Source organism: Aedes aegypti, chromosome 2 (genome assembly GCF_002204515.2).
Source record: "Aedes aegypti strain LVP_AGWG chromosome 2, AaegL5.0 Primary Assembly, whole genome shotgun sequence".
Classification (NCBI taxonomy): Eukaryota; Metazoa; Arthropoda; class Insecta; order Diptera; family Culicidae; genus Aedes; species Aedes aegypti.
The window spans coordinates 120,006,126-120,150,304 of record NC_035108.1 but is presented as its reverse complement, the minus strand read 5'-3'; the positions used below and the strand labels follow the sequence as shown (position 1 = coordinate 120,150,304).

The window sequence follows — 144,179 nt, the reverse complement described above, 5'->3', positions numbered from 1 at the left end:
TAATCACCCACTGGAAGCATTAAGGCCTTTCGGTGCGTCATCACAAAATGGCTTCTTCCAAAATCATTAACATATTGTTATGATAGTATTGGTATTTGCAATATCGATGAAATATAACTGCTTATCACCTGATTTAATGGATAATTTATGCGAAGAAACATGCTTCAGGTGGTATTTCAATATTTAATCAACATTTTCAGATACAGCATTATCAATTTAGCGACAATATACATGAGATTTATATTCTCAAAAAAAATCTCCGATTTCATGCCGCATTTCATTGCCTCACACAACTACACTTGTAAATAGAAGGTGCTTACCTTTTCGATTGTAATTCAGCGGCAAGAATTTGTGTTTTGGATCCCATATTGCGTTCACTACACTTCCACTAAACAAATCTTTTATTCACTTTCCTTAAAGGAACACATTTCCACCGGGATTTCAATATTTATAAAGTTTTATCAACCGCATCACTCAAAACTATTATGGCGATGGTTTTCACTTGTTGCGAATCGACGCCGCCACCGCACACTGAGACATGCCTGTGTTTATAGTCTAAAATATCCAACTTTTTTTCTGTTGTATTAATTTTCAGTGCGGAAAGGTTGGGCAAAGCATAGAAACTTGAAACTCATAAGTTGTTTGTTTTTCGATTCTCTCAAATTACAGAAACCATCTCTACGAAGCATAAAATCATACCAAGTGTTTATCAATTTGGACCACCCAAAATAATTGAAAAGCTCCACAGTGCGATGCGTCGGGATGCGTCGAGATGTGTCTATCGTGTGTGCACAATCATCGCGATCGTTGAGCGCAGTGATGTCAGAGTTGCTATCTGTAAAATCATAGCATTTAATGTGATTTGATCACAAAAATCATTAAAATTTTATTAAATCAGTGATCTTATGATGGAAAACTATTTGCAAAATGATAAGTTTTTATAATATGCAGTAAATGTTCCGAAAACAAGCATATAACAATTGCTAGAAAAATCTGTCACCAATCACCTGGCAACACCGTCATCCCTTGCAAACATAAACCGTACCGATGCATAACAAAAATATGCAATGAATCCAATAAAAAACAGAGAAATTCCGTTGCCCTTTATTAAATTGCAATGTTTTCTTTTGATATGTACGATTGAACAGTTGATTTTGATTTCCAATACTGGTCAATCTACTAAATTTACCATGTGTTTACATAAAAATATGCTTAACACAAATGTTCTATTTTTTGTTTGTTTGTTTTGAAAATATACATGGAAAGGCGACACTACTACTGTTACATAAATGATGATTCTAATGATTCTTTGAGTTACACGCCGCTTCACCTTAACGGTGTCTTTTTTTTTTTTCAAAATTTAGATGAAGCAATAGTATTGTGTTGTGGCTGATTTATAGTTATGATGGTAATAACACAGACAAACAGACGTAACAGTTAGAACAATTCTCGATCAAAATCATAGTCACGAGGGCATGTACGCCCAATGCAAAAATTAGTATGCTAGGCCGATGGGCCAACAGATGGCGGTAGTGTGTAAACGTCAAACGCGAACAAAAACACCTACCTATTTATGATTCGGCCGTTGAAAAAGTGGTCGATGGACCATGATGAGAGTGTGACGTCTGTTTGTTTGTGGTAATAATAAAAGTGATGTAGATAATGGTGATGGTGATGGTAATAATAAAAGTAACGTGGTTCTAATGTGGGTGATAATGATGATATTTATCAAGTGCAGTGAAAGTGGGATTTAATAGTTATGAAAATATGAGTGAAGTGAAGTGAAATTGTGACAAGGGCCCATTAACAAATTTCATAACGCTGAAGGGGCTTCATAAGCGGAAGGTCATGGATTCAATTCCCAGCCCCTCCAAAAAAATAACCCGTCCAGAAGACGCCGCACGGAGGACCGTGCATAGGGGAGCACATCCATCCTCCGTCAGTATCAGATGGTGACTGAGACAAACTGACCCACTTCGCAGGCAGCTAGCCTCAAACGACTCAGGAACACGGCAAAACGAACCACCGCAAGAGCAATGGACTATGGCTTATGGAAATCGATTGGACCAACAGCAGCGCACTCTCCTACCTGCTCGGTGTGAGAGGTGAGAGCAAAAGAGCAGAAGAGAGTGAAAGCAGATGTAAATATAGATAAGTTAAAAATAGAACTGTATCGGTAAGGAAGATACAGATAAACTGATTCCGGCACAGTAGTGGCCACGAGGGGGTCCAGATAGCCGTAGCGGTAAACGCGCAGCTATTCAGCAAGACCAAGCTGAGGGTCGTGGGTTCGAATCCCACCGGTCGAGGATCTTTTCGGGTTGGAAATTTTCTCGACTTCCCAGGGCATAGAGTATCTTCGTACCTGCCACACGATATACACATGCAAAAATGGTCATTGGCAAAGTAAGCTGCTCAGTTAATAACTGTGGCAGTGCTCATAAGAACACTAAACTGAGAAGCAGGCTCTGTCCCAGTGGGAACGTAACGCCAGAAAGAAGAAGAAGAAGTGGCCACGAGCACGGAGTGCCTTAAAAAAAAAACGCTGAGGGGGGTGGGTGGGTGTTCTCGTGCTGTTACGGCTCATACAAAATTTGTAAAATGTTCATACAAAAAGTGTTACGAGGGGGTGAGTGGGTGTCGCAAATGACCATTTTTGGCGGCTAGCAACATACAAAAAAAATGCAAAGAATTTTATTTTGTATTTTTCAACAAACTGATAATTCAATTCATAATATACTTTTTGTTCCTAAAATCTTATTTTTGAATAATGATCTCTATTTTTCTTTTTGTTTAATATATGGACTTGTTCTCATTTGAGCCTTAATATTTATTTGTAAATTATAACATTTATGAAAAGAGATGTTTGTGCCTCTGTGGGAAAGATATTCATATAAACAGTTTGTTTAAGTTTGTTTAATAACTGATTGGACCCATTATATTAATTTTCTGATATATTTTTTTATAATTCCCATACAAAGCAATTGTGACAAATAGGTCCCCAATGTCGCTGTTGATTTAACATGCACAACGAGGGGACAACAAATAGTTCATCGAGGTATACCTTTATGGACTAAGCAAACATTATCTAAAAATAAAAATATTAGTTCATATTCGATTCCAAACTCGTAGAATATGTACATCAAACAGGTGTCCAAAATGATTACCAAATTGAAAATACACTAAAATGCAGAAAAAAGTGGTGAAATTTCCCCAAATCCAGAGCTGGCCGCCACAATGGTCGACTTTTTTCCCTACTCAGGTTTTCAAAGGCACTAAACGGAAGAAATAGTAGACAAACGTTTATGATCTTCTTATTTTAAGCATTTGGCGAGTGTACAAAGCCAAAATAAAAAGTCCACTGTTTTTGGATGCTTTTTTGCGAGATTTGTGCCTTTGAAGTTCTAGCGCAAGCTTAGAAGTTGATTCCAAACTGTTTCACCTTAAGAAAAAAATCCTTCAATTTTATTCAATACAAATGAATAACAAGCGTTTCTAATGAATAAATAATCAGAAAACTAATGGATATGAAATTCAATATTCATTTAACTTGAAAAGGAGAACATTTTCAGCCTAAAGAGGACATATTATTGAAAAGGAGGACATGTCCTCCCAAAGGATACCATCTGATAAGCCTAACTGTGGTTGTTCTTATCTGATATTTCGGAAGGGACACGGAAAACAAAATATACCCAAAATTTGAGTTTAAACCAAGGGGTGTGACAATATCTCAAAAATCGAAAAAAAAAAGTTTTTTGAAGTAAAACCAACGAAAACCATTTAAAAATTAAGTAAACACATGTTTTTAACCTAAACTTAAGCGTTTCTTACTAAAATTGGGATAGGGTTTTAGGACCCTAGGGTTTATTCACGTGTACCCCCGTTAATTTGAACGGTACCTTATGCAAACCATCGGGGTTCATTTTTAATTTGAACATCTAGTCACCCTAGAATCGTGTTTCTGGTCACCTCTTTCACTGTTTTGTTTTGATTTTGCGTTCCGTTCCACAGCGTTCCATTTCACTTTACGCTGAATGACGTTTGAACCATTTTTAATCTGAGCGATGTGCAAATTAGCGGGGTACAGATTAAAAAGTGTTCAGATTAAATGTGGTCAAACCAACGGGGGTACCCGGTATTTCATGACGCTAAAAATGGCTATTTTCGACACCCATCCACTCTCTCGTAAACGCATATTGTATGAAATATTCTACAAAATTTGTATGAGCCGTAACAACATACACGCTAAGATCAGTCTACCCAAATATGGGTAAAGTTTACCCATAATCGCCGAAAAGTGCACACACTCATTTTATGGGTAAACGAGCTTTACTCATAAATTGGTAAAGTCTCTCTACCCATAAATGGGTAATTTATTTTTATTTGGAAATTCGTGATTTTCACTTTTTTAGAGCTAGAATATTTTTAATACGGTTTTGTAGTTTATTATAAATGAATACACTCCAATAGATATAGTAGGTACATGTTTCATTTATTCAGAGCATCAATATTGGATCTGCATTGTTGCAAATGTTAACCGGGAACCTGCCAGCCAAAGAATCAAATCGCACCTTTCAATCCGAACTGCCGGAAGAGAGTTAAATGGCATCAGCTCGGATGGAAGTTCATCGCTGGTTCACCTTACTGCAGATTTCTCCGTAGTGGAATGCATGCTGTAAAAAGAACTTCTTTATCAGTTAAAAACTGCTATAAATTATATTTAGTTTGCAATTTACCTCTATCAGCCAGCCGCTCTTAGCCGCTACCTCCTTCTTGACAATGTCGTTATTTTTTTATTTTCATCCAAATATGGGTAGTTTGTGGTACTCATATATAGGTAAACATGCTTTACTCATAAAGTGAGTGAATTTTACCAAATTTTATCAGTATAATTTACCCATATTATAGGTTATGCAACAGAAACCCAAATTTGGGTGAATCAACTACCCATTTTTGGGTAGACTGATCTTAGCGTGTAAGGACATCTATACCTCGCTTATTTCGTGGTATAAAATTGGAGTGGAATTTTATCGAAGTGTATTTTAAAAGTTGTTCTGTTTTCCGTGTGCAGATTTTGGCTGCGTTCGGCTATGTTGCCAACTTGCCAACGCAAAAACTAGAATTGACTGACAGTATCAGCCGAGAAACGTCAAACAACCTCCGTTTCGGTTTTCGCTTGCTCATGTTGAGTGAATCTACTTCGATTGTTTGAAAGTTTTAAAAAGGTGAAATATCCGTTATAAAACAGTGATTTAGTACTTATTACTTGTAGTAAGCGATCGTCTACGGATACTCTTTTGGTAAGTGATGAAATTCCTATATTTGGTTCGAATTTCAAGTAAACTTGTGTCCCTCTATGTTGCCGCCTTCAATTTGCCTTCGTCATTCTGTTTCCAGGACCATCATGGATCAAAACATGGACATCAACGCCTTCGAGGGCCGCATCGTAAAGATGGAAGTGGACTATTCGGCCACTTGCGACGAGAAGATTCCCCTGTGCAAAGAGATGGCCAAAACCGAAAGCAAATTTAACGAGGCGCTGGAAATGTTACTGCAGCTGGAGAAACAAACCAGAATCGGTGCCGATATGGTTTCGAGTTCCCGGGTACTGATTGCGATTGTGCAAATTTGCTTCGAAGCAGGAAACTGGAACTACCTGAATGAGTATATCACAATCCTGGTGAAGAGGCGTTCCCAGTCGAAACAAGCCGTGGCCAAGATGGTCCAGGAATGCTGCACCTATGTGGACAAAACTCCGGACAAGGAAACCAAGCTGAAGCTGATCGATACCCTGAGAACCGTGACCGAGGGTAAAATCTACGTCGAAGTGGAACGGGCACGTCTGACCAAGATGCTGGCCGATATTAAGGAAGCGGATGGGGACGTTACGGGGGCGGCATCCATCATGGAGGAACTCCAGGTCGAAACGTACGGATCGATGGACAAGCGGGAAAAGGTTGAGTTGATCCTGGAACAGATGAGACTGTGCCTGGCGAAGCAGGACTTTGTCCGCACCCAGATCATTGCCAAGAAGATTAACATCAAGTTCTTCAACGATGCGGAGCAGCAGGATCTGAAGCTGAAGTATTACGATTTGATGGTAAGCGGATTTGAGTATTACAGGGCTGGTAGCAGGTCTCTTTTTAGAAACTTGGTCTCTATGTTATTGCAAGTCTATAGAAAGTCTCTATTTAAATCCTCTCTTTCCCATGGTAACTCCAGTGCTCCATTGATTTTCGACGACCTTGAGACAAACCGAATCAGATAAATACTATGCAATAGTTACTAGTATATGATTTCATATTCTTCAAATTAATCCAAAAATCAACTTGTTTTTTCAATTGTAAAAGTGATAGAAGCTATTTCATTGCAGGGAATATTTGACTCATGACGTAACAATTTGGGTGCTACTCAAATAGCGCTACAAACGATAGTTTAATTTTGCTAAAGATGCATGATTTTTAACTTTTTAATGAGAAACAAATCGCTGTACAGTGTTCATTAGTGTTCAGCATTAACCCTCTAATACCCAAATTTTTATTTTCGATTTAAGTATTATTTTTCGTTATCTAAAATCGTTCTAAACACGTTTTGGGCATTTATTTATTTTTATTCACAAATTTTTAAATTTTGGTTTTTGATTTTTTATTATTTTTATTTTTGAACATCCCTAGCTTTTTTCATTTTTTCTTGAAGCCTTTTCTAGTTGTTGATTTTTGGCAATAATAAAAATTTAAATTGTTACGGTATTTTTAAAAATATTAAATTTTTAATTTTTTTTCGGAGCGTATTTTATTTTCCTTGTAACTAACGGAAAAACAGGTTTGAAATGATTTTAATACCACCAGGCTCTTCGTTTGTGATAGGTTAATCGTAGAAAAATATAAAAGGTACGATTTTTTATATTACACGTTAAATGAAGCCCAGGCATTTGTAGGTTATATAAGAATGCAATTTTTCAAACAATTTCTAAAAATACAAAAAAGTTTCAAAAGTCATAAAAAACTTTTCTTATATGCGTGTTATGAGTCAAGGTATAAGCCAAAAATAAAATCATTTTGATTTCCGAGCTACGAAAAAATACACAAAATTCCAAAGTGTACCCCGTCTAAAGGCGGGGTTGGGTATTAGAGGGTTAATATTAGGATTTCAATTCATTGCCATCAGTGTAATATTCCCCGAATGAAGTGTGAAATAATTGGGCGGTGTGCATTAATTGGCAATCTACTTGACGGAATTCGTCCAGAATCCTTCAGCAAAACAATGTTAATAACTCCAGAAATTGCAGCAGGGTTTCTTCTAAAAATTCTTCTAGGATTTTATCCGAGGATTGTTCGAGTAATGTGATTTCTCCAGGAAATCTTTCAAAGAATCCTGAATGAACTTCACTACAAGAATTATCAAGTTTATTCCAGGGTTTTTGTTGAAATGTGTTCAAAGATTTTTGTTTTTTTTTTTTTTTTTTCTTTATTAACGAGATTTGGGCTAGTTCATCTCGGAAGGATTTTTGTGAAAATCTTACAAAAATTACTCCACCCGTTCCTACGCTGATTTTTCATCGATTCTCCCAAATATTTCCACAGGAATTCCTTCAAGGAAATCTATTAAGATTTTTTCAGGTAAAAATAAATCATAAATTCATCCATAAGGTTATCTGTAAGTTTGTTTGGAATGTGATTCAAGAATTACTCGTGTAAACTCTTTCGAAGCTTCTGAGTAATTTCTCAAGTTAGTTCTGCATAGATTCATTGAAAGCTTTCTAACAGAAAATATTCAAGTTATTCTCCAGAGAAGGTTTTCGAGGGAAGCCTCCAAGAAATTCTGCACGACATTATTCAGGGATCCGTTTTTTAAGCAATCAATATATCTGTAGAATAATCTCAGGGATCTAACATTCCCTCAAGAGACTTTAACAGGAGTTAATTCGATATTTCTCAAGAGATTTCTTCAGATACTTCCAACTCGGAAGAAACAATCATTGGTAGTTCTTTGAAATATTTCATAGACAGATTCCAAGAGGACTACCTAGGAATTACTGAAGGAAATCGGGTGAAGATACACGTGATGAATTGTATCATATTCCAAGAAAAACATTTTATAAATTTATCTAGAAATACATAGATAAAACCTGTAAAAATCTGTTGAGTAATTTCTGGAGACATCAATAATTACTGGATTAGTTTAGCAAAAATTCACAGAAGACGTTTTTGAAACGTTGAGAGAAATCATATTGAATTCTTGAAGGATCCTATAAACAAAAATTTAGCAGAAATTTCTTGAGAAGTCATTGAAAGAATGAATGGATAAAAATTAGAAGGAAACTGGGATAATGCCTGAAATAATGTTTGATGAAATTTCTCGATACAATCATGGAAAAGTACATAACAGTAATATTTGGCCTAATAATAAGATTAATAGCCAAGGAAGTTCTTAGAAGTATCCTTAGAGAAATTACTGGTGAGATCCTCTTTCTCAATTTTTTTTACAATCACTTTAAAACAAACTATTAACTTTTTTTATTCTGCTTGCAGTGAATCCTGCTGCTAAATTTCAGCGGTTCCAGAAAACCCTTCAGAGACTAGTATGCGACTGTATTTCATAGATTATTTAGGAATTTCTTCTCGGATAATTCCTCGAGGAAAAGCTTAAGGAATTCTGCTATTGATTTCTTCAGAAATTTATCCTGACATATTTTCAGGGACTCCTTCAGAGTCCTCTCCAAAAATTCCTCTAGTTATTCCTCCACCAATTCTCCCACAACGTCTTCCAGCGCTATTTCAAGGATGCTTAGGGGAATTTATACAGAACTTGTTCGAGAAAATCCTTGAGCATTCGAACGTATCTCCCTCCAGTACCCAGAAACTATCTCAGGATATCCTCCAGATATTTTGAACCTAATTCTCTCACCGATTTTGACAGCATTTCTTTCCGAAAAATTCTCAAAGGTTCATTGCAGAATTTTTGAAGAAATTCGGTTAGGGATTTTTCTAGGTAAAATATTTTTTTCAGTTATCTTTACAGACTTTTCCATATGAATTCCTACAAAAAAAATCATCCACATTTACTCCCAGGAATTGCTCCAAAAAATCTTCCCTATTTTGAGACTTCCTGTTTGAGGAAATATTCAATTTTTTTATATATATTTATCTTCCAGGAATTCATCGATATATTCGACCTGCGATTCCTCTTGGATTTCCTCCAAAAATCGCTTTAAGAATTTCTCCTGCATTCCATTACTGCTTCAGTTCTTCCAAACAATTTCTCGTGTAATTTACAAAGTAAAATATTCATGTATTCTTTAAAAGTTCATTTAAGGTTTCACATCACCTTATGCTACAGTAATAATTCCAGTCATACATCCGATCATTCCCAACGATCATTCAATGATTTCATCCGGTAGTTTTCAAGAGATTCCTGTAGGATCCAGAGATTTAATCTTTTTTTTTTTCAACTATCTTAGCAAATTGTCTAGGAAATCCTCCAAGATTTACTCAAGAGCCCAGGATTCAGAAATTTTCTCCTGGATTGAAAAGAAACCGCAATGATTCCTAAAAAAATCCGTGATTTTTTCCTGGAGACTACCCTGAGAAAATGAGTGGTTTTTTTTTAGGATTTCCTTGAGAAATTTCTTAAAAGATTTCTGAAAGAATCTAAGGAATAATCTTTGGTGTTATTTCTATTATTCTTGGAATTTCTTGGGATAAAATCCGATTGAAATCTTAAAGAAATCCTAAGACAATGTTGTAGGGAAATCCTAGCAAATATCTGGAGAAAATACTGGTGGAACTCTAGAAGATGTTCTACACGAGAACCTTCGAGGAAGTCCAGGAGAAAAAATATAGAATGATTGGATAAATTCCTGGAGGACTTTGGACTCTCTTGAAAAAAAATCTGAGAGAATCTTTGGAGGAACTCTTGAAGTCCGTAAAATTCAATGAATGAACTTCTTTGAAGTAATATAAGCAGAAAACTTTGGACAAATACTTGAACAAATTCTTGGAGAAAATAATGAAAACCAAAAAAATCATACCGTAAAATGGGGTGTTAAGGGATGAAAAAAAATTCGACTCGAATTTCAAGCAACTTCTAGTATGTCAATAATTGAACAAAGGACAGCCCTACCATTCTCTCGTCGTGTATATCAAAAGCCAAATACAATTTTGAGGATCCTATGACAGATTTCTGAGATAATCATGAAAATGTGTGATTTTTGACGGAAATGCAAAATGGGGTGTTAAGGAATTTGAGTTTCGTAAATAAAACCATATTTTTCCAACAAAAAAACATAATCTTTTAAGTCAATAACTTTGATGCATTCATTCAATTTCATAAGTTATGTTCAACCTTAATCAGATAATGCATCAATATGATTGAACTTGGAACTCCTGCAAACGCAAACCGTTTTAATTAAACTGCTAAATCTTTCATAGTTATTAATCCTATTTGGAAACTATCAATACATCGTAAAATTGTCTAATGTTTATACTTAAATGCAACTGGGTCATAACCTTTATATTTGCAGTTTACGAATCCTATGAGCTATGGAGAGCAACTGTTTAAATAATCTATAATATAAGGATAATTTCAACAAGCTTTTAGATTTAATAGAGGAAGCTTTCAGATTTAATTTAAAGTGGCCAATTTGCCCTGTAAATAAAACACTACACTAGGCAAAGTATTTGCATGCAACACCCAGTGGCATGGTCGAAAAAATACTGAAAAAGAAGAATGTTCCAGTATGGAGCGGAAATCTAACGCTCACTCCATAACACAATGCGTTTAGTGCCCGACAAGGCCGCGAAGTTTCTCAAAAAGAGAGAGTTGCGCGAAGAGGCTTCTTTGAATGATTGTTCTCCTTCTTCATCAAAAATAGACTCAATTTTTGCTGGTCTGCTCGATAGGTAGACAGACGGTTTGACAGTTCGATTGGTAGGTTTGGTTTCAATCTTCGCGCAACTCTTCATTTATAGACTCTGAGAAATGACAAAATGTTATTATTATTTACCACTTCATAGGAATACCACTAAAAAGATCAATGGCTTTAAAACTATTTCCAAATAAAAGAATCATTCAAACTTTCCAAACGTTTAACCAGTGTGGCCGAACAAGTTTTGGAAATAGTATCAAGAAAAATTCCATATTTACTTTAATACGTTGTTGTCAAGATTTTCCTATCAGTTATATCGATTTTCGAGATTAGACATTTTTGTGGTATTCAATAACAAGCAAAATAGACCCCTTAACTTTTGCAATGCACATTCACTCCACGGAACAAGCCAAAAGTATATTGGAATATATTAAGGCATAAATTGAATAAGTTTTGTACAGTCGAAGCTCGTTATAACGACAACATTTATAACGACAAAAGCTCTCTATTGCGACATTTTTCCGGTCCCATGAAACACATTTCGATGTTATAACTATTCTCTATAACGACTTTTCTCTATTGCGACGGTCCCTTGCGATGTCGTTATAACGCGCTTCGACTGTAGCTTGAAAAACGTAGAAAAGATAATCCCCTAACACCCCACTTATTTTCAAAAGGAGACTTTTTGAATAAGAAATATTTAAAATCTAAATCTAGATAAAATTTTCAAAAGTTTTTGTCTGCGTTGTGATCTCAATTAAATATACTTATGTTCCAAGTTACTCACATATTTTTCTCAATATTGTATCATACTTTTGTAGTTAAATGTATTTTGCATATAAAATTCGAACAAAAATGTTTTGAATCGTTTTCAATATCTAGACTCCACAATACTTAATTTTAATAGACGTCCCCTATCACGCAATGCAGCTCACAATTCTCCGAACAAATCAAGCATATCAGATGACTGATATATCGACTTTCGACATGTTTGTGATTTGTCAAACTTAATGGAAAAGGTCAATCCCTTAAAACCCCACGAGTCCTTAACACCCCATTTTACGGTACATAAATACCAGCCCTGCCTGGTATTATGGTTTCCGCTTAATACATAATTCAATGTTGTTTTCAGATCCGCTTGGACAAGGACTCGTCCTTCATCAAAACTTCGCGGCACTATTTGGCGGTGGTGGATTCGGAGCTGATCGTGCAGGAAACCGAAAAGCGCCAGCAGATGATGGTCTACGCCGTGCTGTACTGCATTCTGTCCCCGTACGACAACGAGCAGGTCGATATGATGCACAATCTGTCCAAGAATAAGCTGCTGGAGGAGCTGCCCGTTTACAAGTGAGTAGATTTTCGATGTAGAATAACTTGTTTTTCCTGGTCTACACATTTAGATTATTCCACCGAACTCAGCATCGCCGAGAATTCAATAGTCGAGAATTTGTTATTTTTCAATACCGAATCTCGGTACTTATTTCACCGTGATTTCAGTAATTAAATTTTTTAACGAGTTACAGTAGAAGTTTATCGAGATTCGGCAAACAATTAGCGAGATATCAACTGTTCGGCCCTTGGAGAATCGTTCTACTGAGGTCGATTTTCGAATTTAACCCGTATAGGCCTGAGTGAAAGCAAATATACTGAAACACTCACCGCTCAGTGAATTCTTAACGGATTCAAATGATTTTTTGTCAGTTCACTGGCCTACATATCTAGTTTCAGCGAGTGGCTAGAGGAACTCGGAAATATTCCTAAAGCCGGAGTAATTCCGGAGGGTCACTGGGTCAAGTCGGGTAAAAAAGGGCTATTTTTTGGGACATGCCAAATAATCTTTATTTATTTGCATTGACAACCATTTTAATTTGCATAAATCTACAAGATCTGATATTCAAAATTATAAATGAAGAGTTTTGCACCACTAAAATATACCGGATGTGGCCATTCGGACGTAATGCCCGGAAGAACCGGCTGTAGATTTTGTTGGATACTAAACCGTTTCAATTCTCGAAAAGTAAAAATCAAACATAATTGTGCACAAAAATGCGTTCCCATAAGCTTGGCACAGATGTTCAGATACAAATTGGTCACTTTATGACAAGTTTGAGGCGTCCGGGGACCCGAAAATGGTCATTTGTAGGATTAATCACATTCAAAACTCATGGTTATCCAATTCAATCGTTTCTCAAAAGCTTTACACACTTAAACGGATTCGCCGAGAACCCAACAGCTGATATCTCGGTAATAATTTGACGATTATCGGTAAAACATTTACCGAGATCTCGGTAAACGTTTACCGAATCTCAACGTTCGCCGAAATCTCGGCAAAAAAATTGGATTGCCGAAATCTCGGTAAAATAAGTACCGAGATTCGTCATTGAGAATTACCGAACTCTCAGCTGTTGGGTTCTCGGCGAAAAATTTTACTGAGGTCGGTAAAATAATTTAAGTGTGTACACTGAGGCAATTTTCTTAAAATTCCGTCATGTAGTGGCTACATTATAGCCGATTTTGGAAATCATCTGTGACTTGAAATTTGCCTACATTCAGGGGTCAAACGCACAGTACCCTTCTCACCCGACCTGACCCAGTGATCCACCGGAATAACTCCGGCCACAAGAATATTTTCGTGTTCCTCTGTCCACTTCTGGAAACTAGATATGTGTGCCAGTATACTGACAAAAAATCATTTGAATCCATTAAGAATTCGCTGAGCGGTGAGGGTTTTAGAATATTTGCTTTCACTCAGGCCTATACGGGTTAAGTGTGTATGGATCTTTTTGCCAACTTCGACCCTGGGCATTCGCGGCTATTATTGCACAGCCATGCTGATGGTGTCTTCGTGGGCATAAAGTATCATCTTGCATGCCACATGATAGGCGAATGAAAGCTTTCAGTTAATAACTGTTGTGCTCTTAGAACACTAAGCTGAGAATCGGACCCTGTCTCAGTGTAGACATAATGCTAAGTTGAAAAAGTGGTATGATTTATATTTAATTGGTCGCCCATCATGTTTAGTATTCTGTGTTTCTTCCTCTGATAGAAACTTTTTTGACGTAGTATTCCATTCCGTCTAGTCTTTGTTATTCTTCCTGTTTGAATCTGCTACTGCGACCTCTTTTAGATGTAATGTGGCATCATTCGTATCCTTAGTGCCGTATTACTTAATTGCCATTGAGAGAATCAATTAAGTTTCAAAGGTTAGTCTATCAATAGAGAATAACTCAACGAAGGTCACCCTTTATCAATCAAAATTGAGAAGATTAGAAGCAAAGGGCGGTAAGTGACAAAAACCTTCTTTTGAGAAAATCGCTTTTGAAGTTTGTTCAGTAAAACTTCGTTCCATGCAAATTGTATGGGAGCCGGAAAATCAAGCCAATCTTCAATTGAGGAGTTATGACAGTAGATATACCTAATCAATTGTTTGTCTGTATCAAGTTTAGCCTCGACAGCAGGACAGCATTTTCGCATAATTGAGGTAGAATTCAAATTAAACATTAGACTAAATTCTTACAGATTCTATAGCAGGATAGTAAAATTAATTTCGGACGACATTTTTATTGAATTCGTGGCACAGTTGTTATACGATCCGCTGAATCTTGGGAAGGATTATTATTTTATAATGGACAGGATTCTTACCAAATCAGGGTTAGATGGATGACTCGATTTTATCAGCCCCTTTACAAAACGTGCTTTAGTTTCTCTCCCTAACGTAAACAATGTTTGTTTTTCTTGCCTATGTTATGTATATTGGTAAACGATACGATAATAAAACGATAACAGCATAAAGTTTTCTTAAAGTAGGTGCTGACAAAATCTTACCAATTACAGTTTTTCGTTACAAAACCTTGGACAGAATTAAAATATTAAATATTCGATTCTTACAGAAAAACATGGTTCTATCTTACAGAATTTTGAGTAGTCTCACAGATTTGAAAACATACTTTTTCAAAAAAAAAATCTTGTCTCAATTCTGGCGTAATGCTGAGCACAAATCTCAAAGAACTCTAAGCAACATTATCACAGTATTCTATGAGGTATTCTCATGGAATCTTGAATAGGATACTCAGCAGTAATCACCTTGTTTTAAAATGTTTAATCGGCTATTTTTTTATTTTATTATGTGTAAACATTGATTGTGCGCAAATAAAATTTGGCGCGCCGCACAATATTATTTCTGAGATTTGGCCCGCAGTTACACAACGATGGGCAGATCTGCATTAAGGGGGCAGGATCCGTCATTGATTTTGGAATTTTCAAAAGCAGTTTTTTCGTTCAACATTTACAGGAAAATATGTTCACTGTATTCTAACTCCAACCGAAACACAGTGAACATATTTTCATCGAATAATTTTTGGATTTGAACCGAAAAACTGCTTTTGAATGTTCGATGATGACGATGATTACGATGACGGAGCGTTGCACGTTAACGGGACATGAAATTAAAGCTAGAGATTGGACTCATTCAACCGCAAAAGTCTTATACATTAGCATGACTACCTAGGTAACCAATAAGCATTTGAACAAGCAGCCCAGCAGACTTCTTACAGCATTTGAGCTGCTTCATGTCCTATCAAAGCAGTTTGATAGCTTAGCCGTCTCAAATAAGCAGACGCACTGCTCTTTAAAATCACTCTGTTGTTAAGAAGCATTTACAATGCAAGAGATGTTTTTCGTTTTGAGCAATCGAAATGCTTGTTACTTGCTTTATGACTGCCAAGAAAGAAGAGGCAAGACTATATGTTACGATTTGGAAAAGCTTTTTGTCTCTCTCATACCCTTCCATATCTCTCGCTTGTGTATGCCGTTTCTGGTCATCGCATACATTTATTTCCATCAAATTTGGAAGAAAATTTTAAAAACAAGCTTGAATGTTGTGGCAGAAACCAACTCATGTATTGTTTGTACCTTCCAGACTCCCATTTTGCTAGCAGATGTAGCTGGTCGTACAAGCGAACCAAATTTAATCGAATGGAAATCCACTCTCTTACTCTGCACAGATAAAATACTCTCCACTTTGCACAAATGAATTGAGCATCTGCTATCAAATAATACGACATTAACGAACCTAAATATGCTAGCTTAAGAAGGGCACAAATTCATTGCTCGACAATCAATCCTCTGTAGCATCGTCTGTAGCGCGGAGTATTTACCAATCGTCCGGTCCTCCTTACGAATCGCAATCTGGGATGTGAGCAAAAAACTGCATCATAACAACAAAAAGCTACAATGACAGAAAGACGATATGAGAGAAAGAGATAAGAAGAATGTCAAAATTTTGTTTGTGTTCTGCTCTCCACCAAGGCGTTACTCTTTTTTTGACAGCCAAGCGCAACGTTCCTGAAGGAGTAGTATTGAAGCAGCCCGTTATTTCGCCAAAACCTGCATTGGGGAAGCACTAATGACAGCTATAGGCTTGATGAGCATTTAATGCTTTGCCGTGTCAACACATATAATGCTGGATGAATGCTATTTCAAATGCTGAATGGTTACTTGGGTAACCGCCCGCAGTTGCTACTCCATTATTGTTAGAAAATCTGTACTTATACAGGGAACCAACAGACGGTACTCAGGATCAGTAGCATCCTCAATGTCTAAGTACTGGTGCTCTCATTATTATTACAAACAATAACGGCGGCTGCTGCAACCGAGTACAGGTCAATTTGGGGATGGGAGGGAAATGTTTACGAGTTATTTGCTTTATGGAAGCCGATGAACCCTCTGCATGTTCTACAGGAAACACTGGCAATTTTGATACGATAGAGGGTTGTAGGGATTGGTTTTGGTAAACGATGAAGAAATAATTTGAAATGAATACGTGAGCATAAACATAGATGACCGATACTCTTTTTGTAACCGAACTACGTGAACCGGAATGATCCCCATTTCGTCGCTCGCTCCACAGGAGCATGCAACAGAGTCAACAAATGAAATATTACTTTCAAATTTCTAAAGGGGGCTTGAGCTTAGACAACTTGGGATGTGATCAGCAATACATTCGACGCATTTGAAGTTGCTTGATTGTTGGAAAAATACAGATCCTAAGACAAGCAGGTTTGCTAGATCTAGCCTTTCAATATTGATTATTTTGTATGGGAAATGGGAAAGTTAGAAATGTATTGTCCAATACTGTATGTCCCGTCTGTGCACCAGTATCGGCTCATGTAACAGTAGCCCGCTCACGAGTTTACATAAAAGATTGCACACAGTATTCTTAACTATGTTGATTTGAAACGGCGAGCGACTATTCGTGATCTAACGCAAAGCTAAAATGCGTGATTATTGCATCCTAACATAATTTTGTTGTTATTTTTTCAAGAAAAATCCACACAATCATATTGCGCATTTCTTTCACCACTGGACTTTCGCAGAAGTTTTTACAAGTGCGGAAACGATAATAAAAGTGCGCAATTGCATCAAATCGGATAAGTGTCTTCGGGGGACTTATTCTTCGTAAATCAAAGAATAAGTGCTCTGAAGACACCAACAGGATTCAATGCAATCCCGCACTTTTATTCACATTTTCGCACTTATGAGGCCGCACTTCGCAGTCCAGTAGTGAAAGAAATACACAATATTACAGATAAGATTTTCAGGCCTGATAGCGAGTCATTTTTTAGTGACTTGGTCACTTTTTTCGACCTGGTCACTAAAAAGTCACTGAAGTCACTGTTTTCGTGATCTAATGATAAATAAACAAGGATCTGGATCAGCTTCAGACACATAAATAGCAGGACAGTAATATTTGACTGATTTTTATTATTCTAAGGCATTTTTTTTTCAATTAGCATATTAGAGTGTCTAGAAAGGAAGGGATAGGAAAGTTAGCAAGGAACCTTTCCTTCCAGAATATATAAAATTTAATAAATTTATGATAAAAGTTTTGGTAAAGTTTTGAAATATAAATGTCGGCAAAATTTAAGGTAGACCTGCTGAGCGTATATAAAGGATTAGCTCAACGGCTGAATACGTAGTCCGTGGCTTTATAAAACTTCTCTAAAATTTTAACCAAATATTATCAAATTTGTCAGGAACTTGTTCAGGATTATGCCTTGTAAAAAAAAGTTCAAAATAAGTGTTTGTTTTGGATAAAATCATTCTCTAACTCTCTAATTACCACGGCACTAATCACCTGATTAAGTTTTTCTCGAGTTTATCGAAAATAGATAAAACTGCTAAGCTACCTTTGGAGAGTGTATATCATATGTAAATTTTTACTGGGATTTATTGCTCTTCTTCTTAATCAGATTTGTTTACCCATACTCTGTCCCTTGATGACATTTCATTCTTCTTTCTGGCGTTACGTCCCCACTGGGACAGAGCCTGCTTCTCAGCTTAGTGTTCTAATGAGCACTTCCACAGTTATTAACTGAGAGCTTACTATGCCAATGACCATTTTTGCATGTGTATATCGTGTGGCAGGTACGAAGATACTCTATGCCCTGGGAAGTCGAGAAAATTTCCAACCCGAAAAGATCCTCGACTGGTGGGATTCGAACCCACGACCCTCAGCTTGGTCTTGCTGAATAGCTGCGCGTTTACCGCTACGGCTATCTGGGCCCCATGATGACATTTCATATCTATTTTATTTTGATTAAATTATTCGAATACATTTAAAGCAATTAACCTTCGGGCTGTCACATTGTTGTACTTTGTACAAGAGTTGTGATGTATATGCTTTATATACTCATTTCGCAACAAAGTTATCTATCGACACCAAACCAAAATGTATTCCTCGAGAATCTTCTAAAGAACAATACTCGATAGTTATTACTCACTGAATGGCCCTTTATAATGCGGTAAAATCAAGAAATGTACACCAGGGTGGCCATCGAACCGGGAAAAACGGGAAAACCGGGAAAAACGGGAAAATCGGGAAAAAGACGGGAATTTGAATCCATCGGGAAAAAGACGGGAAAAACCGGGAATTTGAGATGGTCACCGGGAAAACCATTGTGAACGAACATCTTCAAGCTCCAAATTTACAAACCACCAAAAATAAGTTGTAGAAAGTTTATATGGTTTATTATATTTTCATTAAGCATCTGTATTCTTGGAAAATAACATTTAAACATCAATGATTAACCTCTTTTTTTCCGTAGAAAAGGTTTAGCTACACTAAAGTTCTTAGAAATGTTTCAAATTGGTTGGCAATATTTCGAAATCGTTTGTTTTTTTCTCACTACCAGGGCTTGATTTTTTCACTAATCTATCTGATTCAAAATTTCGAATCAGAGTTTCAAAACTTCTGGCAGAATTAAGGTGAAGATGAATCGAAGCCAAAGTTCAAATTTTCAAGAGCACAAATCTGGAGAAGCGAACACCCGTTTGAGCTGAAAACTTAATCGATTGTTCACCACCAGCCATTGACCAATCGATCAAGTTTTCAACTTAAACGGATGTTTGGTTCTCCAGATTTGTGCTCTTGAAAATTTGAGGTTTGGCTTCGATTCATCTTCACCTTAAACCATGAACATATTGGATTCATAATTTTCTTTAGTTTCTTCTGTTTAGTGAAGCTTTGTTTCTTCCTCCTCACCTTAAACTTTATTTGCTTTAGTGAACTTTTCTTTTTTATGAAGATAAAAAAATCGAAAGATTATAGATTGAAACATTTGAAATAGTGTTATAGGATGCACAAAAGGGGTTATCTATATACATGAAAATGGAATGGTGTTCGCATGTCACGAGTTGGCATGAGAACGGGACGACCGATTTCAACATGTTTTTCACTTCTGTTGTCATCAAGCGCTCCGGCGTGTTTAAGTGGAATAATATTGTGTATTTCTTTCTGCAAAGTGCGGCTTCATGAGTGTGAAAATGCAAATGAAAGTGCGGGATTGCATCGAATCATGTTGGTGTCTTCAGAGCACTTATTCGTTGGACTGTGAGGAATAACCCCGCTGAAGACACCGCCTCGATTGTCATAACTTTTGCGAAAGTCCAGTGGTGAAAAAAATGCGCAATATTTTTGAAAATCGTCCAAGAAACTTGTGGGAAATGTAAATTTGGCTAAAACTTCAGAATTTTTTATTTTTTTTTTTTCAAGGCCTTCAGGCCGTACCCTACTGGGCAATACAACGTTTGCAGGGACTGCTAGTTGTTAAAGTGAATCAAAAGAGCCAAGAGTAGAAACCATCCAATTGGCACAATTGAGGGGATTAGAAGCAAAGGGCAGTAAGTGACAGAAACCTAGTTTTAAGTGTTTTTTTAGGCAATTTTTCATATCGAACTAATTTTATAGGATTCTAAAAAACCAACCCGAAAATTATTATTTTTCTTATTGGGCGGAAAAATCACCTAAAAATACCGTTGAAAAGCTTGCAGTAGAATTTTTTAGTATATTCAGCTAAAAAACCGATCAAAGGATCATCCTTTTGCGTATGGGCCCCTCAATTGAAAACCGGGAAAATTTTGAAAATCATATCGGGAAAACCGGGAAAAAAGCGGGAATTTCAAAATGGATATTTGGTGGCCACCCTGGTACACGGAAGTCACATAATAATATACGATTCGTGTAAACCACAGTTTGAAATCGGTATATCTCAAAATCCAGATAATTTAAAAACTTGAGGTCTCCAGTGAAGCTGTTCTGAAACGCAATCTGATGGTACCTCATTTTATTCAGAATTTGATCGCTAGGTGACACTAGTTTTACAGATATTTCAGGATCCTGACCATTTAGAAGGATGGCGGCTTCGGCAAAGTAATTCAGTAGCTCAAGGGCTAGCATTCTTTGAGCCAAGAAATAGGATATTGAGCATGAAATTAATATTTTTCGGATACTGCTGGATCTTCAATTTTTTAGACAGGCATCTTCGGCAAAGTTTTTCATCAGCATCAGGGACTGTCATTATTTTACCAAATCTCGAACTTCAGGGATTAACTCCTCTACCGGCAGGTTCATATTTTACCGCAATGAAAATATTCAAATCTCGATAAACTTTGCGTTTCTCGATATTTTTGCACTATTATTTCACAAGTTCTCAATAAACTCTTTTAGTCTTAGAATCTGTGTCAATAATGTTCATTGGTCAACTGGATCATGTGATATTTCAAAATTCTTTGGGTGCCGATGCGTAGCTATGACCCACGTAAATATCTCAGGCTACAGAATTTTTATCGTATTCGGATATTCACTCTTTGAAACAATACATTAATAGAAATTGATGATTTTTTTCAAAATAGGTCCTTATTACCTTCCTTATCAACTTTTTGTAGTCCACATTTTATTTTTTTGTTAAATTTACGTAAAACAAAATGGCCGCCAAAAATATTTAATATGGAGAATGTCGGTCGCCCAAGGAACATCGGAATATCTTTAGAACCAGATCATCAATGACAGATACAGACATAGATTCTTAAACCAGAAAAGTGTTTTGAGAACTTGTGAAAACCTGGTGCAAAAATATAGAGAAACAAAAAAGTAATTTTTGAATATTTCTATTTTATTTCAAAAATGAAGCTGTCGGTAGAGGAGTTAAAAGAAGAAAGCATTTGAGCTACTGAACAACTCTGCGGAAGACGTCATCTATCTAAGCGATCAGGCTCCTGAGATTTCCTCAAAACAAATGTTTTATGCTGACTAGCGCCGCCTGGTGGCAAAATGTTGAATCAACTAGCTCTAACAATGATAGTCCTTGAGCTGCCGAACAACTTTGTCGAAGACGTCATCTTTCTAAGTGGTCAGACTCCTGAGATATTCGCAAAACCAAGGGTGTTGTACAAAATACAACGCGGAACTACACGCGTTACCAAAATTCGCGCGACAGCCGAAAGCTTAACTGTTAAGATAATTATGATTAAGATGAACTGTTAAGGTAATTTTAAATTTTAAAGGCCTACACTTGTTAATATTCTTGATGACAAGCACCATGTTTTCTATCCTGATCAGTAATTGCAGAATTCGCTCTCATTTGAGTATGAAGCACAATCAAAGCAAGCAAAGAAAAACATCCCATATGTTGCGGTCCACGATCGTCAATGTATCGCAAGTTGTAACAAGTCTGATAAATTGAAGCAGCGAACGAGAGCCCCAGAGAGAGCGATGATAAAATCCATTTGTATCGCATGTTTACCGTGGGGGGTAGGTGTTTTACTTCACTTCCCCAGGTTTGGAGCATGTTTAGAGGGGTTTTATCATGCACTACTATCCCCCTAATCTGATAAAAATTGTAGCAGCATACGATAAACAGTCTCTCATAATGTGCAGCATGTTATTATAGTTACAGAGAGCGATACGTGAGAGATTCTCTCAATTTTCTCAGGATTCAATCCCTGATCCAGATCTTTTATTTTGGACTAGTGTTTGTAGTTATGAAGTCACTTTTTAGTCACTATTGATCATTTTAGTCACTGAAGTCACTGTCTGATCACTACCAACTCTGCAATTCATAGCACATGAATAGATATCATTTGAATTTGCAAAACTTCTGCAACATAACCTCACACTTGATCGCCAATGTTTCACAAATTTACTTCATTTATGGTAAAGCGGGAAGCCATGCTTAAGGCATGATGCTTTTTTGCTATCTTTTATATTATTTTAAAAATTATCAGCAAAAGTTTCCAGAAACAAATCTTGAGTTTTTGATGAACAATAAAGCTAAAAATTTGAGAATTGTTTCTTCAAATGAACAGGGTAATGATTGCTTATTGGCATGACTTCCCGAGCGGCCTGTTGGCTAACTCGCGAAGGGCGGAAAGTCACAGTAATAAAGCAAATAATAATCAAAATTTTTCCGATTCCCCACAGAGAACTGCTTCGCCTGTTCATGTGCAAGGAGCTGATCAATTTCGATGCCCTGTGCACCGTGTACGGTACCGAGCTGAACACGCTCGACATCTTCAATCAGGAGACGACCCACGGCAAAAAGTGCTGGGCTGAGCTGAAGAACCGTCTGATCGAACACAACGTGCGCATCATCTCCAACTACTACACCCGCATCAACCTGAAGCGCATGGCCGAACTGCTGGACCTGACCGAGGGCGAATGCGAAGACTATCTGTCCCGGATGGTTAATGCCGGCACGTTGACGGTGAAGACTGACCGCCCTGCTGGAATCATCCACTTCTCGACGAAGAAGGCTGCCTCGGAAATCCTGAACGATTGGGCCTTCGGACTGAACGAACTGATGAATCTGGTGAACAAAACGTGTCACCTGATCAACAAGGAGGAATGCATCAATAACGTTATGCCGGCTCCGAGCGTTACATCGTCATAGGTCGTTTGAAATTTCTAATGCATTAGGATTAACCGAAACTGTTGCACTGAGCAGTATAATAATTTGAGTAATAAAACGTCTAATTAATGTAAAATCACTGTTTGACGCGAAGTTATGTTTTATCCGAAAAGGCAGGGTTGGTAGGCGGTCTTGTTTTTGGTCACTATTTTAATGCAAGTCTCTAGCTTTACCTCATTAAGTACTTATCTTTTGTAAGCAATATGATCTATAAAGTCGCTTTTTCGCGCAGTCTAGTCTCGTACATAAACAAGGCCTTATAGTTGAACTTGAAATACGCGTATCTGTCAAAGGATTCTGGCTGGAAATTAATAACTTTGCTATCAAGTACTAAACGAAACTCAAAGAAATTCTTTAGAAATTTCCATCTAAAATAACTTTGTTGCAACGAGAAAAAATTTCACTAGTCATTTAGTTTAAACATTGGAGAAACTAACCTTAGAAAACGCTTTTCAATAATCGTAGATATAGTAGATTAGATCCAATCCAACAACTTACCTTAGCTCCAGCATCTCTTAGAATCGAATATCTAACGGGATATTCGACATTTTCCGCCTGTACCCAACATTCGTCATATTGGCTATCATCGCCAATTTCATTCCTCATTATGCGAACACTTTGCTCCTGCCACTTTCTCCGGTTAGCGTTGATGTTCCACAGCATACAGGTGGTGTGGGGAAACATTTTTCACTGCACTTTTCTTTTGTGAGCAGATGTACTGGATCACCCAATTCTGTCCTGTACCGCTCTCTTAAGAATTCGAATTGATTGTACACTTTCAATCCACTTGAAGAGAATTGCTAATTCACAAAACACTTCTACAGGATTCCTAACCGGACTTTTCGAATTAATTTGCAAATTGCGATATGCATGCTTTTTGCGCACTTTAACACCACCCACGACAACCCAAATTTTCAAATTTCACTCGAAATTCACATCTTATTTGCTGCTCAAACTTTGTTTGAAATTATTCAAACATTTGCCAAGGAAATTTGCAAACAATCAAGCGACTACTAATAGGTATGCACCTGGAATGCAAAGGAGCATGTCCTGACACAGAGAAGATGCAGCTAGAGTGATTATTATGAAGGATGTGAAACACTTGACTCGACACATTATTCTCCATGCAGTTGGCGCGAATGAGAGCGAAGCAATGCATCCTGCATGAGCGAAAAAAGGATCACCCATCAGGCTCTTTGCGATTCTCTCGTTCAACTCAACCACCCCCTCGTAGGGTGGAAGGCAGATGTTGGGGAGAGAGTGTTTGTGTTTTCCCACCCCCATGAGTTTTCCCACATCCACTCTCGTTTGCTCACACGCGTGCTGAAATCAGCTGTGAGGGTTATTATCTATCATCGTGCAGGTAACGGCGTTTCAATCGTTTGGTGAAACATTAATAAGGTGATTTTTAAGCTTTCTGGTTTGTTTAACTCTTTATCAGTGTTCTGGGGTTTTCCTATGCATTTTCATCACAAATAATGTTGTCCAGAAAACGTCAAATTTTAGTTTTCAAAATAGATGTTGCAAAATTTAACATCACTTTTATTCGTCAATAGGGCGATATTCAAAACTGAAAAGGCAATAGATGGCTCTTTTTCATTGGTAGTAAAATCGAAATCCTGAAGCAAAGAAAGCACCATGGCAGATGAACTAAACACAAAAAGTTATCTATTCACATTACGCTTGATTTCTAATCACTACTTTTTCGATCCAGTTTCTTAATTGCTAGTAATCTACGTTTTTCTTTATTTTCCATACGTTTTGACAGTTCTCCGACTACCATTCTTCCATGCGCTTGTGTTGGAAGGTTGAGAAATTTGAGAATCCAGCGTAGCGTGATCAGTGGGTGAAATACAAACAACAGTGTCGTCACTTAGCGGCCAGTGAAAGAAACTGAATGTTCTAGAGGTTGTTGTCTGAACTTTTTGCCGCTGGCGCCAACTGTTGGCGATCAAGAACGAAATAAACAGTCGTTACCCTATTGTCGATGTAACTTTTTATGAAATGTTTCACACCAGCATTTTTTCTTTAAACTATTTTTTTTTTCAATAGTAGGGGAATTGGGGGCATTAAGAATGCATTACGCAAATGTTCATTTTAAGACCAGAGAATGGCAATACTCTTCAGTTATCCTCAGCTGGTTTCCAAGTTCGTAATTAGTACGACGTGCTGCATTATTCATTCGTGGTGAGACCAATCATATCAAATGTAATAAAAACGACATAGAAAATTGGCTCGAAAACAAGGCTGGTAAAAAGGTAGCGGGGCAAAATGAACACTTTCGTGGAATTTAGTGAAAACTATAGTCAGGGTGTCGACTGCCTGGAAAAACCTGGAAAGTCAGGGAATTTCACTTGAGGTCAGGGAAAAAATATCAATACTACAACATCAAACGAGTTTATTGTCTGCAAAGTAATTGATTATGCTGAATCAATACACCTTCAGCATGGCTTTGATTTGCAGCCGTGGACTTTAACCACTCGACTAAGGAACTAGGACTCAGAAAATTCTCCAGAAATTCTGAGGATGATTCTCAAAGTTCCTCGATTATTTTTAGTAATCCAGAAAATCATTGAAAAGCAGAAATTTCAGGAATATCATTTGAAATAATCTTGATAATCTATTGACCAGTGCTGGGAATGGTATTAGTAGTAGGCTTGAATTTCACGAAAATCACGTGGCTCTTCCCAGTACAGTAGTTCAAAAATGTGAATCTCATCAAGTAGCCTATGTTGGGTGCATGAATTTTCTAAAACGTTAGTGTCATTGAAGGCTCTAAATGCGGGAAATGCAGCGGAAAATGGAACATTTTTCTACAGTAATTTTGGGTTGCCCTTAGCAATGGGTGTTTTGCAATTTTCAAGGCTTTTTGCAGTAGAAGCATTAACCTAAGAATGCTAATGTCGCCAGTGTTGTTCAGACTCATTTCCCCGAAAACATCATTTTCCGAACTACGAAGCCACGAACTACTACAACCATGCTCTATCCTCCTAAAGCGAAGTATGCACTTCAACAGAAAAGTAATCGCCTATCTCGATGCGTGGGAAATTTCTTGCAAGAAATGCTCAAGAAAAGCATTTTTCTTTGATCGCAGTTCGCAGTTGAAAAGAAATGTCAATTCAAATGGAGCTCACTGTACGAAATTTCTTGACCATTTCTTGGGCAGAAATTTTTACTTTTCATAAGCATCGGATTGCTTTGCGGTCTTCGGCAATGTTGTTCATCGTAGAAATACCTATCGAGATCTGAGTTCAGAATTTTTATAGATGACAATGGGCGATCTCTGGCGATTTGTCTTTGTAAAAATAAGTTTTCCCATAGTAAATCCCATACAAACTTTGAACGGCTGGCGCTAAAATATAGTTTCTCCGATCGAGCTGAAATTTTGCAGTTTTTATGGGACCTAAATGCAATCCAAAAAGTGGACTGGAGCGAGAATCTAAATTTTTCATATAACCGTGTCCCAGGCTAGTGTACAGTTTGGTAGCCGAAAGTTTACAGGAGTGTCAGAAAAGCTCTTCTACAGGAATGAAATAGTGGTTATCACGCCCGATGGTATGGGTGCCCTAGTGTAGATGTAGTTGTGAACCTTAGAGGAAAACAATATAGAGCTTAGTGACATTTGAACACACGTAGACTAGCATACGCTCGTCATACACAGTTTGTTTTTGTTTTCCTCAAAGAAACTTGCACACGCTTTCCAGACTCATCAAAATGCATATGGAAATATTACCCAATTTGAAAAATTTATACCCGGATTCTGGGTGTTTTACGAGACAGAGTGCATAGTGGTTATCACGCCCGATGGTATGGGTGCCCTAGTGTAGATGTAGTTGTGAACCTTAGAGGAAAACAATATGCACTCTGTCTCGTAAAACACCCAGAATCCGGGTATAAATTTTTCAAATTGGGTAATATTTCCATATGCATTTTGATGAGTCTGGAAAGCGTGTGCAAGTTTCTTTGAGGAAAACAAAAACAAACTGTGTATGACGAGCGTATGCTAGTCTACGTGTGTTCAAATGTCACTAAGCTCTATTAAGGATGACGATGAGGGACTATGGTTGTGTGTGTTAACATATCGTTCTGCATACGAATGATGCCCGCGAACGGCATGAGGGATGGATGAATGATAGATAGATGGAATGAAAGAGAATCCAAATGATAGGTGCGAGAAAGAGAAAAGGAGTATATCGGTTTGGCTTGCGGTCGAGAGTTGGACTAGACATTCAGTCATAAAAGTAATTTTGTGAGTTGTGGTCGTTCAGTTTTTTTGCGCGGGATGAGCGTAGGGTTCATTGAAGTTCGGTTACTACAATATATATCTGTGTTATTACTTTTTTTCAGGTGCATAGTCCCAATAAGAACAAAAAATAGTACGATTTATGAGATAATAAATATTGCGCACTACTTTTAGCACTGGACTATCGCAGAAGTTTTTACAAGTGCGGAAACGTTAATAAGTGTAAAAGTGAACGCTTTTTGTATTGTTTTAGCATCACGCTGCATCATGGGCGCATGATGTACACACGGGCCTATCAATCGCAAGATTCTTGGTTTGATTCCAGGTTGCCGCGTAAATATTTTTTGTTTTCAAATTTTGGTTTCATATGGCAAATTTATTAATTTCAATCGATTTTCATTAGGGGTTCCTATGTATTTCGATAGTTCATTTGCCTCAGTGTACACATCTTTAGAACTTAATGAGCATTGTTAAACTATTGAATTTATAAACAAATGTGCGGCAAATATTTTGCTAATTTTTGACAATTGGCTTGTTTAGGGGTATCCGTTTTCTTACATATTCTGAATCTACGCTAGAAATTGAACTAGAATTCAAAGTTTCAGAATTTTTCGTGACCTGGAACCATTGTTAAATCACGTTCGAAATTAGTATGGAAATCAGTTTTGAATCACCCCTCGGCAAATTTTACTCCGGGACGAGCTGTCATTATGTAAATTGAAATGTCATTGAGTCGACGGATTGAAATCTTTTTTAATCATTTATTATATCAAAATTAATTTATTGAAGCGCAATAAAATCGTGTTTTACTTAGAAAAATGTGCTCTTTCGATCAAGCTACAAAGAACCGAAAATTTTTAATCTCTAAACAACCCAATTTTGAAGATTGTCTCTATTTTAGCCACATAATGAGTATTGAATCTCATTGTCATTATACAGGAAGCATGCAGCCAGCTTTTTTGCGTCTTAACACTCTGACAAATTTTCACTCAGACTGTGAATGGATCATTGAAGGTAGTTTTTGTCAGTGCTCACCGCATCAAAACAAAGACGCCACCGTATATGGGACTTAACATTGTGACAGCATTGCTGTTCTGTCAAACACAAAAGGCTACGGTGGCGCTATCTATGCTTTCCATAGCGACCGTTTTGGCTATTTTAATGATCCATTGGGAGAACAAATCTCGCATAATTTGTGATCTCGCCCTAGAAGCCATTGGTAATAGAGTGTGTAGCTCCTTGTTTTTAAGAAAATGAATGGATCAGGATGAAAACTACCACCACTGTGAGATGGAGGATGACCTTCTCTTCATCGTAGCATTGTTGAATAACGTGTCCATTCGTTTGTTCGGTCACAACAAGCTACACATTCGGTTACCAATGGCATTTTGGGCGAGATCACAGGTTATGCGAGAAATGCTCTGTAATAAGGACAAAATTGTTCTTTGATAGATATAAAGTACCCACTTTGAGAAAAAATGATGTAACTCATAAAAATATAAGATGGTGCGTTTTGTTCGTCTATTCCGAATTTATGCTTTTTCAAAGCGTTTACGGAGAACAAAATATATTGACGCACCGCCACCAAACCGGATCGCGCCAGTGAGACTCGCGACGCGCCTCAACTTGAAATCAGTTTTTGAGTGTGGCGCTGCATTCTTACGATGTTTACGAACACAGCACACTATTGAAATATTAGTCCCAACGCTTGGAGATTAAGAAAAAAAAATGTTTGTCCTTATTTCTACCGGATTCATAATAGTTTTCGTAATCATTTTTCCGGTCAAGTTAACTCTATTTTATGATTAATTTAGGGATAACTATAAATATAGTTGATTACACAGTATACTGTTAAAAACAACTATACCGTATAGTTGTTGACAACTATATTTTTTATTGAGTTTACATACGTCAAACGTCAAAATTCAACTATAATTTAGTTGACTTAAAGTAAATTTAATTGAGTTTATAGTACTTTGCAATATTTACTCAGCATTTTGTTCTGCTTTATCAACATATCTGAAAAGATTCGCTGCTGCTTCATCGATCTAAAAAAACATTGCAACAATCAAAATAAAGTGCGCGTCGGCAAACTTGATACGTGGTCTCCTGCGTGAGAGGTGGTCATCTGATCACCTACACTATTCCTTGCAAGTTAAAAGGACTGGATTCGGTTTGATTCTGCTTTCTTAAACAAAGCTTCACAAAACAGTTCCACAGACAAACAGACGTAGCACTTAGAACAAATCGTTGTCAAAATTATAGTCGAGAGAACATGTACGCCCAATGCTAAAATCGGTGTGTTTGGCCGATGGGCCAAAAGATGGCGGTAGTGTGTAAACGTCAAACACGAACGAAAACGATACGAGCGCTGCGGGAGGTGGATTTGTTGGAATTGGGTCCTAAAGTCCTGTCCCAATTTTAGTGTAAAACGCTTGAGTTTAGGCCAAAAACACATGTTTACTCAATTTTCTAATGTTTTCCGTTGGTTTAAGCCCAAAAAACATTTTTTTAGATTTTGTCACATCCTTTGGTTTAAACTCAAATTTTGGGTGTATTTTGTTTTCCGTGTCCCTTACGAAATGTCAGATAGGAACAACCCCAGTGGTCAAACTAAAACCCCTATGGTGTTTTCGTCGACTAAGCGAACGTCAAACATGATCAAAAGTGTCAAGGTTCATTTATGGACCAAATTTTTAAATTAAATTTTAAACATGATATAGCCATTATTTGAGCGGGGAAAATTACTAAAGTAGTTACACTAACATGCTTTTTCGTGTTATTAAATAAAAACAAGATTTCATTAAAAATTTTAGGACCCAATTGAGGTAGTGTCACACCTCAGGTAGGAGATTCGTCGATTGACAAGCATGCGTCGTCGCAGGTAAAAGTGTGGAAGGTTTGTCGAGAGAGGTATGATATTTGTATATGATCACAGATAACAGATGTTTGTGCTAGAACAAAAATTTTCTGAAAACCTGTGTAAATATTGCAATTGGAACACCTTGCAATCACTAGCGCTGCCACACAGTGTATGGGGTCCTAAAGCCCTGTCCTAATTTTAGTGCCAAATGCTTACATTTAAGCCAAAAACACATGTTTACTCAATTTTAATGTTTTTCGTTTGTTTGAGTCCAAAAACCATTTTTTTATGTTTTTGTTGGATTTTGTCAAACCTTAACTCAAATTTTGGGTGTATTTTGTTTTCCGTGTCCCTTCAGAAATGTCAGATAGGAACAACCCCAGTATTAAAACTAAAACCCCTGTGGTGTTTTTGTCGACCAAGCGAACGTCAAACATGATCAAAAGTGTCAAGGTTCATTTATTAACCCAATTTTTATATTAAAGTTTAAATATGATATAGACGTTATTTGAGCGGGAAAAATTCCTTAAGTAGTTGCAGTAACATGCTCTTTCGTGTTATAAAATAAAAACAAGATTTCATCAAACATTTTAGAACCATATTGCGTCAATCAGTGGTGAGTATCAGTATCTTGAAATATGTCATATTCACCACTGACATCGTCATGGGAACTTAGCGATGGTGGCGCTGTCACTATGTTGCTACATGTGTTGCCATTCAAAATGACCGTTAATTGTCTTACGCAGTTTAACCACAGACAAACAGACGTCACACTCAGCATTGCCCATCGACCACCTTTTTAACGGTCAATTCAAAAACATGGTAGGTGGCCAATCCGCCACCTGCTGCGCTCGCATCGTTTTTGTTCGCACTTGACGTTTACCCACTACCACCATCTTTTGGCCCGTCGGCCAAACACACAAATTTTAGCATTGGGTGGACATGTCCTCGTGACTATGATTTTGATCGAGATTTGTTCTAGGTGTTACGTCTGTTTTTCTGTGGTTTAACAATCGGACTTCAACATCTGTTATCTATGTATATGATGTTTGCATTGTAAATATATATTGCGGCGCTCATTTTAAATCCACATCAAGCGGCGGCGGGTAACGCGCAGAAGATATGCGCGCAATTCAATCGCAACGTCAAAATTCAAGTAGGCTTGGATTTTTTCATTCTTCAAGGACGCAAATCTTTCAAATTGACTAAATCTGAAACATTTGGTGATTATCATTATTACTGCGACGGTATATCGACATTTTCAGATAATCGCATTACGTGGATTTATCTTCCAGAGCACAATACCTGGTTTGAATAAAGAGAGTTGCAGCTTCTGATTGGGGTATCAGTCAGTAGCTGTCTAGTTGAAGGATACATGTACAGTCGAATTTCGTTCGTTGCACTATATTTAAGTGGGCTACGTTTTAATTGGGCTCCCGTTAGTTGGGCTACCCGGATAAAAACGTATCATTCAGTGAATGGAATAAACCATTAATGTACAATATAACGTATTGGATACAATACAGCGTATTGTAATTGAATGTCGAAGCAATATTATTCTTGTTTGGATATACAATTCAAAAACAATATAATATATTGTAACAGAACATTGTATTGTTTTTAATTGGTTTTATACCTTACAATTTTGGTCAAATTCCTATTTTCGCGTAAAACAGCTGTTGCTTTTTTCTATGTAGCTTTGCTGAAAGAAATAAACAAAACAAGTTCAGAAAGCAAGAAATGTTGGGTGAAAAATATTCAAAAAGTTAAATTAAGTAATTTTTTAGAAGTCACTTGACATTAGCTGTAACGACAAATGCAACCATGATACAGTTCGTTGAATTGTTTTTGTATTGTACAACAATACACGAATTGCTAATCAAGACAATACATGAACATTATATCGTATTGTATTTTCAAAATGTTTGTATGAGAAAATATCTATATTTGTATTGTTACGATACTTAACCACCCATACATTATATTTCAAAAATCTCATATACCATACAGTGAACTGTTCAAAACAATATATTGTACTGTAATTGTATTGTCATTTTACATATACTGTATTGTATTTCCAATATATTGAATGGTACTGTTACAATACGTTATATTGTTTTTGTATTGTATTTTTTATTCGGGTATAGCCCAGCTAAAACGAAGGCAAACGCCATTTTCTGACATAAGACGCAATTTATCAATGTTGGTAGCTCTGTTTTTCTTTTGTTCTATGTTATTTAACAGCTCAAAACTCAGCCCGATTAGTGAAAGTCTTTCACTAAGTGGGCTACAGGTTTAGTGCAACGAACAAAAGTTGACTGTACTGTATTGTATTTCTTTATGATTTGCAATCGGATAAAAAATAAGAAGAAAGAAAATAAAAAAAAGTGGGGATTCGCTCGTTGGGTATCCGCTACATGGAATGACTCGATGGTTGGATGTTCGCTGATTAGAAAATAATCCAACTAAAAAGCACTCGAATGTCAACAGAAAATGTCTAACTGACTTTGACGTCTGAGTACCGTCGCATTGCAGTCTCCATATATAGAACAAATGGTTATATATATGTGCGTTTCGTGACGATTTGCTCTCCAGATGCGTTAGTGTGGAGCATGTTCACCAGCTGTCAGTCGTTCCAACTAACGGATCGGATTCGCTAGATGGAAGGCAGTCGTGTTCCAACCAGCGAATCCCCGCTGTACACGGTGGTTTGCGAATACCCTTTTATGGGTAAAAATTTACCCATTTCCGCTAGAAGTGCCTCTCCACATTTAATGAGTAAACACGGTTTACTCTTTAAAGAGTAAAAGCGGTTTCTGTCAATGGATGGGTATTTTTTTACCCGTTTTGTGAATCGCCCTCGTGGCATAAAAAGGGTAAAAATTTACCCATTTCGTAAATTACGAAAATCAATAATTATTACTTCAACACAAAAACAATGACCTTTGGAATAAAGTTGTCGAAAAACAAATGGTTTTTATTGCAAATTCAATATTTTACATCCCAAATAAACTAATTACATATAAATTTTGTTATTAAACTAATCAGTCGTCCATATCCGTATATGCAGAACAGGTAAAATAACATCTGCTGCTGCCTGCAGGATCAATGGAAAAATCTGGAATTATTTAAAAATAATCACTTTAAATTCACTTAAACAATTTTATATAGTGCTTTACTTACCGTTCTCTTCAAATTGTTTACAGGAAAACATACAAACATTGAAGCTAATCAAATATTTATAATTTTTTGGATTGTGGAACAACACACAGCTGCAGGCTGAAAAAATATTCCCATCTAGTTTTTCACCCTTAAATGGGTTTTAAAATACCCATTTTTAATCGGCAATAGCTTTATTATAATGGGTATTTATTTACCCGTTTTGTATTTCTAAATTTACCCGTTTTGTGACAGATCTCTATGCTTTAAAAAAATGGGTGAATTTTTACTTATAAAAGGGTATTCGCAAACCACCGTGTATTTCTTTTTCCTGTAAATAATGCAATTTTCGAGCAAAAACTAATAACAGTGTATGGCTGCGGTCGGAGTGCGCAAAAACTGACAGCACGAACTGTTGGTGCAAGAAACTGCCAGCTTGCGAAAGAAAAAAAAACGAACGGAGCATTTTCTGCATTTGTCACTTTATTGAAATGAACAACTTCCAAAAGAAAGTGAGTCCCGTTTTTAATTGCATTTCATTCGCTTCCGTCGTGCAAAATCCAACCCATTAGTGGCCAATTCCCATTCATACCGGGGCTAGGTAGCCTGCGAAAGTGTCGGAAAAAGTGTTCCATCCGTGATCCGGTTGTGAATTGCGTGTTAATTTTTTCCGTCTGCTCTGCCATCTGAAAACTGTTTTTGCTTCTCTTTCCCCTTCCCCTCCCTACTCAGAGGAAGCTTGCTGCAAGTTTTTGACGTTTCGTTCGATAAGTTCCAGACTGTTTTGTTTTGGGAAGCAAAATAAATCCGGAATTTCTTGCTGGAAGTGGTCCCGGTTCTCAGGCAACCATCGGGAACTGCTTAAAGTTCCTCCCGGGGATCGATTGGTCGTGGCAGAAGCCAGTGTTTCTCTGATAGTAATTCAGTTTTTGTGATTGTTTACATCGCACCGCAGGATGTAAGCGGAATGCCTTCCCAATCGAGACCACGAGGAATGTCTGGCACTGGATCAGGTGGATCTGGACGACCAGCAGTGACGGCACCAATGTCCGAACGGCAGCAAATGGCCCTACTGATGCAGATGACGTCCACGTCCTCCGGCAACGAAGGAGGTAAGCGATAATCTTCAATAAGGCAGCTCGTCCAGCTGTGATTGGTTTCGATTTCTTATTTTTAGAAATGAGTCCCGGATCGAGTGGAACCTCTGGAACGAATACCGGTGGGGGAACTGGTGGCCACTCGCGCCGTGATCGCATTAATGAACGCGGTGAAACGGCATTGCATTTGTCGTCGAAAAAAGGCGACCAGGAAACGGTCAAGAAGCTGCTGGAACAGGGTTCGAATCCTAATGTTACGGATTTCGCGGGTAAGTCCAATTTGCGTTAGATTTTTTTGCCAAAACGTTGAAAATATCTCTTATGATCTCGATCCTGATGAGATGCCTTAGGGTTGATTCACATATGACGTCCCTCGTTTATTGGGATTTCTACACCCCTCCCCCTATGTCCCGTTTATTTTCCAATATCTACAGGGCTGGTAGCAAGTCACTTTTTAGTGACTTGGTCACTTTTTTCGACCTGGCCACTAAAAAGTCACTATTTTCAACAAAAAGTCTCTAAAGCCACTTATTTCAGAAAATTGGTCACTTAAGTCACTATTTTCGTGATCTAACGGTATTGAAATTTAAGGTTGGGTTATCTCTTCAACACAAACAGCAAGAAATATTTCAATACAGTACCAGAACAACGGCCTAACTGACAAATGTAAACAAATTGAGTTTTATTCACCTAAAAGTTTATTTGATAAACTACAATCATATACTGCACAACTGTTTCTTAAAGATAACGTTTTTTCACGAAATAAGTGAGAAAAACATAAAGGCGCATTTGATATTCTCTTTCGATACGAACTCTGATGTCAATTTCGCCCACCTTCCCCCCCTGCGGTAACCGGGCGCATTTGCGATTGAGTGTGGCAGCAGGGCGCATTTAAAACTGCGTGTGCAGAAGGTCGATAGTGAAGAAGGTTCGTGTGAAAGAGCGTAGCAAAACAGCGAAGCTGATGATAGTCAAACCAGAAGGATGTGGTAGAAAGGCACAATCGCTGCTGTCAAACTGAAGGAGACGAAAAACCGAGGGGCGCAACAATCCTCAATTTTGATGAATGGCGCATGATGCTTTTTTTGTTTATTTTAACATGTTGTTCATAATATGAAAATAAATCAAATGGTTTGTTACAAAAGTAATATTGTAATGGATCATACAAAAATGCATCATGCGATTAAATCGATCGGAAACGTAATATAGAATTGAAATTATATCCGCTGAACTTTAAACCGATTTTACTGACAATGTATTAGTGTTCACATTCGCCCTAATTCTGACTCTGTATTGATTTATTTATTATTATAAAAACAAATAAATGTGATTTGGAAATTTAAGATGCATTAAAAATAGGAATTTCTGAATATTTCGTAGCCATTGCAACGGAAAATATAAAAAAATAAAGGAAAGGTTTTGGAGAATATGCTGGTAAAACATTTGGGCTGAATTTTGTAGTCAGAATTTTTTAATAGTTTTTGTGAATACCAGAGCCAATATCTGGCTAATATGTGACTATAGAAAGCAGTGGCGCGGGAAGTGGGTAGGACAGGTAGGACATGTACTACGCACAAAAACATCTGGGTAGGACAGTCAAAGGGTTGTCCTACCCACGATTCTACAAAAAAAAAAAACAAGATCAGCAGAAAGCTTGAAAAATGAATTAAACTATTTATCACATGTTCAATACCCTCGATCAACGTCCTACTTATTATTATGGAGGATGGAACATATGATAAGGTTTTCATGGTATTCTCATGCCTAGTAACAGTTTCTGCGCTTTGAAACCTTTTTCAAGCATCTTAAGTTTTTCCTGAAATCTTTTGCAATTAGCCGGTGCAAAAAATAAAAAACTACACAAATTCACTGATTTTTTGCTGTTCATCCATTTGTTATCTAGAAATATTAAGGAAATAAGAACAATCGCACTGGTTGTAAAGGCAAGGAGTTTGGTCTATTTTTGCCAAAAATGATATGAATATAAATGATATTCATATTTTTTTTTCAATATGAATGATAACAAAAGTTGATCCAATGAATGATCTTCAAGACAGGACTGGTAGTAGGTTTTTTTCAGAGACTTGCTCTTAATGCAAGTCTGTATTATAAATAGAAGCTGTCTAAAGTATCTGTTTAAAAAAAAATGTCCCTTAAATCTCTTTTATACTTATTCGGCTCTAAAGAAACCTTTTGATACTATAACGGGGTTACAGGCTCTTCAAGATTATCGTATCAGATCCCACAAGGAAAAGCTTCAGGATGTATGAGAAAAATTTTATTTGGAATACTTCTCGCATAACTTCTGATCTCGCCCTAAAAGCCATTGGTAACCATGTGTGTAGCTCGTTGTTTCTGACCATTTAAATGGAGTTACATGTTATTTTACAACGGTATGGTGAAGAAAGGATTATCCTCTACACGCCAGTGATGTTGGTTTGGAAGCTGATTCATTCATTTGCACAGAAACAACGAACTACACACGTGGTTACCAATGACTTTTAGGGCGTTATCCCAGATCATGCGAGACTTTCAAGGTCTCCTGCAGGGAACTCTCCAGAAATTCTTTTAAAGATTTCTCTACCGATTGTCCCGGAAATTCTACCAGCAATTTTTCAAAGGATGCTTAGAATAATTTCCCCAGAATTTGCTCCAGGAAATCATTGGGAACTCCAAAGCTACTACCACCAGTAATTGCCTCAGGTATTACTTTGACTTCTTTTCCAAAATTATCCTACAATTTCCTCTAGATTGTTTTTCACTAGTCCTTCAACCGAATTCTCCAATTGTTACTCTGGGAGATCTTCAAAAAGTTTTTACAGAATTCCTACCGAGGAAATCTACAAAAGTTTGTTCCAGAGTGTTTAAAAAATAGTTTAAGGGTTGTTATTTTTCAAGAAAATCTGCAGGAATTTCTCCACTTGATCTGTTCTGTGGGTTCCTTCAAGAATTCATCCACGTATCATACCAAAAATTCGAAATTCCTCGAGCTTTTCATCGAGCAAATCTATTTTTTTTTTTCTAGGAATTTCTCCTACATTTCATACAAGTACTACTCCTGCAGTTTTATCAACAATTTCTTGAAAAGTTTGTCAAAAAAATCCCTTGCAAGCCTCAAAGCTTTATTTGAGTTTTCACACCAGTTTATACTGCAGTATTTTTGCCAATAATTCCTCCGATTATTCTTACACAAATTTCTATAGTGGTACTGTCCAATGTTTTCCGAGAAGTTTCTTCAGAATATCCTATAGAATACTGTCTTGAGAGTCGATTGATTTTTTTTTTCGGTTTTCTTTGCAAATAATATAGGAAACCTTCTAAAATTGCTCAAGAGTCCAGTAGTTATTTCAGAGATGCTTAAGGGAGATTTTAAAACTTATCCAAGTTTTAGAAGCGGTTATTCTATGATTTACTTTAGAAATGTCTTACAGATTTATATTTCAGAAAAAAACTTGGCATTTCCCTGGAGATTCTGGATTCTGGAAGAATTCCTGAAAACTTTCAAAACTCACTTGAGAGAAAATCTCAAAGAATTACTAGAGCATTTTTTGTAGAAATTTTAGAAGGAATCTCTGGAGCAATTGCTGAAGATTTCTTTAGAGAAAATCTAATATAAATCTTGACAGACAAATTCAAAGGAAATCCCTAGAAGTTTCTGGACCAGTTATTGATTGAATTGAAGAAGAAGTTTTGACCGGGAACCGTGGAGAGTGTCCCAGGGAAAGCGATGGGTGAATCACTGGATATAAGCTTGACTGAGTTAGGACTTTCTTGAAAAAAATCTCAAAGACTTTTTCGAGGAATTCAGAGAATTTTTGAAATAATCTTTGGAGAAATTCCATTTCTGTGGTTCCCCTTGGGAAAATCCAGGTAGAAATCTTGAGGTATACTAAACAAAATTCTTGGAGAAATACTTTGTGCAAATAATCACTAAATGAACTACTTCAGACATTTCTGGAGTAACATATGAAATAATATAATGAAAATGAGGGGGTTAAAGCAAAGAGGAGTCAGTGACAAAAAACTTTCAATTTCTAGTCCAGAGTTAAAATATTTCTTAGCTTCACTGTGACACAAAATATTTGCCAACATTTGTCCTACCCATGATTTCAAACGGGGACGCGCCTCTGATAGAAAGAATCCTTAACCTATTATTTGAAAGATCCTCATTAAAATTCCTCCCGGAGATAAGCCAGAGACGGGCTTTAATAACAAACAAAAAATCAAAGAGTTTGATAGAAACTCGTCCAGGACTTCAAAAGCGTACTAATATTGGTAGGAATCACTTCATCTTAGGTCAACTGTTTCTATGCAAAATGGGTCGCAAAACAGCTAAACGTGAGATTACGAGTCGTCACTAAGTGATACGATTGTTGTCAATAATTCCAGGGCGGCCACTGGACCGCGGAAAAAGACGGGAAACCGGAAATTTGAGATGGTCACCGGAACAATAATTTTGAACGAACATCTCCAAGCACTAAACCTACAAACCACCAAAATAAGTTGTAGAAAGTTGTTATGGTTGATGATATTGCCATTTACGAAAACCTGAGCCAAATGAATATTTGACAATTTTCTTGGAAGATCCACTGAAATCTTGGACAGAATAATTCAGAAGTACGATTGGCCGATTTCTGAGATGATACTGATTTCTGATGAAGCCTTGTCTGGATTACCTATTAGTTATTCATTGAACTATGACATTGCAGTTGCAGATGCAATTTTAAATTTATGTCAAAAATTTAGCCAGCTTAAAAAGATCCAACGTAAGTTTCACCAGATCAAGATTTTTTTTATGCAATTTAAAGACACCTACACGTTAATGCTTCCAGTGGACGATTTGCCCTTTGAAGGAAGCACCACACTAGACAACGGACTAGCATGCAACGCCCAGTGGCACAGTCGGAAAACATTCCTCACGAAAAATTTTCCGGCCTGAAGCGGGAATCGAACCCACACTCGTTGACTCGATGCGTATAAATGCTTGGTAACACTAACCGCACGGCCACGAAGCCCACAATTTGTCCAGGAATCAGTCATGGTCCATGGCTAACGCATAATTTCGAAGGCAGTCTTAGAAGTAGATGAAAAAATTTAGTACTATACGAATACGAATTTAGTACAATACCATTTAATTCCACTAGAGTTTGTATCCTCTGACAGATACGCGTATTTCGACCTCAACTGTAAGGCCGTCTTCAGTGTCATGTACTAGACTCGACTAGATATATCGAGCATCCGATGAACAGTTTGTCGTATGACAAAGAGTTTGTCGGATATTGTAACATGTTGCGATCAATGCGAATCAATTTAAAATTCACGGATAAACATTCTCACATACCATACACGATTGACGTTCAGATTAAAAACGACAAGCTAGAAGACAAATCGTGGAGTGCAATCAGGAAAATCCTCTAAAATCATGACTTTGATTCGCGAACAATTGCACGTCAACTCACAGGCCGAGTGATTCATTTTTCGCAGAGCGGAGTTTGTTGTGATGGCTTGACGACTAAGGGTTTATCGTTGCTGCTATGATCGCATGATAAAGAACAACCACGATGCTTGATTTGTTTTGTCATGATCACTAGATTTCCATCCTTGCTCACAATCTAACTTGTCGCCTTTCTTGGGGCATATTACCCCTTCCTTCCACTCCTCCGGTATCTGTTCTGTTTCCCAGATTGTGCCTATCAGCTGATGCAGACAAATGGCCAGCCTCTCCGGGCCCATCTTTATGAGTTCAGCTCCGATACCATCCTTACAAACAGCTTTATTGTTCCTGAGCTGGTGAATGACATCCTAAACCTCCCTCAAAGGGAGGGCTGGTTGGTTTCTATCGCCCGCAGTACTGACGAAGGTGTTCGTCGAAGTGCTGCTTCTACTTTTCGATCACCCCACGCTCGTCCGTCAAAATGCTCACATCCTTATCCATGCACATCTCGGCTCGCGGCACGAATCCATTGCGGGATGCCTTGAGCTTCTAATAGAACTTACGTGTTTCTTGAGACCGGCAAAGCCGGTCCATCTCTTCAAACTCCGTCTCCTCCAGGCGGCGTTTTTTTCTCCCGAAAGAGGCGGGTCTGCTGTTGCCGTTCCCGTCTATAGCGTTCCACGTTCTGTCAGGTCCCTTGCTGCAGCATGACCGCCCGCGCTGCATTCTTCTCCTCCAGAATCTGCCTACATTCCTCGTCGAACCAATCGTTCCGTCGACTTCATCCCACGTACCCGGCGTTGCTCTCAGCTGCATTGTTGATGACTGCTTTCACTGTTCTCCAGCAGTCCTCAAGAAGGACGGAGAGTTTTGGGCGCAGTTTCACCATCACCAACTAGTGATCTGAGTCGATGTTAGCGCCACGATAGGTCCTGACGTCGATAATGTCGGAGAAGTGCCGTCCATCAATCAGAACGTGGTCGATTCTGGTTATGTCAAATGACCTTATATCAAAAGGCCCGCTACCACTGTTTACTGTACACAAAATATGCCTGTAAGACTCAAAAAAATATTTAATTGGTTACTTGGCTTATCGGAAGATATTGTAATAGCGGATACGAAGATTTTTTTGTTGGGGGTTGAAACTACTGCGTCCAATATTTTGAACTATTGTAGTATAATACGAAGATAATATTAACTATCAAACATAGCCTTAAGATAAAGAGAAAAACAAATGATGATATTCCATCCGTCCTCATTCACTTTTTATTTTTCTTTCTTCCAGGTTGGACACCCCTGCACGAAGCGTGCAACCACGGTCACTACAATGTGGCCCTGGCATTGATCAAGGCTGGGGCCAACATCAATGCCACCGGACTGGAAAACGATACTCCCCTGCACGATGCCGCTATCGTGGGGCAGCTTAAGCTGTGCAGGATGCTCGTCGAACGCGGTGCCGATCCGACCTTCAAGAACCAGAAGGGCAAGATGCCGTGCGACGTTGCGGCACCGGCCGTCTACAACTACCTGCTGCAGGCACGAGGTAGGTGGCATATTTATTTGTTTGCTTAAATTGTTTGGTACTCAACGAAAGATCGACTACTTCAAGAGTTGATAGGAAAAAAATCGATGTTCTTACCACATTACCTGACTTTTAAGGTATGCGGACTTCTATCAAGAATTTCACCGATAAAGTTTTGACCGTTTTGACTGCAATTCAAAAAAAATGTGTATAAGGTTACTCAGTGAGTTAAATTTTCAGCACAAACGATCGTCTGGATCTCTAGATTTGTGCTCTTCAAAATTCGGGGTTTGACTTCTATCATCTTCACCATAAACTTTGCTTGATCAAATGGAAATAAATCATTCTGATTCTTATACTACAGGTAAGCTCAGTATTCATTCGGATGCAGGTTTAAATCATAATTTGTTACTCTTCCACTGATCATCAACTGTTGAAACATAATCTGAACTCTATGTTATACTATTATTAGGTGGTGATATTAATCCATACAGTCCAGATCTTAGGATCGGTTAGTTGATTAGTTTGTAGGGACTTGATTCACCAAAGCGGTCCTTTGATAGCAAGTATTCGAATTATAGGGAGAACAGCTACATATAAATCCTAGCCATATATTACCATATTAAACATTGGGTGAACAGATGACAAGCATACATAAATTCGTTTTTTTTTAATGTTATAGGAGTATTTTTGGAATTAGCCAAACGTCGAAACTGTCTGTTAAGTTGACTAGTTCGTGCAAAGTTTGGCTAGTTTTTTTTTTATACTTTTCAACGTTTGTTCAGTGAGACAAATTTGATGCCATACGACCGTGGCTATTAATTCTTATCTCTGTTATTCTGATTTTTTTACTTTTTTAAAGTCTACGGGGACGAACTAGCCTCGAGCTGAATTTATAATAAAGAGTAAATTAATTAATTAATTACTTTTATTAAACAATCAAGAATTGTCTTTTACTTCTCATAGTGAAACTCAACATGAATTGAATAACATTGATCACATGTAATCTGATGGGGGTTGGACTGTAACTCTTAATCGTTCGGTTTAATCAGATTTGATCACATGTTTGGTTTGATTTTGAGTCAAGATTCATAAACATCAGTGCAAATTACAGCGCACCGAAAAATAGAAATGAATGAGCGTCAATGGTGTGTTCCATGTCTAAATCGTCCAATACATTCTGTTTTACTAAACAACAGGATTTTTATGCTGTTCAATTGCGGTAAGTATGATCATTGTTCCTTACAATATCTTCTATTTGTGTAGAAATATCCCAGTATTACTCATGAGCAGTACTCTTTAAAATAAAGTTACGCAAAATCGGCCTTTTTTAAGTCTTTATTAGTATCATTCCAAACATTAAATTCATTTCTTATATCTAGGTATTCTCTGTAAGGCTGGCAGCAATTTGGAGTTCAAGTTGAAGAGCCCGGGCAAGCATGATTTTTTTTCTTTGCGTCGCCGGTTTTGGTTCTTTTTTTTCGGTTTTCACGTTTGCCGGGCAGTGCGAGTTGAAGAGCCCGAACAAGCAAGAGTTTTTTTCATTGTGTTGTCGAATTGTTACGTTAGGTGAAGCTGAAAGTGGATTGTGGCTGCTCGGTCAAGAATAAAGTATCAATTGGTTAGCTCGTTTCATGCTTTTATTTCAAATCTGTAAAATTTGTATGACCACATTCAATCGTTCAGCGTTGAAATGGCAATATTATTTTTCAACAAACTATGAATGGTTCGTCACTATGAGTGTCAACACAAACTCTTATTTGCAAACTATTAATGTTCTACATTTTTTTTTTTTTCAAAAAACCCCTTTCCTTTCAGCTTTGTTTTTGTAATTGAAGAAATACTTTGGATGATTCGACACTATGAGTGTAGATTTGCAAAAGTTATACTTTATTCAACAAACTTTGAATGGTTTGCCACTTCAAGTGTCGGCAAAAAGTGTTCTGTGATGGTCCAGCCAATCGAGCTTTATTTTACTTTTCATATGAATAAAATATGATAACACATGCTTTCGTCCTTACCGCTGTAGGAATTATGCGTTTAGATATTTGTTCAACAAACTTTGAATGGTTTCCTGTGACCCAACGATCCTGCCCATTAACAAACATCCCTCCCAGTAACCTTTGTGGAGATGCAGAGGCAAACACGGTCTCCAAATAGCAAAGGTTACGCACTAACATTCCTTCCTCCAATCCCACCTGACTGCAAGGACATGGCCGGCGCCGTTATTGACCCTGTATAAATAGAGGCACTGAATTAGGTATGCACACTGAAGAAGATTATGGCCAATCCCAGCCGAACTTCTAGTTGATTCTTTGTGCATTTTCACTGACTTCGATCAATCACGGAATAGCAACCATTGATATGTGTAGTCAGTCTAAGCTAAGCTAAGCTAAGCTTATAAGGGGATAGAGACATTTTACATATGTATTACATTTGGCTTGAATGCCCTCAATGTGATTTTTGAAAGTTAAATTATTATCTAGCATGAGCCCTAGATACTTAACTTCATCTGACCAATTTATTGGAACCCCTCTCATCTTGACAACATGTCTACTTGATGGTTTCAAATAAAGAGCGTTTGGTTTATGTGAGAATATTATTAGTTGAGTTTTGGAAGCATTAGGAGAAATCTTCCATTTTTGCAAGTACACCCGATTCTGTTTATGCACGGGGGATGCGTACCGTGCAAAAAAAGTTTTCAGTTCAAAATTTCAAAAAACCGTGCCAAAAAAGTAACACCATTTCTCGACGTTTCATGCAAAAATAAGGTTTTGGCGAAAAAAATTGTATGAAAACTTTTTTGCACGGCCGTGTAAAAAAAAATCCGTGCAAAAACAGAATCGGGTGTATGAAGAAAAAATATCCAAACTTTTTTGCAATCGACTACAGATAACACGCAGACTTCGTCCTTTGGCGGAGAGGCCTGTGTCATCCGCAAACAGGGATTTTTGACATCCCTGAGGTAGCTCAGGTAAGTCAGATGTGAAAATATTGTATAATATTGGTCCCAAAATGCTGCCTTGGGGAACACCAGCTCTTACAGAAAGTCTTTCAGATCTGGAGTTCTGATAATTAACCTGAAGCGTACGATTTGACAGATAACTTTGAATTATTCTAACAATGTATGTTGGAAAATTATTTTTTTTAAATTTTACGATCAAACCTTCATGCCAAAAACTGTCGAATGCTGTTTCTATGTCTAGAAGAGCAAGACCAGTAGAATAGCCTTCAGATTTGTTGGAACGGATTAAATTTGTTACACGTAAAAGTTGATGAGTGATCGAATGTCCATGGCGGAATCCGAACTGTTCATTGGCACAAATTGAATTTTCGTTGATGTGGGCCATCATTCTGTTCAAAATAACCTTTTCAAAAAGTTTACTGATGGAGGAAAGCAAACTGATTGGACGATAGCTAGAAGCTTCTGCAGGATTTTTGTTTTGTTTTAAAATTGGCACAACCTTAGCATTTTTCCATTTGTCAGGAAAATATGCTAATTGAAAACATTTGTTAAATATATCAACTAAAAATGTTAAGCTACTTTCTTCCATCATCGCCAGGAGCTTTCATGTTTTTGAATTTTTCAATAATAGTTCTCACTTCTTCCAAATCAGTCTCCCAGGCATTTTCGAAAACGTTCTCTTGATTGAGAATATTTTCGAAGTCCTGAGTAACTTGATTTTCAATTGGACTAGTAAGTCCTAAATTAAAATTGTGCGCACTTTCAAACTGCATAGCAAGTTTTTGAGCTTTTTCGCAATTAGTTAGTAATTAATATGCAATATTATTTTTCAACAAACTATGAATGGTTCGTCACTAGGAGTGTCGAACTCTTATTTACAAACTATTAATGTTCTACATATTTTTTTCCAAAAATCCCTTTTTTTCACCTTTGTTTTTGTAATTGAAGAAAAACTTTGGATGATTCGACACTATGAGTGTAGATTTGCAAAAGTTTTATTCATTCAACAAACTTTGAATGGTTTGCCACTACAAGTGTCGACATTATTTTTTTCTACTTGGAAATTGTTCATATCAATTGAAAATATTACATTCAAAGTCATGTTTATATCTCTCAAATAATTGTTTATCATGACCTAATCGCCTATCAAAGTGAACCCTGTGACCCAACGAACCTCACAATTAACAAACATTCCTTCCAGTAACCTTTGTGGAGATGCAGAGGCAAACACGGCCTCCAAATAGCAAAGGTTACGCACTAACATTCCTTCCCCCAATCCCACCTGACTGCAAGGACATAACCGGCGCCGTTATTGACCCTGTATAAATGGAGGCACTGAAGAAGTTTATGACCAATCCCAGTCGAACTTCTATTTGTGCATCTTCACTGACCTCGATCAATCACGGAATAGCAACCATTGATATGTGTAGTCAGTCTAAGCTAAGATAGATATTCTGTGTTAGGCAGCAATTTGGTAAAACAAAATTAAGCTTTCATTAACATTTTGTTAACAACATATTACATTTCATTTGCCGTAGCAGTTAAGAATTCACAGGAGAGTTGCTTTCACCTGCAAAAACGCAAAGCGGCTTGTTCTGAACCAACACACCATTTGTTTTATTTTCACATCCTGAAAAATCGATTTTGTGCTGATTTCTGCTTAATTTGGTCAAACGTTAAAACGCGCAGAGATGCTTAATATTGCGGAGCTGGCGTAAAAAAAATTCATCAAGAACAGCCTTCTTATGAAAGAAGGGCCATAATTCCGATTATGTCAAATGGCCATTATACCAAATGATCGTTATGCCTAATGGCTTTATGCCAAATGACCCGCTCCTGATATTTACGGTCCAATCAGAGGTTCTAGTACACATGTTCACCATAATTTCTTATTGTGTTATTGTCTGTTTGCCGGTTTGCCTCCTTCTACGTCTATGATTTAAGTGTTAGTCTTAATCAGATTTTGTTTCTACTTGGTTGGGGTTTTGCTAAACCGCACCAAGTACCAAAACCATTATTTTGAGATATTTAACTTCAAAGTTCACTCACCGGCCAATAGATCGCGAATTACTCTTTTCAAAATTTTATCACTCACAAATGACTAACATAGTCCAATCAGTAAGTCAAGATAGAATATTCAAGAAAATCATCATATATTTTCCATGTAATGAGATTTGATTTCAAATTAAAAGGCACTTGGTTCACTCTGGCTGAACAAAAATTGAAAAAAATGGGTTTTCAGTTCGGTTTCGCTGAATGTGTTCCATGATTTCCAGCAATACAAGAAAAAAGAAGACAAGCGGTTTATCGCCGTGCATTTTGAAATGCATGTTACAAATGTTTACACACTACGAATCGAAAGGATTTGTAATTTCCCATAGAACTGTCCCACAATGTAATGTTGGGGACCTATATGTGAACAATAAATTTGTACAAGGCATCCAAAACGTATTCTGTCTGTCTTTCTCTGGGTGGATTATCTATTTTACCAGGAATTATGTGAAATCAAGGTCCTCACGCGTTCAAAGATTCGAAAGAGACAACAATGATGTAGTTGAGAAATGTGATGATCGAAGAAAACCATGAATTTGTTCTGCCAGAGCGCACCAAGTTACTAGCAAGTTTAGCATTTGGCTGAACAAGTACGCGATTTTTTACGAAAATGGATACCACGAATGGCATGAAATTCTCATTGTATATGAAACTGCTTCTGCTCTACAGTTCAAAAATAGTCGCATAAGCTGAAAGTTGATTGATTTTTATGACTGTATGTTACGGGTAACGTAAAGAAATATAAATCGGGATTTGAACTCGTGGCCTCTGAGTGGTGATTTGGCGTGCTACCTCTAAGTCATTTCGAACTGCTGAATTGAGAGCTAAAAACTCGAAACAACTTATGCGCACTCTGGTCAAATAGGCTTGACGGTAAAACGACATTTCCTGAACAGCTAAAGCGCACCAAGTGCTAGCAAATCATTCAAACAACATCCAATTTAAATGTCTTGTTATTTCATTAAGGCTCGTGCATTAATCCATCAACATATTATTTAAAAAGCTAAGCAGAGCGTTTAGCGTGTTTTGATACCTTTTGTTCATACAAAAACACGATTTTTATATTAATGGTACTTGGTGCGGTGTGGCTGAACAAAATTTCAGTGAAAAATCATCAGCACCACCGAAACAATACTTTATTTTACATGGCTGTTCGCTTACACTACATGCTAAAATCCGTTGGTGTTGATCCTGTATGTTGTCGGGAAAGACCACTTTGCAATGTTTTAGGAAGAATTTGAAAAAAGGCCATTTGAATCAGAATATTAAATTACCTCCAATGACAAGCTTAGGTTTATGGGTCGCTCTGGTTGGATATAGTTTCAGTTTTACATATTCTGCCAGAGAGTGTGTAAAAAACTCATTTTTGAAAAAAATGGCGCTTGGTGCGGTTTGGCAGAACAACGACCACTTGAAAATACAGTGAAACCTCCATGAGTCGATATTGAAGGGACCATCGACTCATGGAAATATCGAGTCATGGAACTGCAATCCTTTGGAAAGCTGTTTCAAGGGACCATCATAGTAACCATGAAATTTTGTTTCTAGTATGGTTCCATGAGTCGATATCGAGTCATGGAACATCGACTCATGGAGGTACCGTTTTGATTGATATTACGGACAGCTTCAAATTCCGGACACTCTACTTTGTATGGGAAACATTTCACACGAAATGTTTCAATTTTTGCCGTTCAAAAGTTTTCAATTTCGAGGCTCGTTTTAGTTAGCTTTTTCCATAAATATCTTTGAAAATTTATAATGCCCAACTACCTTAGATGTCTCTTTAGTGGTTTGACGATTTCAATTGATGATTTGACTGTTCCAATAATGATTATCATGAGCTGTCCGGAATTCGAATCAAAGTGTCCGGAATATGAGGCAAAAGTTAGGAAGCGTCCGGAATAAGAATCATGAAAAGGCCACACATTTTGATTTATTTAAAATTATTCAAGTTGCGGAAGCATATTTTTTACCAACCATTCGAAAGTAAAGGGCTTCCGATGCTCGATAACGCTAAGGAGTCATACAGAATGATTTATTTTGTGTGCTTTATGCTGGGTTATACTTCACTGAGGCCTTAAGTGTCCGTAATATGAATCAAAACGGTATCACTGTAGATAATTTAAAAAAAAGGTAAATTTATAAATTATAACAGCTAGTCATTTCAAATCGATATAGGGCAACTTTATGTCTTTTATGTACCGTCAAACGGGGTGACATGCAACACATTGTAATTAACAATCACATGTCCATAAATGACGTTGCTTTTTTATTTTTTTAATCCCCTCCTCCACCATAGCAATTTGTCATAAATGTATCAATCGCATCTACTTGCACTACGCATCTAGTTGTTAAAATTCGCGTTGACAAAGCAAAAATAAATATTGCCATCGTTCAGAGCTACTTGGGCACTTTCATGATTCACTTTGGCATGGGGGTTTTCTCGGCCGATTTGTTTGAAACTTTGCAATAAGAAGCGCTTTAGTACGACGCATGTTGTGGTCAAATATGAGCTTTGTAGCTTTCAAAAAACCCCACTGCCGAAGTGGATCAAAAGTGCCAAGAATAGGGTCCGGCTCCCTAATAAATTTCTTCTTATTATTTCTAGTGTTACGTCTTTTCTTGGACAGAGCTTGTTTGTCATCTTTATTAAAAGTGAAGAAACTCTGAACAAAGCTAATGCTTACTTTTTTATCGGTAGATGGTACTCTTGAACATTACCCATACAAAATAACTTGAATAAAAAAAACGACAAAAAAAATGGAGAACTTTTGCGAGCTTTAAATAATCCACTCTCGCAGTCGCAAATCATCATAATTTTCTGGCAAAACCGTGTCTTTCCAAACAAGCTTGTGTCGTGTGTATCGCAAAGATGATGATGATGATGAAACAACGAGGTAGAAGAACTTGTGTGCAGTTCATCCGGGAAGCTGAGTAGGGCAATCGCTGTGTTGGTTTTGATGTCTCATAATAATAAAAATGAACGCACAGAAAAATCTCAACCGTCCCCTTGAGTCGAGCAGCGAGTCAAATTATAGCGCTCATTAAAATTTTGCACAATTTGCATAGTGTGTAGATTGGCGATTGAAGCGAAACCGAATTGATGAACGCGATGAGGACTCGAGATTCTAAACATAGACCATACAGCTGGACTGGATTGTGGAGAAACAGGCGCAGGCAATGGCGATCTAGCGCCACGTAACGACGGTTCGGTTTGGATAAGGTCAGAAAACATGATAGATGGTTTTTGTAACACTACTGAGTCGAAAGGCCTGGTGCAGTACATAATGCTTTGTCAGGCCACCGCCCAAACGGATGGTCGAACGTGTTGTTTCATTGTGCTTCCATGGCTGTGAGGACACCACGTTGAGACGTAGAATTTTATTGAAAACTGATAACCGTCGATAACAGGGATTTTAATACTGAGGCAATTAATTAGCAAAGGTCAGGGGGCAATGATAATGAGTGAGCGGCGCTATTTTTAAACGCACCGAGATAAAATCAATCAGCCTACACGCATGGGGATTGCACTCGTGGTCGGAGGTTTATTATTAATTTAATTGTTATTGGCATGTGTACGAAGTATAGAATAGGGGTTTCACGTTTCTGGATTAAGCTCCATGGCAAATCAATTTAATGAATATTTCCGTTTTTATTTAACATTTAAATTTATATTCTACTCCAAGCGAAGGAAGTGAGTACCATGATCTACCCTCCCTTCCATGAGTAAAGGTGTCCTTCCATGCATCCTAGCGTCATAGCACGCAAAAAGCTATCAGCGTTCATCAAAGAGAGAGAAATCGATCGAGTTACTTACGCTTTTATTCTAGCACATGCTTGTTTAATTTGAAAACGAGAAGACCGATTATAAATGTTGGATGTCGAAAAGGGAAGAGGGGAGTCTGCGTCCATCCTGAGGCAAAGATTTTTTTTCTGTGATTTACTTCCTAATTGGGAAGAATATTGTTTCGGAAGATTACTGAGAAAAACATCAGGGTCTGCCAAAAATGTCAACATAAATCGTTTATAGGTTCTGTCAGGATTTTGCTAAAGATATTGAAAGTAGTTTGCCGAAAAAGATTCATGAATACATGACACAGGTTGACGACAATATTATCTTATGATCAGGCTAGACAATCGTCACCGTCAAATGGAAAAAGTTGGCGACTAAACTAAAAGAAACAGCGTCGGATGACGATTTGCCGTAGAGACCGTGTCACATAGTCTCGACGTCACGACGAACAAATACGATTCCTTCGTTATGGGCGAATATTCGTTCGGGAACACTTAGCCGACTAAAAACCGTGTCTTCGACAGATTACGAGCATTTTTTGGAAGAAAAATTAACAAAAAAAAAACACGTCTGGATTTGAACAAACAATCTCTGAATCGTCAACTCCACGCGCTTATGTCATGAGGAGAGCGGGTTCACTTGCCATTACAAGCAATTATGTGATGGCATTCGTTGGTTGGTGCGAAGCAAGCGAATATACAGTAAACGCATTCTTCTTGTGAGTAAGAGTAGCAAGCGGAATGAAGAAAAATTTGCTCGTTGACGATTTTGGATTGAAGTTAGGTGCAATCTTCCGTCGATGACAAGACGACGACCTGCCAGAGTTCTTATATTGGATGACGATGTCTTTTTTTATTTCGTCATCGCACTGTAACGAATCTGACGATTGCCTGCCCTGCTTATGTCTGAAAGAAGGTATCTTTTTAGAGACTTGGTTTTTATTTTGATTGCTAATGGAAGGTCTTCAAAGTCTCTTTTTTAATCAAATTGTTATTTAAAGTCACTTCTTTTGCTTTTCCTCTAAAAGTCTTTAAAATCTCTTTTTTAACCAAAATGGTCTCTAAAATCACTATTTTCCTTTTCCTTGCAGTGAATTATGATTCGAAATATCTAATAAGGATTTTCCACAGGAATTACTCTGAAAAATTCCTAAATGCTATTCCTGGATTTCCTTAAAAGATTTTTTTCACCAATTCCAGTTTTACACCGATATTCCAGTAGTTACTTTCATAGATCTTTCAAAGCACAGCAGTTGTTAAAACAAAAAAATAATCCTCAAGGGATTATACCAGAGTTTTTGAAGAAATTTGTTAAAGGTTTTTCCAGGAACCCATGTAAATATTCTTCAAGGAGTTCCTACGCCGATTTTTTCAGTTATTTCTCTAGACATTCCCAAATGTCAAGCGTGTGCTAGAATAAGGGCATATATCGCATGATCGATCCTCTCTTCTGTGAATAAAGTTGACAAGATGCGGGTTTGTTAGCATTTTCTCAGTTCAGGACGCTAGGCAGCGATGCAATCTTGCGTCCAGAGGTAAAAAAATGCTGACAAACCCGCTTCTTGTCACCTTTATTCACAGAAGAGAGGATCGATAAAGAGGGTGTCCGGCCATTTGGCCGAACGCCGTTTGGCCGAATGCCGTTTGGCCGAACGCCATTTGGCCGAATGCCATTTGGGCGAACGGGTCATTTGGCCGAATGCCGTTTGGCCGAATAACGAACAAAAATATCTCTTTTTTTTAACACTGATGTGTAGCATTATCATAAGTGTGGCCCAATAATTGATCAACTAATTAATTTGTTGATCTTTACGATGAGGCGGGATATCATGTTTGTCGATATATAAGTGCTCCAAGAGCATATTCAATACGATCCGTTCATTCCGGACGAAGTTGTGAGCTCGCGTCAAGACTCTAAGCTGTAGATTACCAACGACGTGCTAGGGTTTGAAGTTTTTTTATATTTTTTATTTTTTTAAGAATTTTTTCCTTCTTTCAAACATAGGCTTTTCTTTCGATTTGTACTGGTTTCATTATTATTGGAAATAATTAAGCTTTTATTTTCAAAGGGAATTTTACCTTCTTTAAATCACGGTAGTTTTTTGTAGTTATACTGATATAACAGTTATTTGCGTTACACTTGCTTAAAATTTATAAGAGATTTTTCCTTCTTTTGATCATATGCTGTTCTTTCATATTTGAATATTTTTCATAGTTATTAGAATTCAGTCTAAGTAAAGAGTTTTATTAAAACATATAATCTTTAACACAAAGGATGATGTGATGTCATTCTCCACCAAGATTAATATTACAAAGTGTTAACTGAACTCTGCTCCGTTGATTGCGTTTATCAGTAAACCAGACGAGTCGGAAAATACTTACATCAAATAAGCTCACTGTTTTTAATTAATTTACTAAGTACGATCAGAATGATTGAAGCAAACTGATGCTACAGAAGGACGAATAAGTAAACCGTTTTAGTAACTGTCAAAAGCTGACTGACTACAAATGCAATGCGAAAACCTATGCTGGCAGCTATTTCCGCTAGCAAAGAAGTGAAAAATTGCTTACATCGAGGATGTTCCTCTAAACTGTTCTTTGAAATTCAGCTTTGAACTTAATTGCAAAATGCATGGTAATTGTAGCTCACTATTTTTTTTCAAATTCGGCCAAACGGCATTCGGCCAAATGGCATTCGGCCAAATGACCCTTTCGGCCAAATGGCGTTCGGCCAAACGGCGTTCGGCCAAATGACCCGGAACCGATAAAGAGAAATCGATCATGCGACTTACGCCCTTATTCTAGCACACGCTTGATGTATTTATTCGTGAATTTGTCGGTGTTCAGACGGACCGGATAAAATGATGATATTTTAGCCTTCTAAAGATAAGTCAACGACTCAATAGCATGATTTTTTCGATGCTATTTTGCTACTGTTGTTTCTTGGAATATACAAGTTTTTAAGTTATAGTAAATAATTCAAATATTTGGTAATTCCGAATGCTTGGAGTGCGCTTTCCTGGAACCATTAGAAACACATAGTTCAGTCTGACTCAACGCCGACCAATTCATCTATGGCTAATCTAATAAGTAGATGAACAAACCGAATTTAGTACTATACCATTTAATTCCCCTGAGTTTGTATCCTTTGACAGATACGCGTATTTCGACCTCAACTGTAAGGCCGTCTTCAGTGTCGTGTACAAGACTCGTACACGGCACTGAAGACGGCCTTACAGTTGAGGTCGAAATACGCGTATCTGTCAAAGGATACAAACTCTAGTGGAATTAAATGGTATAGTACTAAATTCGGTTTTTTCATCTACTTATAGGTATTCTACTAAACAGCTCGAAGATTTATAATAATCTAATGAATTAAACAAAAAAAAACCTACTGAGAACTCTTTTTTATTGAGGAACACAATAAGTTCGATCAACGATCCATCATTAAGTTCCTAAAGAAATCTAGAAATTTCACCATAATTTCATCCACGAATAACTCATACAGTTATTTCGAAGAAAAAAATCGAGTAATTTCTCAAGTAAAATCTCCACGGACTGTTTTCACACAAGTTTCTTCAGTGATTTTGTTCAATAAAGTAATGCCTCCAATAAATCTTTCAGGATTTTATCCATGAATGCAATTGATTATTTTTTTTATCAATATCTTACAAATTCATCTAGGCTTCTTAGGAAGTTAGAGAGTTGTGCAGAGATTCTAGCAAGAATCCATCTGAAGTTTTACAGCAGTTTCATCAGTGCTATAGAGTTCGTAATAGCAGTAAATTCAGGATTTTATTTTTCTCCAATAATGTCTTGAAAATGTCTGAAAATGCTTAATTAGTTTATTTGACAACTTTTTTGAGAAATTTCTCAAAGAATTTCTGCTGAGCTTTCTGCAGAAATCAAAGGAGGAATCTCAGGAGTAACTTCTAAAGGCATCCTAAGAGAAACTCTTGATTGAAATCTTCAAAACGCTGAACGGCAATTGAGGGGTTAGATAGAAGCAATATAAGTGACAAAACTCTAATTTGAGGAAATCGACTTTAAAGTTTTTTTTCAGAAACTTTCCATTCCATACAAATTGTATGAGATCTACGAAAGTAAGCCAATCTTCTACGAATTATGCTATTTTTTCTGTTAGACGGATGAATCACCTAAAAAACCGTTGGACAGCTTGGAGACAGTAGAATATTGTATACTTAACTCAAAACCGTCCAAAATGTCACACCCCTTTGAGCTTGGGCCCTTTAAATCTGGAGGAAATCTTAAGAAATCGTTGGAGACATCTGGTGAAATTAGTGTTTGAGTTCTTGAAAATGTCCTGAGGGCAGGGCTGGTAGTTAGTAACATTTGAGTGACATGGTCACTTTTTTCGACCTGGTCACTAACAAGTCATTATTCCCAACAAAAAGTCACTGAAGTATTTTTTTTTCAGGAAAATAGTCACTAAAGTCACTTACTTCAGGAAAATGGTCACTAAAGTCACTATTTTCGTGATCTGATGATAAGGAAATGTCAGGGGCTAAGTTCTTCAAACACAAACAGGCCTCGTGGCCGTGCGGTTAGTGTTGTCAGGCATTTAAGCGCATTGTGTTATGAGGTGTGGGCTCGATTCCCGCTTCAGCCATTGAATCTTTTCGTCAGGAATGTTTCCAGGTTGTGCCATGCTTGTCCTTTGGCTTGTGTTAAGTTACAGTCTGTGCAGCTAGATGGCTGAAGACGGTGTCCGTGTCTTTTAGATATTTGTCATTATAAAAACAATCATAGTGTGATTTTGAAGTCAAAGTGTCAAGCTTCTTGACTCAAGAAAAATAGGGACTCCCGGCTAACCTTCTTGAAGAATTCAGGTATTCATTCTGTAAACATTTCCAACGAAAAATGTAAAAATTTTCTGGAAAAATTTTTGGAGAAGATTCTAGCAAAACTTAGAAAGCGACTTTTAGGTGAATTTTTTATCCGAATTTTTTTTACCTTCCAGTTGTTTCGCGATTTGCTACCGTCAGAGCCACCACGCTGCTCTTGTGAACGAAAAACGAGGCTTTTCTACCAGTGTTGTACAAAATACAACGGCGTGACGACTGAAGTGTTAAAACAATTTGGCAAAAATCAGGTCTAATATCTGACAGACCTGTTGAATAAACGTGCCAGTGAGCTTTCTGCAGTAATCTACGACCAGGCTTTGGAAAATTTAACGATCATTGACACACGAGCCATAATTTCAGCCCATTTATCCGCCTGCATTCATACCACACGCATGACATTTAACGTTCGTGGAAGATAAAGAACCATGAACGAAAACAAGACAGACACACACCACCCATTGTTTGGCCCCGATCACTGTGTGTCAACACTTGTAACATTCGCTGACCCACACTCATTCTGATCAAGAAACAGAGGCGAATATTTTTTTTATTTTCTGTGCTATGTTTGCAACCAAAGAAGTGTTCAATGGTCCAATAGATTATAATAAGGTTGTTAATGGTTGCATTACCAGAAAATATGAAAGTTATTCCCATTTTTATGCAAAACATAAATCACCTAAACGACTCGATACTGTTGCAGTCTGTGAGAGTTGCTGCTCTTGAACGCTCTCGTGCCAATCGAGAGAGTGAATGTTTACATTCATAGGGCTCTTCGAATGACATGTGCCACGAACTGCTATGGTTCGCGAACTGTAACACTCTCCGAATATGGTTCGATCGGCTGATTCTAATCGAAATCCAAACACTGTCTACGACTAAAGAAGGAATTCTAAACCTGCCTCATAGAAGAACATCATATCTCCTCTGGAAGATAAACCAGAGACGGTTAGGAATAACAGCTAAAAAAAAATTAAAGACTTTGTCAGAAACTCGCCAAGGACTTCCAAAAACGAGTACTAATTTTGCTGCAATACATTCAAAATTCCAACGAATAAACTCTCGCGTTCAGTAGCATAAAGGCGTAACTGCAATGATCGGTTTCTCTTTATCGATTTTCTCTTCAACTAAATACTAAGCCGGGCGACTGCTTTTAACTGCTTGTTTCAGAAGAAAGAACTCATTGTCCTTGGTCATGTTGTGTCGAAAAATGTTACCGAAATTGATTGAATTTCGTGTACTGATCTAAAGAGAAAATCGACGAAGAGAAATTGATCACTGCAGATTCGCCTGTATGATACTAAACGCGAGAACTATACATTTTTCCATTGATTAATCATTGATGCTGGTTTTTAACACGACTTTGGTCAACTATTTCTATTCAAAAACACTATAATGATTTCTTTTGTTTGCTGTTTGCTTTACAAACTAAGTATGCAAAATTAATCATGTTCAGGGTAGTAGATCAGATGAAACGTGAGGTTTTGAGTTTGTGCGCACCATTGGCTATCTGACAATGCTGCTATGTTTTTTGCATTATAACTGCTAACATTTTCATATGTAATTTTCCCTTCATTTGATCATTGGCCGTTCATTCTAATTACGTTGTTAAACTAGTAGTTTGCATTATGACTACCGTAAGGCGGGGTGACATTGGTCCATAAGGGTAACTTTGGGCCAACATTTTCACAGCAAGCTAATGCCAGAACAATGAAAACAATGGGTCAAGCTTGAAGAATACGTGATAAATAGCCAATAGATGGTCATACATTACTTTTTTGACGTTCCTGCTAGCCATAAGATGCATCGAAAGAGGCGGTCAATGTCACCCCCTAGGCCCAATGTCACCCCGCACGGCGGTATTAAAATTTTCATTGATAGTTTTCCCTTTTGCAACGGTTAGCCTCCTGGACTTCCCTTTTTATTAAGTGCGATGGCTTAAGCGCCACTCCCGAGGGAGACCATCTACCGAGATTAGGGTTGTCCGACCGTTGAGACCTTTCAGAAGGAATAAGGCTCAATTTTCCATATTTGGACGGGAAGTAAGGTGGCTGACTGAAACGGTTCGCAGTACGTAAATTGTTGGCGTTATAAACATTGACATCGATGATTTTCCCTTCTTTTAAAAATAAACTGTTCTTTTAAGTAACACTTTTAATTTTTTTATTATCTTGTGTTTTATGCCAAACGTCCATTATGCCAAACGACCTTCTGAAATTCATTCACGATTATCGCCACAATTTTGTCTACAACCAAAAATTTTCTGTCGATTCAATCCACAGGTTTGTTAAGAAACGTTTTAAGTAATTCGTTTTGCATCTCTACTTCAAAATCTTCAATGAATTTTTGCCAGTAATTTCCTTATGAACAGGAATTTTGCTAAACATTCTATCACGAGTTTGTTTTCCAGTGTATTTTTTTTTTGTTCGTCTGAAATCAGAAATATAAAATAGTTACCTAAATCAAGCTAATGTTCTTCTCGTTCAAAAACAATTAAGTGAAATCTTTAATGCGCGATCTTTTTGACCATTTTTATCAATCAAGTCTTATTCCGGAGACACATAACTATTAAAAAATATTTGAAATAACTGGAGTACTTCAAACTCTAAATTCAACCAATATGTAAATTTCACATATACGTATTTTCATTTCTCGTCATTTTTATGACTAAAAAATTTAAGTTTGTTTTCAAGTCGCTTATTGGTCACTGTTTTGATCATTTTGGTCTCTGAAGTCACTATTATTTTGCTGTCGGACTGCTACCAGCCCTGTAAAGGGAAATCTTGAACGAACTTTTAGCGGAATCGATTGAAGAATGAATACTAGGATTTTTTTGAGAACTACGTGAAAGAATTTTTGGAGGCATTTCTGAAGAAAGTCATTTCAAATCGCGATAACTTTTTTGTTTCTCGGTATTTTTGCACCATTTTTTCACAAGTTCTCAAAAAAACTCTTCTAGTTTGAGGATCCGTGTCGATATTGATCATTGGTCATCTGGATCCAGAGATATTCCGAAATTCCTTGGGGGACTGACGCTTAATCATAACCCACGTATATATCTTAGGCTACAGATTTTTTTAACGTATTCAGATGTTCACTCTTTGGAACAATACATTAATGAGAGTATGTTGTGAAAAAATGAAGCAATTTGGAGCAGCCGTCTTTGAGTAATGAGCATTTATGTTGCTGGTACCAAGCTGACCAAATAAAGATCTTGAAAACTTCAATAAACCTCATATCGTAATTTTCAGATATCTCTAAGAATTCTTAACCAATTTGTATGATTTTTTCAGAGTAGCTCCTTATTACATGGCATTGTATAGCCCACATTTTACTTTTTCGATGAGTTGACGTAAAACAAAATGGCCGCCTAAGAAATTTTGTATGGAAAGTGTCGGTCCCCCAAGGAACATTGGACTATCTTTAAAACCAGATCACCAATCATCAATATCGACACGGATCCTCAAACTAGAAGAGTTTTTTGAGAACTTGTGGAAAAATGATGCAAAAATACCGAGAAACAAAAAAGTTATCGCGATTTGAATTTTTTTTCTTGCGGTAAAAAATGAAGCTGCCGGTAGAGGGGTTAATAGATTCATCAGAAAATTGTTTGGGAAATACAGAAACTACAGTAGTGTAGAAATCAACAGAAGAATGAAAGAGATGCATATAGAAAATAGTCATTAAAGTGACTTCATTTCATCAAGCCAAACCTCAAATTTTCTAAAGCACAAATCTGGAGAACCGATTATTAGTTTAAGCTGAAAACTTAATCGATTGATCACCACCAGCGTGTTACATCCGTTTGTTACATCTTTACCTAAATGTAAAGATTTTGGTGATTTTTTTATTGATAACATCTTTTAAACGTACAAAACCATTCAGCGACAATTAACAATCAGAGTGATAATCAGTAGAACCGGTTTATAAAATTAATAAAAAAAGGTGTAAACATGGGTGTAAAAGTTTGAATAGGATTTAGATCCTGGTCAAGCAAAAGAAAGCCGCATCTGATATCTCTCTATATTTCATCACGATAAGAGAAGCAAATTCAACTTGCTGCAAGTTTATTGCTGCTATTGGAAATGTTTTTTTTTTTTTCGTAATCACCGAGAGAATTCACGAAAGTCTTCTTCAACTTTTAAAGACGAAGGAAATCCTGCAGAAGTCTCTGGACGAAGTTCTATAGCTTCCAGGTGTTACAATAGGATTCTCTGCGAGGATCGCTCTAAAAATAACAGAAACTTTTTTATAAAATTCTTAAGGATTTCTACAAGATATCGTTCAACGATTTTTTAACCTTCATAATTGTAAAAATGATCCCAGTATAGAAGTTTTACACAAAAAATATACAGGGTTCACTCCAGATATCCTTTTCACCAAGAATGTTTCAAGGATTTCGATAGAAATCCATCTGAAATATCTTTTACACCTGGATTCACTGCAGGAACTACTCGAAAAATACTTCCAGGAAGTCCTTCGAGAATTATTTAATAATGTTCAGTTATTTTAAGAATTCTATCAGAAATTTCAATAAACTCTGAGAAGAATGTCTGGAAAAAATATTTAAAAAATTATTTAAAGAATGTCTGGAAACATTATTTAATTGAGACAGGTCTTTTTCTAAGCTGTTCTATGAGCACTACTACAGTTATTATGCGAAAGATTTCCTTTTCATATATTGTGAGGCAGGGAAGTCCAGGAAATGTTCATTATAAAAAGACCCCGGACCGACCTGGAATCGAACACACCTTCGGCACGGCTTTGGTTTGTAACCGTAGACAGAGGGATTAAATAACATTCAATTAAAATCCACTTCGGGTTCTTTGTTGTTACCAAAACATAACTCTGATAATCATTTGCTCAAAAGTTTGATAAGTTCCAAAAATGCGGTTGACCCTGGCATTGATAGTGATGAGTTTGAAATCTAAAATTCTCATTTGCTTGCGTTTGAAACTAGCTGCTTCTGTTGTTTGATGCCGTGTGTCCGCGCGTTGGTCTAATTGAGTAGATGTGGCGATAATGAAGTCTAATTGAAATGATACACCACTCCACTGGCCGTTCATACGAAAGTGCGAGAGGACGAGTGCCAAACGTATCTTGACTCGGCTCGACCTATCAGCATCCGACCAAACACACGTGTCCACATACGTGTGTGTATTAGTGTGCATCTTCGTGTGCTGCGTACTGATCTCCTGGTTCGGTGTAGAAATAATAAATAATTTAAATGACTCGATGTAAAGGTTATCGACAAGATTAATGTGTGTTGCTTCTTTTTGCTCTGATGTTACGCGCTTCGCGATGAGCTGGGCCAATGTCCTTTTTGTTTCTTACACACGCGCCGTGGCGACCATTCGGAATGGACATTCGTCGACAGCTCACCCATCAATACGAACATTGCTAAAATGTGTTCTTGAACACTTTCCTTATAGGGTTACTAGGTAGTAATCATTAAAAAATATTATAAGGATGTTCGCAAATTTGGGGAGAATGTCCAAATTTCCTTTGTCTCATTCATGAAAAATTAAAAGTCCGATTGGAACGGTCTCACCAAAACAATCCTTAAAATTGGCTACCCTATGATCACGTTGCAGTGATGATTTTTTTTTTGCGTTTTTCATCGTCTTCCACAATTTCAACGTTGTGCTTTTTTCAACCCCGTCATTGGCGTGCGTTCCACAACAATTCTTTAGTAAGAGGAGGTAATACCGCATTCGCGATGTTCGGTTTTACCTTCCTCGTTGGGCGGAAAGGCTATCGTATCAATATGATTATTGTTCAAAAAAGAAAAAAAAAACTATTTGCTAAATGTTATTGAGACATACTTCAACGAATGTATTTGTATTGTGAAACGGAATGGTAATGTTTTTACTTTGATAGTGTGGTACCCACAACTTACTGAACGAAATAAAATAGATTCTGTTAATCATTTAAGCAAAACTATTGCAAATTTTAAGAGTATCAGTATGACATTTCATTTTATAGCTTTTTTCGTTGTAATCGAGAACATTTCGACATTGATTCTTCATAAAAGCTTACTTGCAATGATCGATTTCTCTTCATCGTTGCTCTCTTCGCAATTGCAGAAAACTTATTAAATTTTCGAAACATACTTTACGGATTTATTTGTTTGACGAATAACGCTAATAACGTAAAAGAGGATCTATTTAAGTTATTTAAGCCCTTATGAAGCAACTGTATCGATTTCTGTTCTAATTTTGGAACTAACTATTTTTTTAAATGCACCGTATTTACGGGGGCCGAGGAAGAGAGTTTTTCTAACTTAGTGGCGCGGTAGCTTAGTTGGTAAAGTGCTCGTCTAGCATACAAGAGTCCTGGGTTCGAATCCCAGCCGAGCACGTGAATTTTTTGTTTCATAATGTCATCCATAATTTATCCATCTTTACTACGCGTAATGAGTTAATTATTTTAATATAAATTTTTATTTGATTGGTGCCAGTATTATAAAGATATGTCAGAATATTGAACTGAACCAAAACGGTTCTTGTCTTCGCTAACTATGTCCAACAAAGCCCATGTTTACGCTAGTTGGATCATTCTGCGTTTCTCACTCAAATATGTATGCGTTTTCGGACACGTCTCCATCCACCCAGGGCCGACACGAACCGAGGCCGATGTGGGGGATTCACAATTCGAGCTGTTGTTAGTTGATCCCCTGAATTATCGCGCGCCGGCCGTGAAGTGCGCGCTCTCTAACGGAAAAGGTTGATCACCTCTTCTTGCGCTAGCGCTAGTGTTGCTGCTGGCCCGTTCATTCATGCCATGTATTGTGAGAGTCGCGCGAAGCGATGACGCATTACCCTTTAAATGAGCTCCTATTACGATATTTTTTCAGACGCAGTTCGTTGGGCGAAAAACTCTACTGCCACTCGATGCAACCGAGCGATTATTTATAGGGTATCATTGAAAAGTACATTTCCAAATTATATGATTTTTTTCAATTTGAGGTACTCCCACGTACCTTTAATCATGAACAAGATTTCCGTTATCATACATTGATTGGTGTTGGTATTTTTTTGATTTATCATCGCTCATCAAAATACGTTGATACCAAACAAATCAAGTCCATTTAAATCCTAGGCCATTTAAATTTCTTACGCAGCGTATTGGGTTGTATTGTGCGTGTGGAAAGCAGTGAGTAAAACGAAACAGCACAAGAGCCTGCGTAGGTATTTGAAGTTTTTAGAAACAGGCCAGTCCATTGAAGGATGAATAGATAAATGCTGAAAAATGTGAAATAGGTGTTGATCGAGATTTATCACAGTTCGTCACTGTAGATTAGACCTATTCAAAATTTCAAAAATGTCTGGAAACTCCCCAGTCAACCAATACTTTGATTTTACATGTCAAAATGAACTTCTGGTCAAAATTTCATTTATTTTGGAGTAAATTTAGGTGTGCTTCAAATCAGTTATGTGTTTTTGGGCTATTTTCAAGCTTTAAAAAATCATAACTATTGGCGTTTGGTGAGATTACTTATAGATACTCATACAAAAGTTGTTAGAGGAGTGCCTCGGACCATTTCTGAAGGCACGACAAATTCAAGAGGAACATCAGAAAACTTATTATTAACGCATTATTAAATCCTTTAATGCATTCAGTTAAGAATATTTAGATAAATCCCTCGTTACGTAATTCATATCGGAATCCTAAAAAAATAACTAAAACGAATTGCCTGTAACGAAACATCGTTAACAATTATTGAAAGTACCCTAAGAAAAAAAAAATGAAAACATTTTTGGAAAAATTCTATGTGATTCCTGAACAATCCTGAATTCTACGAATTCCAAATGCTATTCTTGGAGAAACTCAAGACTGAAAGAAATTCTCTAACAATTTGTAAAGAATCATGGAGATGAGGAGCTTCTAGAGGAAATCCTAAAAGAGTTCACGGAGAAATATCTGGAAAAATGTGTTTAAGAATTTCGATAGGAATTTGTTAGACATCGATGTGGAACTCCTTGAAGCAATTCTCCAAGAAAGTTCTTTGGCAATGGCTTGCTTTTTACCAGGGAAAAAATGGCCAAATTTCAGCATAACTATCTTCCACTAAAAAGCATGGTGGATGATCGTAATAGTATTGCGTATTATATAAAAAATAATAATGTTTTGGCAGGAAGGAGTCCAAAATTTTCGTTTATGCCTGAAATTTGTGAAATTATATCTGAGGTAGTTCAGTAGCTGAGTACATCTTTGTTCATACGAATTTTCAAATTTGGAAAGTAATAGATACTCAATTGCTCAGTTTTATCATATCAACTAGAATAAGCGCTCTAGAATGTTATCTGACAGGTATATTTCAGTAAAGTTGAACTTTTCCTCAGTTTGTACATTCGACCTATAACATAAACTACCGTAAGGACGCCATTCACCGCTTGTTTAGCAGCGTTTCAACATGTTAAATTCTGTCAAAAATCGGTCGTTTGATATTTTTCACAACTTTTTGAGCCAAACGCAAGGTAAAATATTTATATTTGTAGGAAAAAAGTTGAAATGTGAAAAATGTATATTGGTATCGAATAACATGTATACTAATGATACATGTTTAGGGCGCCATTCAACGCTCATCCTAAGTATGAGGCCATATATACAGCACTAGTTGAAATTAATTTACTTTCATTTGCTGGTTGTTATCTTTATACTATAGTATGACAACATATTAAACCGTGGCAGCTAAGAAACATTTTTCGATCTGCTATAATAAAATCATTTTTGAAATCATGTTTACCGACTTAAACAGTATAGAATGAATTTTTATAAATAATATATAACATAAAATCATATGAATTTGATTCTGATACAATTCATTATGGTAAGGTACCGTGGGGCAAGTGGGTAATGGATTTCGCATAATTGGGATTCTCCAAATTCTAGAGACCTTAAATTAAAACAAATGAGGTCGTGTATATTTTGTAGCTTGACTCCCACCAAATATAAGCAGTATACTGACATTGATTTATATGTAAAATTGAAGAAAAAAGTACAGAAAAAGTTTTTGAAAAACGTCTCTTTACTTTTCACTTGCCCCACAGGTGGGGCAAGTGAAAAGTTTATCGTTTTGAACAGTAAATTCAAAAACTAACAGTTGCATTCACGATTTCTATTACCTTTAACATCTGTTAAGGGAACCCAATTAACAATAACATAAGTAATATGTAAACAAAGAAAATTTTATTCTTGTTACTTGAATTTTCTTCTGTTCAGTTATATTTGTTGAAATGATTCGGCAACATTATAACTGCAACATTTCCAATGTTAGTTCTTACAGCATGGGACAGCAATTTCTGCTCTGTAGAATTTCCATCGCTCGTTATTTGTTTTTAAAGAAAATCGGGTCTGACGTCGGATAACTCTTCAAGAGAAATCAAACGGAATCCTTCAATAAAGTATTTAAAAACTTTTTTATGTGGACTTTACTATACCCCATTTTTATGTTTTGAACTAGCTTTACACAGACATACCACAAGATTTCTGTGCGTTCTCTTATATTGAAACTTTTCAATCAACGTTTTCCTTTTAATCTGTTGTCCGAAGTAAACATATTAATATCGTAATATTTGGCAACCTTTTTTTAGAGAAGTTCCTTGATTTGGCCATGATAATAGCATTTAATACTTTGAGTATAGTGTTTCTTGAATTATCAGCACGTTCTGTTGTTCTATGATAATTGCGAACCTTTTATACTTATAGCTACCTAAAGAGAAAACACAAATTCAATCTCTAATGAGGAACTTTTCACTTGCCCCACGTGATTAGAAAATTGACAGTGTTTCAATTTAGTTATTTTTAGGTCTATGTCGAATTAATTCTAAAACTTTTTTTATTGCAGTTTAAAACTGTCAGAGGGGACAACTTAAAAGCGGTACAGAAAATTATTTTCCACAACCCTTACCCATTGAAAATATTAAAATAAGATTGCACGCCGCCAACTTGTTACGGAGTGATAGTTGACAGGTTAACAATATTTTGCTCTATTATGCAATAATGGCTAAAAAATCTCAGAAATCTCTTACCTATCGTAATGTTCTCAATGGCCTTAAAGGTTTACGCACGAGTTTAAATCGTTAATTCACATATTCAGTAAAATATACCAATTATTTTCACTTACCCCATTTACCCACTTGCCCCGCGGTACCTTATACTAATACATTCTCAATTTGTTTAGATTTTTCAAAACAATTCAATCAGCGGTGAATGGCGTCCTTACGGTATACATCGTGCAAATCTTTGGATATGTATCTTCTTGTACAAAGCCTACTTCAATTTAACCAATTTAGTTTTCTGGAATTTTTCTGGAAAACGACTGGAAGGTCAGGGAAAGTCAGGGAATTTTGTTTTCAAAATTGAGTCGACACCCTGTAAATGTAATTTTATTCGCAAATCATTAAAAATCTAAGCCGATGCTGCACTTGTATTGTTATTTTCTATGTTGTCAACAAACAAAATTACGTATTTGTCTGTTTACATTTATGCGCTGCTCAATCCCCTATCAATTTATACCGACAGATTTGTTAAAAGCTTTTTGGAAACGTTTTTACAACGCTTCGAACACCTCTTGTCAGTGTGACTATTGTCGGCAGCTTTCCCATAAGAACTGCAGGCGAATACTTTCTAGAGTAAATACAGATACCATGCCCACACAGTTACGGATCACTTTGGCGTTCAACATCGGATAACTCGCTCAAAACATAAAAGTTGACGTAAAACATTTTTCCCATGTTATACTATTTATCTTCTACCATTTGTAATGTTAAGCACAACGTTCAACCGCTAAATAGCGGTGTATTTGACAAATGTTTAGTTGGTACCACACAGCTATCATTAAATGGTCGTTTTCTGTAAGAAGTGCCGTTAGCATTCATAAATTCAAATGTTAGCATAAAACATGCTCTTCATGATTGTTGATTCTAAATACCGAATATTAGCACTCCTAACTAGTGATCCATAATATGGGCCAAGAAATGATTGTTTACCACGGTTATGGATCACTTCCAAAGAATGTAGATTTCTGCCATTTTAAGCATTAAGTTCGACATTTTCAGACAATAGCACTAAGGATAAAACTCATAAAACATCAAGGTTTGTAAATTTAATTTTTTTAGCCGACAAAAATGGGTGGAAAACTTGGTGTGGAATGAAAACAGTTCATGTCTCAGTTACACTCAGTGCAGCATCACAAAAAAGGGCATTTTACCCTTGTTTCCTGCTCTAACACTGCTATTTTTTGCAGTAATATAACTTTCGCCAAATCATGCAATACAGATGCATTGAGTTGAAAATCTCTTGATTTTGCACACTGATCCGTAATATGTCACAATTTGATCCATAATATGGTTTTCAGAAACCAATACAATCTATATAAATAAAAATGGAATGGTGTTTGTATGTCACGAAATGGCTCACGAACGGGTAAACGGATTTGAATGATTCTTTTTCCGTTCTGTTCGTCAAGGGTTCCGACGTGTTTAGGTGTATAAAAATCCTAGGATATTCACCGGGAAAGTCGGAAAAATGAGCGTGAAAGGAACTTTCATTTTGTATGGGACGATACATGGCGTTTTTCAACAGCCTACTTGATGGCAAGACGAAGTTTGCCGGGACCACTAGTTTTTAATGTTTATGCAATCCTATGTAAATATTATACTCAAAATAGTCTACTAACCGAAGTTCCAATTTGAAACGATTCAATTCGTGCTTTTAAATTACCATTTAACATTTTCCATGTTGTTTTATTGAATTGTATAGGTTGGACTCCACACTATTTGATCCATATCTGTAGGGTCATGGCAATACCTGCAATTTAAAAAAAACCGGGAATTTGAGAAAATCACCGGGAAAATCGTTTTGAACGAACATCTTCAAGCTGTTATCTACAAAACCAACATCCAAAATAAGTTATAGAAAGTATTTATGTTGCCATGAGGTATCAGTAATGTTGTACGAATGTCTTTCAAACATTGATGATTTAATTTCTGCTATGCTACACCATATTTCTTAAAAATGTTTAACTTTTTTCTTAGTAATGTCTCGAAACATTTTTTTCGAATTTTTGTTCTCGCACTGTCAGGGTTAATATTTTTAACTTTTCTCTAACTTTTTTACGCATCGTTTTGAATCAAAGTTTAATTACTTATTGCAGATTGGTTTAGCACTCTTCTGTAATGGCTGAATGCCACAACTAATCTTCAAAACAAGCCTTTATTTATAGAAGCTACATGTTACAGCTTATAAAAAATGTGTAGAATATCCACACAAAAAGCATTACAAGAGGGTCGGTGTTATTAAAATTGTGAGTGAGCCCTAATTAAGTGCTTCTACATGTGTGGCCTTGTTTCATCCATACCTTGAACTTATATGCTTTATAGAAGAAAATTCAAAAAATTAAGAATTTAAATGATTTCATTTACCGTAAAGAACTGCTTGGGCATCTTGAAGATTTACTTAGGCACCTGTGGCTTTTGTCGGCCAAACTATCTGAAATTTAGCAATAAGATGCACTTAAGATGATTATAAATCAAAGACAAACCTGGAAATTTCAAGAACACGAGTCTAGAGAACCAAGCAGAGCTCTGGGCCGAAATTTTGATCGTTTTATCATCGCCAGAATGCAACCAATCCATCAAATTTTCAACACGAACGGTTTTCAGGTTCTCTAGATCTTAAAACTTGAACTTGAAAATTTGAAAAGTTTGGCTTAAGGTGAATATGAATCGAAGCCAAAGTTCAAATTTTCAATTGCACGGATCTGGAGAACCAAACATACGTTTGAGCTGAAAACCTAATCGATTGGTCACCACCAGCTAGTGACCAATCGATTAAGTTTTCAGCTTGAACGGATGTTCGGTTCTCCAGATCCGTGCTCTTGAAAATTTGAACTTTGGCTTCGATTCATCTTCACCTTAAAGGGCATATTGTTGGTAAATATTGTTCAAATAGCATTCAAATTAAACCCCTGTCGTGTCAAGAGTATAATCTGTTTTATTTGCACAATCAACCATCTCTTTCCCATGATAGATACCTTCAAAGCTCCGTTGATTTTCGACGAACGCGAGACAAATCGATTCAAGTTATCGTTCCAACAATGAAACAATTGCAGGGCTGTTACAACAGTCGCGAATTTCGCGTTTCTCGCGGATTTCGCGATTTTCGCGGATTTGGTACGCCAAGCGCGAAAATCGCGGTTGAATGAAATTCTGTCGCGAAAATCGCGGATTTCCCAAATCATGCCACAAAAATCGTCAATAAATTGTTTTGATACGACAAGTTGTGCAGTTCATCAATAGGAAATTTGTATTTTTGAAAATGTAAACCCTCGTCATCTCAATCAGTATAGTTTAGTCACTAGGGTCCAGTTTTGCTGCTGGGTCATTACTTTTTGTAGGTATTTTTTTTCCTCGCAATTATTTGAAACATTTTGATAATTAAGGGGTCAGAATCCGTCATTGATTTGAGAAAATAGTGTGTTTTTTTTTTCGTCAAGAAAGTTTACATGGAAGAAAATGTATTCGTTATATTCAGTTCTCCAACTGATAATCAGTGAACACAATTTTGTCATGTAAGTTTCAGTTTTAAACAAAAAAACTGTTTGTGAAGTTTCGATGATTACGATGACCGATTCTTGAAAGGTAAAAATATGGTGTAGGAAAATATAAACAGCAATAACATATCATCTGTAATTCGACACTAAATAAAATGCATTGAAGAATATAAGATCTGAAGGCACTTTTTTAAAATGGCTAGGATTCACTGTGTATCTAAATACAATATCAGAAAAAAGTCAGTAAAACAATTTGCTACCATTCTCAGAGTGCACAAACCGAAAGCTCATAATTTAAAAATCGATAACGGTTGTGGCCACGTCCTTACGGTCATCGAGGAAGGGAAAGAATATTAGTTAGACAACCATTGTACGTCGAACAATTGTTCATTGCTGTCCAGTGCCATCACAAATCTTGAATTTCAATTGTTTTAATATATCAATAAGATTTTGTCGAAATCATTTGGTCAGATATGAAACTTGAAAGTTGGGCATCTTTTATGGAACGTCGAAAGAGTTTCAAATGTATAATCCAATGTACTGTATATTTGCCAAACTGTCGGACTAATGAAATATTACAGTAATCCAAGGTCATTTAGCGAATTTGGTCGGTACGTGTCATGATTTCAAACAGATTTATTTTTATAAGAATAGTTTTGCACATAAATATTAACAGTTTTTTTACGTGTAAGCAATACTCTTGGAAAAGTTAGCACTAAACAATCCGCTGGTGCTAAGTTATTATGCAAAATTTCAGTATATGATTTGTGTCGTCAGCTTAAATGTGAACTAATGAACTCGATTTTTAAATCATACTGTAAACTAGCATAGTTTTTCAAGCATAAAATCGTTTGTTTTCGGAAAACGTGCTTATTACAAGGTAAATAATCTACATTTAGGTATATTATTCTGATTTCCAAAGTTAAACTTCGCATAAAAAAATGGTCAAATACAAAAACTTTTTTTTACGTCATTTTCTGTATTAGGGGGTCCACATTTAGTAGGTGGAGAAATTTATTCTTATTAATTTTGCTTCATTTCATCAAAATTCATTTCGCCCCAGTGGATCATTTTTAATTTTAATTTTCAAGCTAGGTTTATGATACATTTAATATTATTTAATTAGTTACATACACTGATGGTGATCAACGAAGTACTGGTTTTGCCGAAATCAAGTTGAGAATATCTCAGTTCCTAAGGATAATATAACAGAAAGTCTTCTTCTTCTTCTTATTGACATTACGTTCTCCTGGAACAGAGCCTGCTTCTTAGCTTAGTGTTCTTATGAACACTTCCACAGTTATGAACTGAGAGCTTTCTTTGCCAAAGTTGCCATTTTCGCATTTGTATATCGTTTCGCAAGTACGATGATACTCTATGCCCAGGGAAGTCAAAAAAATATTACGAGGAGATCCTGGACCGATCGGGAATTGAACCCAGACACATCCAGCATGGCTTTGCTTTGTAGCCGCGGACTCTAACCACTCGGCTAAGGAAGGCCACCAACAGAAAGTTATAGTTATTATTTTGCCTCTGGATTACGAAGTGAAGAGAAGTGCATCATAGAACATAAAAATTTGTTAAAACAATTAAGTTTTCACAACAATGTTAAGATTTTTTTTGAAAAATTGATTGGGTATTGTGGCATGAAGATTTCAATGATAATTTGCGTATTTATTTTTTTGGCGCGGGTTGGTGCTTCCAGGCGCGGATCGAATCTCAGAAGTCGCGAATTTCGCGGATAACATTTTGAAGTTTTTGTTACAGCCCTGCAATTGATAACCAATTAAATTGCTATGGAAAAACAACTAAAGTACTTTAAACCGATTTCCAAAAAAAAATGTTGCAGTGCTTTTCGTAAAAACGATTTTTGATACAGAAAAAGTGAATTAGAAATGGAAAGAAGGGATTAAAACTGGAAAAATTATGTAAATATACCGGGAACACCGGGAAAAAAGCGGGAATTTCAAAATCGAAATTTGGTGGCCACCCTAAAGTAAAATGACGTAAATTTAAGTTACATATTATGACGTAATTTTCCGTCACATTGAACTGAATATTGTTCGGAACATAACAATTTTCACTTTTCAGTCACATTGGACGTAATTTTGAAAGAATGACGTATTTTTAAGGTCAAATACCATCAAATTTACGTCATTTCATTTTCTACATCAAGTGTTTTGCTAACAATGAAGTTTACGTCATATATAATATTTTTTTCTTAGTGTATAGAACAAAATTGTGTTCAATTCCAGGGCTGTTACAAGGCTGTTGTTCGCAATTGTGCCGCAAGTCGCGAAATTCGCAGATGAATAAAATACTGTTGCGACAATCGCGGATTTACCAAGTCACGTGGAAACCGCGGGTTAACAAAATCATGCCACGAAACTTAATCCGGTATCTTCAATCGTGTATTCTTCAATCAATAAATTTCTTTTTTACGCAATAAGACACGCTCGTTATTGTGTATGCTGAAAGTGCAAAGCCTCTATTGCAGTATGGACACCAAATTTGTATTTTGTGCTTTCCATATTCTTGTATATTTATGCTTCAGAATCCTTGAATTTTCATGAAGAAAATATATAGAAAAATTAGTAGTTATCTGAAGGAAGCTGTATCAAACTTATCATTAGGATTTGAATGACGTAAACTTTTGAATCGTAATTCGCATGTAATTGATATTAACAAATCCTTGATGTGAAGGCAAAGTGATATGAGTTATGATAGTACTACTATCATTAAAGAGAATTTTCTATTTAGTTTTAATTTTACTGATTACTTGCACCCAACAGAATTGTAGTCCAATAACAGTCAAATGTTTGACCTTATATGACCTTATTTGATCTTATATGAAATTAGGTGAAGAAAAAAAATTGATATTCTCAGTTCACAATACTTTAAATTAACAAACAAGCTTTTCACGCAGGGATGATTTGGATAAAAGTGGTTATTGGTCGGTTTGCAAATTTGGTTTATAACGGTAAGTTTTATGACTATGTTGACAATGTTTGCATAGTTTGTGGGTGTTGGGAGATGGTATTGAATGGTATCAAAACCTGATTTATTTACAATTGTATCGATGGCCATTTAGAATTGTTACGAGAGATATCTAATTTAATGATTTTCTACAAGTTTATCTATATAAATAAAAATAGAATGGTGTTTGTATGTCACGAAATGGCTTACGAACGGGTCAACGGATTTGAATGATTCTTTCTTCGTTTTGTCCCTCAAGGCTTCCGACGTGTTTGTGTGTATAAAAATTCCAGGATATTCATCGGGAAAGTCTGAGACACGAGCGTGAACAGAACTGTAATTTTGTATGGGATGATCTAAAGTGTTTTTCAACAGCCTACTTGATGGCAAGACGAAGTTTGCCGGGACCACTAGTGCATAATAAATTTCTGATAATTAATCAATTCAAATTCAAAAGAATGAAATAATGTTCCTATAACGATTTTCTTGCTTTTTCCTGTATTCTCCAGCTTTGTGGCCCAGAGGCAAGTTTGAATAGATGTAGAATTGTAGAAGTATGTTTTTTTTTGCGACATGGCATAGAAAATTATATACATTGTATGTGATATTTGACTTTCAATCAAATTTATAAAATTAGGTCTAGAAGGCAGAGAATGATATGAAGGAAAAATTTCCGGAACTTAAAAAAAAATCTAACGTATTATCAAAATTTTCTTATAAAACTGTAGACATTTTTTATGGATTCCTCAAAACAAATTAGATATTTTTTATAATGCGACCAGGTGATGCTTACTTGTTTCGATCAATTTTATGGATTGAGTACATTCCAAGTTTACCGGATGATAAATTTTATTTCTTATTTTATTTTAGCCACCTGATATTTTGTTTTGGGCCATTTACTATGAAATTTTTCAAATTTTGATGTGTCGCATGGCTTCGTCCTACCAAATGTAATTGGGTTGTTTAGCAATACAAATGTTACATTTTTTTGTAGCTTAATTGAAAAATAAATTTTTCTAACCATAAAACAATTTTATTGCGTATCAATATTTAAATTTTGTTGTTATGATTTTGATATTATTAATTATTTGTAAAGATTTGAATATGTGGACTCAATGACATTTCATTGCACATAATAACAGCTCGTCCCGAAGTAAAATTTGCCGGGTGGTGGTCTTTTTTCTGAGACTCACAAATCTTACCACTATGTGGCCTCTGTTACCACCATTGACCATTGCCTAACTAACCATGGTCACTGTTTAATTTGCCTCATTGTTAGTTAGACAGATACGTGTATTTGAGTCTGCACCTCTCTTGTTCAAAAAAGACTGAGAGAATGAATTGTAGTTTGAAAGTGTTAGATAATAAATCTTCGAACTAAGTCAATGAAAACCGAATTTAGTACTTCTATATACTCAAACCTAAACTTTTGCAGAGGAGTTTGTACTAAATTTGGTTTTCATTTGCTCAAAATATTAGTTTTTTTTATTATTAGTTCCAATCTAATTGGTAGGAAACATTGATTTCATGTAATTTTAGACAAGAACACCAAAACTTCATCTTGTTTTTTTTTATGAGGAAATCCTGGTGGCCTTTGCCCTGTTGTTGTATATGCTAAACTAAATATCGATTATAATATTTAGCAATTTTTGCGTTAGCTAGGTAAATACATTCATTTTATTTTTCACAGTAAAATTATAAAATTAAATTTAATCGATTTTTTGCCCAAACCTTTATATTAGCTCCATTTATACTTATGTTAGTAGGGACGGACCTGGTGTAGTGGTTAGAACATACGCCTCTCACACCAAGGATCTGGGACCGTCTATATTTCCGAGACAGTCGTTTATGACACAATAATTATAGTGACGACTTCCTTCGGAAAGGAAATGAAGCCGTTGGTCCCAAGATGAACTAACCCAGGGCTAAACATCCCGTTGATAAAAAAAGGAAAAACAAAACGTATCTTGGTTTAACCATAAGAAAACTGATTTGTACTATGAGAAATAAGAGACACCTTTCCCCCTAGATGAATTTAGAGGATTTTTGAATAGTCAAGAGGCAAAATTGAAAATATGTGTATTCGCAGCTTCGTTGATATATGAATTAATAAAGCTCGAATGGTTGGTGTTGCGCACTTCACCCCAAATTGGGCTATCACAAAAGTTGAAGAGTGCAGCGCTAGAGACAGGAGCGTATTACGTTTTGAAATGCGTTCTCATTATTCAGATCGCTTTTGATAAAGTGAACTTTACAATATAAGTTTCGTCGTCGTAAATAAAAAGTTTATACCTCTTCTCTTAAAGATGTTTGAGAAGTAGTTCGCGATCTCTAAGAGTTTCCAGCAAAGTGTCTTAGTAACTTTCCTTTGCGATTGTGAAGAAAACTTGGATTTATGTAATGGAGTTCAGGATCTCTTGCCTAAATCCATAAAAATTCGTTTAGGATCATTGGCTGTAAGGGACCGTCCATAAATGATGTAGCATTTTAGGGGGAGGGGGGAGTCTAGAGTCTACGACTTTGCTACGAACCATGTATTAGGTATGAGAAAATGGGCTACGATGGGGGAGGGGGGTGTCAAAAATTGTCCTAAAAATTCTTTGTCATTTATGGACGGTCCCTAAGTAGCACTGAAATTGCTTTTGTATCATTGAGAAGTACTGTTTTATTACTAGGTAGTATTAAATCTTTTGACATAAAAAATTGTATACGCACAGATCGGTGAGTAATAATAATTACGTATTATAATTTGGCAACTTTTCGGTTTGTTGCTCAAGATATTACAAACTACCTACCATTTCTTATTTAATACTATGGACGATCCTTCCATAAAAATAAATGAAATCATAAATTAATCACGGTATCTCGATAAACCAACTGTCCACATGTCAACTCAAGGGTGTCTTATCGTCTCCACCAAATACATTTCTCTGTATCAATTAGCTGCCATTGTGCAAAAAGCTTTCCCTAACGCAAGCTTACGGACTGATTGATAAACTCGTTCCTGGACCATCGTTTCATCGCTTGTCGACTAGCCTAATAAAATCTCCGGTGAACATCATCATCCGCGAGAAAATTCATTTGCGCGCGCGAGAGAGAAACTCACTCGTGTATGTGTGAGAAAGAGAGAAAGCTTTCTACTCTTTTGCCGGTGTTCACACTCATCTGATTCGCGCTCTCGGTGTTGATAGAAAGCTGCTACCGCTACCAGCGATGTGCAGAGATATGATCATGTTTGCGTGTATGAATGAATTGAATTGAATGAATGTAGCGCCTACAGTGTTCGAAGCATTTTGCCAACACTGGTACGGTTCCCTAGTGCGGAGAGTTGGGTATTCAAACCTACGGGGTTGGTTGAATCGGGGTCTTTTTGAGAAACAGTGTGTATTATAGCAGAAACGCTCTGTGGTCACGATGAAGCCAGTACACATCATCGCCGTCAATGCCGTTTTCGGTCTCGCCGTAGTCACACACAGCAACAAGCGCTAAACGTACTATCTACCTATAGTGTGCGGTGTCGTCCGTCGTCGGGGCTTGTTCAGAATCTGTAGTACTGCTTCTGCCATCTCGAGAGGTTCTGTTCTTTTGATGTTAATAAAGAGTGCAACAATATCTAAATCGTTCCCTGGAGTATCACTACTTGTTTGGTGGACAATGTGATGGTTATGAATTGAAGAGTCTGAAAAGAGGTGTTTTGTAGATTCTACTGAAATGTATAGATGATTCGATCACAGTGTTGCGTGTTTGCTTTGATCTTTTGGTGTCGTTGATCGCTTGCTGAAATTTAATCAAAATTTTACTTATTTATTTCTTTATGTTCCAATGGAATGGATGTGTGTACAAAGGAAGGAAAAGTGGAAGTGTGAGACAACAGAGAAATTCTGAGAGTACATGGCCGGTGGTGAGTGAATGCAATCAGAGAGAAGAGCATCGAAGAAGAGAGAAGCAAAGTTTATTGATGCGACTAATAGCTCTGTTACATTTCGTTTTAATCGCCATCGGTGTGTTACGAATGTATGCGCGATGCGATAGAAGAAGATGTTACCATTGTGCTCCAATAGGTTTTGGAGTGAATCCTTCATTCTTGTGGGGGTACAAATGAAGGAAAATAAATTAAATTCGGTTCATTTGCCGTATCGGCGGGGAACGTGGAAATGACGGCAAAAGGACAAGAGGGCAAGATGAATGAGGCGAACGAGTGAGACATTAAATCTATTCAGAGGAATCGCCAGCAGGCCTCTTGTTGTTCTCTGTTATGTGTGTAGCCAGAAGTGTATAAATGGTGTCAGTCAGTTGATCTGTACGGAAATGAGAACAGAATGAATGTATGATGTTTGCCGAAAGAAATGGAGAAGAGTATTGTCGAGAAGATCACACAGAGGAATAATCAGAGTGCAATTTAGTGAGAATATTAAGAGTGTACGGATTGCATTATACCGTCAATTCAATACTTATTTTACATCAATCGTTGGCAATGAAAGTAAATCGAAGCTTACGAAAAATAGCAAGTGAGATTTCCGCTTGAATCAAGTGGAATGTGAAGAATTCCAAGAGTGCAATTTAAAATGCAAGGTAATGGAGGATGGTTGGATAAATCAATCAATCCCATTCATCAATGATTATTCTGTCACTTTACTAATAAATTATCCGAAGAATTTTCATGACACGCGAGATTAATAGCTTTTTGTTATTGAGCAAGACTGATTGATCACAGTATGAGTGGAGCTCCAAGATTAGAGCATGAATGATAGTGGGTAAAATAAGAATCATGAAACATGTATTGCTAAACTGTCGAATACTGAATTGACTTCTTTGTTTTAGTTCATATGATTTGCAGTGCTGTCAAAATTACTTTATATTATAATGGACGGTTTCCTAATAACTTTCTTACCAATACAAGTATCGCCAACATGTGTAATTTGTTCATCCCGGCTCCTTCGATAGAATGCTCGCTCATTCTCTCAATTCGTTCGCGAAAAGTTCATTCACCTACACACATTGCTCAACCACGAACAAATTGCGAGATTTCGGCGCCCATTGTCCAGTTGTTTTGCTCTAGTACTGCTCACTTCCGCGAGAAGTACTAGCTTGCAAACTACACGTATAATGTTGAATCTCTCGGTATTTACGCATACTACAAGTCGATATGCATGTGTAGAGAGGAAAATGCAAACTCGTAATATTGACATTCTTTAGCAATCTCTTTTCCTTTCGTTGATTTTTTGCACTCCATGTTGCAAGCTTGCCCAACCGGAGAATATCGTAGAATTGGAAAGCATTGAGCGATACGTCGTAGGTATTATAGATGGTGGTTACGGTTGGACGGTCTCACTTGCACACTACTGATGACCACGTAGAGCTTTCTGATTTCTTCGGTGAAACTCATCAGCCCCATCAGATGTGCTCTAAATGCACCATCTACACTGCATCTGAAGATGCTCTCTGTTTATTGCACCCCACTTGAATACATTTATGATGATCATCAAAAATTCTGTTATTACCTTCGAGAAGCTACTGCTACAGCAGCAATGCTAGCCATTTGACACCCACGGCATTATCAACCTTGTCAGAGTCTCGTGAGCGAGGTAACAGAGCTTCGCGCACTTATCGCACTCGTCGTCATCCATTTGTCGTCTGTCTGTTAGTCAGAGTGTAGGTATCTATAGCTGGACCGACTACGGCATAATACGATGACGGACGGCGGAAGATGCGGATGGCAACTTGTCGTGACCTATTATCTTCATTTTGTTTCAACACATCCAATATCTAGTCACTGTCACTTGAGTGGAGTTTAGCTCGGCGATGACTCGCACTCTGTGTCTGCTCACCGAGTTTGGAGCTATTGCCTTATTTGCCGCCGCCATTGTTGCTCGTTTACACAGTAAGCAAAGACAAAAATTGCGGCTTTGCGACTAATCCAGCAGTTATGCAAATGTTTTTCAAAGTACCCGTAGCAAACTCGTGACTGCAGATTCTAGCAAGGATTCTACCAAGATTTTTTCTAGCAGATACCATGAATTTGGCCAACAGATGTTCAGTAATGGTCACCTGGAAAAAAAAAACTTATCCTATAACTTTTTCCACGGGGAAGGGGAAGATATTCGCAATATTCAATTGTCAAAGTCACGTGATACTCATGACATTTAACAGCACTGGATGTGCAGCACTTCACGGCGCACAGAAGCTTAATATTGCGCAGTTTCAGTATATGCCATATACTTTGGCATAAAAAAAAAGAAGGAAACTTCCAAGGATCATGTGACATTCGTAAAATTACATAAGGTACCTGAAATGTTGGTTCAAAAGAGGCCGATTTTGTACGAATCTTACGCCTTTCATTTTTATTTGAAATATTTGTGTCATCAAGTGTAGTACAAAGATCGTAAATAGGGCACTAAGGTAAAATGCGACAGTTTCTTGAAAAGGAATGTCCTCAACAGCAAGTACATTTCTGCAAGTGTATGTTATATACATGGAGCTTTAGTCCCAACTTGAACAGAGCGCCTGCTTCTTAGCTTAGTACAGTTAGCACAGTTATGAACTGAGAGCTTCCTTTGCCAATTGACATTCGTATTTCGTGTGGCAAACACGGAATTATTCTATGCACAGAGAAGTCGAGAAAATTTCCATTTCGAAATGATCCTCGCCGGTGGGATTCGAGCCTGCGACCCACAGCTTGGTCTTGCTGAAAAGATGCCCGTTAAACGCTACGGCTATCTGGGCCTTTTTAGCTGTATTTACCGCAGCCTCTTAAACGGTACGACATCTAAGCTGTTTAGTAAAGAGCTGGTCATGTACATTTGACATTTTTTCGTGGTAGGGAGCTGAATTCTTGGTAGGGGAAGTGGTGGTAAAATGAACACCGTGCCTTTTATCGAGAAAAAACAAATTTCGATGAATTTTTATTACGCACGGACGATTTATAGCATAAATCTGAGTGTTCGAGTTGATATGTAGGTCAATTGAAGTGAAAATATCAACGAAAACTAAGATTTTAGAAAACCACGTTTGAAAATTAGAACTGACGTAACTTTTAGCTCGGAAGACTTGAGGTTTTTCAGTGAGGTGAATATCGTTATGATATGATGTCAAATCTGATACCTTTAGAATTCTTTTTGAATGGGTTACAATCATTAATAGATGTATTTTGGGTAGGGCAATGAAAATTTTCAGAAATATTTGTTTTGCTCACGTTTTTTGCATGGTGTTCGTTTTACCACCAACCGCTGTTCATTTTACCCACATAGTGCAGGTAAAATGAACATTTGCATCGCTTTCTGACAGCGGTTAAAATGTGTGAAAATTTAGCTATTCTAGTCGCTGCTATAGATTACATCCCTATTTTTGATGTTGTGTGATAGAACTGTACAAATTCCTCGTTTTTCTATCAGAAACAAGATAATTTCCTTAAGGTGTTCATTTTACCACCCCTTCCCCTACTTTCGATTCACTTCGGCAGAAGGTTTTTGAAAAGCTACTGAGATCATATTTAGTCACAATGTGCATCATACCAAAGTGTTTCTTATTGCAGTTACAGATAATTTGAACGAGAAAACCCCCATGCGTTTTACAATTTTGATAAGGTTATATATTCCGAAAACTGACAGCTACTTGACGACGTCATTCTTGTCCACACCCAGCCTTGAAGATTCTGTTCAAATGAAAACAGAAATGTTCAACATGTATAAACCGCAGCGGTAGTAAAATATCTGAAGTAAAACTTCAATTTAACACTAGAACCACAATAATACGCTCCTTGTTCTTTAAAGCCTCAACATTTTCGCTGACTCACGAATGTCAAATACGTTTATACGACTCAAATAAAATAAATTCGTTTCGCTGAAACTGGAATGTTCTACTTGCACCATATTATTTCTCCGCCTCGTTAAAGTACATACCAACATCCGTTTATGAACGATTTCCCTTCCGTGCCTCATATGTACTATACGTGGGCCACCAATTCCTACATCCAAACGCCCCAAACAAGCACAGAGAAAGGCGTCAACCCCTATTTTATTGTTATTATGATGCGCTGGCTGATGGTCCCCCGGTGTTGTTCTAGTTTTGTTAGGATTATGATTTTACCTGTTATTTGCTGTAGCTATAGGTTAAAAGCAACAAACCTCCACCGCACACCGCCATGATGGGTTGGCATTGAGCCAATTTTGATACTATTAGCGTAATCGTATCGCACCACACATGTCGTGTGCTGCCACCTACCGTTCACCCGCGGTTCCCCTTCCGAGCGTGGTCGCCGTTTTGCTAGCTGCGGTCGTCACTTGTTAAGGTGTGACCTCTGCGCACTGCACAACGGTACCTGTGTTGAGGAAGTAGTGGTAAAATAACATCTTCAGGATTTCATATGGTTTATAATGGAAAACGATACATGTGCATGGTTTTATCGCACTATTTATTTTTTTCCCATAATAGCGATATGAATTATGATTACCATAGTTTGAAAATATATGAATAATGATTGTCAACCTTTCAAAAATTTAATTTATCATTTGAAAAGGGTTCGAACACATTCGGTATCCTACGTAAATAGAACATAAATATCGATATACACTGAACGGAATCTCCCGCCATAAATTTAATGATTTTTGCCTCATTCGAGCCCCATACTTATTTTCAGACACAATCAAGATGATTTTCATTTTAGACAAAACCATCTGTTTACAAATCACACCGGATGAAAATCCCCAAATTTTGGAATGGTTTCATTCCTTCTCAGAGATAATCAAAATTGAATGACTATCATACAGGAAGGTAAACAAACCTCGTTGCAGTCTTTCATATTGTTTAGAAAATTCCAGATGAAAATTAATAACTACTCATTGTTGATGGTTCTACAAATCATTATATATTTAATGTAATGCAGAAAAAGTTGATACATTGTTGAGCTGACATACCTGTTTGTCGAATACCGCATTGTCCACACGAAATTCCTTTCAAAAATGGTCCGATAAGGGAAAATCTCATCTTTTTTTTGTAAGGGTGTAGCTAGGCTTATCGTTTAAATGCTATGAGGTGTATTAGTTTTTTCATAGATGCTTGGCAACCATTTTTGGCCCATATTGCGGCAAAAGTTCGAATCAGCAGGGCAAATGTTCGAGCCATATATTGTGTTTGCGGAAATATGTTCAAATTGCCTAAAATCCACATATTACATTTAATGTTAGCGAAATACCCCTGATCAAGGGAAAAAGTCATCAAAATTTCACGTTTTAACTTAATTTTGTGAAAAACTGATGTTTTTATGTATATTTCAATTAACCCTGTTTCCCCACACACTAGATTCCAACTCATGCCTCACCGATGGGGCAAAAGTTCGTTTGGGATAACCTATTTTAAAACTGTTATAATTTAAAATGAGTAAATGTTTTGAAGTAAGTTTGTTTAACGAAATTGTAACCAATACATTGAAAGTTCAGTGTGCTGAAATAAATAAATTATTTTGAACTGTCATAGTTTTTCTGGAAATAATTATTATTCCACTTATAACGAACTTTTGCCCCACCTTACTCTATCGAGAAATCTTTACTTAGAGTTTTTAGTTTCGAGCAACTTGAAGCAGTAAGTTTTCAACAACATATTCCCAACTAATGATAATGGATGTCGCAGTAATAGAAACAATGCGTGTTTTTAGCATTTTTTTTATTGATTTTTCATATGTGTGTATGTGTGTTTTTTTTATTTATTTATTGTCGTCAATCATGTTTGTAGACCGTTACATAGATTTTCTTATGTGCTAGTTTCACTAATACATACAATTTTCCTACTTAAGATAATGTGCGGAAGTATTGTTTTAGCTTCGCTTTGGACCAAGTTAAGTCAATTAAATCATAATGTTTATTATAAGTAGTCATCATTTGGTTCATTGGCCCAAATTTTGCATAATTAGTACGGTGTTAGTTGATTGCAAATAGTTCTCGATGGCGTAAACGTCTTGATGGTACATAAAAGTTTAATTTGGATAATAATTCTGGTGAATCAACTTTATGAGAAACAATATCGTTTATAAATGAAATCATAGCATATTCGCGACGCACTCTCAGTGTTTGAATATCAATCAACATACATCTAGCTTTGTAAGATGGTAATGGAAATTCAGTCCAACCTAATTTGCGAAGAGCATATAATAAAAATTGTTTATGTACCGACTCTATCTTTCTTCATGTACTGTTGAAAAAGGTGACCAAATTATGCTGCAATATTCAAGTATTGATCTAACATAGGCAATGAACAATGTTTTTATTGTGTATGGATCATTGAAGTTATAAGCGAAGCGTTTAATGAAGCCTAACATATTATTGGCTTTATTTATCATAGTGTTATAGTGATCAATGGAAGTAAGTTTTGAATCTAAAATTATGCCTAAATCTCTGATTCTATTACATTTTTCAACATTCTGATTGCCTAAAGTAATTGTTATATTAGGAATGTCTCTTTTCCTGTTAAAAGATATCAGGTTACATTTTTTTACATTCAGTTGTAGTAGACTTTTCTGACACTATGTGTGGAAAATTTGTACTTCATATTTAAAAGTATGTATGTCCTGTGCAGTTTTTATTTCCAGATAAAGTTTCATATCGTCAGCATATATTAATACTTTTAGTTTGTCAAGAATAAAAGACAGGTCGTTCACAAACAGTATAAACAAGAGTAGGTCCGCTCTTGTTGAGCCTTGTGGAGCCCCTGAAGTGGCATGTATGGGAGTTGACCTATTTCCTTTGAATTTCACTATTAGCTCGCGAGTGGTTAAATATGATTCGATCCATTCCAGCAGTTTGGCTTCAATACCCATTTTCCGCAGTTTAAATATAAGCATGGGTATATCAACACGGTCAAAGGCTTTACTAAAATCTGTGTACAAAGCTTCCACATAGATTTCCATTTCCATTTTTTTAACCCTCCTAGTGCGTTGTTGCCAATTTTAACCAATTTTCACTTGGCATAGCGTAAGCTATATTTTGAAATAGAAATGGCCCTTAGTCAATATATAATCAATGCGTAAGAAAAAAAATATAAATCTTTGCAAGCAAAAATAGTAAAAACAATTGAAAACCTTAATGTTTTTGTTCCTTTGCAACTGTTATAGTTGAACGTTCCTATATTAACGGGTGTTCAATAAAAAAACAGAATTTTTCATATAATAAAAAAAATCAGTGAATTCAGTTTTTTTCATTAAAAACATAATGTTTATTTACTGTACGTTAATGTTAATGTGCGGTATCTTTTTCTGCTCAAGATTCTCCGTCCCGATGGTAGTTATTCATCCACTGGCACTGCGATTTCACGGTCGCTAAATGCTCGTCCGTGTACTCGGGGGATCGAGTCTTTTTTCCGAGCTGTTGAATGATATAATGAAATTGAAATTCTATATTGACGACCATAGGTGTCATCTATTATTTAACAGTCATAAAATGTTTCCATTTACATTTGGATTAATGTAAAAGTATTGAATTTGTGTCTAAAATTCACCCAATCCCATATTCGTATACCTATCAAAATTCAAACATACAACATTCTAAACTGAATTTCAAAGCTCTATTGGATTGCTCAAGTGCTATATTACGTTGTTCAGACGTAGTAGAGTACATTTGTACAATTTATAAGCGGACATATATGAAACTTAGGTAAATTTATTAGACTAAATTTTCGTTCTAAACAACAGTAAAAGGTTAATTTGTCTGTAGAAAGAATTTTAACTAAGAACTTCGTTTTACTACAAAGTACTAGGTTGTACATACCTTCTACTAATTGATGTTATCTCAATATTCAATTAATTTTGAATTAATATTCAAATTATACTCAAAATAGGATCTTATTCTGCGGTTTATTTATTTTATAATAAAAATACAAAATATTCCGAGTGAGCGGAGTGTATTGATATACTTTTTATTAGAATATAACCTGTTGTTTGCATAAAACGCATGTGTTGCGGTTACGGCAATAATATTTATTATATCAATCTCTATAATAATGTTTGGTAGTAAAATGTGAAATAAAAATAATAATTGCGCAATTTTTAGATAGGAACATCAACTATGGATTATGTACATCCATTTAACAAGCAAACTGAAAGAAATTGTCTAAAATTTGGTTTTAGATTTTTTATAAATGTTATATTAACCAAGATTGTGAAGTATGAGATACCGATATCCACTCGTAAGTACTCTAAAACTGATTATAAGTTTTTGAAACTCGTTCAGTATTCGTAGTTATAATTGTAATGAAGTGAACTTGAAAAAAATACGTTATTGTTCGACTTACTAAATTGTTTTTAGCAAAAAAACATTATTGTTTTTAGCAAAAACATTGAAAAACTGTTTTTGTTTTCTTAAATTTACTTAAGTTCAAAATATGTCCGCTTATAATGAAGATATTGAGCAATTATCCAGCACATAAAAAAATTGTATGTTAGAATGTTGTATGTTTGATTTTTGTTAGGTGTACGAATATGGGATTGGCTCAATTTTAGACACAAAATCAATACTTTTCAGATTTTAGCGAATAAATAGAGTATATGATTGCCGAGCAATAGATAACACCTACGACCTTCGTAATTGATAAAGTATATCGAAGTGCATAAATCATTTAATAGTTTTAAACCTTCTTGATGTGAGAATAGTGCCCCGTGCGAAAATGAGGTTGAGTCACTTTATAATGCCCTCCATATTGAGGGTTCAGTAAAGATTTTCTTTCGACAATTGTTATATGGACGCAGATATTATTGAATGGGACACAGATTTCCTAACCTGATGGATTACGATTTTCTTTCAAATCATCTGGCAGCTCTGGGCCTTCCGCTCCACGCTCAGGGATGCCAGGATCCGATAAACTGTACTCACGGACACGTTTTCCTCTCGAAAGTTGTGTACCGTAAACTTTTTTCCACGATGACCATGCGTTTCGTAAAACCGTACAACACGCTCGCAGAATGCTTCCTGTTTCGACGCCATCTTCGATTGAACTGACAGCACCTGAGCGAAAAGAAACATGCCACCCACTTTTAGGGCGTCTTGGAGTAAAAAAACTCTTTACTTTGATTACAGAAATGTATTGAATTTTTTCTCATTTTGTACTGAACACTCGTCAGTTCTATAATTCCAAGATGATTTTTTACGTGAAACAAAAGAAAGGCTTTCGAATGGCGTATTTAGATATCAAAAAACGAGCTTCTGTTGATTTCTTCCCTTTACCAATTACTACTATCACTATCAATGGTACATTCACCCTATTGTATTTCGGGTTTTAAATGAGTTTTTGGCACCAGTGTATTGTGTAGCTCTGGAGTTAGTAAGTATATATTGGGCATCAGATCGGCGTGAAGGTGAATAGTTTTGAACAAAAGCCAAAATGATTATTCTAGTAATGATTGCAATCCACCATTATTGCTATCTGATTCGCTTACAAACTTTTTTTCGTGCTATCGGTTATAACGGCTCCCTTGTATCGACTCCAGTTGTATTTGGCTGAAAATAAGCTTACTCAACAAACATTAACTCCTGAACATGCACTACCAAACACCGGTTAAAGTTTCCATGAATACCCCCATCTAACGGCACACCATTATTGACCTGCCCTAATTCCCGCGAAAGAAAAACACTTGAACAAACAGCCACCTCCGTCTTTGTAGACGACCGCCGCTTCCACCGCCGCAAAAGTCAATCTATCGAGATGTCAGGAACAAAGCCGATTGACCGATTTGACTCCGCATTTGTGCTGCCTACAGTGCAGTTCTGAATAATAGCAGCGCGTGTCGATTTTAACTTCTTTTTAATGCTCAACTTTGGCATACTCTAGTTGCAATCGAGTTGAAGTTTCCTCGACAGAACTAAGAATATGTTGAATTGTTAAAACAACAAATAATAAATTCATATAAGCTCCTGCCAGATAGTGAGATTAAGTGAAATGGTTTGAAATAATAACAGTATTACAATTTATGTTTGACATTGAGTTCTTAAATACTTTATATCACTTACTAAAACTTCTACAAAAAATGTTTAAAACATTTGTAGAACAAAAATTCCGAAACATTTCCATGTTTCGAAATATTTCTACCAGGAGGGGCTTGGCAAAACTTTGAATTGAACATATTTGCAGTTCTGTAGAAAACAAAATCATCTGGATTTCTTGAAATGGAACAAAACTACAGCATTCCGCCAAAGCTGAGCATTTTGACAAACGCTGCTATTATTCGGAACAGCACTGTAACTTGCTACTCGGTAGCTTGCACCAACCATAGGCAGGTTCAATCCAATCGACAATACTGCCAAACAGACCTAGGAGGACGGCGGAAGTTGTGTGTGGCCAGAGTTGTGCACAAAGATGCCTTCGGCTCCTTCCTTTGCTCACGTCACCAAATTTGGCTTCGAACAGTGGGCAAAGAAAATGCAAATTTCGCACTTGTGTACAGCGCTGGGTTGGAGTTGTAGAACATTGATTGTTTTAGTTGTTTTTCAGTTTCTTTGTTCAATCTCTCGCGTCAGGGAACAGAGGAGCTGCAATCGAAGCAGGGAGCTTGGAAGTCGTTGTTGTACCAGACCAACTGGGCGGTGAAGCAGTTCTTGAATGTGCCACTAATCGAATTTGGAATTTGGTACTTCAGAACAATATTGAACATTGTTGATAAATAATTCAAGGTCATTAATTGAAAAAGAATTGATTCATAAATAATCTTTGCAATAGCCACAGTTTTGCAAAGCAAATCATTTTCTGTCATCTACGTCGATATTTGAAAATAAAACACAATATTTCCTTCCAAAATAGTGTTCCAAAGCTTATAATTGTTTTGCTTCAATTATTCTTGAACAAGCATTGCAGAATTCGTTCTCAATTGATTTCGAAGCACTATCAAAGCAAGCGAAGAAAATCATCGCATGTTTCGCAAGTTGTAACAAGCTTGATAAATAACAGCAGCGAACGAGAGCTCCAAAGAGAGAGCGATGATTATGATAAACAATCCCCAAATATCCTATAGCAATAGTGCCCCCAGGTTAGGAGCTTGTTTAGACGGGTTTTATCATGCACTGTTATCCCTCGATATAATCAGAGCTTTCGCAGTAAACAATAGAGAGGCTTTCATGATGTGCAACGAATCATGATTGCTTCAGAGAACGATGCGTGAGAGATACTCTCAATTTTCTCAGAATTCAATGTTCTTAAGGTGAAGATGAATCGAAGCCAAAGTTCAATTTTCAAGCGCACGGATCTGGAGAACCAAACATCCGTTTAAGCTGAAAACTTAATCGATTGGTCACTAGCTGGTAGTGACCAATCGATTAGGTTTTCAGTTCAAACGAATGTTTTGTTCTCCAGATCCGTGCTCTTGAAAATTTGAACTTTGGCTACGATTCACCTTCACCTTAAGATTAAGATAATACGCCTTAACATGAAACGGTTTAAAAAAAATTGTAAAATATTGATGATTATTTTCCTCTCAATGACTGTGAAAGTTCTCATAGGCCTTTCCTAGCCTTAAAGGCTACAAAGATTTTTTCCTAATGAAAAATTGCCTGACTTCCCGAGACGTAAAGTAACATCGTAACTGCCACACGATATAAAAATGTAAAAAGGGCAACTTTAACAAAGAATGCTCTCAATTAAGGCCCAAGTAAAAACTGAGTAAATGTCAAAAATAAATAGCAGTTTTCTCCTTTCATATAGTCCAATCGAAGAAAGATGAGAACACACAGTTTAAAAAAAAGGCGTGTGTTTTTATAGTCTCAATTTAAAAAAGAGCTGTGTGGTTTTACTTATTTCGATTTGGCAATTTTGAAAGAGAAAACTGCCTTTAAGTTTTCACATTTGCTCGATTTTTACTTGGGCCTTAATAACTGTAGAAGTGCTCTTAGAGTACTACGCTAAGAAGCAGTCTCTGTACCAATAGGTACATAAAGCCAAGAAGGAGTGCTCATAGAACACTAAAAGCAGGCTCCTGATTGGAGCTGCACAAAAACATTTTTCTATCTTTTACTCTTTCACTTACTACTTTCTCTTACTTCATGTATGTAAACAACAAGGCCAGTCAAAATCTCGTATAAGATCAAAAGAGTAGATGGGATTTCGACCGAGTAAGAGATTTCTGTGCAGTGCCTCATGGAAGTCGACGGGTGTCTTCAGAAATATGCATGCCTAATGTGTTCGACAGTGACACCAGACGAGTCCAGGTGACCAGTAATAAACTAGGCATTCTCAGGATATCGTTCAGAATCTATAGATATCACTGGACTTTCTAACTGAAAATTCTCAAAATGTCGTTTAGATTCAAAAACGCTCTCCCATAACCCGTTGGTGATTCCTCTCATAATTCTTCAGGTTTCCCTGAAAATTCGCAAGATATTACCAGGAATCTATCGTTAAGGAAGCCCAGTGATTTACTACGAATCATCAGACGTTGTTTAGAATCCTCTAGAATAAACTAGACATTTTCAGGATCCCGGTAGAAATCGTAAGAGTTTGCTAGGAATTACAAGATCCCGTATCCACGAGATTCTACTGGAAATTCCCAAATCAAAATAGAAAAATCTAGTATTCCGTAAGAATTTCCTAGAATGCTATTGAAAAATCATAAGCGATCTACACTATTTGGAAAAATTGCCGTTAGCAGGGGGACTTAATTAGACAGGGTTTGCATATTCCTTTTGAAATTATTTTACTAGGGAGAAACATTGGTCCAAAACTGGACAAATCATGGCAGAAATTGCGCATTTTCAATATTTCACTATTTTTAGCCATTACAAGTGTTTTGCAACATGATTTAGGATGGAAGGCTCTATTTTGAGCACAGTCACAATTTTATGGTTGTCATAGTGCAAAATTCTAACAAAAATGCTGTTTTTCATACGTTTTTTGGCTCTCAACATTTTCAAACAACTATCGTTTAGGCAAGCTTAGGCAAGAAGAGTCTTCTTCAATCGATTCCTTAGTCTTAAACACGCGTTTGAGTAAGATAACTCCGCGGGGAGTGGCGCGGAGCGATTTGTACGGCATAAAGAAGCTCTTCTTTAAATATTTGAAGTACATACGACAATAAGTATTAATTTAATAAGGTTAACGACACTTGAATACAAATTTGCGTCCGAAGATGTTGAATCTATATGAGAATGAGTTATCGGCCAGAAAAAAATATGCTAAAACCAAAATTTGCACGAGTTTTGGTAAAAATTGATTAGTTGAGTTTTGAACCAAAAATTTAAGTTTTTAAACATGTCAGCTATCTAACGTCTGAACATGTAGAAAAACATGTTTATTTTTAAATTATCGTACGTATACTCAACTATCTGATATAGTAAATGAATGATTGACTTTGTTTTTCAACTAAAAACTAAGTTTGGAAATGGGGTTTTTGTCAGCTATTTGAAAATCTGGACCAATGTGCGACGCAAACCTGTTGAAGAGAATACATATGCAATGCAAAGTGATTCCTGCATGATTCCTAGCGGCTATTACAGCTTACAAGAAATCCGTGATTGGCATAGTTCCTTACTCATGTTCTAAATGTTAGTACTATCTATTCATGACAAGATTTGTAATGCAATTTTTGCGATAAATCTGTCATTCACCTTATGTGCATGATTTTACAGCAAATACTTTTCTGGGTGGTTTAACAGCATGTTGAATTCCGGGAATTTCTGTGATATTTTTCGTTATTCCGGTAGGGTTCCTGGTAATATCCCTAAAATTCCTGGAATTAAAAGTTCTCACAATAGTGGTTGAATCGAGGAAGTTTTTTTTTTTTTGGACTCTGGTAGAAATCTCCGTTAAAAACTCTTATGAGTCTAGTAAAATTACTACTTAATTATGGTGAATTATTTTATGCAGCTGCTCACTACCGTGCTTGAGAAGTTCGACCGGAAGCTCATCCTTCCCAGCAGCCTTGCTGTTCTTCAGCTCTTTAATCGCCTTCTTAACCTCATCTAGAGATGGAGGCTGCACAGCTTGACCGTCGTTGTCGATGTTCATTCTGTTCTCCGATGCTCTATCGTTCCCTCCATTCAGTAACGTTTCGAAGTGCTCTTTCCACCTGGCAGCCACCATCGTTTTATCTGATATTGAATCGCATTGTTCGCTGTGGTCTTGAATTCGCTACAGTTGATAACCTCGCTCGAATTTTACTGACAACGAGGTAGTGATCCGAGTCAATGTTAGAACCCCTGAAACTCCTAACATCGATGACATCTGAGAAATGTCGGCCATCCACCAGAATATGGTCTATCTGGTTGCAAATATCTCCATTTGGATGCCTCCAGGTGTGCTTCAGAATATCCTTGCGTGCAAAGTATGTGTTGCTCATGGCCATCCCCCTGGCAGCAGCGAAAGTCACTAGTCGTAGGCCGTTGTCGTTGGTAACGGAGTGAAGACTCTCCTTACCGATGATCGGACGGAAAAAGTCCTCTCTTCCGACCTGCGCGTTCGCATCTCCGATGACGATTTTCACGTCGTGTTTTGGGCACTCTCCATAGGCCTTATCAAGGCCTTCATAGAATGCGTACTTTACGTCATCAGGTTTGTCGTTCGTCGGTGCATAGATATTGATCAGGCTGTAATTGAAGAATTTGCCCCGTATCCTCAGTACACAGATTTGTAAGCTAATCGGTTTCCACTTCATAACGCGTTTCATCTGCTTCCCGATCACTATGAAACCGACTCCATGTTCTACCTTATCGACGCCGCTGTGGTAGATGTTATATAGATGATCGTCCGGGTTCATTTAACGTCCTGATATTCCAGGTACCAAGTTTCCATTCATAGTCCTTATTTCGTTGCCAGGTCGGTTGCCGAAAATATCGTTCGTTATTTCTTCTTTCTCCATTTTTCGTGGTAGGTGAGAAATTCGGTATGCTGCCTTACCGAGGTTGCGCTACCTACATCACGGGCTGCCACCTCAGGTTAGTTGACGTGATAGAACATTTCATACTCAGCCGCTGGATACCAGAATAGACGATTGTGCTACTTTTCCCCGAATGTCGTTTCCCCGAATGTGGTTTCCCCGAACGCCAGTTCCCCGAATGCCCCGTTTCCCCGAATGACCACCGCCAATCAAATAAAGAAGGGTGCATATCAGATGACCAGTACATTCACATCCCCCCCTGAATTGTATACAGTTATGTCAAATATGAGTGCCAAAAACTTTTCGGGGAAGTGGGCTATTCGGGGAAACGGGATATTCGGGAAACTGGCGTTCGGGGAAACGACATTCGGGGAAAAGTAGCACAACCAGAACAGACGCTGTTTGAGCCGCACCTGCTGGTGAACAGACGCTCGGGACGCACCCCTTCACTCTAGCTCATGTCAGAAGGACAACAGTGCCCAGGTTGCACTACCAGCTATGTACACAACCCTTAGCTGGCGGTCTTTGTCATCGTTAGCGTGAGGTTGGGACTTATGAGGACCAGAGCTATGTTGGACGCTCCTTCCTGATTGTCGACTCACCATTTTACAACCCTTGATGTTAAAACATTCAAAAAGTTTAAAAACGTGAAAGTCATCGATATTTCGCATATGGCTAAATAGGGAACCACTATGGCCATAACTGGTACACTTTCCCTATAGAACATAATTATGGCCAAATTAAAAATTCCTAAAGAAAATTTAATGTGAGATTTTAGTCGAAAAAAAGACTGCTCATATACTGTGTAGACAAATTAGAGACCTTGAATACATAAAGCGACCTTTCGCGTAAAGTGTGATTCAGTAGGATACAAGTTGACAAAAGACAAATTCTGCCAGTTCGTTCAGAAGCTGTTGCGCTGTATAAACAATGTTCTGAAATGTTTTAGTAACCATTCTCCAGTTTCCACAAACATGTTTCTGTTCACAATTCTTGTTAGTATAAGCTATTTCTGTCAGAAACAGCATCGGCAGCTTATCTTACTATGGCCCGCTTCCCTTTTCCGTCCCTCCTCAAACTCTTACTATGAGCCTGAGCCACTATGCAAAGTGCCACTTCATGGGAACGGGGCTCCTCCATAAGTCAAGAAAAACAGTCAGCCCAGCAGCATCGTCGTCATCCGAATACGAAAACACAGTTTGGGATTTTCCTGCTTCGCTCGGCGCTTTCGCGTTTTTAGAATGAATCTGTAAACAATATTGAAACACAGCAGTGGCACGCCACCGATATTGATACAAATTGCTCAACAACGTGATTCATGTTTCGCCCGTGATCGTGTGTATGTGTGTTTGGTGTTGTGTGTGCCCGAGTTGGGGAATGGGGGAGCGATGGTCTGGCTGGGATTAGAACGAAAAGCAATACCTTCGGTTCAGGTTTGTGTTTGAATTTGCGCCGATGATAAGGTGACCGTTTTAGCATGTGTGTATTTGAACAACTGGAGCTCCGGCGATCGTTGGGGGGTAATATGTTAAGGGATGAATACGGCTTGGAATGGTTAAAATGTGTTCACAGTGTCGAACTTTGATTGAAAATTATGAACATGACGATTTGTTTTTGGGAAATATTTTGATATCATTTTATGGCCAAATGTCTATATGATTCGCAGAATGTGATTGTGTGAGTAGTTAAAACGCCCGATTAGCAAACAAGGGAGCGTGATATCGAAACTCACAAAATCAGTATTTGGTAAAACTAAAATGAGCTAATATTAGCATTGCAACATGTTACATTTAATTTATGGTAGCAGTTTAGAACTTTTACAGGTTAATTGAATTCACCTGTGAGATTTGAAAGCATTAGGAAAAATCTTCCCTTTTTACAAGTATGAAGAAAAAATTTCCACTCCACCTGCGTGTCATTCACAAACAAAGATTCCCTGAGGTAGCTCAGGTAAGTCAGAGGTGAATTTTTTTTAGAGTGCTGCCTTGAGGAACACCAGCTCTTACAGAAAGTCTTTCAGACTTGGAGTTCTGATATTTAACCTGGTATGTATGATTTGACAGAAAACTTTGGATTATTCCAACAATGTGTGTTGAAAAAATTAAGTGTTTTTGTGCATCTTCAATACTGTTTATTTGAACTAACATAGACAACATAGATTTGATTCACTAATGAAGCTGTGCTCTTTCATGTTTCTCACTGTTATAGATGACTTTTGAAGAAATTGAAAGAAGTTCGTACAGATTTAGAGTGACCCGTTCCTGATCATATAGACCGCCGTCCGAGTAGCATTTCTGCCCATAACGAGCTGGAACAGTAGCATATGAAACGAATGAAAAATAGCTGTGTGTCATTTATTATAATGCTCATACAGCTGATGTGTATTTATATTTTCCATTTTTCCTCATTTCTGCCCCAATCCGTTGATCCCTCGAACAGCGTTCACGGATTGTAGCTCTATGACCACCAGACAAGTGTACGGCACTCCTAGGGATGATTGAAGAGAGAGAAAAAAAGTCTTACCTTTACACAACTGTTGTAGTAGTGCAGACTAAGTGATACAGCGAAGAGAAGAAGAAAAAAGTGTACTCAAGATAGGAATTATATTTAAATTAATTGAACTGGAAAAGCTGTGTTCGGTATTAGTTCGGAATAGTGGTAGCAGAAAGGGTGACACAGAACAAAAAGTAGTGTTTCGCAACGAGCAACAACTTGTGCTGGACGGTTCGGAGTGGTAACCGAGTTGGAATCGACTTCAGAGCATTTGCGTCATGCAACGACGTACGCCAGCATCGTCGCAGCAGAATAATAAAGGTAAATAAGGCTCATCATGTAACGAGAAACCCAAGTAGAAGCTTTTTCCTCAACTAAATATGGACTGTGCGAATCCGGGAAAAGTGGACGCTTTGGAAGCACGCCACGTGCCACTTCCTCGGAACAGACGTAGGTACCAAATATAAACTTTTCCATTATGCAGAATGATTGTAGGACTTGCCTTTGCATTCTGCTTCAGTTTCCAAGTTTGCTACTTCGGTGAAATTTCGAGACTTTTTGTGAGTCCCGTTTTTGCACGTCCACAGATGAAGTAGATTGTTCAGTTATTTGTTTTGTCAAGAAAACAAGTATCAGGTAGATACTATCTGCTAATTTAATAAAGAGGGTAACTGAGAATTGATTTGTTTGTAGAATTCATTACTACATTCGATACTTCTATAGCGGTGCAGTCTAAGGTTCTCAGATTTTTTAATAAAATTCGAAAATGTTCTTTGTCGGACGTCAGAATAAATAACTTTACATTAATGATATGACACACTTTCTTGAACAAATATGCCTTTTATCATAGCCGCCAGAAATTACAACTGTGTTAAAGTTTATTGCAAAACTAACTACAAAGTAATCCATCATTAGATACAAACCATGACTAGCGAACACGATTGCCAAACCGTTCCGTTTTAGAGGTTCCAATATGTACCTACCCGAAGGAGAAGGCAACAAACGGTTTATGAAGTCAATCATCGTAGTACTGCCACAATGTTTTACGACCTTTTGTCAGCTCTACAAAGTGTAATTACTGCAGTGATTGTAGCGCGCCGGTTGTATTCTTTTGTCGAGGCCTTCACACCGCTTTACAGGTTCAGCAGGTTCGTCGTTAAAGCTCGACAAAGGAAGGAATAAAAACACAGCTTCATAAATCTTAGAGGGAAAAGAATATCTGCGCACTGCACAGTGTACAGTTTTACTTCAACGGCTGCGCAAAGCTTTGTCGCCATCATGTTCTAGTGGACGGTTGAAATGAGTTATCGATGGACGTAAACTATCACCTCTATCTTGGCGGCCGAGACGGAGTGGCTTACAAGTTCAGTTTCTCTTCTTCTTTCTGGCGTTACGTCTCAACTGGGATAGAACTTGCTTCTGAGATTCTTATTAGCACTTCCATAGGTGGCCGGAGATCTTTTTTTGCCAATTGACCATTTTTGTGTTTTTTTTTTTTTTTTCTGTAAAATATATTTACTTTTACTCTACTTCGAGGAAGGGCCAGCCCATATTGCACACCACACGTACCAGAGGGTCTAGGCAAACTGTTTCTTCTTGCCGACTTATTCATTGTTACAGAAGACCAGTCACGGAAGAACTAACCCTTTGCAGCTGTTGGTGCTGCAATCCCAACATAATCTGAGTGACAGCCATAGTTACTGCATTCCAGCACTCGTCAATACCTACCCAAATAAATACCCTTTGCTCAAATTTGCGGTTTAGATGGGCTAGTCCCTATTTCCTAGACCTCACCCATTCCACAACTATGGAGATATAATGCACTACGGTCAACCCGATTCTGTCCATTGATACGCCATAGACCATTAGGACTAGGATGATGTCATCGTCGAAGCCAATAATCTTATCACCCATCGGGAAGGTCGTCGTACTCCCGTTTTGACAGCTTTGATACTTCGCTCGACCCCGGACATTCTTCTTCTTCTTGGCATTAATGTCCTCACTGGGATAGAGCCTGCTTCTCAGCTAAGTGTTCTTATGAGCACTTCCACAGTTATTAACTTAGAGCTTTCTTTGCAAAAGTTGCCATTTTCGCATTCGTATATCGTGTAGCAGGTACGATTATATGCCTAGGAAAGTCAAAGAAATTTCCATTACGAAAAGATCCCGGACCGACCGGGAATCAAACCCAGAAACCTTCAGCATGGCTTTGCTTTGTAGCCGCTGACTATAACCACTCGGCTAATGAAGGACCCCTAGATCCGGATATCTGGATACCTATTTAGTATCCGTTATCTGCCCTGTCGGCACATATTAGGCACATTGCGATTTACTAAAAATCGCTTGCCCGCTAGATCAATTAATTTGAAATAAATTCTAAAGTTGATGCGGTTAGTTGATCTTACAATCCTTGGGTGGAACATCCCCCTGATCCCTCCCTCTCTTCTGGGTAACGGCATGGACACCAAGGTATGTTTCGTATTCCAATTGTTTATCTTAGATATTGTTGTAACAAAACGCTCAGTTTAAAGTTGATTTTTCAACAAAATGTTAGTTTTGCCTTTTGAGGACTTGGTCATGATGGAATCTGTACCGGAAGTTATTATTATTGTTATCTTTATTAACGAGATTGTACCCGAAGTTCCGGATAATGGATTCATGGGATCGTGTTTGATGTTAATAAGGAATTATATCATGCGACACATCAGTTCACATCTACACAATGAAATGTGTTCATTGGAACGTCAAATAACACTTTATATTATCAATGGTCACATTGGAACCGGTTCCGGATGTTCTGGATTATGGTTCCATGAAGTTATGTTAGATGTTACTTAGAAACCCTATCATGCGACACATCAAATCACATCTACGCAATGAAATATATTCAATGGAACACCAAATAACACTTTATACTTTCAATGGTTACATTGGAAATCATTCCGGATGTTTGGCATTGTTGTTCCATGGTTTCACTTTGATGTCTGAATCCATATCATGCGACGCATTAATTTACATATACGCAATGAAATATGTTCTTTGGAACGACAAATAATATTTCATATTATCAATGATCCCCGGGTTTAAGTATAGTGTTATTTGGCGTTCCTATGAACACATTTTATTGCTTAGATGTGAATTGATGTGTCGTATGATATGGTTTCTTATTAACATCAAACACGATCCCATGGAACCATTATCTGTGGAACCTCCGGTACCGGTTTTATTGTTGCCAGGTCCTCAAAAGGCAAAACTAACATTTGGTTAAAAACCCACTCTAAGATGAACATTTTGTTATAAGAATATCTAAGATAAACAAATGGGATCCGACAAAGTACCCTCGTGTCCACGCCTTTTTGGTACCTAGAAAACGGAGAGGGGTCAGGAGGAATGTCCCATCCAAGGATTGTAAGATCAACTAACCGCATCAACTTTAGAACTTATTTCAAAATTATTGATCTAGCGGTCTCCAAATTGTGGCCATTTGAAAATTGAAGGTACGTCCCGGGCTTTTGATGGTTATGCCTAGGATCATTTTACCGATTATTCTCGCCTTTTTCTTAGTTTCAGGTTTGGAATCACTGAATCGTATAAATTTTATTGACTGTACTCTGAACCTATGACCAAAAACTTAGCTAGAACATATACAGTTGAGGTCGGAATACGCATATCTGTCAAAAGATACAATCTCTAGCAGAATTAAATGGTATAGTACTAAATTAGGTTTTTCGTTTATTTTGCATGCAATCTTCATGTTTATACATTAACGTAGGTACTTAGGGTACATGGTGTGAATTTTTATTCCAGCAATGAATTCGTTCTTCGATTTTTCTCCAATATTTTTAACAAATATCGCATGAATAAACTTATTGCTTAAACTCTAAACTACATTTTTCCATGAAAATTTGTAACGCTTTAAATTCTTAAGAAATTCCAAAAAGTATTTGACTTATTTTCAAAACATTTTAGCAAAAATTTTGAAGCCCTTTGATATTCCTTGAAAAAATAAGTATGATCAATTTCCTCAAGGAATATTTGCTATAAATCTCTTGGAAATAAGTAAAATTATATTATGAGATTTGTTAATTGTATGATCCTAGGTAGGATTTTTCTTAAAACATTTCTTACAAAGAGTTTAATCAATTATTGGCAGAATCCATGTTCTTGTGCAATTCCAGGGCGAAATTCCTAAAGGCTTGCTGGAAGAATGATGGAGAATCCAAAAGTCAAGGAACTTTGCTAGCTTTCAAGGATAATTTCCAAAGCAGATCTTTCGTTATTCTGTAATCCATATATTGTTTCTACCTGTTCCAACATTCAGTTTTTCTCCTTCCGCCCTTGTTTGGAATTTCTGTTAGTAGGAATAATTTGATTTCTACATCAATCTGTTCGCCATAGTATCATGAAACTCCAGAGTTTATACAACACAGTTTCTAAGATGTTAGATACAGGTCCCTGCACTAAAAAATCCATCCGTTTTAACGCCTATCATTGCCCATTATAATAAACAAAGAAAAAAAATGCTCCAGTAGTAGACGTTCGGTAATGATGCAAGGAATTTCAAACAAATTAGTTGATTTTTACATAGGTTTAAATTTGTTTCTTCGGAACAGCAACTAAAATCTTCCGAATGAAGCATAAAGATTATCTCTGGGACATTTCTTCATTTTTATACTTCCATTTGAAATAACTGCTTCCACTGCTACTACTGGAAATCGATGGCAAATATTGGTGCAAGGGAGCTAAATTTTTGCGAAAACCCAAATATTTATATGACTTTTGGATAAGCTGAAAATCTGAAATTCGACAAATCGACTTAACTACAGGCGATCTATTTACCAAGAAAATAGCGCATGTCGCTTTTACCCAAAAAATATACGTTTTATTCCATAGTCCAATCCAATGGTACATTACAACCATTGGTATCGACACCCTATCGTCAGAAATTTCGTATAAAAGATTCTAAAATTCTACGGTGAATTCTTTAATTTTCTAACAAGTATTTTTTTTTTTCGAATTAAATTTAACCTGAGATCAGTCTTCCCATGATCATTACCGATGTTTAACTTGGGTTCGCATATTTCTACTCGTGTTTAACAGCAAACGCACGACGGCAAAAGCTCGCGTTGCACATTGAACCCGGTACATTTGAACTTCGGTTGAACCGAGGTTTGAAACATCGGTTCAAACCATGGTACAAAACAAACCGAAAAAATCAGTTCGAATGCACGCTGATAAAATTTAACTTGAACTTTATTATACTTCTCGTGACGAGAATATCGTCACAGATCACATATTATAGCTTTAGGTTGAAAATTATAAGCGTGCGTGCGAACTGACTAAAGCCGAATGCAACAAGGGTGGAACTGGCGGCTCTTTATTGCTACCCCGACGTGTCGCTGGTTCTAAAATGTAAACAACCATACAAAATAACGACCAAACAATGGTGACGGCGTAATCAATTTTCTCGCAAAAATCTCTTTTGGGAATTTAGCCGAATTTTCTGATTAAATTGCTAACAGCGCACTGCAGTAGCACGTAGCAAATAACTGCTTGCAAACAATTTCTTTCAAGCGCATTGATTACCTGTAATTTTGCGAAGAATGATTTTTACTTTTCCGCGTTAAGCCTTAAAACTGGTTCTGGACTTAGGTTGGCGGCTTTTCAATTTTACTCCCAGTTGACAGCCGCCCTCCACCCTTGGAATGCAAGGCTTACTACACTCAAACAGCACTAGCAAACTGAGCAAACAACGCGTTGATTTTTTTTGTATCTCTAGAAATTTGATATAAACTAGATATGGAGTGAATCTATTAAGAACCTGTAGGTGAATTCCGGCTAGCAATTTCTTCGAAGAGAGGAACTTTTTTATTGTTTCAAGAAAAAAAAATCTCCAGAAAATACTTGGATGAATCTCTGGTGATGTTTTCGCAAAAAAAACTAGAACGACATCCCAGAGATTGCAGCAAGCCGCCCGCGTGTACGGTTGTGTTTTAAATGTCACGTTTTTTGTCGTCTCCGCGTATGATTTTAATTCGGCTGGTGTAATCACAAATCAGCTTATGTGAAATTGAAAAAGGGCTGATACGAGTAAAGCTGATGTTTTTTTCTTATTTTATCGTGTTTACCATTTATCAAAGTGTTTTGAACTCTTGTACGCGAAACCAGATATTCTGCATATCTAAATAAATCGTGTCGAAATATGCGTGCAGGTGTTGTACAGTGAATGCGAAAAAAGCGAATTTTAGCAGCTTTAAGAACTATGAAGAGCATTTTGATTCAAGAAATGCAGATTATACTTCTAATTTTGGTGAGATTATTCCCTGCTTTATGATTCATTATAATTAAAAATATTTCGATTCACAACCGATTATCTTTTTGTACGTGCAAATATAAGGCATGCATAGCTTTTTTTAACTTTTTTCAAAGCCGTTTGAAAGCAGTGTAAAAAGAGAATCGAGTTGAGTGTAACATGTAAAGTTTTGTAAGTTTCTTGCAAATCAGAAAATCAAGATTTTTATCAATTTGTTGTCTAACGGGAAAGGGACAAATTTTTTTTTATCTTTTTTTCAAAGAGCGAGCAAAGGCGCTTAAGCCAAGGCTCTAGAGCCAGGACATGTGGAAGAAATGACTGTGTCCCATCCCAGGAGAACTAAAGCTTATAACAATGGAGTGTGCATTATCTTTCTTAGCTAGGGCCACTTCTAACGATTACCTATAACCATGAATCGAAACGGTTGGTACGGTTGTCCCCGTTTCTTCATCCTTTAAATTGAAAATTTTTCGCCTATCATGTTATTTATTCGTGAATAACCTGATCGTCGTGATTTGTTTCAATTTGCTTCAACCCCAAAGTCTGCACAGTAGGCCTGGCCATTTTAATATTTGTATCATATCGTTGATATTTTGCAAATATTAATGCTGACAAGAAAATATCAAGGTATTTCCAGGATGCTTTTCAATATTGGCTGTGCAAGCGCTTAGAATAGAATAGAAAAAAAACTAGAACGACATCCCAAGGAAAACAATAAGGGCTAAATTGCTCGTGAAATTTTTGAATATTTTGCGGTAGGGGTTTTTGAAAGAACAGTTAAACCACAGACAAACAGACGTATCACTCTCATCATTGTCCATCGACCACCTTTTTAACGGTCGATTCCAAAATATGGTAGGTGGCCAATCCACCACCTGCAGCGCTTGCATCGTTTTTGTTCTCGTTTGACGTTTACACACTACCGCCATCTGTTGGCCCGTCGGCCAAACAAACCAATTTTATCATTGGGCGTACATGTACTCGTGACTATGATTTTGATCGAAATTTGTTCAAAGTGTTACGTCTGTGGTTAAACGTATTTTGCTAGAAAATGTATAGGCATGTTTGATTTTTTTAATGTCCAGTTGTTTGAATTTTTGAAAAAAAAAAAAAATAAAGCAACATCAAATAGATTTTTACCGAAAAGAAACACTTGAGAATTTTTTGTAAGCGGATTTTTTTTTTCTGAGAAATCGCTAAATATATTTTTTTAATTGAATCCCCCTTATTGTTTATGACAATCTTGTGAAACACTAGGAAGAACCCTTTTATTTGCAGGAAGTCCTGGATAAATTTTGCTGTGAATTGCTCAAGCAACCTTTGAAGAATTTTTGAAAGAGTTTCTTTTCTTTTCTTTAATTGTTGAAGAAATCTGAAGAGAAACTTTAGGAAAAACCTCAAACACAAAGTTAAAAAACTGCTGGTAAACTCTATGAAGAATTTGTGGAAAGAAGCCTTGCTTGGTAATCTAGAAGACAGTTTTAGTAACACTACTAGTATTTATTGTACTTTTCTTAAAGAAATCCTCTGTTATTCCAGAAAATTTTAAACTTATTGATATTTAACAACTATATGACATTTTTAGCTAACCATTTGAATTCATATTGAATAAGTACGTAGAGGTTCCTTTCTGGAGAAATATAAAAAAGAATATCTAAATCATTCTCTGGTGGAATTCTTTGAGAGATTAAGCAATTTGACTATGATCCTTCGAGATTTTATTTTTGTAATTTAAAAATCCAAAAGAAACTTCAGGAAAAATCTAATCTAATCTAATCTGAGTGCTTACACAGATAATATTTAAAAAAGCATCCTGGAAATACTGAAATTCCTTCCAGTATTTTCTTGTCAGCATATAAAAAAAACATCAGTGAAAATCTGTAAAAAAAACTCAGTGAAAACATCTGAAGAAGTTCTTGGAGAGAGAGAAAACACAGAAAAAATATGGAATTAATTCATGAAGTAATCCCAGTGGGAATTATCAGAGGAATATCTTCAAAGCACATAATAGAATTTTTGAAAAGTTCGTACAATAATCACAAGGGATATTCCTCGTGAGTTTTTTGGAAAAAAAATCTTGAAGGATTTTCTACTGGATTAGACAAAGAATGAATATTTTTCGTGGTGAAAAGTGAAATTTACAAACATGTATCTCTGATGTGCAGCGATATGAGACAAAATTACAAAAAAAAATCTATACTAACTACATAATTTGTGAAAATCGTGATTATTATCACCGTCACTTATATAAAACTAACATTGCTAAACCCCCTAGTCCACCAGAAAAGAAATCCTAGCTACGCCAGGATTTAGGCTCCCTTAAAGTTAACTGAGTTAGTCCAAATGAACAAATAAGGGGTAGGTAACTTAAGATTTTTACAGTTTGATTTTTGTCATATTAAAATGGCACCTTAACGAATGCCCTACCGGATGATCATAAAATCTGTAAAATCAAGCGTGTGCTGAAATAAGGGCGTAATTCGCATGATCAATTTCTCTTCATCGATCCTCTCTTCCGTGAATAAAAATGACAAAACGCAAGTTTGTCAGTATTTTTCACTTCAAATCGCTAGGCTGTGCTAGCACACGCTTGAAATGTGAGGGATGATAAATTGCCATGTTTTAGTTTGGTCAAAAGAATAGTCAAAGCAATTAAAACCGTAGGAATAAACGCACAAAGTGCTCTCTGTTGCAGATTTTCTGAACGCAGTTGTAGAAAAATGCGCCCTTTGGCAGTGCAGTGGTTGACTCCCAGTAACAAATGGCGGTCCCGACGCGCGATATTCCACTGAGCATTACAGGTCCACGTCAGTAGTGTGCAAAGTGCACAAGCCTGACTGATATGAAGGTGTTTCCAAAGATCAAAGTAACATCATAGAAAGTGAATAACAGCAGCGCCAGCGTGTGTTGTTGGCTACAGTAAATAAACGCAACAGCAGCCAAGTGGCCGTATGTGGCTATATCTACCTACATTTCCTTTCAGCTCTCGTCAACACCGACCCGTGTTGAAGTTGAAGGACTGGACTGGAGGAAAAGATCACACGCGTGCGAGCTACTGCCGTTCCGCCACTGGCTGCCGACACGATACGTAGACATTCCTCATACAGGGCTGATAGCAGGTCTCTTCTTAGAGACTTGGTATGTAATTTAACGCAAGTCTCTATTTTTACTGAAAGGTCTCCAAAGTCTCTGTTTTCTCATATGGCTTCTATAGTTTTCCTTATTCTTCTTGCAGTTAATCCTGGTGCAAAATTTTACAGGCTCTACAAAAACCTTCAGCGACTATAACGCTACTATTCAACAGGTTCTTCGAGGATTTCTGATCTCTTGGAGGAGACTCTCACAGGGATCTCTCCAGAAATCTTTCTATAGGTTCATCTACCAAATACTCACAGTAATTCATCCAAACCAGGTGCTTTGTTGCTCTTGAGCTGTTTGAAAGCAACCTTAACTTAACTTATTGTGGGAGTTGGCACCAATGAGAATATATACCGAGGTGAAGAAGACGACATTTAGCGTGAGTGACATTTGTGTACGGTGCGAGATGTATCACAACTACAAGCAAGCGAGCTCCCATAAGAAGCCGTGTAAAATAGTGACGTATTACATTTTTATTTACGTTTTTTCTTGTTACTAATACATAGCCTTTGCTTCTTCTTCCACACCTTAGTATATATTCTCAATGAGTTGGCACGTCTCCCTCATCCGCCGTACCTCCTGCTGCCTTGGTCTTCCGCCTCTGCGCCATTCAGGTGTTCATTGTAGTGCTTCTTCCACCTTTCGATCACCTCACGTACGTCCATCGTAATACCTCCATACTTATCTTGGCACATTTCGGCTTGCGGCACAAAGCCTTTGCGGGATGTTTGAAGTTTGTTGTAGAACTTACGCGTTTCTTGATGCAATACAGCTGCTTCATGTCTTTGAACCAACCGTTCCGTTGATGTCCTTCCACGAACTCAACGGCACCTTCTGCTGCGTTGTTAAGAGGTTCTTCGGTGAGCTCTCCCTCATCCGGCAACGCTGCTTCAAGGCTTTGCGACAGGACAAGAGGTCTCTAAAGTCGCAGACACTCAGTCGCTACCAGCCCTGCCTACGGTGCCTGTAAATGTCGAACTATGCCAAGCCAACATCAATGGAAAAGAGACAGATTACATTGCACTCCTGCACTCGGTGCACGGATGGCGATGGAGCATGGGAAAAAGGTTGCCTTCAGCCAACCAGAGCCGGAAAGATGGAATGACGGAAGGAAGGAAAGCATTTTGCGGTTTCGTGGTTGGTCCGGGACGGACGACCAACCGGAGGAGGTGGATCGTTTTCATGTTGTAAGAAAGAAGCGAAACATTCGGAGCAGCAGTAGGTTGACGCGGCATGACGGCGATGATGATGGTCTACCTACTGCTCCCGTTTAGTAGATTTCCGATTGTCATACATACCCACTTGGAGGTGTATTGTGTAGACAGTTGAGGTAGTACTAGAATGATATAATGCACCACTACTACCGTGTCCCAAGCGAAACGACCCAAGTGTGTGTCGGGGATCTAGTACAATACGTTTAACAGTATTGCAATCGGCTCGGAGAGAGCCGGGTCATGAGTTGATGCGTTGAACGACCACACTCAACTATTCAGACTGGGTTGATGGAAAAGTTAAAAACAAAGACGTAGTCCTACGTCAAAAAAATCTATTATCTTTTTGACAGACGGTAAATAATCAGTTTGTTAGATCAAACAAGCACCGTAAATAACCTTTCCTTTGACACCTATTTAATTTTCGCAGACGCAGACAATTTTACCACATTTTATCATCTTTTACGGTCGTCAGTACTGCCGTAATCTTTGATTCCTCAGAAATTAACCGGAAAATCTTATGTGATGGAAAGGTCGCGCTATTTACATCCTTCATAGCAACTTACACCTCAGGAAAAGCACGCCCATTATCAAACATAATAGATTCAATTTCTGAAGAACCAAATTGGTACTAATGGTATTTGACCATGCAACGAAAATCTAGTGCTATCCTTGTTTCGCTTTTAGATTATTGTATTCTATTATATATAACACTGTATTCTACTGGTATAACACAAATATTAAAATGACCAGGCCCACTGCGCAGACTTGGTTTTGAAGATAATTAAAAAAAATACGGCAATCAGTTTATCTACGTGTGAATAACATAATAAACGCAAATATTTGAATTTTTAATGGAAGAAACGTACTAACCCGTACTAACCGTTTCATTTAAGTGAGATAGATAGAATCGCTGGGAGTGGCGTGCTAAAAATGTTAATGCACACTCCATGTGTTGCTTCTCCTTCTATTGGGATGGGACACAGGTATTTTTCCTTGTGCCCTGGCTCAAGAGCCTTGGCTTAAGCGCCATTCCTCTCTCTCCGGAAAGAGATAAAGAACCTCCGATCGTGACAGTTGATTCGAAACACGTTTGTACTCGCGCGCGGCTTACTACGATCTCCCTTGTTTCACTTTAAGATTAGTCCCGAAAAATCCAAAAAACTATGAAAAAAGGACTTGGTACAAGCATCAAATCCCAATCAAGCCAGTTTTGTTTAGTAATCACCATTCACGTGAGTCCTTGAATTACCAGTATTTAGGGGCCTATTTTGTAAATCGTGCAGATTCATGTGACTCGTCTGTATTCATTGTCGATCAAAGCAAGCATGCATATTTCAGATGTCACCCGTCGACTCCCATAGTAATCCAGTCACATAGAGTGACAACTGTCGAAAAACTCGAGTGACAGAGTGAGTCGAGCGAATTTTTCGGTCGACAGTGACTCCAGTCGAGTCATTTTGATCGACTCAACTTATAAAATAGTGAAGATGAATCGAAGCCAAAGTTCAAATTTTCAAGAGCACGGATCTGGAGAACGAAACCAGCTAGTGACCAATTGATTACGTTTTCAGCTTAAACGTATGTTTGGTTCTCCAGATCCGTGCGCTTGAAAATTTGAAGTTGGGCTTCGATTCATCTTCACCTTAAGGGCCCTATTTTATAAGTCGAGTCGATCAAAATGACTCGACTGGAGTCACTGTCGACCAAAAATTTCACTCGACACGGCCCTGTCACTCGAGTTTTTCGATAGTTGTCACTTCATGTGACTGGATTACTATGGGAGTCGACGGGTGACATCTGAAATATGCATGCTTACTTTGATCGACAGTGACCACAGATGAGTCACATGAATCTGCTCGATTTACAAAATAGACCCCTAAAAGTCCTTGTTGAGTCTCAGTACTCATGATTGTTGTCCTGGCTTCAATTTAAGTCTAGGCTAGAGTAGAATAAATTTCAGAAAGTGTTGCCAGTAACAAGGATTTTGTATTGTGAATCCTTGAATTACCAGAACAAATTACCCTAGACCGAAAAACGAAATGAGACTAGATTTCAGATTGATAGATCTTATTTCGTAACGCACCACGTGATCTATTTGCGTGCCACAGTTTCAAGTCCTGGTCATGTTTTCATTTGTATATCGTTTTGCTTAATATGAATACAAACTAAGGATTAATAAAAAACAGAGCTTACTGAACCAAACATCATTTAACTTAATATAGTTCCCTGACCTCTAACAAAGCTGCTCGACTGTGATTATCCAAATTCTACCGGCACATCCTGTACATACTCTTCAATACCACCATTGCAAATGAACTTTTGCAAAAAGCGAAGCAGATGAATCGCATTCTTTTTCGTCGCAAGCAGTGCCCCCGCGCCGTAACCTTAAGCCACCAGTAGTGAATCGAAAGCTATTTAAATCTTCATTCCGCGTATCTACCTACTTGCTGAGCGAGCATTCGGTTAAAGAACACGTATCTCGTTTCGGTTGTTGTTCCAATACCTCCGAAAGAGGCGAACGTAAAAAGGAAAATGAAACGTTGCCACAATGTTTTTATTTTTATTGCATAAGTTTTTATGACTACTTTTTTCCGTTCTGACTCACGATGAAATTTTTGCCAGTTTTCTCTCCTAGGATGTGATGTGGCGCAATAACTTTGTCGAGTGACGAAGGCCACCCATCGCTGGTATCCACTGGAACGCTATTTGAAATGCGCTTTCGGTGCTCGCTAAATTTATGCTAATAAGTTTTAAAATTGTTCCAGCGAAGGACAAATTAATTACTGTTCTTGGTAACTTCTTTGCCACCTTTTCTATGCAGATGACTTGACCGTCCACCGCCGAGGGAAGGTGTATTCCTAACTTTTACAAGCAAAACTTTGAACAGACCGCCCGTAAAGATGGCAATATGCTCGAGTCCCAAGCGCTGGACTAAGTTGAGATTCAAATTAAACTTTTGTACTGGGGCTGATTTGTAACTGCAATATGTTTTTGATGTTGAAGCTTAGTTTGTGTTGTCGGTGTTCAGCAACTGGTAGATGGAACATTCTTCTTATTTCTGGCATTTCGTACTAACTGGGACAGAACCAGCTTCTCAGCTTAGCGTTCTACGATCACTTCCACACTTATTATCTGAAAGCTTTCTTTGCCAATTGATCATATGTGTATTCATGTGTCAAAAGCACGAATAAACGCTATGCCCTGGATAGTTGAGGAAATTTCCAACCTAAGCCTCTACTGGCAGGATTCCAACTCATCTACATCAACATGGTCGAGTGGAATAAGTACGCATTTCCCGATACGGCTCTCTGGGTCCCTATCTGAAACTTTGATTCACCACTTCATTGCACCACTAGAGTTCTCCGAAAATCGTGTCTAAAATTGGAGCTTTCTTGAGAAGAAAAAAGCACAGAAAGCGCAGTTTGATATCAGCTATCGAGTAATCAAGTCAAACTGTTTTAGTGTTCTTATGTTTAAACACCACAATTTTATCTAATCCCGAATATGTCAAGTATTAACCCAATTATCATTAGTTTAGATCAGCCCTGATCAACCCGTTATAGCCATGGACAAAGTCTCGGGAACAATACTTTACAGGAGGCCAATTTATTTTTGTGTACAAGCATTTCCTACATTTTCGTAAAATCAAGCGATAGTTTATCCGACTTTCTTCTAGGGCAATTTGAAAGAGAACTAGTTACTGCTGGGCATGCTGCATTGGTTTCTGTATAAACCCTTCTTGTAATTCTGCAATAATCTTGCCCAGGATTCTTTAAGAAATATACTGAGGTTACACCAGAATCTAGCCCTGGCCTCTTTTGAATAGCTTGACCTGAACTCTGTGGTGTTCTGAATGTAATAGAGTATAGAGTAGAATTCTGTCAGAAGACAGAAATCTATCAGAATTTCATCCCGCATAGTTTTATTTGAAAATCTTGTTGTATTTATGCCCTGGAATCTGTGAGATTACTGCCTATGATTTTACGAGAATTCATAAATCAATGAATCAATCTTGGGGAATTGGAAATGATGTTCTGAAATCTGTGAGAATGCTTTTTACGATTCAGAAAGAATCCTGCTCATATACCCACCAAGGTTTTTATACCGGATTTGGTGGTAATCTTGACTAGAATTCTGTAGAATCTTGCTAATTATTTTAGGGGAATCTCGCCCAACATTCTGTGAAAATTCTCCAGTTCAATCATGTACAGGATTCTGTGGAAAACCTGCTCAAACTGCTTTGTATTAGTAGATGATAAAATCGATAAAGAATTATCAAATTTAAATATGTACATGAAATTGTACACAAAATTGAGAAGTTTTTATTTAGCCAATGTTTTATCTTCAAATTGACGGAACAAACTACGGTCCAAATATGAAAAGAGTATTTAAACTCTTTGCCTGCCGTACCAAATGAGAATCCAAATAGCCGTAGCGGTAAACGCGTAGCTATTCAGAAAGACCATGTTGAGGGTCGTGGGTTCAAATCCCTGTGGTCATGGATCTTTTCGTTATGGAAATTTTCTCGACTTTATATCTTCATATCTTCGTGCTCGCCATGGGTGGAAAAATAGTCAAAAAGCCAAAGTCGCTGAAATGTTATTTCTGTTACGCATTAAAATAATAAAAATAAAGCCATTAAAAAGTTACAGGACAAAGAATTTTACAAATTTAGTTCGGCACACTTCTCAGATGCCTGGAACCAACGACGATGCCTGGACTGATTGACGAAGTTGGACAAAGTTGAGAGTTACTAAGAATATGACAGTGTGGTACAACCCTTTTTCTCGATAGTCATTTTCCCGATAACCAGTTTCCCGGATGCCAGTTCCCCGATTACCCTGTTTCCTCGATTAGCCCATTTCCCCGAAAAAAAAAAAATCGGCAAAGATAGGATAACGGTCGTCTTTTGGACCCGCTAAGGAAGTGATTTTGGTTTTTTGTCCCATTTAATTAATTGCACATGTACATTTTCGATGTACAAACGGTTGATACAAGTGCGAAATGGTCCTATCTTTCCAAATGACTTACGAATTGAATTGGTCTTGTGATTTGAACTGGGAAACTTGTAGGAAAATGGCCCAGGGGGTCCAAAATATATTGGTTACCCTAATTGTCATGACTTTTGACATACATTTCAGGGTGGTGAATTAACCGATCATGGGATATGCACACTTATTCATTGGATTGGCGGCCCTTTCAAGTTTTACCGTCCATCATTGACAATAATAAGTGGTTTAATCGAATCCTTCTTTTGATTGCATATAGTTCTTTCTAGTTCATCAGCCTGTCACTGAAAACAATTCTTGACCTTTATGAACTGCAGTACTTCTCTGAAAAACGTGGAATAAAAACAATTGAGACTTTATATTCTCATAATAATATTTGACGAGATTTTAGCATTTTGAAAACGCTTTAAAGCAATCTGTTCTACGATAACTATGTGATTAAGTTATATTGAGTTCAACGCTTATCCTTGACAGGCTATAGCCTGTTATAGTTACAGCTATAGTTATAGTAGAATTTTAATTCAGTCTCAAATCTCTTAGCGAAAAGCATTATTACAAATTGGGGCCGTTTTAGTAATCAAAGTCAGGAATTTCAATATAACGTCAAACGTCTACAGGTATGCAACGCCGCATAAACTTTTCATTCGATTTTGTTTGAAATACTCTCATTCTAAAAACGATTGTTTCATGTTGTATGCAATGCCAAACATAAGAGTCAATCGATATCGAAACAGAAATATAATTTTATACAAGTTCTAATAGACTTTCAACAGTGTATACTATATTTGTTTCAACTACAAACATTTTTGTACTTTAAAATCTCATCCATAATGTCCAGTGGCGCAACCAAGGGGGGGAGGGTTTTGCTTGTCAAACAGCCCCCACCCCCCAGAGCAAAATTTTATTGTAAGAATCATCAATTATTTTTTAAATTCACTACTGATATCAACCGAAGTTAGTTTTACAAACAATTATAAGTTGTGGCTTTTTAATTTAGAGACCTTCGAGGATTTCGGAAAAAAGGTAATTTTTCGCTTTGTGGGGAACATGCTTTTGGAGCCGGCCTTCTGATTCCTGAACATACAGATATGTATGCATATCGACACCGTTTAAAAAATTGATTGATACGAAATTCGATGTTTTTAAAAATCTTTTAGTTTCCTCAGTTTTTAGCCGAATTTTATGACCTCCAGAGAACACGTGGATTTCCGAAGAAGCATTTTTTTAGTTTTTAACGATTACACATAAAAGTCCTATAAAGAATTAAGCAAGATGGTGATTCTGTTGTGAAGCTGAAAAATCACAAATTTTCGTTAGTAACCCGGAATGGTTCAACATCTGCAATGCTGATTTGTCTTCGACAAACTGCTAATGATAATGATAATGCTTCTTACTGCGACCTGCGCTGAAAGATCATTCTTTTATTGAAAAGCTTGGAAACGTATGTAAGGAACAGAACAGACAAAGAGTGATTGAACGCTATCACGCTTATGTATGTGCATGCGTTCAAATGAAGTTTGAATAAACTTTTAAACTAACTTCGAAAAATGTAGATTTGAACGATGTCAGAGTGTTGTAAAAAAATATATTAAAAAGTAGAATCTAAGACAATGTTTATAAAGAACGAAAATTTCTTTGGCAGCCGAAGGTTTTTCCATACCCAACAAGTGTATTTCGGAAAACTTTATGAAGAATTTCACCAGGTAGGGTAAATCGCCAAATGTTGAACGGTTAAGATAGACGTTTTTTTGTTATTTGATTTTCATGGAAATTTTGATAGAAAGGTTGCTAAAAAGCATTCAACGCCGTAGACGATTGTTTAACATTATTTCTGTAACATTTTTAGCACGGTAATGTCCATTTTTAATTGAAAAAATATATATTTAAAAAGATAGTTCTATACCCAATTGTTGAACACATACATGACCCATCTTATCCTAATGTTGAACGATTGTCGCTAAATGTTGACCGTTTTACTCCCGCATTCATTCAACTTGCAAGTTCGCGCTCCTCGTCGGTTGTGAGGCCAGGGTTAGGTCCGCGAAGCACTTTCCCTGACCATTCTGGGCTGAAACGGAAATGAGTCGTCCCCTACAACACTCCATAGATTTTAGCGGCTTCTCCTAATGTACATTATTTTCGACATTACAGCATTAATCGCGAGATTGAGGTTATACTCCGGATAAATCGGCTGCCGATGCGTAATTTCAATCATGGTGTAAACAAACAAACGGTGATAGCATTGATCCGTAGTGAAGATAGCGAAATTCGAAAAAAAAAAGAATCAGAATGGCTATGGGAATGGGATGCAATTAATTATACTTTTCTGAATCGCGTTTTTCACAATTGCAACATACACCATTATAGGATTTTTTTATAATAATTATTCAACAGATATTTAAAGCAAAAAACAATACTATATTGTGTAATGCAATATTCCATTTCAATATAGGTGTTTGGTACGAAAATAAAAAATCTGGCAATACTGTTGATGAAACCAAGCCTTTCATGTTATGCTAGTGTTCAACAAATGGAAAATGTACGTGAAACGAAAGTGCAATTGAAAATGATTTTATGTAATTAATAGATACGAGTAAATTGTACGGATGATTGGAAAATAACTAAAGTAGACTTTTACTGATATCGTGAATAGGTGCTTAACCCAATATACGTAGTATATTTTACCACACAACTTATTTCATAGCAGCCCCAGCTTAATTTATTTTTTAAGAGAATTGAAATTTTCGTTCCACCTACCGATAAAAATTTTCAATAAATATTTCGTTTCAGAAATTGTTGTGCTAATTAAATTTATTGTGTCCAATAGTACAGCTATCTTACAAAAAAATCTGTTTAATTTATTGAAACTGTTTGAAAATGGTTCAATTTCCTGTTTTAACATGGTTTGTACAGATTGTTCAACATTTGGGTAGCGTTCAACAATTAGCGAATTACCCTACAATAGATTCCTTTTGAGAAGGGTTGTAAATTAATATAAAAATGTATGCCCATGGTGGACAAGAAAAGCTTAAGTTTGCATATGGTATTATGTGTTTTCTTTAATGTTTATCTAGCAATATTTTTCTATTTTTGTGCTCGGATTTTTTTACATCCTTTTTACTTTTCCAAAAACACATTACAGTTCAACCTCCATGAGTCGATGTTCCATGACTCGATATGGACTCATGGAACCATACTGAAAACAAAATTTCATTGTTACTATGATGGTCCCCTCAAAAAGTTGTCCAAGGCATTTGTTTCCACGACTCGATATTTCCATGAGTCGATGGTCCCTTCAGATATCGACTCATGGAGGTTTGACTGTATCTTCAAGTTCACAAAACCCCCTCTAGAGCCAAATCCTGGTTGCGCTACTGACACTGTCTATTAACATTTTTCAATTCGGTCCCAATGTCAAATAGTAGTTTGGTTGTGGATTGCCATGTGTATAACATACAATTAGTTTTTTTTAAATACAGTCAACCCTCCATCAGTCGATATTGAAGGGACCATTGACTCATGGAAATATCCAGTCATGGAACACCAATGCTATGGAAAACCATTTGAGGTGACCATCATAGTAACCATTAAAATTTGATGTTTAAAAAGGTTTCATGAGTCGATATCGAGTAATGGAAGATCGACTCATGGAGGTTTAACTGTACAACATAATACAGAATGCATAAAAAATCAGATATTCTTCCAAAAAACTATCAAATACAATGGAGCAAGCAAGTAATGCTGCGGCTTCTGTTGGCTCAAAGGCTCCCTTAAGATGATTATGAGAACGAATCCACAACTCGAATCTTCAAGAGCACAAGTCTTGAGAACCAGACAGCGCTCCGCTCTGAAAATTTATCTCATTGGTCACCACCAGCAAACAGGTAATTTGATCAATGTTCAACGCGAACGGTTGTCAGATTCTCCAAACTTATGCATTTGAAAATTCTAAGTTTGGTTTCGTTTTATAATCACCTTGAAAGTAATCTGATCTTGTCTTAACGGAAATTTGGTTTGCGTTAGATAACGTCATTATACTCAAAATTCTGAAATTTCAAAATCTTGTTATATTCTTTTGTTTAAAATTACCATAAACGCCATACGCCGGATAATATATGAATTTCTATGCTTCTGCAAGAGTTTACCATTTCCACAACTTTACAGAAAACACAACTAGTAAAATAAATAAAATTATTGAGAGATCGAAGTTTTCAATCAATACCTAGTACCGTAATTCGGGGTGTAGACTGTCAAGAGAGCTATAATTCGATTTCAATTATCAAAATTTCTATGATGTCGCTATGTCTAATCTACTTTTGAGTTTCTAAATTAACGTTGACATTCAAGATGATTAGACCACTGGAAAACAAAATTTTAGGAAATGTTTAAATAATTGTTGATGAGTTCCTTTCCAAACAATCGGCTATTGCTAAGGTAATGTAGAGACACCATATAAAACTGGAGGATAAACATTCATTTAAAAAAAAACATGTTCTTTTCGTAAACAGGATGCCAGTTTCAAAGAAAGTTGCCTACCTTTAGGCGTTCAATGTGGTTTATTCTGTAATGCACAAAATTCAATTCTTAAATCAACTGATTCATTAACCAATTGTTAGAAGCATTTTTTGCCTTCCAAAGGGACGAAGTATCATTTCGTCCCACCCCACACTGTAGCCGTCGCTGAAAAAACGTGATCGAAATTGTTTTGACCTTGAAAACATGATTTTAGTACTATAGTGTCTTCGGGAAAGTTTTTCCATAAAATAATCGCTATTTTATGAAAGTGTCAGTTTGGTGATTAATCCACCTATAAGTGAGAACGAAATTTTATTTTTCGTATTTATGAATTTAAAAATAAAATTTATTCGGGAAAGTTGTAGGTAATATTAGAGGAAACAACTTTGCTGAAGACACCGTATGCATATTTTTTGATTTTCATGTACATTTGTGGAGTTTTTTGTGGAACACCCCTAAAAATCACTTTTTTCATCATAACTTGGTTGGATGATTTTGTACAATTTTCAATTGTTCTAGTGTTAGTTGTTACTTGCAAAAACGCATAACTTTCTCCAAAAGAGCATATTTTTATCTCTCATACTTTTCGAGTTATTGAAGGTTTTATATAAAATTTTGCACCTTTTTGACACTAAAAATCATTTGGACGCGCACATTTCCGCAGTCTGAAACATGTTCATCCAATGGTTTGAAACTAATACTATGAAATGCAGAGAAAGCCGCTTTTAGCCTGCTTTAAGCCTGACGGTCAAAAGAAAGTCTGAAAAAATGTTTACTTACATGCAGATATAATTTACACTTATTCACTACACCCTATATTGGCTTAACTTGAATATCTGGCATCATTGTATCGAATTTTATGCAATAAAGTCAACAATATAATCAATCAACAAAAGGTCGGAATAATCTATTCAGACAAGTTTATCACAGACAAACAGACAACATATCCAACACACTTTTCGTCGTTCACCTTTCCAACGTTAGCTGTTTATTTTGTGCAGAAAAACACTTATTGCTATTTTTTCTGCAGGAAGTCTCAGTCCTTTCTTGAGAATTTTTCGGAGCTCGCAGCAAAAACTAAAATGTATAGAAAACATGTCGCGCGTCGATCTCGTAAGTGAAAAAGTGGCGTGATCGGGGAGTTCGGTTGGAGTAAGTTAAAAAGTGCCGCGATCGGTTCGTTCTTTTTGATCTTTCGACGACCTTGACGCTTGCTCCTGGGCAGTGCGTCAAGAAAGCCCGAGCTGTCGTCCGTGTTTTTTTTCGGGTCGCGCGCCTATTTTTTTTTTTTTTTTCTGAGTGCTAGCCGAGCAAACGAGTGAAGCTGAAAGTGGATTGTGGCTGCTCAGTCAAGGATAACGGATCAATTGGTGAGCTCGTTTCATGCTACTATTTCTATTCTATAAAATATGAATGACTGCACATTTAATCGTTACAATGGTGGGATGTAAATATGATGTTTCAACAAACTATGTATGGTTCGTCACTGTGAGTGTCGACACAAACTCTGATTCATGATTTATTTATGTTTAACATTTTTTTTTCGGAACACCCCTTATATACCTTTATTTTTGTAATTGAATTAATTGTAAAATTGTAATTAATTTGAATGGTTCGACACTACAAGTGTAGACTTGCGAAAGTTTCACTTTATTCAACAAACTTTGGATGGTTCGCCACTGTATGTGTCGGCATAAGAATAAGAGTGTTCTATGATGTCCCAACCAATTGAGTCTTTTGTTTCTTTTCAAATGAGTAAAATATAATAACACATGCTTTCGTACTGACAGCTGTAGGAATGTTACATTTAGGTATTTGTCAACAAACTTTGAATGGTTCGTCACCTCAAGTGTCGGCATAATTTTCCTCTACATAGAAATTATATGAACAATTATATTTACGTATAAGCATGTATATATCTCACAAATCATTGTTTATCATGGTCTAATCGCTTATCAAAGTGAATCCTTTGACCCAACGATCCTCCCCATTAACAAACATCCCTCCCAGTAACCTTTGTGGAGATGCAGAGGCAAACACGGTCTCCAAATAGCAAAGGTTACACACTAACATTCCTTCCCCCAATCCCACCTGACTGCAAGGACGTGGCCGGCGCCGTTATTGACCTTTTATAAATAGAGGCACTGAATTATGCACACTGAAGAAGATTATGGCCAATCCCAGCTGAACTTCTAGTTGATTCTTTGTGCATTTTCACTGACTTCGGTCAATCACGGAATAGCAACCATTGCACTATGGGACAGGGACGCAATCTGGCGGGACAAAATTAATAACTCGGTAACGAAGCGTTTCCGGTATTTGGTGTCTTTGGCAAAGTTTTTTGTAACAACGAGGACCATCTACTGATATAACGGATAGTTCGTAAATCGTCCACATAGGTGGCGCCACAATCAAACTTTTTACTGTGACGTTCTAGAGACTTGGCATGTTCGGCAAAGTTGTTCATTTTGATAAAATAAACAACTTTCTCGAAGACGTCAAAATTCCACAGCCTACTGTTTTCGAGTTCTTGGCGAAATTATAGAAAATTAGTGAAGAAACTATTTTTTTCACCGAATTTTATATTTTTCCTAAGAACCATGACATATAATATTTTTTGCTGATAAATATACAACGAACGCAAGCTCTGGTGGAAAAAAAATTATAATACGACGCATAAAACCTAGGAAATTATGAAAAAACTTGAAAAATAGAGCAATTTTTAAACCTTAATATCTCCAAAAGCGCAAAAAATCGCAAGCTCAAATTTTCAGGCAACATAGAGCAATACTTGATGAAACGGATGTCAAAATTCCAAAGAGGTATATTTTGGTGTTTTTTGAGATTTTTAAAATTTTTTAACGGTTTTCTTTCCATAACGCGATTAATATTATCATGGCAAATATTTAAGTGTATGTTTAAATTATCGGAAAATATATTTTATTATTTCATGAAATTATTATATCTGCTCACAATACAAGCTGACTTTGGATTTCATCTCGAATTCGTTGTCACAGTTTTCCGAAAGCTCAAAATTTAAGCAAATCCGGTGATTGAACACATATTTTAGGGTAAACAACCTAACAGTTCTCAAAATCGAAGGAATCTCCGAATTGATACCTTTGATCTGTATCCTCTGTTTCGAAACATCCAAGAATCAACGCTCTTTCCGCTTTAAAACAAATCTACAAGCTCCGGACAAGAGATCGTGCGCTCTGAAATTTAAGTATTTAGATATCGACATGAATATGCTTTAAAATTTGATTTTCCGTGTTAAAAGTAACACATTCACAAAATAAATTGCTCACCTTGAACCTTGATGACAAACAATTAACAATTAACAATTAACAAGTCTTTCATGGCATACATATCATTTGAATTATTGAAGAAAAACAATTATGTACCCAGTTTTAATCAACACTTTTCATCTACATTACTCGACATCAACTCAAGGAACTGCTCTTAAACTTTTTTTTCTTTTTTAAGAGACTTTGCCCTGACGGGGCATTTGTCTCTGTAAAAATCTCTTAAACTGAATTTCATGGCTACTATGATAGCTTTTTTAAACAGTTTTCTGAAAGTTTCTGTTCCACGACTCGTTATTTCTTGAAGTCGATCGTCCCTTCAGATTCCTCATGGAAATTAACTGTATTGGAGAAAGATAATCATTGTAAAAAAATGATAGATCTCAAAAACACCAAAATATACCTCTCTGGAATTTTGACATCCGTTTCATCAAGTATTGCTCTATGTTGCCTGAAAATTTGAGCTTGCGATTTTTTTGCGCTTTTGGAGATATTAAGGTTTAAAAATTGCTCTATTTTTCAAGTTTTTTTCATAATTTTTCAGGTTTTATGCGTCGTATTATTATTTTTTTTCCTCCAGAGCTTGCGTTCGTTGTATATTTATCAGCAAAAAATATTATATGTCATGGTTCTTAGGAAAAATGTCAAATTCGGTGAAAAAATCGTTTTTTCACTAATTTTCTCTAATTTCGCCAATAGCTCAAAAACAGTAGGCTGTGGAATTTTGACGTCTTCAAGAGAGTTGTTTATTTTATCAAAATGAACAACTTTGCCGAACATACAAGTCTCTAGAACGTCACAGTAAAAAGTTTGATTGTGGCGCCACCTATGTGGACGATTTACGAACTATCCGTTTATGTCAGTAGATGGTCCTCGTTGTTACAAAAAACTTTGCCAAAGACACCAAATACCGGAAACGCTTCGTTACCGAGTTATTAATTTTGTCCCGCCAGATTGCGTCCCTGTCCCATAGTGCATTGATATGTGTAGTCAGTCTAAGCTAAGCTAAGCTAAGCTAAGCTCGCAGCAAAAACTAAAATGTATAATATAACTATAAAATATTTATTTTTTCCTTTAAAATTCATATGCAATCCATAAATCAGTAAATATTAATGTTTAAGATTATCATCATTATTTTTAGCTCCGCTATCACTGGTTTGTTCGTTATCTTTTTTAACCAAAAGATTTTCCCATCCTGAAAAGGAAACACTTTTTTCTCGGGAATGCTCTAATAGATGTAATCACAGGATTTGATGTCGCCAACAAACAGTGTAAATAATTCTTAGTCAGTATCAATTCTGGAGATCCTCCCTGCAATTCTTAGTATCCTTGTTACATCCTCTTGAGCCTCTCGGTCAACTGTCCAATAGAGACCAAGAAAGAAATTACCTCACTAGTATTAAAGGGACGAATGACCTTCGGGTTAAAGTCCCTCTCAAACAACAACAACAACAATTACCTCACATCCTCGTATAAGGATTCAGTGTACAAAGCGTTGAGCAAATTTCTCCATAGCATCGATGTTACTGAATCGATTCACATTTGAACTGTCGAATCTATTTATCGATTTAATCGAATCCTTTGCATCTATATATTTGAATTGAAAATTTATGAAGTTTGAGATGGGATCAAATGAATTAGCAGTCGACACCAACATCTTTCAATAAAATCAGTTTTCATATTCGATACAACAAATTCACTAATTAAAAATTTGGTTTCTCTCCCATCAATTCATTAGAAACATTTATCGATTTCTACAAAATAAATCGAATCAAAACTCGAATTAAAAAAATCAATTCATTCGATTCTTGATGCTCCAAACATCGATTCAAAATATCGATTAATCGTAATGACAACTTAAATATTCGAAATATCAATTTAAACTCAGCCAAAGCTAGTACGGATGCTGATATTGGGTGCCACTCATATAAACCAAGAAGCAATTAAACAGTTTGAAATGCATACTTACCGATACTAATGATGGCAAATCACATGACACGATAACTATTACTAATATTCTAAAATATTTCAACAAATGTATATTTTTTCATTCTCCACAAATTATCAACTATTTATTGTAAAATGCATAAATGTTATAATTGTGAATAAAACTAAAATATAGGGATTTCTTATGAACAAACGAAAACTATAACATTTTTTATTGGTTTAGTATAAAAAAATTTCATTATCGGTATTTTACTAGTACTACCGATGAATCTATGAAAAAGGTCGAAGAACAAAAAAGAAGGGACAAAAGGTCGAAGAAGGAAAAAATTCTCACCAAGCAAATCATTTTCGACCTTTTGTCCTTTCGACTTTTTGTCTTTCGACCTTTTGTCCTTTCGACGTTTTGTCTTTCGACCTTTTGTCCATGAACCCGATTCTGATCGATGTAGTACCGTTGAATCGGTATTCAGCAAAAGTAGTCGGAGCCGGAATCCCTAATTGACCACCTACTTCATAAATGAAACTAACGTTAGAAAAGTTAACGATGAAAAGGGTGTATGATATTTAGTCTGTTTGTCTGTGGTAAACCTGTCTGAACAGATTATTCCGATCTATTGTTGATTGATGTCATTGTTGATTTGATTGCATAAAATTCGATATAGTGATGCCAGATATTCAAGTTAAGCCAATATAGGGGGTAGTGAATAAGTGTAATTATATCTGCATGTAAGTAAACATTTTTTCAGACTTTCTTTTGACCGTCAGGCTAAAGCAGGCTAAAAGCGGCTTTCTCTGCATTTCATAGTATTAGTTTCAAATTATTGGATTAACATGTTTCAGACTGCGGAAATGTGCGCGTCCAAATGATTTTTAGTGTCAAAAAGGTGCAAAATTTTATATAAAACCTTCAATAACTCGAAAAGTATGAGAGATAAAATATGCTCTTTTGGAGAAAGTTATGCGTTTTTGCAAGTAACAAATAACACTAGAACAATTGAAAATTGTACAAAATCATCCAACCAAGTTATGATGAAAAAAGTGATTTTTAGGGGTGTTCCACAAAAAACTTCACAAATGTACATGAAAATCAAAAAAATATGCATACGGTGTCTTCAGCAAAGTTGTTTCTTCTAATATTACCTACAACTTTGCCGAATAAAGTTTATTTTTAAATTCATAAATACGAAAAATAAAATTTCGTTCTCACTTATAGGTGGATTAATCACCAAACTGACACTTTCATAAAATAGCGATTATTTTATGGAAAAACTTTCCCGAAGACACTATAGTACTAAAATCATGTTTTCAAGGTCAAAACAATTTCGATCACGTTTTTTCAGCGACGGCTACAGTGTGCGTTAGCTGTTTATTTTTTGCAGAAAAAACACTTATTGCTATTTTTTTCTGCAGGAAGTCTCAGTCCTTTCTTGAGAATTTTTCGGAGCTCGCTGCAAAAACTAAAATGTATAATATAACTATGAAACTTTTTTTTTCTTTTAAAATTCATATGCAATCCATAAACCAGTAAATATTAATGTTTAAGATTATCATCATTATTTTTAGCTTCGCTATCACTGGTTTGTTAGTTATCTATTTTAACCAAAAGATTTTCCCATCCTGATAAGGAAACACTTTTTTCTCGGGAATGCTCTAATAGATGTAATTACAGGATTTGATGTCGCCAACAAACAGTGTAATAATTCTTAGTCAGTATCAATTCTGGAGATCCTCCCTGCAACTCTTAATATCCTTGTTACATCCTCGTGAGCCTCTTCGGTCAACTGTCCAATAGAGACCAAGAAAGAAATTACCTCACTTCCTCGTATAAGGATTCAGTGAACAAAGCGTTGAGCAAATTTCTCCATAGCATCGATGTTACTGAATCGATTCACATTTGAACTGTCGAATCTATTTATTGATTCAATCGAATCCTTTGCATCTATATATTTGAATTGAAATTTATGAAGTTTGGGATGGGATCAAATGAATTAGCAGTCGACACCAACATCTTTCAATAAAATCAGTTTTCATATTCGATAAAACCAATTCACTAATTAAAAATTTGGTTTTCTCTCCCATCAATTCATTAAGAAATATTTATCGATTTCTACAAAACGAATCGAATCAAAAACTCGAATTTAGAAAATCAATTCATTCGATTCTAGATGGCTCCAAACATCGATTCAAAATATCGATTGATCGTAATGACAACATAAATATTCGAAATATCAATTTAAACTCAGCCAAAGCTAGTACGGATGCTGATATTGGGTGCCACTCATATAAACCAAAAAAGCGATTAAACAGTTTGAAATGCATACTTACCGATTTTCTCGCATTAAAACATATTTACACAATTATGAAGAAACAATCCACAATCGCCTTCGTGTACTGCCGTTCTACGCATATTTGGCTCGCAGCTCATAAGTTTTACATAGAAAATGGGACAAGTAAATGTAGATGAGCAGTGTAAGCAGGTTGTAATTTTTTAATGGTCCCTTTTATACATGGGTTCGATCACCAAAAAATGAACAAATTCAACAAAATGCTTTCATAGAAAAATGTATGAACAAATATTGTTACATGATCTTTAAAATGATCATCTTAAGATTTCAGTAATTCCGCTGTTTTATTTTGCATGATGCTGATAAATAACCTTCGCCAATCGTATCATCAATCAAGCGGTTCTGGTGATGGCAAATCACATGACACGAGGGTAAGTATTTCCGATAACTATTACTAATATTCTAAACTATTTCAACAAATGTATTTTTTTTCATTCTCCACAAATTATCAACTATTTATTGTAAAATGCATAAATGTTATAATTGTGAATAAAACTAAAATATAGGGATTTCTTATGAACAAACGAAAACTATAACATTTTTCATTGGTTAGAGGGAAAAAAATTCATTATCGGTATTTTACTAGTACTACCGATGAATCTATGACAAAAGGTCGAAATACAAAAGGTCGAAAGGATAAAAGGTCGAAGAACAAAAAATAAGGAACAAAAGGTCGAAAATATTTTTTCAAAGAAGGAAAAATTTCCCACCAAGCAAATCGTTTTCGACCTTTTGTTCTTTCGACTTTTTGTCTTTCGACCTTTTGTCCTTTCAAAGTTTTGTCTTTCGACCTTTTGTCCATAAACTCTACCGATACTGATCGATGTAGTACCGTTGAATCGGTATTCAGCAAAAGTAGTCGGAGCCGGAATCCCTAATTGACCACCTACTTCATATGTGGAACTAACGTTAAAAAAAGTGAACGATGAAAAGAGTGTATGATATTTAGTCTGTTTGTCTGTGGTAAACCTGTCTGAACAGATTATTATTATTGATTGATGTCATTGTTGATTTGATTGCATAAAATTCGATACAGTGATGCCAGATATTCAAGTTAAGCCAATATAGGGGGTAGTGAATAAGTGTAAATTATATCTGCATGTAAGTAAACATTTTTTCAGACTTTCTTTTGACCGTCAGGCTAAAGCAGGCTAAAAGCGGCTTTCTCTGCATTTCATAGTATTAGTTTCAAACCATTGGATGAACATGTTTCTGACTGCGGAAATGTGCGCGACCTAATGATTTTTAGTGTCAAAAAGGTGCGAAATTTTATATAAAACCTTCAATAACTCGAAAAATATGAGAGATAAAAATATGCTCTTTTGGAGAAAGTTATGCGTTTTTGCAAGTAACAAATAACACTAGAACAATTGAAAATTGTACAAAATTATCCAACCAAGTTATGATGAAAAAAGTGATTTTTAGGGGTGTTCCACAAAAAACTCCACAAATGTACATGAAAATCAAAAAATATGCATACGGTGTCTTCAGCAAAGTTGTTTCCTCTAATATTACCTACAACTTTGCCGAATAAAGTTTATTTTTAATTTCATAAATACGAAAAATAAAATTTCGTTCTCACCTTTAGGTGGATTAATCACCAAATTGACACTTTCATAAAATAGCGATTATTTTATGGAAAAACTTTCCCGAAGACACTATAGTACTAAAATCATGTTTTCAAGGTCAAAACAATTTCGATCACGTTTTTTCAGCGACGGCTACAGTGTGCACCCCCCTTTCCCCCAAAATTTGGACAAAAAACATTTTGAAATACTAAACATTGACTGATATAGAATGGTCGACAATAGAGCACCATAATTACCATTCTCTTTAAAAATCATTTAGTCCATTTTTAAATCATGTTAGGCTTTACGATTATACCTTTCCATTTCATCTCATTCCAGCCGTTTCAACATGCCTCAATGACCTCATTAAAAACCTTAGACTGAAGAATTATTAACGATAATCAATTTCATTTAACCTAACTTCTAGATTGGGTTTCATGGATTTTTCTTCGATTTGTATGAAGCTTCTAATATAAGTCTAAATTGAGAACAATTTAATAGTTACTAAAAATTAACGGCATCTTGTTAGGTTAAGGCTGACGAGGCAAGAAAAGTATATAGTTTATTTTTACGAGAAATAAGCATTCATTAAGATAAAATCAATCAAATTCAATATGTATTTACAAAATTTTAATAATTTGCCGCACACATGTTTTTGTTGATCTTGACTGGTGAGTGATGAGCCTTACCATTGCGGTTCAAAATTTACATCGTTTTATTGATCATAGTGAAAAAGTTCCTAGGGTGATGTGCTAGTATCCATCGTATTAAGCATTGATCAGTGAGAACTGCAATTTTCCCAGTATTGCAGTGAATGATGCTGATACAAACCGATGCCAAACAATTATTTCTCAAAACGGCTTTAGCATTGTACAATAACATTTTGATAAATCTTGATCTCTTTTTGGAAATAATGCAAAGAAAATGCATCTTACCATATTCTCAGTCCGTCGTATCGTTTTTAACTCCGTCGCAATCAGTTTCCAGATTCGTCTCACAACTTACAGCTCACTGTGTGTATTGAATGGTTAAAACACAACATATCAACGCTATAATAAAATGTTTTACTACAATACATAGATCAACGGGCATCTCCCTCCATTCCTTCAGCATGATGGAGTATACTAATTTCCTTAAAATTAATTGTTCGTCATCAAAATTCAGCCCAAACATATGAACAAAATTCCTTTTGACCGTACAATTATGGCATTTGCTCACAGTACAGCGAAAACAACACAATCAAAGGAACCGTATTTTTACGTTGAGCATCACGCACACATTGATGCGCACAAGCTTTTTTTTCTCAGTACGACGGATTGAACTTTGTTTACATTCTCAACTATACGCGGCGGTTGAGGAAATTTCGTAAAATTTGGTGATTTATTGAAGTTTTACGGCGTGTGATTGGAATGAAATCCTTCAGTGAAGAAGTACGAAGGTTTTCCATAGTGAAAATAAGTGCCCGGTGAAGTAAGTCACCCACGGGGGCGGGAAGAAACTTGTGTTGGAAAGTGGTGTGGCTCAGTCGATCGCTAAGCATTTCTCTCAAATCGTGTTCGTCCATGCGATTTCGGTGAAAAAGTGCAAAGTGGATAATTGCAGTGGCGACTCGTAACCTCACTTTCTACCTGTTTCTACGACTCTAAAACTGACTATTTCGGCAAATTTAGATTATAAATTAAAAAATTATTTATTAAAATCGTCCTTTGTAACAAAACTCTATTCATTACATACAAATTTGTTGCTGAAATTCAAGAATTTCTATTCATGGAACAGGTAGATTCGAGGTTAGGGAATCGCCACTGGATAATTGAACTGAAGTTATTTACCGAAATACAGTACTTTTATTGCATTTTTGGTGTACAAGTGTACAAACCATAACAGCTTTAACAAAATTACACTTGGATAATGAATCTATGTTGCAGGCAAGTTTGAATATCCGACGTAGTGGAACATTTAAAGTTTGATACGACGAACTGTAGCGCTTACGACGAAGAAGAATAAAACCCTATCTATCATTTTCTGCTTCTTTTCAATTCCCATGGTCCTACCACATTTTGTCGTCACTGTTTTTCCTACAACTTGCCCTCTTCCAATGCCAGCTACTTCCTCTACTCTGTAGGTATTTGGGTGAGTAAGCCGTTCGGCTTAATGGGAAACGGATTGGTGGTCGCTGTTGCTGCTGCAGCAACAAACTTGTCTGTTTGAGACGATGGGCAAAGAAAAACATTAAAAAAGAGTGCATGGAGCGCCGACTGAAGCTATTATTTGGTTGTTTAAAAGTGCGGTGGCGGCATGGCATCAGAAGGCAGCAAGAAGGGCAACCACGCTGGGAACCATCGGAAAGAGCGCAAATTCGAATTTATAAATAACAAAAGCAGTGTTGTTTAACTATACAACAGACAATTTTTGTTTATTTAGTCTGTCCCGGCTTGCACGGCGTGTACCCATAGTCACTCAGTGTCTGACAAAGCGCGTTCATCATACTATCATTGTGTACTAGGTGCCATCCAGAGTGCCTTTAAACAAGAGTGACGTCGTGTTCCAGTTTTAACAGGTCTCCGCAACTTATAGAAGTCGCTGGTATGTGAGGATATTATACATTTATTTCTATATATTCACATTTTGTAGTAAAGGTTGTCCACGTGAAAATTGCAACACAAACAACGAATTGCCAAAAATCCGTCTCGTAACCAATTGTCTTCAAATTTTCAGAGTATCAAACAAAACACATGCTTTTAGTTTTCTATTATGTTCCTTCTTGAGATTTTGTGCACTATTAGAACCGATAAGTTTTCGTACAGTGATTCATGCCTTCTCCAATTGTTAGTCTGTGTTGACTATCCTGAGATATTCTTGCATTATGAAGCAAGATACGTTTGGAAGGTCTCAATTGTAGGATTTTTGGATAATTCTGGTCTGCTGAAAATCCGCCTTATGTAGGTTGGCCATTCATAACGCGACAGGATGTTTTTGTCAAATTTTGCATAAGCTCTATAATCCGTAGCGTGTCCGTGATTTTACTACCACATTCTGCTGTTTCTTACGGTTTCGTGCCTTTTGGGCTCCAGCCCGTTGCTTGAGCTTTTGTTTAGAGTAGCTTTTTTGTAATATCCATGACAGAAGTGTTTGGCTGAAAGCTTTTTTTTTTGCAATATCCCAGACAGAAGTGCTTGCCTAAAAGCTTCATAATTTTTGTCCACTTATTTTTTTTTTTTTTTTTTTCAATCGCTAGTCAGGCGTTCTTCGTGACGTTTAATGACACGAGAAACAATAAACATAACGATTCTCAGCTTTGCTTGCTATTGCACGTTGCAGAAGATATGGGTATTCGATATTCATGTACAAAATATCGTCTCTCATACTGTGATTTTCCAAATTTTACTGGCACTTTTCAATGAAACTCACAGGAACTAAACACTACATACAGAACTGAAGTTACTCAAAATTCCAAACATTGTTACCTTATAAGCAAAAAAGTTATAGCTATTAGCGAATGTTGCAATTTCAACGTGGACAACCTTTATTGCCATTCAATATGGTATTACGAAAAGCAGTAGAAAAAAAAGAATGGTTTGAAATGTGTATTTTTCAGATAGAACTCAGTTTTTCCTTGTTTGATCATTTTAAGCAGCAGAGAAGTATCACAGGATTTAATAACTTAATTTAGATAACGATTAATATCGACACGGATTCTTAAACTAGAAGTTTTTTGAGAACTTGTAAAAAAATGGTGCAAAATATTGAGAAACAAAAAAGTTATCGCGATTTGAATATTTTTTTCTTTGGTAAAAAATGAAGCTGCTGCTAGAGGGATTAAGGTGAAACAGTTTTGTATCCAACTTTCAAGGTTTCACTAAAACTTCAAAGGCACTAATCTCGCGAAGGAAGCATCCAACAACAGTGCGCTTTTTATTTTGGCTTTGTACACTAGCAGAAAGCTTTAAATAAGAAGATCACGAACGTTTGCCTACTATTTCTCCAGTTTAGTGCCTTTGAAAAAAAGGATAGGGGCACAAGTCGGCCATTGTGACGACTATCTTTGAATTCCGACATATTTCTCCTTAAGAGAAAAATAACCGTCATCGTTTTACAAATTTTCAAATGCGTTTTACGAAATTGAAACAATGTTCATGAAAATCTATCATTACATTGCACTTGTTGTGCAATGATAGATTTTCATTTAGTATTCCTTTAAATTTGAATGAAAAAAAAAACGATAATTTGATTTTTCTATGATTGCTGATGATTAAACTATGAATTCTTGAGCCCTAAGAAGCTAATACAAATATTTTTTTGTGCTTATGATACGCTTGACAGATCAATTGTTTTTTGTTCAAGAAAACACGAGGAAAAACGAACTTTGTAGAAACTGAACGATATGCTCCATTGCCTTAACAAATCATTTCAAGAAATCTTCAGCAGAGTTACAAATCTTATTGCAAGTTACAAAAAATGTATAACTTGCCATACATTGTGTAACGCTACTTAAAATGCCCTTAGCATGTTTATATTATTCATACCTTCATAACATGTAGCCAGCATAATTAGAATAGGCGCTTCCTAATTGTCGGTAAAATCAAACGCAAGTTCGAAACCATTATCTGAACAACAGCAGGATAGGGCTCAGATAGCCGTAGCGGTAAACGCGCAGCTATTCAGCTAGACCAAGCTGAGGGTCATGGGTTCGATTCCTGCCTGTTGAGGATCTTTTCGTAAATGAAAATTTACTCGATTCCCTGTGCTTGCCACACGATAAACGAATGCAAAAATGGTCAATTGGTAAATAATGCTCTCAGTTAATAACTGTGAAAGTGCTCATTAGAACACTAAGTTGAGAAGCACATTCTGTTTCAGTTGCAACGTTACGCCAGAAAGAAGAAGAATCTGAACAACACTTAACAGCCAATAAACAACACCACGACATTTTCCATAAGTGGATATGTTGTACGAGGCTACAGTCAAATCTCCAATAATCACAGTTGGTTTATCGAACATCGAAAAATAGAAAAGAAGTTCGTTATGGTCTCTTATTCTAGCATTCCTTTGGTTAGTTTCACACACGATCATCTGCTTCTACAAATATATATCCGAATCACGAAGAAACGCTTTATGAAAATTTTACTGTTACAATGTGTTGGTTCCCCAGCGATGCCTATCATTGGCGTCATCTTTGTTTGGTTTGGACCATAGGCTGTGCCCAGGCCTATACAGTATAGTGTAATCCAGTTTCATGAAATTTTATTTATTTGAACCCATTTACGCGCAAGTGCTGTAATATAAATCATAACTTTTACTTTATTATCCCCTACGACTTGGCTTTGCTACCACGTCAAATAAAGAGAGCGAGAAGCACGATTTCTGTACGCTTGTTATAGGGAGCTACAATATAATCTCACACATGGACTCATCTGGGCCAATACAGCATATTATTTAGGAAGCATCATCAAGTGCTGTAGCTGACTAACAGTGCCTGGCCAGGTTTGATGATTGCGCCCGGCCTATGTTTTATTTGCCGTCAACTGAAACTGTTGTTCACACATCCGTTCGTTGACTCGGTCGGACTCTATCAAAGTTTCGCTTCCTTTTGTTCGGCTTATCATAGATGTAGGAATGTTGTCGCTTCGTGCGCTGGAAGCTGGACATAAAATTGTGCGCTCTACAGTAGAGTGCCAATTTCCCGGCCATTTCCCGGGATTCGGGACAAAAATCTTTGCTTGTCCCGGGAATTCCCGGGATCCCGGGATTTATCAAATTTTCAATAAAGCTAGCATTTCGGTTGAAATGAAAGTACGAAATTTAATAATACATTTTTTTACAGATAATGTAACTTTTCAAAAAAATATATTAATTTTATCAATCACATTTCAGATAAGACTTTCTCTGGTGAAGTAATCTAACAAAAATCAAAACTTAGCTTGACTAATTACGGGTTTGCTATGGATTATTTCAAATTCTCTATAAAACTTATGAATAAAAACTTAAGTCATAATTTTGAAGCAATGAAAATTCAGTAAAATTAGGAAAAAAAACACCAAATCGAATTGTCCCATTATGAAAAATAAGGCATGTCAGTCCCACTGCAGATTCTCGCATCGTGTAATACAAAAATTAATCGTTACCATCTTCATATTTTTGTTGAAAAGGTAATGGAGTGAAAAGCAAATTATGAAAGTTTCGATGAAATCGAAACATGTTCCAATATCCTGGAATTTTTTGAATATTTGTGTGGAAAACGAGATTGCAAACTTCTCAGTCAATTTTCGCAATGCCTACTTTTTACAGATGGTACTGACTTGCGATTTTCGGCAGCTTAGGTGTACTTTCAAATTTGTTATCTCAGCATAGGCTTATAAAAACGGCTTATGTTGAAAAGAAAAGCATTAAAACTTTGCAACTGGACAAATAAAAATATGTTTTTCTTACTTGGTAAATTGATCTTTTCATGAAAACAATTACTCGTTTATTCTCTTTTGCATTATGCTTTTCTACTTTATCAAATAAGGATGACAGTAAGAAATAATGTCATATTTTTCCATTGATATTTAGCGGTTTTCATCAAATTCTACGAACATTTCGGGAATCCCGGGATTCTCGGGAAGCCAGATATAAAATCCCGGGAAACAGGAAATCCCGAAATTTGTCAAATCCCGGGATGGACACTCTAGTACAGTAGTTTTTTGTCTCGATATTAAGTGGACCATCTAGATTATACCTATTCATATTTGCAATATATATTGGACATGAAACATGTCGAAATGAGCTTCTGGTTCAAATTTCAATTAATTTGGTAAAATGTAAGGTGTGCTTCAATTCAATTGTGTTTTATGGCTAATTTCAAGCTTTAAAAATGTGGGAAGTATTCTATCTGAAAATCATACCTGTATGAAAATTTCGAATATTTAATTTCCAGGACATGATGACTATACAAATCTAAAAGCCAATCCCGTTTAAAGTTACCATTTATCTTATGAAAATAAATTGTAAAAAATAAGTAATTGGCAAGCATATTTGTAAATACGCTGTGTGTGAGCCAAGGGCAGTACCGTAAGCTTATATTTATCGTTTTGATTAATTTTACCAATCCATTGAAACTTTTGATATTACTTAGTAATCCATGCGCAGAATTATATTTGTTCGTGTGAAGGGACGGGGCAAAATGAGCCACCTAGATTTAAGCAAAACAAATAAAAAGCGTCTAAACAAACAATGTCGCACATCGGATTAATTTTTCGAAACCGGTACCGTAAAGTACCCATATTTCGCGCGCGCTCCTAATTTCGCTCACTGTCATTTTGCACATGTTTTGCGAATGACATTTTCACTGGCTATTCTGCTGAATAATTCTGCTTCAGCCATGGTTACATGACGTGCAATAATTCATTCCAATATGTATCAACAAGTATGGATATGGATATGGTAGCATCACGGTATAAATTGTTGTAGTAGTTTTTAACAATAAATCGATTGTTTATCAATAGTTTTACTATTGAAACAGTTAGCTGACGATTGAAATTATCTGATAAGTATGGAATCATATTCTAGTAACTATTGCGTAGAATTCATCTAATTCAGTTTGTCTCAAGTTCGTCGAAAATCATGAATCTTCGGAGGGATTCATGAAAAATTGTTCTTAGCTATACAACTCATATTTTTCATTACACGTTTGCAATTTTCCATTAAAGAAGACATAAAATGCACAGCAAATTAATAAAAAACTATATATTCGAAAGAAATTCAATAAATGTAGTCACTATACTGCATTAGGATAGTGAACAATTTGTTTTAATATACAGAGATAACTGAATGATTTTGCATAAAACATCTTTAATTCGTAAATTGTCAACTCTTATTCCATTCCAGATAATGCAACCAACCGTGTGCAACAGCAGCTGAAAAAACCATCGGATGGCTCCGGAGGTAAAAAGAGCACCAATCAGGACAGCGATGCCGACGACACTAGCAGTGGTGGAATCGGCGGCTCGAATGCCTCCTCGGCCGTGAACAAAGACGAAGACGATATCTACGAGTTCAAATCGACTCCGAAAGATTCCAGCTCCAGCTCGAGCGATGAAAAGGAAAGTAACAGTGACAAAAATGAGAAATCTTCTGGCGATAAGAGTAGTGCGGCTGGCGGCGACGCGGATGCCAATACGAATGCAGGTGGTGCCCCAAGTGGAACCGGGTCCGGTTCAAATAACGCCAGTCTATCGAAGCGACCGTTTTCGGAAGTGAATGATACGGCTGATGATAGCACCGGAGCATCGAACGATGACGATAACAAACGGAAGAAGCGAAAGGACTCTGATACCACTAACAAGGAAACCACGAAAAGTGTCACTGGTGGCAATAGAGGCGCGGTTCCTAGACAAGAGAAGAGTGGCAAATCATCTGGGCCTCCGTCGAAGAATCTCGGTCTAGCCGGTAAAAGCGCTCTGGATCGAAAGAGTCCATGTGCAAGTCCTAAACCGGCTTCAAATGCGTCGTCATCGGCTTCGACAAACAAAGCATCGAGCAGCACTACCAACGACAGCGACGCAGAAGGTGATGATGCTGGAAGCAAGGGTAACGATTCAAACTTCAACACCGGAGGTGGGCCTAAGGTACCACCGCTGAAAATAGTCATACCGCAGCAAAGCTCGGGAGGAGACACCGAAACCGGAGGAAGCTCCAGGAATGGCAAAAACGCCTCCGCAAGAAATCATCCTGCACTACCTTATGTGGTTGCGTCGTCGAACAGGTGAGTTTGAATTTTAAATTCATTCATAATATAGAGTATGCAGGCTGAATCTCGGTTTCTAGTGAATCGATTAATCTGAAATTTTAATCGTAGTTATTTCTAAAACTTGAATTTTACGCAGTGGAAAATTAACAATATTTTAAACTTAAACTTCTTAGTAAGTGTGACATGTTGTATTTTCGGCATGGGTGGTTTGCTGAAAGCTTGAGAGTTCAAAGTTTACAACACTTCTTTTAGAATATAAGCGCATCTCACTGTAAAAGTTTAAGATATTTGGCCGACAAAAACCCCCGAAGAGAATAAAACAGTAAAAAAAAAAATGGAATTAGTAAGGTTTTGAAGTTTACATGTACACGAAGAACAAGTGTCAAATGTTTAAATTGAAATTGAAACTGCGAATATTAACCACGAGCTCCGGTGGGGATCGAACCCTCGACTCCCTATTCGCTAGATGGGCGCTTCAATCTACAAGCTGCGGAGCCTCTTGAGAGAACCGTGACGCTCGGAGACGAACTGAACTCGATTACCCCAAAACACATGTTACATATCAAGGCATATGGAATTACGAGTAGGAGTGCTTCGAACACATTGGGACCAACGCACTATGGTCCAGGAATCAGTTTTACGCGGAAAGATGCATTTTGAGCTTTAGAATGAAACTTTAGACAAAAACGGTCTTCTACAAAGTTGTTTGTATTAGTTGAGCCCTTTGTTTGATGTTATTGAAAATTAGGGTGGACCACATTTTCATAGAAATTGTGTAACTAACTTTCTTATTTGTAGAAATTATATTGTACATGCTTCAGCAAAGTTGTAGACCATTCAATTTCAAGCAACTTTGCCAAAAAAAGTTTTTTTGTATCTCTTAAATTGACCGATTTAGAGCTTTTTTCCTACGGTGACATAGGGTGGTCCGAACAAAACTGGTTTTCTGGCTCTAGAGTTTTCAATTCAAATTTCTCATCAAAGTAGTCTATGAAACACTTTTAGAGCTTTGAAAAATGCGTAATTTGGTGAGTGAAGAAACTCGCTATCTCCTTCCGTTTAGGAGTTATTGTTGTTTTTCTCTCAAAAACATGCCTACTTTGATTGTGAATATCTCTGATTGGGGCAAACATAAAAAATATATTTTGACGGCATTCAAAAGACAAAATAAAATTGTATATTATATCAAAAAATTACAGATGTGTTATTTTTGTAACTCGAATAAAACGTCTTGAAAATCAAATATTTTTTATCACAAAAACTTTAATAACTTTTGAACTAAAATAGATATCATCAATATTTTTGCATGAAAATTTGCGTTTTGTTAAGTTCTAAAAGTCGTTCATAAGCGACTTTGACGAGAAAATAATATTAAAAAAACTAGAGTTGAAAAACTTATTTTTGTTGGACCACCCTGCGATGATTAGGAAAAAATGCTCTAGATTGGTCAAATTTTGAGCTACAGAAAAACTTTTTTTGGCAAAGTTGATCAAAATTTCAAGTTCTACCGCTTTGTCTAAGAGCATATACCAGTATTTTTGCAAATAAAAAAGTTGATTATATGATATGTGTGATATTGTGGACCACCCTAGTTTCAAATGACACAGTATGTAAGCTTACATTTTTAGAAACAATTTTGTAGAAGATCATTTCTGTCTAAAATTTTATTTTCATGCCCAAAATGCAAAATAATAAAGAAATACATACTATGAAAATCTTCAAAATAGTTTTAGAGCCCTATCTTTCTTATTTCGGATTTCTCGTCAAAGCGGTCTATCAACGACTTGAAGAACTTAACAAAACGCAAATTTTCATGCAAAAATATTGATGATATCTATTTTAGTTCAAAAGTTATCAAAGTTTTTCTGCTTAAAATCCTTTGTTTTCAAGGCATTTTATTAGAGTTACAAAAATAACACATCTGTAATTTTTTGATATAATATACAATTTTATTTTGTCTTTTGAATGCCGTCAAAATATATTTTTCATGTTTGCCCCAATCAGAGATATTCACAATCAAAGTAGGCATGTTTTTGCGAGAAAAACAACAATAACTCCTAAACGGAAGAAGATAGCGAGTTTCTTCATTCACCAAATTACGCATTTTTCAAAGCTCTAAAAGTGTTTCATAGACTACTTTGATGAGAAATTTGAATTGAAAACTCTAGAGCCAGAAAACCAGTTTTGTTCGGACCACCCTATGTCACCGTAGGAAAAAAGCTCTAAATCGGTCAATTTAAGAGATACAAAAAAACTTTTTTTGGCAAAGTTGCTTGAAATTGAATGGTCTACAACTTTGCTGAAGCATGTACAATATAATTTCTACAAATAAGAAAGTTAGTTACACAATTTCTATGAAAATGTGGTCCACCCTAATTTTCAATAACATCAAACAAAGGGCTCAACTAATACAAACAACTTTGTAGAAGACCGTTTTTGTCTAATGTTTCATTCCAAAGCTCAAAATGCATCTTTCCGCGTAAAACTGATTCCTGGACCACTGTGCAACGCCTGTACGGCCCCAATTATGTAAACTGGCAGCGCACGACTAAGGATAAGTAACGGTATACGTACTGGATAATATGCGTTGAGGCTGACAGCGGTGACATTCTACTTGGGTTTGTTCACATATTTCATAACGCAAAAAATGGCCATTTTCAACACACACCCACCCCCTCATGACGCGTTTTGTAAGAACATTTTTCGAATTTTGTATGACCTGTAACATCTTGAAGACACCCACCCACCCCCTTCAGCGTTATGAAATATGTGAATGGGCCCCTTCCTTAGTATGATCGGGTGAAACGGCGAGTGAGATAATGGCATAGACTGCCCGCGTCCCGTAAAACCGTGGCTGGCTTTAGAGTACGTTCCAAATCCTTCGCCTGGTTGATCCAACTGGGCGGTAGTAGGCTCACAATCAGATGCCATTACCTGACGAGGGCCATTTGGCATAACGCCGTTTGGCATAATTACCATTCGGCATAACGTTCATTTGGCATAATGGCCGCATGGCATAACTAGAATTATAGCCCTTCTATCAAAATTAAGGCGAGGCCCTCGTTATTAAAACGGAGGAAGCGAAATACGCCGAGATTCTGAAGGCGATGCGAAGCACGGAGAAGGCGGACTAGAATTGATGAAATGATCCTAGTTTTAAAAAAGAACGCCAAGGAAAAGGGTGCAGTCTATAAGCAACTGGCACAAGAAGTACTTTGGGACGAGGTTGATATAATATCCCTTACTGCTGAAGCGACTCTCCAGTGTAAAAATCTGGATGAGGTCACCGATGCAGCCGAGGTTTCGGCTGCCCTCAAAGAGTTGTGTGACATCGACGTAGCCAGTAAGGCCATCCACCTTAGAAAAGGCCCGCGGGCATCCAAGTGGCGGTGATCAGGCTGCCGGTCGCAGATGCCAACAAAGCGAAGAACTTGGGCATACTCAAGGTAGGCTGTTCGGTTTGCCGGCTGAGCATACAAAAGTCTACTGAAGTTTGCTTCAAGTGTTTCGGGAAGGGCCACAAGTCGTGGAATTGCAATGGTCCCGACAGAAGTAATATGTGCAGAAAATGCGGCACCGAAGGCCATAGGGCAAGCGATTGTAAGCAAATTGCTAAGTGCCTAATATGTGTCGACAGAGCAAATAACGGACACTTAACGGGCGGACCCAAATGTCCGGGCACAAGCGGAGTATCAAAGCAGCCAAAACAGAAGTAACAGAGTTATATTTAAACCACTGTGATGCAGCCCAGCAGCTGCTTTGGCAGTCAGTCTCGGAAACCAAGACTGACGTGGTGTTACTATCGGACGGACCCATACCGCATACCAGCCAACAACGGGAACTAGGAGGCGGATAAGTCTCAACAGCTAGCAGCTATAGGGACGACATGATGATACCCAATCCAAGGGGTCTACCCCGTTTGGCATAATGCCATTTGGCATAATGCCGTTTGGCATACAGTCGTTTGGCATAAAGTCGTTTGGCATAATAGTCGTTTGGCATAACAGTCGTTTGGCATAATAGTCATTTGGCATAATGGTCGTTTGGCATAATTTGAAAAAGGAAGATACTGCAGTGGTACAGTAATATGCCGTACCATAAGATGCGTCATCAAATTCCATGTTCCTTTTTTTCAAATGACATGGAATAACTTAGGCGTTGGATATATTTTTGTTAAGGTGAAGATGAATCGAAGCCAAACTTCCAATTTTCAAGAGCACGGATCTAGAGAACCGAACACCCATTTGAGCTGAAAACTTAATGAATTGGTCACCACCAGCTAGTGATCAATCGATTAAGTTTTCAGCCTGAACGGATGTTCGGTTCTTCAAATCCGTGCTCTTGAAAATTTGAGGTTTGGCTTCGATTCATCTTCACCTTAAAAATGCACCATAATATCCCGGGCTTAATGACCCCGGAAGTCATATATGATGAAATTCCAAAAGAGCTTTATTGTATATTGGTTTCCTTGAAAAATGATGATTAGAAGTATGTCCTATCACTAACTGACAACAGAATGTACGATAGTGAGCAGTTTATGGAAGGAATTTGATCAAATTCAATGTTTTTCACAATTATGCCAAACGGCTATTATGCCAAATGGCGATTATGCCAAACGACCGTTATGCCAAATGGCATTATGCCAAACAGCTATTATGCCAAACGACTATATGCCAAACGGCATTATGCCAAACGGCATTATGCCAAACGGGGTAGACCCCAATCCAAGAAGTAGTCTATATCTAAAATTACGGTTCTACAATGGTCGACAGGGTGATAGCCGAACTAGCTTATCGGCAGACAGTAGTGATAGCTTGTGACTTTAATACATGGGCAGTGGAGTAGGGTAGCCGCTGCACCAACCAAAGAGGCCAACTACTGTTAGAATCCCTGGCCGCATTAAATGTAGAGCTGGCAAATTTGGGTACAGTGAGTACCTTCCGCAGAAATGGTGCAGAATAGATTATGGACATGACGTTTTGTAGTTCTAACTTTTTAAGTACAATGAACTGGCACGATGATGACGGTTATACTAATAGCGATCATCAATCGATCCGCTATAGTATAAAACCAGGCGGGCGGAGGGCAGTGCGATGTGCCTCGACCCAAGCCCGAGGTTGGAAAACAGCGCGCTTCGACGGCGAAGTATTCACCAAAGCTCTGAGGCGCGAAAGGAAGAACGCGGTGCAGATTGGCAAAGTTAGCTCTCAAAAAGGAAATCAAGAGACGAAAACGGGCATGCTTTGTTTTATATCCTGTAAATAAAAAATAAAATAATATGTTAATCAGTCCACAGTCCGAGAAGTCTCTCTTCTGCGCCAACTGCAGCCAGTACCTATAGCTCAGAAATACCATAGGTACGAACACATAAAAGGTACCAAGCCAAAAGGTACAATAATTAATATCACTTGAGATAGGTAGACATGACTTTTTGATACTCTATGCCAGAGTACCAATTCGAGTCCGTGGGGTGACGCCTACAAAGTGGTAATGGCTAAGACCAAAAGTGCCATAGTTTCCCAAGAGATGTCGCCCGAGTTGCTGCGATCGATAATAATTGATGTATTCTTCCCGCATCATCCCACAAGCCCATGGCCCCCAGCACGGTGCGGCATGCGGCAGATGAAGGAGAAGAAGTGGTGAGGGTGACCAACGAAGAGCTGGCAGAAGTTGTGAGATCATTCGCGTCAAACAAGGCACCGGGACCCGACGGTATCCCAAATGTTGCCTTAAAAGCGGCAGTGAATGCGGATCCGGACATGTTCAGAACTACGATGAAACGCTACATAGATCGAGGAATCTTCCCGGATGTATGGAAGCGTCAGAAATTGGTGCTACTGCCAAATGCAGGACTGTTACAACAGTCGCAAATTTCGCGATTCTCGCGAATTTCGCGATTTTCGCGGATTTGTAGCAGATTTTGGGTACCAGTTTCTGAGTTAAAATCGAAAAAACAAAAAAAATAATACACAGCAGTATTATTTTCAAAATAAAATAGCTGTTTGTTTTCCGTTTTGTAGATTTTAGAGCAGAAAACTGCTTCTTCAGTTTTAAAATTTGCTTCATTTTTACTTGGCCCTTAACATTCCGATAAGTTTATATGCAAACTTTGATTGTATGAATTGTTTTATAAGCTTAAATGTGAACTATTGAACTCGTTTTTTTAAATCGTACTGTATAACTAGTTATTCATTCATGAACCCATTTATTTTCGGAAAACGTGTTATTACAATGGCAATTGCCTACATTTAGACGTATTATGCTGGTTTTGAAAGTTTACCTTTGCAAAAAAAAATCAAATAAACTAGCTGTAAGAATTTTGACCTCATTTCCTGAATTGGGGGACCCACATTCAGCTGATAACGACATTTCTTAAGCGGCATCCAGAAATTACGTAACGCTCTAGGGGGAGGGGGGAGTAGGCTCAAGCGTTACGGCTCATACAAAAAAATTAAAAAAATCATACAAAAAGCGTTCCGGAGGGGGGTAGGTGATCAAAAATTTCCAATTTTAGCGTTACGTAATTAATGGACGCTGCCTTATTCTTGAATTCGTTTTACTATATGGTGATTTCGCTCCATTTTCATATTTATTCAAGCTAGTTTAAGGGGGCAGGATCCGTCATTGATTTCGCAATTTTCAAAAGCAGTTTTTTCGTTCAAAACCAAGAAAATTTACAGGAAAATGTGTTCACTGTTTTCTATTCTCCAACTGAAACACAGTGAACACATTTTCATCGAATAATTTTCAGTTTTGAGCAAAAAAACTGCTTTTGAAGTTTCGATGATGGCGATGATTGCGATGACGGAGCGTTGATCGTTAATGACACATTTAATATGATTTCCTAAAAATCAGTTAGTTTTGTCAAAAATAAAATGTTAATATCTCAATTCCTAACAATAATATAACAGAACGTTGTAGAATAGTGATTCATTTGCCTCTGGATTACGGTACTGAGAAAAGTGCATAAATTTTTAAGAAACATTTAAGTTTTCACAACAATGTTAAGATTTTTACGAAAAAATGATTGAATATCGTGACACGACATTTTGTACATGTACAGGTTCGTTTTCATCATAATCGAAGATTTTAAAAACAATTGCAATTATTTTTGTTTGGCGCGGATTGGTGCTACCAGGCGCGGATCGCATTTTCGCGGATACAATTTTGAATACTTGTTTTTAATTATGAATCGTGGTTCTACGGCCAACCAGCCGAGTGGAAGTTTAACAACTACCGAAAAGCTAAACATTACATATAATTTGCAATTGGATTAGATGGACAAATTGATGTGAAGATTTGCGAAAAAGTTACACGTCTTCTCAGTGAGAATCGAACTCACGACTCCCCGATCTCTAGTTGGGGCGCGTTACCACTACGCCATGAGAGGACTCATGAACGCAGAAGTTAACCTGAATTCGATTTCAGCTCAATAATCACGTGGTCCTTTTTCGCAAAGTGCACCTCTTTCGGAAGAATTAGATGCCCATCCAAACACAACGCTTTCTATATATATCCAATGCCTAGCCCGAGAGCGCATTGTTTTTTAGGTATAGGAATAGCACACTACACTAGCCAGCAACTGCGCTGGTGCACTTTGCGAAAAAGGACCACGTGATTATTGAGCTGAAATCGAATTCAGGTTAACTTTCTGCTTCTTCTGCTTATCTTGGTAGGTGATTTCATCATAGAGTCCAAGCGATCCCTTAACCCTTTCTTTCCCACGAGGTTTTTTTCGTAGTTTAAAAATAGAAAATGTGATATCTGGATAAATCACCAGAACAAAAGATGTAAAGTTTTACTCGAAAATATGAATAGAACTGAGAAAAATATGTATTGTGATGGATCACATGTGATCCATTGGGAAGATAACTGCAACTAGGGTAAAAAAGAGGCATCAATATTTTTTCCATTTCATTGTTTTTACTCATACATTCTATTTGAACAGTATGTTCTGCACACCTCTCGTCAATTCTGTAGGAAAATAAAAAGCGGGGAAGAAGTTTTTGTCTTTTTTGAGACACAAGCAAACATCACACTTAGTGCATCTAAATGAACTTAATGGTCATTGATATATGCACAGAACGGTATTCAACGGGCCAATGTTCTATTCCTTCATATCGTGTTTATAGCTATTGCTGAGTAATGTTGGTTTGTTGATCGTCGTCAGCGTCTTACAAATTTCTTTCCAACTTAAAATCATTTTCCAAGACATGATGATAGTTTTGTTTTCGAAAAGAGAGGTTAGAACAGAATTGACAAAAATGTTGTTTTATTCCCAATGGATCACCAGTGATCCACCTAACTTTCCGCAAAATCAATAATTTTTTGTAAAGAATATTCTAAAAACTCAACTGAATCTTGGAAAAATAATTTAATTTAGCTTGTTTTTATTTTAGCTTGGTGAAAATCATGTTTATATTTCTAAATATAGAAGTTTGAAAATCCACTTTATTTAAATTAGAAAATCGGTTATTGTGCTATAACTAAAAATCCAAGTGATTATTTTTGATGAAACTTTGTACATTATTTCATGAAACATATGTGGACGTGTGGTGAAAAAATGGATATGATCTAACTTGTACAGTTTATATACGACATACGCAAAGTGGTGGATCACCTGTGCTACCATGGGAAAGAAAGTGTTAAGCATCTTGGGGTAATGATCGATGGCAAGCTCAGCTTCGCTAGCCACGTTGAATATGTCTGTAAAAGGGCATCTACGACCAAGAGTTGGCTGCTGGTCCCTTGTAACATTGTTTAAGTCGACTAGGGGAAGCAGTTTGCCTAGGCTACTTCTTCTACATGTTTTTTTTTTATTTATAGTAGGGTACAAAAAAGCTTCAAAAGCCTGTTGTGTGTTGGGACGGTGTGGGACTCACGTTAGGCGAGCCTAACCACTAAAAAACTTTCCCTACTGCTCCTGTGCCTCGATTCTTTCTGAAACTACATCAGGCAACTTCATCTGGAGAGGGCTGTGCTAATGCACTTCGTCAGTCTCAGCCTCTAGCTGTTCTGCTAGATCACTGTTGGAGCTTAATGTCGTCAAAAACGCTGCTCACTATGACATTTCTACGGTGTCTCTGCGAATACTCGTTTTGCCCAATCGGCGGTTGAAGACCTCGCCGGAGCTTTGGACAGCTTTCTGCACGACGACGCATACTTCTCTTGGGCTGGCCTCGCGTCAGAGCCCTGTTGAACTTCTTCTGGACGCTCATGTGCACTTTGTTGCTCTACGACAACTCGTTCTCCGCTGCTGCTGTTCGAGCTCTCCTGGTTGACCAGTTGGATGCCGAGGACGGTCCAGCGATTCCGGTTGGAGGATGACTTCCGGTTCACTGGTGCCCCGACGACGCAAAACTGGTTTGTGACGATCGATGCTACTCGGCCTAGTCCCTGACGGTGGAGCTAGCCTACTCCGGCTACGCGCTTTTACATGCTTCGATTCTGGCCGGTGGAGTGTCGAAGTCGGTCCAGCGATTCCGGTTGGTGATACGCTACGTACTACTCAGAGTAGTCCCCGGCGGTGGATCTATCCTACTCCGACGAAGATTTCCCCGGCGGCGGAAGATCTCTCGAACCGATGCTATCCGGGCAGATGCCGAGGTCGGTCCTGCGATTCCGGTGGTGGGAAGCTTCCGGTTCACAGGCGCCCCGACGATCATTTGCCGGTGCAACAACGCGTTCTACTCAACTAGTCCCCGACGGTGGACTTAGCCTACACCGAAGCTGGCCGGGCAGATACCGAGGTCCGTTCTGCATGTGTTAAGTGCTCTATGCACTGGTCTTTTTCCGAAGAGATACCGTAAGATGGTTCCTGGGAGAAAAGGATCTTGGGCTTAGGGCAATGTCTGTGCACTCTGTACACCACTTGAGCAATTCATCGAGAATTGCTCATGTACAGAGCATGGGCTGGTTTTAGTGGGCCGTCGTTGGTGTGGCATCCCCTCATTCCCTGAGTTACTATCTCAGGCGTCTGTTTGCAGATTTTCCCCTTGTAAAAAAGAGACCAAACTTGTCGTCGAATGCTTCTGGGTACATTTAATACCTCAATTTTTCGAAAAGTTTTAAGCATTTGAATTTAGGCAAAATTTTGCCTGTTCCAATCATTTTGCCTTTTCCCTGTATATGATTCCTTTCCTCAGGTGACCCAACTTGCTCATCCTAGCCCTCCATTTTTGACTGATTATTTAATTCACAAGTTCAAAAGCTATAACATGTTTTAATATTTTTTTATTTATGATCTCAAAGTTGAAGGAATAACTTCATGGTATCTTTAGCAAAGTTGTGAATTTAGACTAAATGAACAAATTTGCCAAAGACAATTTTTGGCTTTCATGATATCAGCTAATGTTCCATTATTGTCCAATAATGTTCAATTATCTATGTAACCTAACTGTACCGTACATATTTTTCAGCAACGACTCCAGCGCTGACAAAGAGAGCACCTCATCTCGATCGGCAAGTCCTTCAGATTCCAAGAGCTCCGACGAGAAAAATACATCGAAATCCAGTGACGAGAGGGCTCAATCTCGAGTGCTTCGCAGCCACCGTGGTGGTAATGCATCATCCGAAGGTGGTGGTGGTCGTGGCAAGGACAATCAGGGTGATCGTTCCGTAGATCGGTCCAACAATTCATCGCCACAGATGCAACAGAGTAGTGCAGCACCCTCGCCTGCTTCCACCAGTGGTGATGCTGGAAATGGAAGCAACAGCAATAGTGGGACTAGCAAAGACAAGGATGGAAGCACTGCAAGTCCTGCTGGTGCCAATCAAAAAGATAATGAACCTGAAACAGGGTCCAGCAGTGGCACCAATCCGAAAAGCCCTCCAGCCTCTTCCAGCTCTACTGCTGCTGCCACTAACACAAACAGTAGCAGTAACACCACAAGTAACACCGGTGCTAACTCTACTCAAAATAATCAATCCAACAGCACCGCCTCAACTTCAACTTCGGAAACGGCCGTTCATCCCAGGAAACGTAAGATCAAAACCAGTAAAGATCAATCAATGACGGCTGCATCGAGTTCTTCTACTCCCTCCACATCTTCGTCCGCTTCGACGTCGAACGAGGAAAAGAAAGAGATCAAGGAAGAACTGCCGGACGTCCATCCACACGATCAACCGATCACCAATTGCTATCAAATGTTTCTGAACATCCGACGGCAGATCGAACGTCGCCAGCGAAGTCTTTTCCCTGTACAACCGAAACCACCCCAGGGCTTCAAAGATTACCTGCTCAATCGATGTGCTTATGCTTTGGCGGGGAAAACCCCGGCAGAACCCAACATTCAACCTCCGACTAGCCTCCCGCAGCAAATGAAGGAAATCTTCACCACCCAAGAAAAGGAACGCCACAAGCTGAAAATGCAGCACATCGTCGAGAAAGAGAAACTTGTCCTGGCGGTTGAACAGGAAATTCTCCGGGTACATGGACGAGCAGCACGTGCCCTCGCCAATCAGTCTCTCCCATTCTCCGTTTGCACCATCCTCAAGGACGAAGAAGTCTACAACATTATCACGCCCGAGCAGGAAGAGAAAGACCGCAATGCACGATCGCGATACAACGGTCGGCTGTTTCTCAGCTGGTTACAGGACGTTGACGACAAGTGGGAGAAGATCAAGGAAGCCATGCTGTTACGGCACCACAACGAAGCGGAAAGTTTGCATGCCGTCCAGAAGATGGACTGGGAGTGGAAGATGAAGGAGAATTCTCTGTGTGAATTCAAGGCCAAGCCGGTCATCGAAGATACCCACGTGCCCATGGTCAACGTGAGCGATGACTTTGATCTGTTGCCCGCCTAAACATATAGGGCAGATAGTAAGTACGATCAGGATTATAGCTTCTTGCGCTCACCTAAGTAAGATATGTAGATGATATTCATGTTAGTTTTATGCAGAAATTAGTATAGTGTAACACACTTATACTTACGATAGATGATACGAATAGATGTATTCCTTTTACTTATAAAACAAACTGTTCTTAAAAATAGCCTTTGTTGAAATCCGAAAGCCATTGAGCAAGGTGAGCACCATCATTGATGAAACAGCGCAGAAATATAACATTTTCGCATGTCTCAGAGATCAAATCAATGCCCCCTTCATAAATGTTCCAGCACGTCACGATTTTGCGCAATAGGTCGCCAAAGTTGTGTAAAACATTGATTTTGACTTAAATTTATTAATAGAGAAACTCAAAAGTAGATGGAGTACCGTGTACCTTTTAATTCCGCTCCTAAATGCTTATCTTTGACAGATACGCGTATTTCGACTACCACTTGCAGTCTTCTTCATTGTCAGTTACTCGTATCCACTCGTATAGTGGATACAAGTAACTGACACTGAAGAAGACTGCAAGTGGTAGTCGAAATACGCGTATCTGTCAAAGATAAGCATTTAGGAGCGGAATTAAAAGGTACACGGTACTCCATCTTCTTTTGAGTTTCTCTATTTGAGATTCTGCTCAGAGGATTCGAACATTCATTAAAGAGTAAATTTATTAAGTTTTATGATAGTTAAATACATGCTAGCTAACCCTCTAATACCGAAATTTTTAAGTAGATGAAAAAACCGAATTTAGTACTATACCATTTAATTCCACTAGAGTTTGTATCCTTTGACAGATACACGTATTTCGACCTCAACTTAGTCGAGTCTACTACACGACACTGAAGACGGCCTTACAGTTGAGGTCGAAATACGCGTATCTGTCAAAGGATACAAACTCTAGTGGAATTAAATGGTATAGTACTAAATTCGTTTTTTTCATCTACTTATAGGTATTCTACTAAACAGCTCGAAGATTTATTAACCCAAATTTTTATTTTCGATCTAAATATCAATGTATACGCGCTTCACATCAAGAGCTTGAGATCAGCTTGCCATGAGCGCACAAAAATAACCGCGCGCTTGAGCACGTGCTATGGTGAGACGCATTTTTTTAGATCTCATGTAGCAATGTACTAGCTCAAACGATCACATCTGCACTGGCTCATGCGAAAATCTCAATGTGACAGTGCATTTGAACCTCGCAGGAGAAGGTTTCAGAAGCAAGGAAAAGGGATTAAACTATGGATCAAACTGCCCGTAGGCAGTTTCAAAGGACTGACGTGATTCAACGCGGTTAAGATTCTA

The 144,179-nt window shown here is 37.1% G+C and overlaps 2 protein-coding genes across 2 annotated transcripts; both read left to right on the top strand.

The window, feature by feature from the left end:
* The first annotated feature begins 5,130 nt into the window (after nt 1-5,130).
* LOC5564146 (26S proteasome non-ATPase regulatory subunit 12) lies at nt 5,131-23,191 on the top strand. The gene is made up of 4 exons (XM_001648426.2): nt 5,131-5,300; nt 5,398-6,100; nt 12,000-12,214; nt 22,626-23,191. The coding sequence occupies exons 2-4, from the start codon at nt 5,405-5,407 to the stop codon at nt 23,092-23,094; spliced, it is 1,380 nt and encodes a 459-aa protein (XP_001648476.1). The 5' UTR covers nt 5,131-5,300; nt 5,398-5,404; the 3' UTR covers nt 23,095-23,191.
* Nucleotides 23,192-33,783: 10,592 nt separating this feature from the next.
* Nucleotides 33,784-143,022, top strand: LOC5564145 (ankyrin repeat domain-containing protein 11). The gene is made up of 6 exons (XM_021842139.1): nt 33,784-33,889; nt 34,333-34,489; nt 34,555-34,743; nt 41,194-41,451; nt 130,184-131,060; nt 141,464-143,022. Exons 1-6 carry the CDS (start codon nt 33,869-33,871, stop codon nt 142,848-142,850), a joined length of 2,889 nt encoding a protein of 962 aa, XP_021697831.1. The 5' UTR covers nt 33,784-33,868; the 3' UTR covers nt 142,851-143,022.
* The last annotated feature ends 1,157 nt before the right edge of the window (nt 143,023-144,179 follow it).

What these genes read in the sequence shown, in the direction of transcription:
- LOC5564145 (XM_021842139.1), top strand. Translation starts at nt 33,869, where the DNA reads ATGAACAACTTCCAAAAGAAA. An exon ending in TAATGTTACGGATTTCGCGG is followed by an intron (nt 34,744 to 41,193) that starts GTAAGTCCAATT and finishes TCTTTCTTCCAG; the next exon opens with GTTGGACACCCCTGCACGAA. An exon ending in GTGGTTGCGTCGTCGAACAG is followed by an intron (nt 131,061 to 141,463) that starts GTGAGTTTGAAT and finishes CATATTTTTCAG; the next exon opens with CAACGACTCCAGCGCTGACA.
- LOC5564146 (XM_001648426.2), top strand. Translation starts at nt 5,405, where the DNA reads ATGGATCAAAACATGGACATCAACGCCTTCGAGGGCCGCATCGTAAAG. An exon ending in TGAAGTATTACGATTTGATG is followed by an intron (nt 6,101 to 11,999) that starts GTAAGCGGATTT and finishes TGTTGTTTTCAG; the next exon opens with ATCCGCTTGGACAAGGACTC. An exon ending in GAGGAGCTGCCCGTTTACAA is followed by an intron (nt 12,215 to 22,625) that starts GTGAGTAGATTT and finishes GATTCCCCACAG; the next exon opens with AGAACTGCTTCGCCTGTTCA.